Below are 106,524 nucleotides of genomic sequence, written 5' to 3' on the forward strand. Positions count from 1 at the left end.
ATCACAATATGATTATGAGCCACGCCGTAGTGGGAGACTCGGACTGATTTTGAACACCTGCGGTTGGTTAGCGTGCACCGAGTGCACGCTACGCGAGCGTTTTTTGTATTTTACCCCCATCGAACCGTTCACTTCAAGCTTAGCAGCGCAAGGCCATTGCCACTATATAAGCTAGCTCGGAGGATGCACACACACATAAAGCTCTACACGTTTAGAAAGCCTCACTTGAAGAAAGGCACTAACGAAATGTTTTGTTCGCCGTTTGATGGGGCCCTGTTAAACACAATACAAAGGCAACAGAATTGTGATATTAATGTTATATTTACCCACATTGGTAACGGTAGGGTTCATTAGCCTTGAAGAAGTATTCACCATGATGGACTGAGATTTGGATCATTGCACTTTTTAACTGTCCTTTGCATGGTGTACATTTGTTGAAGCTTGCAGGTAAGAAGCTGGTTTATCTGTGTTATAGCAAAAAAATATATAAAACGACATGAAGTTGCGTAAGCGTTGCAACCAGTGCCACAGCACTTCTAAATTTGTCCGTGTTGCTAAGCATCCGTCGAATCTGGGCTCACGAACGACTTCGCCCCTGTAGCCCCTGTCGTAACGTGGCCGCAGTCACTAGGAGGGGAAATTAGTCCGCTGGCCTTAGTTACACTTCCATTTTGAAGAAAGCTCAGCCAAACAGGTGCGCAAAGCATTAATCGGGCCGGGTCTTTGTTCGAACCACGGTACTTCTACTCTTGGAGCAGCGCCCCAGCGCTCCTCTCAAGGTCTGTCGGTTCGCATGCGCTGACCCGGCTCTTTTGCGTAGGAAAAAAAGAAGGAAGCCCAATTGCCTCTGAGCATGCAACGCACCTTCAAGGCCGAACGGTCTGGGCTCGCTGCCTCGTTTTTACGCTAATCGTTCACCGAATGCTCGCAGTGAGCGAGCCGCGACTCCAAGCGACCCTCCACGTACCTGCCACGTGCGTGCGCTTTGTCGTTACGCATTCTAAGGAGAGCAGATAAAGGGTGGGCTGTGCCTGCATATACGCGCTTCGGTCAAACCAGAACTGGGTCGGTGTCTCGACCTCATCGTCATTTTTAAGCATTTTTTGTTAGTCCTGCACCTCTTTAAGGTCAACATGGTTTCGTTGGCCTGCGTATGCACTAAAACGTGCTTCAACACCATTACGCTGTACTGTTTGTTACGTCTGAGTAACTTAAGCAAATGCACATGAACTAGCGCTGTCCGGGTCATTACAATGACGGAATTATGGAGAACGTAGTTTTATGCGGAGCTGGTATAAATGTTGGAAAGTTGTTCGGTAGATGGGCCCTTCAGCTAATGGCACAAATATCAGGCTGAACGTGTGCATGTGTGTTGAATAAGAGGACCGATGAAGCAGACATCATCGGAAGCCTGATATCTGAAATAGGCAAATATCGCGTGCGTACGTAGATCGAAAGTGACGAGATATCTCACAATGATACCTCAATGATATCTCACAATGTTCGATGATACCTCACATGAACATTTATTTTTTGTTCATTCTCAGGGAAAGTGGCCTGACTGATTAACATTACGCTTATAGTGGTGTCTCATGGGGTTGGGCTTAGAGTACCACTCTTTTCAATTTCGCCCAGTAGGACTAATACTACATATGCCCTTCAGATTTCATGCCACTCACATCAAGAGAAAGCTGATTTCCATTGAGCAGTTTTATTAAGTTTATCAATCAGAAAAGATAGAGATCATCAGTCACTTCTATGCACAGCACTCTTTTTTAGTGTTTCTCTGCTACAATTCCCTAGTGATGCCGAACATAAGCGAGAATCATCTCTGCGGGCCACAAAGCGTGGAAGCCCTATAGCACTCCGAGTTTGTGTCGGCCTTTCTCGATGTGTTTCTACAGCCACGAGAATTGTGATTGCCTAAGACGCGGTATCTACACCACATAGCCATCGAAGCTCTCATAATTCACATGTGCCACCTGTGCTGCGACCAATATCACCACGTAACCTCTGTGACAACGCGAAGACAACGCTCTGCGTTTTAAGGGATTGTGACTGCTGCCCGTGTATGCCTACACCATGCTCCACGCCCGCGGATAGACCATCGACTGTCTTCTGGTGCCTCAGGCACTCCGCCGCAAATTTTGGTGATCCTAGAATTGGAAAGAAGGCCGACTATCCACAAGTAGCTGCGAAACAAGTAACTTTCCAGGAGTTATATTAGGCCCATTGTGGCTGCGTGTATGTATTTCAGGTGGTTCGGTTATACCGCGGAAAGCTCTTCCGATGCTTGGACATCCCATTAAAAAGGCGACCGCGTTAAAATTCACCTATACCCCGACATCAATCGCATTGGAGCTTGTTGCTCTCAGGGGCACTGCTGTATTACATCCATCATCAGTCACCTTACCCATTGGCCATGTTTTGTAATTTCCAGGTGGTCCTACAAACTCTGTAGTCAAGCCCACGTCACGGCGTTCATGAACAGATGTTATCCATAATTGTAGAATCTCACCACTGCGCTGTCAATAAATATATAATAGACACAGAATCAAATTTCAGTGGTTACGGGTTCATTGAGGCATTATCGGCAACGAAAGAGCCGAGGAAGCAGTGCGTTCCGGCCACAAGGTTTAGCGTGTGCCTGCGTCGTTGTGAAGGCTTATTGCAGCGCCGGCTAGTTCGCCTGCTTGCATTCGGCAGCAGAATTGATAGTTGGGCGAGTTACTAAGTATTCATGGTGAAATTTGTAGCGCACACAATAGACAGAGATGCAAAGAAGTTGGACACACGAGCGCTTACTCACAACTGTTTATTTTTGGAAAAAGAAAGAACATAACATTGCCAGCTATCTTCACTGAACATGTGCAAAACGTTTCATCAATTTTTATACAAACCGATTACAAAGGTTCAAGCAATATTCAAGAATACAAATTCTTTGTCAGCAGAGCAACCGATGATTGAATGACGCATATTTCAGCACACCTTCTAATATGAAACGCTTCTGCAATTTCACGTGTTTATTTTTATCCGAAAACAAAATATCAGTGTCATAAAATACCGGTTAACAATGGCATAAGTTACAATGGTCAGACAGGTTCGAATGATTTTCTTTTCCGAGAGGATGTTGATGTTCTTTTAGAAGAGTGTTTATGCACTGACGGGTTCCTCCTACGTTCATGTTGCCACATGTTAATGGCATTCGCTACACAAGACTTATTCTGCATTTCGGGATTCTTTATTATTCTTTAAAACCGCAGCTGCATTTTCTTTTTATAATGTGAAACTTTTTTGAAGCAGCTTGACACAGTTTTTGTACCTTATTAGGCACCTTATCTTGTACCTTGTTGTACCTTGTTTTGTACCTTGAGCGCTGAAAACCACTTCAACGCCATACCGGCTGGCAACAGCCTTTAGCCCATGTGAAAAATAATGAACACAAGGTACAACCGCAAGGCGTTTTCTCTCCGCGCTACGCCTGTTCCTTGAATCGATTGTGTGCGCGCCCTTTACTATCTTATTACCGTCTCTGCCGCTCTGCCAATAATGTGTTCCGGGAATCCCACTGAAGCTAATCTTGTTACCTGCTGAGCAAAGGTTGTCAAGAGGGAAACTCCTGCAGAAGAAACAGTGGTACGTCTTGGGGAAAATTTTATTCCAGAAGCAGACAACAAGATTCTGCAGCTTGGGCCAAAGTTGGCACTGGAACCAGCGCTGTGTCCAACCGCGAATCTGGCAGCATCGAGAGGCGTCTCCCGACTGGTTCCTGAGGAAGAACGTGCAAGGTGTGCTTCTGAATGTGTTGTTGCTATCGCGAAGGCAAGAACTACTTGTGCAAATCCCAATAGGCTCAACCTAGTAGCAGGGGGCTTGGCTCCTAGAGGGTTGCGTGTTCTTATGGCCGATAAGGAACGACGTTTTGTTGTCCTACCTGATGGCATGTTTGGTCAAACAGCCTGTGAAGCTGCTGATAAGAATTTCATGAAAATAGATGTTAAGCACGCTAAAGAAAAACAGCGCGGTAGTGATTTACTTCTTTTCTTCGATTTAGAAAGTCTATGTGCCTGTGTCAGGAAGGCGAAGGGCCTACATACTGAAGTTTTTTTTTTTTTTTCATGCAAGACGCACAAACCTGGAGAGCCATTCAGAGCCATTGTCGCTGAAAGAAACACGTGGAAGCAGCAGGTAGCATCTTTTATCCAAAGAGAACTTTCCACGTTAAGAATCTCAGACCCGTTAGCAATCTGTAATTCAGAGGCGATTGTTCAATATCTGACGGAAGACAAAACAAAGGGATGTGGCGCCTTCGGCTTTGACGCACAAGATTTATTTCACTCGATTCCGCACACAAAGTTGTTGAGAAGTGTAAAAGATTCGTATTTGCGAATATAATGATGAAGTTTAATTTAGAAACGATAGTGGAATACCTGTGAAAAGTTTTAGGGAAGTACTATTCTTTTATCTTAGTTATACATTTGTCGGTTGGAATGACGCAATGTATTTGCAAAAATCTGGTATATGTAAAGGAAAAAGTACTGTCATTCCGCGTGAACAGAGATGGAAGTTTCGCTGTCAACCTTACTTCAGTCTCATCTGCAAGACATCTTCTGTCGATGAGCGAAGTGGCTGGTTTGGGAGTCAAACCATTCATTCCGGCATCTTATACCAAGAATGTCGGCAAGATACGCCATGTGCCAGTTGAGTATACAGAAGAACAACTGGTTGACTTCCTGAAGGACTTTGACGTGACATCTGCCCGTCGTCAGGCACGCTACAATCGCCAAGAAGATGGAGCGGTTGAATCACGCCCTCTGAGATCTGTCATTCTCCATTTCAGAGAAGACAAACCAATGCCGCAACGAGTGCATCTAGGTTTCACGAGTCAAACCGTAGAAGAATATCACGGCCCTGCTCTGAGGTGCTACAACTGCCAGAGATTTGGACATTTATCGAAGAACTGCCGCAGTCCACGTGACTGGCCTTGGCCATTTCGGAGCAGCTTTCGGAGCAGGCAAAAATGCTTTTCGGAGCAGTAAAACTGGCTTTCGGAGCAGGCAAAAATGCCTTTCGGAGCAGTAAAATGGGCTTTCGGAGCAGTAAAATGGGGCTTTCGGAGCAGGCAAAATTGCTTTTCGGAGCAGTAAAACGAGCGTTCGAAGCGGGTGTCTGTTGAAACAATTGCAAAACATATGTGCAGCTTTCACAGCAAGCAATAGGAAAGCAAGAAATGCTGAGTGGTGTTCTATCATAGCCAAAATATAACAAACGCCACTTATTTTAATTATTAATACCACCAGTTAGTCTAGCTTTAACTAAAGTTGTCAGACAAACAATGTGTAAATATACAATTATTGCACTTTATTATAAAATGTCTTAAGGCAACAAGACTATCACAGCAGCTTGGGCAAATATTTGCACGTACTTGTACAGGAAAGATCACAGGAACAGATCCTCATGATTAAATATCACAGCAGTGGCCTTTCACAAAGGTAATAGAATACACTCACATGGGTGAGGCAATGTGACTATGAAACAAAGAAATGAATATAAGCTCATGGGACTAGCACGACTTGTGAACAAACGTTTTACAGAAAGGAATACTCAAAATAGTGAGGCAACGGGACTAAAGAACAATCCTCTTACGAGACAAACCAAGGAATACAATTATCCTAGTGAGGCAACATTACTAGCAAGCAAACCTTGTTGATAAAAAAGCAAGGAACCCAGTAATGAGGGGCAGCATGACTAGAGAACCCCCTTTTTACAAAACTAAGCAATACACTCAGCCAAGTGAAGCAGCATGACTAGAGAACAAGCCTTTTACAAAACATACCAGAGAATACACTCACTTCAGTGAAACAGCAGGACTAGTTAACTGTGTGTATAGCAATGAGTGAAGCAGCTTGACTAGCGAAAAAACCTTTAACCAAAAAAATGCACAGAATACACTCACTTGAGTGAAACTGCATGACTAACTGTGCGGACCTAAACATACCACGGCGGGAACAATAGTACCTTGACAGAGAACCCCATTGATGAAAACATATCTTCTAAGTTTAAGCAGACATTATGAATATACAGAAGCACAACAATAAATATGAAGAAAATTCTGGTTATGTGCTCTAATAAACTGCCAACTAAAAAGTCCAATGAAGAAAATTCGCACAAGTTTCAACATCAGTCAGGCTTGTGTCCACAAAACTACTGTGAAACCTAGGAAAACTACTTCACGTGCGTGCAGCCACTTTTCTCCTTTTACTATCATCCATCTTTTGAAGGGACACTGCAAGTCTAGATTTGCCCTCAGCCAGAAGAGAATTGCCACTTTCAATGTCAGCAAAGTCCTTTGACTTGAGGCCACGGCTAATTAGATGTTCAGCATTTGTTAGCATCTTCCTTGCGGTTTCTACTTCCTTTTGAAGGTCTGCTTGATCAGCGCTGCTCGAGCCTGCCTCATCTGCCTTGCGTTGCCGCTTCGCTGACTGCTCTTCCTCAGAAGCAATGCGTTCAGAGTACAGTTTCTTTGCGTTTCGCACAACTCTAACAACCTCAGGCGTAATGCTGAAACGGCTGGGGTCACTATGGAAACGCTTGCCATAGGACACAACATGACGTATCCCATTGATGCTCTCTACTGTTAGCCGCGCCCTGTCATGAAGAAGTCTACGATTCTCACTAAAACCCCTTTCGACATATGCATTTCCAAGGGGAATGCTCAGCAAAGGCTTTACCACTTTATTAAGTAATGGATACTTGTGCGAGCCATCACTCTTTTTTAAGTCAAAGATGACCTGCCAATATTTATCAACCCTTGGAGCACTTTCAACTGTCTCCAGTTGAAAAACTGTATACTCATCCATCAGGGTTGAGTTTTCGCTTGGCTGTATCACCTGAGGCAGCTTTGCAGCTAAGCACCTCATTTCAGCTTCTGATGACTCCTCCTCCCTGGCCTTAGGAGAAAGGCAACGTAGGCTCCGCAGTGTCATGTTCCCAAAGGGCAGTCGGGATAGCAGATGTTCTGTGGCTTTTAAGTAGAAACTTCGGGCACCCAACCGAAAAGCCTTTTTCTGGGCTGGTTCCCACTGGGACATAGCTGCTTCTGTGTCTCCACCAACTTCCACAACAGCCTTCCACATTGCAGAACAATGTACATCCAAATGTGGCAAGTCCTTGCCGTTAACTGTACGGTAAGCTTCGGTTTTCATAAAGCGACCAAGCAGCTTCTGAACGAGAAACACCATCTCTTTATAGAGTCGATGCACCAGTGGTTCACTTCCCTGTAGGAGTGATAGGAATGAAACAAACATTTCAGAAACGTTCCTAATGAAGAGGAGCTTGGCATAGAAGGTCTTGTCAGAGAACACCTTCCTCAGTCGTTCACGCAACTGGCCTCCTGTGCGACAGGATGTGTCTGACAACAGGACTTTCTTCACAGCAGGATACTGCTCTATCAAGCGATCAACAGCAGGCCCCAAAGTGAGCCACCTTGAGCTCACATGGCGCAAAAATACAGTTTCAGGAAGACCAAGTGTCACTTGTTCCGCTTTCATTGCTGCGCTCTGCACAGCTGAATTCTCAAAAAAGTAATAAACATCTATCACAACCCCTTCGATGTCCGACCCAAAGGCATTCAATCCTCGAGCAAACGAGTTGTGCACTTTGTGCCGGCAGCACTCTCCTAAGTCGATGATATTCGGGTAAGCCTCTTGCATTTTCTTCTTCAAGCTTTTCATTACATTTGGACCATCGGTAAAAAAGCAAATGAAGTTCTTCTGCGGAAGGTCCATCATTGCTTTCTGGATCTCACCTGCCAAAATTTCTGCTGTTGCGGAACCCAGCCGGTACGACTGCAGGTGCTCCACTACTACCTGCTGCGCTTTGTCAGAGAAATATCTAACCACCACATCAAGCTGCTGGCACCTTTGCTCTGGAATAGGGGTTTCATCTATGGCAATAGAATAAAACACGACTGCCTTGTTGAGCTCGTCGACCACAAGCTTCTTGAAGTATGAACCCAGGCCGTCAGAAACAATGTAAGAGGTTTTGGACCTCTTGCAGGAAAATTTCTTGGCTATTTCTGAATCCGGGAACATTTTTGGATACAAGTCAGTTGCTGTGTCTGCCCACGAATACGGAATGCCCTTTAGTGTCATACCAAGGACAAAAAGTGTCTCTGCGTGCGTCACTTGGTCATTCAGTGGAATGTTTCGTTGGCTTGTTAATTCCAGTGTTGACTGAGTAGTCTTCGGTCTTTGTAGGACACCTGAAGCGTCTCGGTGCTGATTGGCAGAGTCAATGTGGCGCTTTGTGGCGGCATGCCGCTTTATAGCCGTTACGCCGTGCTGCCTGCAGTTAATGCTGCTGTCGCACAAAACACAAAAGCCAGTTGCTTCGTTTGCTTGACGGCACCACAGTGATATTTTGTCACCATTTTGGTCAGTCTCGAGAAGAATGTCCTGATTGAACTTGGTGGAGCGGCCTGCACAAAAAAAAAAGCAATTTCTCATTTCTACTAAATAATGCAATTTACGCTATGCTAAAAGAAAATAAGGTTAAATTGCTCATTACCGACATTTTAGCATTACACGATATACCAGAAATAAAACTAATTCTTTCACATGCGCAAATGTTTATCAAGATCGCTTCATCTCTTAGTTTAGCACTTCAACCTTTGTCCTGTATTAGAACAGAGCCTACAAGTCCAAATTCAACCTGGCAGAAAAACAACGAAGGCCCGCCGAGACGCTAGACAAGGCACGATGTTTTATTGAGTGCCCTTTCGATTCCCTTTCTGTTCAACTCTTTCTGCCCCCGTGAACAGCTTGCATTATCATTGCTGCGAGCGGCCACGATACGTTAGCTGTCATGCAAGTTCGGGCATAGCAAGCATGCCAGTTCCATAGTCCTGACTGAAATAGCTCACGCAAACAGCTAAAATTATAAGTTCTAAAGCATAACTCAGGCATGTTTCAGTCAAATAAAAAGGTAGAAAGTGCTCAACTCCGTGCACTAGACATTACAGCAAGCTAACGTGGCATCTTCAGTAGCTGTATGTATGCGAGCAACGACGCGACGAGCATTGGTGATCGCAGCGCGACTGAAACCACCCAGGGCGACGTCGCCGAGAGAAAACAGCGACTAGAGTTTCACTAAGTTAAGCAACGTTTTTTTCTGTATGCCTTAATATGTAGCTAGAAGAACGGCGCGGAATTAAAACGTTAAAGATACGATTTTTTTTTTATTGGCCTACGCGACTGGTCGCTTGATTGAACCTTCCCTCCGTCCGTGAAATATTGAACCTGAGGAGCTTTCGGCAGACAAGCCGCTTTTTTTTTTTTTTTTAACGAGCGCGCGCCTCCCCACACGCGACCCAAACTCATCTCTAGTCCCTGTCGCGCAGCCGTCATCACGCCTGAAATCGCGCCAACGTGGTTCAGTCGAGGCAGAAGAAGCGCGTGCGGTGAACGCCAATCGCTCCTGAACAGCAGACCGCCATGTTTGCCGCTTTCTTGCCTACGCTGTTGGCACACATTTTTTGACATATAGAACAGCAGCAGACAACGTGCTGGCTATACCTCTACAAACTTAGGCAATACAAAATGCATGATAGATGCACCAACCTTTCAGCTTTGCAAGCGCCATAGCGAAGTCGACGGCCGACGGTAAAGGCTAGCACATCCAACTCAGGGCGACCGCATGCCGCAAAGACCACAGCAGCAGCCCAACAGCAGCCATATAGGAAACTCTATGACAGCAGCAACACCATCAGCCTTGGCTTGGCTCGGATTGCCGCGCGCGCCGCGAGTACGGTAGCTCAAGCGATGCCACTGTCGATGGTGACATAAGCGGCACTCGATTAATTAGTTTCGTTTCTGGACCGGAGCACACTTTTCGGCGCAGGGTGGGCGCAGATTTACCATATTTTGCGGAAATGTAGCAGGATGTAGCAGTGTTCACGTTTCGGCGCAGTTCGGCGCAATTGGCGCAGCGGTATCATCATTGCACGTCGCTGCAAGATATGCTCAGAAGACCACGACCATTCAGAGCGCAAGTCTGTGTGTCAGCCAAAGTGTGCCAACTGTGGCGGAAACCGTACAGCTTCCTTCTCCGGGTGCCCTCAGAGCAGAGCTGCCTCAAGGTTGCGCAGACATGAGTTGAAATACCGAAGGCTGCCTCCTCGTAATGCGCCCCCACCCAACCTTGATGCTGTAAGATGCGCGCTTCCAACTGCCAACAAAGAGAAAGGGCAAGTGGTCAATATGAACTATTCTGCAGCTCTAAAGCACTCAGGTCGACAACATTCTGACAGCGAGCGACACGATCCACCTCCAGAGAACACTACTCATCTTGCCCAGGCTTCGAGTGAACTTCGCCGACCTTCTAAACAACGCCCTGCGCCATCGACACAGCAACCTCACCTAACATCTGAGCGACTACCTCAACATTCGCCTCAACCACATCTGTCATCCCAGCGACCATCTCAGTCAGCTCTTCAGCGACCTGCTTCGAGCACACATGGAGCTTCAGCGTCGTTTGGTGATTACGCGTCTTTACCCGTGGCACAGATGATCCTGCCCGTGCTATTCACAGCTCTGCGTGCAATTCTCAGTGCCATTCCACACGCAAACAACCTTCCAGAGGTAAAAACACTGCTTTCTATGGAATCGTTGGTGCTTCCACAACCACCAACAGCTCCACTGCAGGCTTACAATGAATAATCGTTATAACAATGTTTTCATATTTCAGTGGAATGCTAATAGCCTTCGAAATAAGTCAGCTGATTTTCGCAAACTACTAGCTCAACATAACTTTCCTGTTTTATGCATACAGGAAGCAGGCGTACGAGATGACTTTCGTCTTTCGAACTATGTTACATATAAATCATCGCGCATTGCTGGAAGTAGTAGAGCGATGTTATGCGTGAGAAAAGACCTGCCGTCCTATTTAATACAGTCGAGCGATTCAAACATACCGGAGTTCGTAGCATGCAAGATATCTCTTAGAAATACAAGCGTCACAGTCATCAGTCTTTATCTACAATGTTCTAGCAAAATATCAGTAGACAGCTTGGTGAATGTGTTTGGTATCGCAAACTCACATGTGCTGGTTTGTGGGGACTTCAAGGCACATAACGTCATCTGGGGCAGTGAATATAATGATTCCCGTGGAAGCATTCTGCCGCAGAAAAAAGTAATCTGATTGTGTTAAATGACAGCTCTCCAACGTTCTTGCGGGGGTTTCGTTACTCAAGCTGTATAGATGTTACGCTCTGCTCCCAAGACCTTCTTGATGGTGTTGAATGGTCAACGGACATAGAAACGCAAGGTAGTGATCATTTTCCAATCCTGGTCAAACATTGCCTCATACGGAGTGAAGGGACCCGCCGCTACTCAAAGTATACTAATTGGCAAAGTTTTCGGCACCATTTAAGTAATTCATTGGGTGAAAATCCGAACTCTCAAAGTTTTGCAAATACATTGTGTGAGTCCTACAAGAACTGCACAAAGCAAGTCATTGTTCCAAATGAATACGCTGCAGTCGACGGCGAATATGAATGCCTAAGAGCAAATAGAAGGCGCGCAGAACGGGCTTACCGCCGCAGTGGAAAGCTGGACGACTACAAAATGGCACAGAAAGTTCAGTCAACTTCGCGCAGATGCTTACAAAAATTAGGTACAAGAAAATGGCGAGAATACTGCGCGTCGTTGTCTCCGTTGTCTCCGTCGTTGGTCCGTTGTCCGATCTTTTAGTGGTCCAGTTACCCAGAGCCATCCCTTTCGAGCCCTTGCCGTAGCTCGAAGCACTCCGGAAACATCTGTTGCTGACGCATTTTGTCAACTTATATCCAGACCAGGAATTCCGTTTACTTGCCTACAATTTGCAAGTTAGACAACACTAGTAGAACAGAAGCTTCGTGCGTGCTTTATGTCACAACATCCACAACTTGATTGTGAGTTTAGATTAAATGAATTGAAAAGTGCTCTTTCGTCATGCCGTACAAAGACAACCGCAGGCCCAGATGGTGTTACGTATGTGATGTTAAAAAACCTAGGTCCAGTAGGAAGAATGACTCTTTTGGAGATATTTAATGATATCTGGATAAGAGAGACTCTACCGGATTCATGGAAATTAGCTCGGGTAATTCCAGTGCTAAAACCAGGAAGGACTCCACTTTGTCTTGACTCCTACCGACCCGTCAGTCTCACAAGCTGTTTTTCCAAACTAATGGAGAAGATGATAGACAGTCGACTGCAATGGTGGTGTGAACACACACATGTGTTTTCCGACCACATGACCGGTTTTCGACAAAATCGTTGTACAATGGATGCAGTATTAGATATTGCCACATACGTCGAACATGAACGAAGCTGCGGAAATGTGACAGTAGCAGTATTCTTAGACATTCAAAGAGCATTCGACACTGTAAGTCAGATACACGTCCTTGCTTATGTTAGAGCTTGGCCTACACGGTCGAACGCTGCGATGGGTGTCAAACTTCTTGAAAGATAGAAAAATATTTATGGAAACAATAGAAGGAGAAAGTAATTATCACAGCATCACGCAGGGCGTTCCGCAGGGCAGTGTTCTCAGTCCGTTTTTATTCAATTGTGTCATGGCAGCCTTGCCACAAAAGCTCCCGTCTGGTCTACGGTATTCTCTGTACGCAGATGACATCTGCATATGGGCCTCTGGTTCTAATATACAAGACATTCAAACAACGCTGCAAGAGGGCCTTGATAGTATCGACACCTTCTTAAAAGAAAGAGGCATGAGTCTTTCATACGCAAAGACAGCCGTACTTCCTTTCACTAGACGACAGTTGATTAATTTCCAACTTAGGCTTAACGGGCAAGCTTTGATGTGTGTGAAAGAGCATAAATTTCTTGGGGTTATTCTTGACCGCCAACTTACATGGGCTTCACACATCCGCGCAATTGAAAAACAGACCAATGCAGTAATAAACTTACTTCGGCGACTCGCAGGCACAACGTGGGGGGGGGGGGGATCAGTCTCTTCGCTACTACAAGTTCATAACGCACTCATAAAACAAAATATTGCTTACTCGGCACCTATTCTCCGTGGTTTATCGCAAACTTCTGAATAACGTCTTCAACGTTTACTAGCAAGGGGGCTGCGAGTGTGTCTTGGGGTTCCGCAGGCTACCTCGAGTTCTTTAGTAATTGCTGAAGCTCGTCACCCCCCATTTCCAGTCATACGAACGGTTGAAACATGCCGACATATTTATCGCATCTTAACCCAACACGAGAAGCATCCATTAAACCTCGCGCTCACCGAAAGAAACAAAAGCAAAATTCACGATGTTGTTCGAGAACATAAAGCATTATTACCAAGATTTGAATTATGCAAAGTGGATGTTAGTTACCCTCCCTGGATGTTAACATACCCTAAAATAGAGTTATCGGTTGACGGGATTATATCTAAGAGAGACATGTTCATAGTAGCCGCACAGCAACTGGCACTCTACCAAATTTACTCATTATATCCCCAGTACATCCACGGGGCAGAAACCTGGAGGCTTACGAAAAAGGTTCTGCTGAAATTGAGGACGACGCAACGAGCTATGGAAAGAAGAATGATAGGTGTAACGTTAAGGGATAAGAAAAGAGCAGGTTGGGTGAGGGAACAAACGCGGGTAAATGACATCTTAGTTGAAATCAAGAAAAAGAAATGGGCATGGGCCGGACATGTAATGAGGAGGGAAGATAACCGATGGTCATTAAGGCTTACGGACTGGATTCCAAGGGAAGGGAAGCGTAGTAGGGGGCGGCAGAAAGTTAGGTGGGCGGATGACATTAAGACGTTTTCAGGGACAACATGGCCACAATTAGTACATGACCGGGGTAGTTGGAGAAGTATGGGAGAGGCCTTTGCCCTGCAGTGGGCGTAACTAGGCTGATGATGATGATGATGATGATGATGATGATGATGACATCCACGTTTATACAGATGGTTCGTGTCATAAACATTCCTCGACTTCAGCATTCGTCATTCCACATTTAGCGCTAGAGCAAACATTTAAATTATCCCGGGAGACATCTTCCACCATGGCAGAACTATTTGCAATCCTGTGTGCTTTGCGTTTCATAACTTTAGAAAAACCTTCGCAAAAATGGGTTATCTTTAGCGATTCGCAAGCCGCTCTCACATTACTACAGAGCAATAAGGAAAATTCTTTGAACACTTCGATATTGTATGAGACGCTCAAAGAACTTACAAAAGCAAGCGCAATGAACCACGTAATTGCATTTCAGTGGATTCCTGGGCACTGCAATATTCCTGGTAATACTGCAGCGGACGCCGCTGCGAAACGAGCGCACAATAACGCAGAGACAACCAATCTTCCCCTATTGCGTAGTGAAGTCCATCTGATCCTGAGACAGATTTCTTGTCGTCTCAGCAAAACTACCTGGTTTGACGAGCAAACTAAAAACTCGGAGTTATACTCAATAGACCCATGTATAAACTTATCAATGCCGGAGACTCTAAGAGACAACAGAAAATATGAAAATTTGGTACACCGGCTGCGTCTTGGTACTGCATTTACGAGACACTTCTTGTACAGAATAAAACGTGTCTCTAGTCCGCAGTGTTCTTGTGGCCATCCAGACGAAGATGTGCATCATCATCTCGAGTGCTCGAAATACGATACACAAAGAACGGTATTGCAAGCTAATTTGTTTATATTAGACAGAAGACCATTCACTCTAAAAAAGATACTTGGCCCATGGCTAACTGCGGGCCTTCAAAAAAGAGCGCTTCTTGCTCTGAAAAAATTTTTAGAGGAGACGAACATTTGGGAAAATATTAAGTATTGGATGATCCGAATACGCTAAATGAGTTACATAAACGTTGTTCGTGGTGCGTAGTTGGTTTATGTGGTGATCGCAACCTTTACGCAATACGTATAATTCTGTCCTGTACTTTGAGTATATTACAAGTGTTGTTGTGTGTTTTGGCTGTTCGAAACATCGGACTTCATATATGCGTACGTGGACTGAACTCATGCACAGAACTTTGCGACTGATGTACTGTTGGACTGTATATTTTTTATTGATCCGGTGTTCTACTGAGTGTTATATTTAGTGTCGCTATTCTCCCTTTTTGCGCAAATTTGTTTCGTCAGCCAAGTGACAAGGAGTAGCCGGTGCCACCACATAAAGGCGCCAACCTCTCCTAACATTCACTTCAATTAAAAAAAACATATGCATAGGTTCAAAGATAGCGCCTATGCTAAGCGACATTTTCTTAGCTCGTGTGGACCGAAACGTTCATAGTGCACTAAAAAGGTTGGCAAAAATTTTCCGAGTTGTTGATGACTATTTTGCTTATTTTCGATGGGGCTGAACAAGGCCACATAGTGGTAAGTGTACTACAAATGTTTCGGGAAGGTAGCCTAGGCCTCAAGTTTACACATGAGATAGCTAAAGAAGACGAACTACAGTTTTTAGATTTGTATTTGCGATTGCTTCCCGGCCACACATGCTGGATGTACAACCCTAGATCGGAAAAGCCTACATTACAGCACAAATCAGGACATTTAACTATTGTAAAAAGCGGAATAGCAGTGTCGAGCCTTCGGGTGGATTTGGCAAAATTGTGTTGCCACCAAATGAAAGAAAGCTTTGCTCAGCAGATAACACGGCTAGCTTCAGTGGGATTCCCGGAAAATATTATTGGCAGAGCGGCAGAGAAAGTAATTGAGATATTAAAGGGTGCAGAAACAAAAGATCCAAGGAACAGGCAGAGCACGAAGAGAAAACGCCTTGCGGTTTTACCTTACGTTAATTATTTTTCACGTGGGCTAAAGAATGTTGCCCGCCGGTTTGGCGTGTAAGTGGCTTTAAGCGCTCGTAACAAGGTGAAAAAACTGTGCCAAGCTGTTTTAAAAATGTTTCACATTAGAAAAAGAAAATGCAGCTGCGGTTTTAAAGAAAATCCAAAATTCACACTATGCAGAATAGGTGTTGCGTACCGGATTACGTTAACATGTGGCAACATGTACGCAGGACAAACCGGTCGGTGCAGAAACACTCGTCTAAAAGAATATCAACATTCTCTCGGAAAACAAAATAATTCGCACCTGTCTGACCATTGTAACCTATGTCATTGTGAGCCGGTATTTCCTGAAACTGACATTTTCTTTTCGGATAAAAATAAACTAATGTGAGAAATTACAGGAGGCTTCCATATTAGAAGGTGTGCTGAAAAATGCATCAGTCAACCATCGGTTGCTATCACTGACAAATAATTTGCATTCTTGAATACTGCTTGAACCTATGTAATCTGTTTATATCGAAATCGATGGCTAGTTTTACACATTCTCAGTGCAGATAACTGGCGCTTTTAAGTTCTGTCTCTTTCCAAAAAATAAACAGTTGTGAGTAAGCGCTCGTGTGCCCACCTTCACTGCGTCCTTTTCTATTGTGTGTGCTACAAATTTCACCATGACCACTTGCATTCATTCACACTGAGAGAGAAAGAAACAAGTACACTGGACGTGCGCTATATGCAAGCTCACGCCCACCACACCGCATTGACTGTTCGCCTACCTGCTCGTCGCAATGCATTAGAACATGGAACGACAGCGGAATGTGCCAACGCTCCAGTGTACTCGTTTAACCCTTCTTAAGTAAATTACTATTGAAGCAATGAACGACAATCTTTTGGGCATCATTAAGGAGTGTGCAATAGAAGTCGGTGGTAACTCCGTTAGACAGGATACCAGTAAGCTATCGCAGGAGACGAAAGATCTGATCAAGAAACGCCAATGTATGAAAGCCTCTAACCCTACAGCTAGAATAGAACTGGCAGAACTTTCTAAGTTAATCAACAAGCGTAAGACAGCTGACATAAGGAACTATAATATGGATAGAATTGAACATGCTCTCAGGAACAGAGCAAGCCTAAAAGCAGTGAAGAAGAAACTAGGAATAGGCAAGAATCAGATGTGTGCGTTAAGAGACAAAGCCGGCAATATCATTACTAATATGGATGAGATAGTTCAAATGGCTGAGGAGTTCTATAGAGATTTATACTGTACCAGTAGCACCCACGAAGATAATGGATGAGGGAATAGTCTAGAGGAATTTGACATCCCACAAGTAACGCCGGAATAAGTAAACAACGCCTTGGGAGCTATGCAAAGGGGGAAGGCAGCTGGGGAGGATCAGGTAATAGCAAATTTGTTGAAGGATGGTGGGCAGATTGTTCTAGAAAAACTGGCCACCCTGTATACACAATGCCTCATGACCTCAAGCCTACCGGCATCTTGGAAGAACGCTAACATAATCCAAATCCATAAGAAAGGGGACGCGAACGACTTAAAAATTATAGACCGATCACCTTACTGTCCGTTGCCTACAAAGTAATTACTAAGGTAATCGTAAATAGAACCAGGAACACCTTAGACTTCTGTCAACCAAAGGACCAGGCAGGATTCCGTAAAGGCTACTCAACAATAGACCATACTCACACCATCAATCAGGTGATAGAGAAATGTGCGGAATATAACCAACCCTTATATATAGCTTTCATTGATCACGAAAAAGCGTTTGATTCGGTCGAAACCTCAGCAGTCATGGAGGCACTACGGACTCAGGGCGTAGACGAGCCATATGTAAACACTGAAAGATATATATAGCGGCTCCACAGCCGCCGTAGTCCTCCATAAGGAAAGTAACAAAATACCAATAAAGAAAGGCGTCAGGCAGGGAGATACGATCTCTCCAGTGCTATTCACAGCGTGTTTACAGGAGGTATTCAGAGACCTCGAGTGGGAAGAATTGGGGATAAGAGTTAATGGAGAATACCTTAGTAACTTGAGATTCGCTGATGATATTGCCTTGCTTAGTAACTCAGGGGACCAATTGCAATGCATGCTCTCTGACCTGGAGAGGCAAAGCAGAAGAGTGGGTCTAAAAATTAATCTGCAGAAAACTAAAGTAATGTTTAACAGTCTCGGAAGAGAACAGCAGTTTACGATAGGTAGCGAGGCACTGGAAGTGGTAAGGGAATACATCTACTTAGGGCAGGTAGTGACCACGGATCCCGATCATGAGACTCAAATAATTAGAAGAATAAAAATGGGCTGGGGTGCGTTTGGCAGGCATTCTCAAATCACGAACAGCAGGTTGCCACTATCCCTCAAGAGAAAAGTATATAACAGCTATGTCTTACCAGTACTCATGTATGGGGCAGAAACCTGGAGGCTTACGAAAAGGGTTCTGCTTAAATTGAGTACGACGCAACGAGCTATGGAAAGAAGAATGATGGATGTAACGTTAAGAGATAAGAAAAGAGAAGATTGGGTGAGGGAACAAACGCGAGTTAATGACATCTTAGTTGAAATCAAGAAAAAGAAATGGGCATGGGCAGGACACGTAATGAGGAGGGAAGATAACCGATGGTCATTAAGAGTTACGGAATGGATTCCAAGGGAAAGGAAGCGTAGCAGGGAGCGGCAGTAAGTTAGGTGGGCGGATGAGATTAAGAAGTTTGCAGGGACAACATGGCCACAATTAGTACGTGACCCGGGTAATTGGAGAAGTATGGGAGAGGCCTTTGCCCTGCAGGGGGCGTAACCAGGATGATGATGATGATGATGATGATGATGATGATGAAATAAATTAGTTATTTATAATGTATTATTAATTTATTTATTTATTTATTTATTTATTTATTTATTACACATACTTTCAACGCCCATAGGCACTGCAGAAAGGAGGGGTAGCAAAAAAATTTGGAGACAATAAAGAAATAAAATCTTATGCGATAGCGTGGTATACTGCTGTTTTGAATGAAGATGCGTCTTGGATGTGAACGATGGAAACAGGAAGGTGGTTCCAGTTGACACATGTGCGGAGTAAGAAAGAATTATGGCACCTTTTCGTTGGCAGGCTGGCACGCCAACTTTATATCAGTGGTCAGAAGGGGCTGAAACGTATAAAGGTGGGGTATACAGTTCCTTCAGCCCATGGTTGTAGCGATGAACTTGATGGTATAGGCAGAGGCGAGCATATTTGCGGCGTAATAAAGAATCTGGTAGATTCTGGGTCTTATTCATAAAAGTTACTCGGGAATGGCGACAACAGTAGGAGTAAAACGGTTTTACACTGTGTCGCTAGTGGCTGGGCGCCACTTTTACCAACGCCAACTGTTTTTGTATCGACATAAAGCACAGCGGCTCGTGCAATTTTCCCATTTCGACGAGACCACTGTACATATCCTCATCTATTATCCTCCTTTTCATAATGACGCACAGGCTTTGTGTGTTTCTTTAAGCCAACTATTGACTGTAGCCTGTATGCCCAACCAATGCACGTTGTTGTATTTCAATGTGCCCGCAGAACCAGCGCGATACAGCAGCTTAACGTCCTTCGCAGAAGCTGGCCTTCAATGTACGCCATGGCATAATCTCCGTCCTTCGAATGAATCGGTGAATTCCTCTATTAATTTAAATATCATCGAAAACCAAAACGTAAACGCGCGTCATTAGCGTACTGAGAACAGCCGCTTCCGCTGACAGCGTCGTCGTCGCATACGTCCGCCCCGCGCGAAACGCCCAGCTTTTCGTATTTTGCTTCCGCTGAATTCATTGCCGCTTCCCCCAGCCCCCCGCTCGCCCTCTCACTCCTTCCCGTCGGTGTGATCACACTAATGGGCTCAACCAAAGCGCGCTTCGTAGGTGGGGAGAATAGCGAGTAACAAGGTAGAAAAGAAAACAAAGAGTAAAGCAGAACCCAGTAGCCGAGAAAGTAAAGGAGAGGGTGCAGAAGTGCTGAAGGGGGAGGAAACGCGGTAGTCCCAGGTAGCCGACGCGGGTTCACCGACCTCTGACCCAAATTTCCTCTCGGTTTTACCTTTCTCGCCGGCTGCTACATTATATCAGTAGCGCTCGTTGTTTCGCTCGAATCTTATTTTGTTTATCACTTATATGCGCGGTGACCACAGCGTAGCCACCCTCTCATGCTTTTCGCGATGGCAGTGGAGGTGGCGGCTGCGGCGGCGGCGGTAGTCTTGGGGAATGCGTGGGCGCTCTGCTGGGAGAGCAAGGGAAGAGGGAAGCTTCCCTATGAGCGCGAGGCTATAGACCCGTCGCAGTGTCATGGTCTGCTGCCTGGCGGGCTCATGATGAATCTCGTCGCGTCTTCCGCCAAACGTGAATGCGCGGCCAGCTCCCCGGTCCGCCTTTCCTCCCTCTTTCCAGTATAGTGCCCTGTGGCAAGTTAGGCAGATGAACACAACCCTGCATTAGTGAAGTCGAGCGTGGTAGGTATACTTGCTTGCGCAGGCCCGAACATGGTAAGCTCAGTAGGTCGTATCCACTACGGCCTGGAAACAACAGCGTGACACGCTTTGCAACGGTTGACTACGAAACGCGACGACCAAGGCAAAGACTGCTATGGTCACTCTAATTGTAATGACATGCAGTTGAGATGTAACGTAAACTGCTGATGCAGCTCGATGGATGAACTTCCTTGGCACAGATGGCAGGAAATACATGGGTCGCCAACTGATGCATGATGATTTGATTAGTTTTGCTGATTTTGTGTCCCAGGTTTTTACATTTGTGCTTTTGTTGATGAATTAGTTACATACCTTGCATCGCTTGCTGACATCCAAAGTGAGGCAGAGCAAGTAGTGACAGTCTCTCTTCATGAAACCGCAGTGAAGAAGGGCTTGGAAGTCCATTGGTAGTCTGTAGAATCGGTACGCCGAAATCCAATGGTACATTTATCGGATCATTTCCGTAATTGTATAACTTTTTAAGGTCTTCAGATGCCTCTTCGTTCATGTTCAACATAAAAGGTAGCTAAGGTTGTCATCTTTCTTTAACTTATAATGCTTCATTTGTCAAAACAATAACAAGAAGAAAAAAATTGAAGTAAGAATTTCAAGCACCTTCCAGATAAAGAAAGGGACAAGCAGAATACGGTGAACAAATTGAAATTGAAATTGAAATTGATTTTATTCATTATAGATTACAGTTATAAAAACAAATAATATACAGAAGGAGGTCCCATAGTCAATGACTGTATCGGGACCTCCTGTTATTTATAAATATGCGCTTTCTAAAGCAACGAATTGAACTACATTAAAATCATATATAAGCAAACATGGAAGAAAGTAAGTACTGGAGAACGCAAAACAAGATTGCGAGTTAGTTACAAGAAATCTAACGAAGGAAATTATACAATTGCAAGGAGCAAATGCAGTAAAACCAAATGAGCTAAACGAATTGAACAGTAACGGAAATTTTACCCAAACATGCAATACAAAAAAAAGAAGAATTTCAAATATACATGACCATAAACGAAGGAAATTATACAATTGCAAGGAGCAAATGCAGTAAAACCAAATGAGCTAAACGAATTGAACAGTAACGGAAATTTTACCCAAACATGCAATAAAAAAAAGAATGCAACAGTAGAAACAACAACAAAACAGCTTCGAAATACACATGACTATTAATAAAAAAGAAAGGTATCAGAACAGCGGAATATTTGAAGTAATAAGGGTGAAGAAAAAAAAAACAGAAGAAAAAAGAAGTTAATATTAAATATTTTCTGTTAGAAGAAAATTCTTCAGATGTTTTTTAAATACGTTTAAAATATATGTTTAATACGTTTTAAATACTTCAGATGTTTTTTAAATGTCTGGCTGTTCCTAAGATACAAACGTGCGTGTTAGCCGATCGATCTATGCTTCAAAAAAAACAAAACGTGTGGGGCAGAGAGAGAGAAAAAGAGAGAAAGAGAGCACGTTATGTAAAAATATAGAACTTCTCCGGGGCAAAAATATTCGCCTACATGCTACTCAACAAGGCACTCACGTATCAGATTGACCAATCCCGGCACTATCAATGCATGCACGCGATATTTGCGTATTTCAGCTGTCAGGCGTCTGATCATAGCTGTATTTTATCGAACCAAAACTAACTCATCTTTAGTTGCTCTTTAGAACAATCAACAACGTGCAACAATGTGCCATATACTTCTCGTGGATATCGCTAACTCTGCACCTGACAGATAAAAAAGTGTTGCATCCCTTGCTTTCTCTTATTTTCTCTCTCGCTCAAATGATCCACGCTAAGGCTAGTTGTTCTGAAAGGCAGGCGTGCAAACACGGACGCAACAAGGAATGAAAAAGAGAATACAAGCGCCACTTTGATTTCTGTTGTCTTTCTAGTAACGTGAATACCTGCCAACTTGCTCAGCTTTTAGTCGCTCTTAGACAGGTGTTCTTCAATGCATTGTACTCGTACTAATACTAACGACCTGCCAACGAATGCCTTTTCTTTTTCAGGTAATATATTCTGGTTGTTTTACTTGATTAGCCAGATGAATTTGTAAGAATTATTGAACCAGGGGGTTCGTGCACCTTAGTCGAGTACCAACGTTTCGACGAGCGCACTTCTCTTCATCATAACAACGAAAGGCCTTTCACTTTAAACGTACCGGCGTGTTCCCCCATTCTTTTTCTAGACTATATACGAGCTGTCTACTCGAAACACTCAAACCCGACGAAGATGTTGCTACAGCTGGTCTCACATATATAGTTACTGTACGTGTCTCTATTTTCACTCCAGCACTTAATGAGCAGTACATATTTCTGCATATTTGTGCATATTTCTGCACATGAAGTGCACATAGAAGTATTTTTTTTTAATTATCTCTCCGCCCAGCTACATATGGTGCACCAAGAACTTTATCTTGTAATAAAGATATGCAAACAACTAAAACGCAAAAACTGCGTGCACGAACATTTTTTCTATCACTTTGTGTTTCCTTTGGGATATGAAGTAACAATAACTGACGTTCTTTCTTTTAACCTGATACATCACTTTCTTATCCACTGCTTCCGATAAAGGTTTAAACGTGCCGGTGAAGGTGCACGACCACTCTATCTGGACGACGACTTATACGAGGACAGCAGTAGAAATGCTTTACGGCTCATTTATGACCCCAAATGAGAAGAAATAGGAAGCGAATCTACGTTAGCGTTCACGTAGACATTAATATTGAGAAAGAACCAGTTAATCCATTTGTCTGCACTTGTCGCTCACTCTCTCTCTCTCTCTGCTAGAGAAGCTCAGTGAAGCTCATACATAAAGAGACATTCATTCCTAGAATGCATAACTGGGACGGGTAACCCAGTAACCGATCCTGCATAGCGGCCCGGCAACTTTCTCGGAAAACAACTGGCTGCATAAGCCTTGGATGGGAAAAACCGCAGCAGCGCGCGACCACTTTACGCGCGCTCCAGAGCGTCCAAGCGTCGCAGTTTCGCTCTTCGCGCAGCAAAACTAAGTTTACAAGCCGCGGTCGGAGCCCTGAGAGTGAAAGAGCTGAGAGAGGGAAAGAAAGAGCGAAGAGAACGAGAGGAAAGAAAAAGAGCATTGGAAGGTGGAAAGGTGAGCGCTCCGCGCCACCGACTTCCTTTTCGCCACAGCCACGGTTCCCTTTCTCCCTTTCGTACCACTTCCCTCGCTTTTCTCTCGCCCAGGACGCTCTACGAACGGTGTAGCTGCTGCACCTCCGTTCCCTAGGAGACCGCGGGTCCACCGCCGTGGAACGGCGAAGCAAAGGGTTTCCAAGTCAGTGCAGCGCTTGTCAGTGTCGAAGTTCGCTCTAGGTACGAGTCGGTAAGCGCTTGATCGCCGCGTGGTGGTGCCGTGTTGGCAGAAAGGCTCGCTGCAGACGGGACGCCGGAAATTGACGCATGCACGACTGCTCTTATATGGAAAACATGTTACGGCAACTAGATCGCTGCTATTCGCAGCCTTAGGCGTTCGCTACTCGATGTCAAAGTTTCTCGGAGCCATTGGTGGGGGTCGCGGGCCGCCCGGCATTCTAATGTGTCAGTAATGAAACGTGCACGTCGAAGAGTTGCGCAATACCATCAACAACGGCGACCGTGACTCCTCAACGCCGAGCGCCGATCACGTTCCCGTGTCCGGATCGCACGTCAGAGTGTTCCGACCACCGCCCCTACGTTAAATAAGAATACCCCCACTCGATGCGCTAGTCTCAACGGCAGGCAAAAGAGCAAAAGTAACGGTGATCGGCTTGAAGACAGGTTGCAGTGGGCGCGTTGTCAGATGGCAGCGACGAGCAGCGATGAGGACAGCAACAACCACCGGATTCCGCGGATCGCGCTGGCTGAGATGCCAGACTCGCGGTGGGTGTACATGTTTCTCAATGGTGACGAACACTTCGAGCCGCTCAGGACGTTGGTGAACCAGAGGCACTACCGCAGCCTCGAGTCGCTGCTCGAGAAACTCACTGAACGGATACGGCCCAGCTTCGGCGCCATCCGAAGCATCTACACGCCGCGCCAGGGACACCGGGTCTCGTCCATCGACGACCTGCACGCTAACGAGCGCTACGTGGCCGCTGGATACGAGAAGTTCCGACACTTGCCACACGGGTAAGTGCAGCACTGGGAGTGCACTGCCGCTTCAGGAGATGTAACGCACGAGTTTCATCTTGACGTTTTCCCTTCTTTTCTTTTCCTGGAGGAAAGCAGTAGTATGGTATGCGGATAGTGAGAGAACCTAGGGGATAAGCCGGATAGTCTCAGCAGGGAAATTTAGCGCTGATGGTGAATCGGAGACTTCCTGCAGATGCGTTCTAGCGGGAGGAATTATTCGCTGTACGTAGCACGCTATAAAAAGAACCCATATTTCTCAATATAATAGTTACTCTTTAGTGCGACGATAGCGCTTAGGTAGATCCATTCTGAACGAGCAAGGAAGCTTTAAGTTCAAATTGTTTAGTCAATAAATAGTAGGTAGCGTACAGGTGACGTTTGAACATACATTAACTTCGTATGCGAAAGTGGTGGTGGTGGTTGTGGGAAGGTGGGGAGAGGAAGATTAGGTTATATACTGCTACTGTAGTTATAAGATACATGGCCTCGTATTATTTATTGTTATGGTATTTACAATCCTAGACCTCCTTAGCATGCCACTTGGTCGCTAACAAGAGACAAAGAGCGAGTGTCTTTAATCGAGTGTAGAAAATAATTAAATTCTAGGTTCTTACGAGTCAAAACCCCGATATGATTATGGGGCACGATTTCGTAATTCATTTTTGCCGCCTGCAACTTCTAACGTGCACCTAAATCCAAGTACACTGCCGTTTTTGACCGCTGTGGCCAGAGTCGCATCACGCGACGTCGAGCTCAACAGCGCAACGCCATAGCCACAAGACTACTGCGGCAGGTTCAAAACAACTTTCTGAAGGATGAAGTTATGCCAAATGAACGAGGCAAGTATCATGTCCAACAGGAAAACGCGGTGTGGTAAACTGCGGCCTGCTCAGAACCTATTTCTCAGCGCTGTCTACAATTACCCCCAACCCCCTCCTCCTCCCAATTCCCCTCACCACCCCTGCCGCTACCGCGCTGCATAGCACCGGAGACAAAATTTTGACGCTATGGAACATGGCCACACCGACTACAGATTTCCTTGCCTGATCTCATTGCCGTCTGACAAAAGCACTCTTAATGACTATTAAAGTTATTGACAAAAAAAAAAAACGATAGTGCTGCCGTTCGTGAGGCCAGGTGCGAATAATAAGACATGTTTTGTTTGTTCGATTGATAGAATGATGGACTTCCACGTGTAAGCCTACAGTAAGACTATGACAGGGCCACTGCGGGTTTTGCATCCAAAAAATTCAGGGTTCAGTTTTCATTTCATGGCAGCAAGGTTATACCGACAGATAATTCAGTTCCTTCGCACTTCAAACCTTTGTTCCTAACTGTACGTGATTGTTTAGCTTTCCTGCACCCGTGCACATCTGTAACAAAACTGAAAGCAGGCAGTGATCATTATTGGCCACAGGAATCGCTCGATGTGAGATCATGCTGTCTGGATACCATTGCTTTTATTCGACTCGAGGAAGCCTCCAAATGTCACTAGTGCGTGCTAACATATGCATTGGTGTTGTGCAGCGGAAGTCTGGCATCGGTATTCTATCTCCTCGAAAATCAGTGGTTTCTTCTTCACATTTTTACAGCAGCCGCAGTGTTTCATGAGTACCTTTTCGAGTACATCATCAGCCTGGTTATGCCCACTGCAGGGCAAAGGCCTCTCCCATATTTCTCCAACTACCCCGGTCATGTGCTAATTGTGGCCATGTTGTCCCTGCGAACTTCTTAATCTCATCCGCCCACCTAACTTTCTGCCGCCCTCTGCTACGCTTCCCTTCCCTTGGAATCCATTCCGTAACTCTTAATGACCATCGGTTATCCTCCCTCCTCATTACGTGTCCTGCCCATGCCCATTTCTTTTTCTTGATTTCAACTAAGATATCATTAACTCGCGTTTGTTCCGTCACCCAATCTGCTCTTTTCTTATCCCTTAACGTTACACCTATCATTTTTCTTTCCATAGCTCGTTGCGTCGTCTTCAATTTAAGTAGAACCCTTTTCGTAAGCCTCCAGGTTTCTGCCCCGTACGTGAGTACTGGTAAGACACAGCTGTTATAAACTTTTCTCTTGAGGGATAATGGCAACCTGCTGTTCATGATCTGAGAATGCCTGCCAAACGCACCCCAGCCCATTTTTATTCTTCTGATTATTTCAGTCTCATGATCCGGATCCGCAGTCACTACCTGTCCTAAGTAGATGTATTCCCTTACAACTTCCAGTGCTTCACTACCTATTGGAAACTGCTGTTCCCTTCCGAGACTGTTAAACATTACTTTATTTTCTGCAGATTAATTTTTAGACCTACCCTTCGGCTTTGCCTCTCCAGGTCAGTGAGCATGCATTGCAGTTGGTCCCCTGAGTTACTAAGCAAGGCAATATCATCAGCGAATCGCAAGTTACTAAGGTATTCTCCATTAACTCTTATCCCCAATTCTTCCCAATCCAGGTCTCTGAATACCTCCTGTAAACACGCTGTGAATAGCATTGGAGAGATCGTATCTCCCTGTACGAGTACGTTCATATGTAAGAAACTAAGGTTGACGAGCCAGCATACCGAATATTGACACAGCCACAATGAAGGTTAACGGAGACATATATTTTGCATTTGCAGCGTATTACGGCCTCATTTAATAATTGTTCTACGAAACATGTTACCTCATTTGCAAATGGTCAATGCAAAATAATTCGTTACGTCACCCCTCCTGTTAGCATGTAAAAAGGAAAGAAAAAGAAAAGAAAGGCCTGTGCACTTTTGCCGTTGCACTGAGACGTTTCGAGGGTGTATATTGCCGTCTCTGCAGGTGGCCACCGTACTCAAATCAAGGACACGGAAGCTCACTGGTTCGAACCACATTTCTGGAACCCTTAACACCGCTAGCGTTATTGCATATATGAAGCGTTCTAAAGATAAGCGCATAAAGTTTCACACTTCCCAATGCGCCATAAAGACTTCGACTTCGGTGAAATTTTAGGTAGTCGACATTCGACACTGCAGTACCTGGTGTATCAGAGACTTACAGAAATGTGGATTGCCGAGTTAGGTTTGCAGTTGCATGTGTTGTGGACTGCAGTCTTTAGACAATGAATGAATGACAGAGTAGATCTGTTGAAATTTCGGAAGACGTTAAAAATAATTATCGAATAAGTTTGATCGCGCTTGTCGGGCTAAACGTAAGTGCGACTATTTCGGTCAAACATATTCCTGTGGTGAGATCCTCTAAAGCTGACTGGTAACTTGAAAAGCCGCAGCTTTGTTTTCCTTAATGGCCGAGAAATTTCGTATGGTTCTTAAGTCTTTGAATGCGCACAGGACGAAGCATCATATTGTCTCACGGTGTTGATAGGTTGACTGTTGTCACCATGACGCACAAAAACAGCAAATGTAGGTTGCGCTGTCGCCTTTCATTACGAATGCATTACGGGCCACCAGTTACCAGAAGGTTCTCTGCTTCTTTCTTCCATCCTCTTCTTGCACTTGTTGTTTTCGCTAATTCTTTTCTCCTACAACAATATTCACGCGGAATATTGTCACTAAAAGCAGTATTTTCCCAGGTCACTTTAATCGCTAAGCAATGTCAGTGCTCGCCTGTTTGATTATGCAAGCAAGCAAGCCAAACGAATGCGTCTAATTGGAGATGGCGAACGTCGCTTAAGACAGGTACTTCAACCCATGAGGGCAGACGCACCCTTTTGATACTTACCACGTGTTTTTCTGCATCGACCAGTGTCTATCGACCCGAACAGGGAACCACCTGAAAGCTGTCAAGGGCGACATATTTCTTTCTTGGGTGTATATAGGGAACCATGCATTGATATTTTTGTGTGTTTTGTCCTTTATGCCGCCTGTCATGCACCGGTGCGCCTTCACACGGCGGTCGGCATAACATCATTGACAAATGGCCAGGCGGACGCCCGAAGTCGGCCTTGCTTTTCTAAGCCCACCTGCCGAGATCGATGCAGTGCAACAGCCTTTTTGCCCTTCTCTTTATTTTTGTGGAAGGGCTGTGTCTTGTGCTTTATTGTCCAGCACCTGTTTGTGCGGGCGAGTTGAAGCAAACGAAGAAAGAGTTCTTCGAAAAGCAAGATTTCGGCGAATGGCGCATGCCCGAGCAACGAGGTCCGAGTCATGAACGCCGTCAGATTTCGCAGACTTTTATGATCCGGTATGCCTATAATATGCAGTAGGGCGTATACCTTGCTTTGTGATGTTCTAGTGGTGCTTAAATACCTGAGAGCTAAACTACATAGCAAAGACATGCAGCACAGAAACATTAAGCTTAAACAACTGATTAAGGGGTGACCTAACGGTCACTGACACGTAAGGCAAACGTAAAGCATTGCTCACCAAGAGTGTTTATTCGTCAGGAAGCACTGGACTGCGCATACTAGTGCGAACCCATACGCGTGAGCGAGGACGACATACGCTGAGAATGACTGCTCCGGGCTAATCCAAGCAAGTCCGGTGCTCATAAAAGCTGCCACTGTAATGGACAGCGGGGAAATTTCATTTCTGTATAAGACCTACTCACATATGTCGCCTTCCATGCTAGCGAAGTTATAATATTGGCGCTACAGTATGTCCTCGAGGTCAATATGGTTGAAGGCGCTTCTGCTGCTCCATTTCTTAAAAGCGCGCTTCTGGGACCACATTCACAAACCTTGTTCGTAAGTGTTATTTCCTATTGGTCGGCCACCTTTACTATTAATGTGTCCAGCGTCAGGATTGGTTGGAATTTGCTCTCACGAACAATTCTAGTTTAAGAGATTATTGGGTGTGCGGGCCCTGCTCTTTACCGACGAAAAAAAAAGCATGTATTCATTATCTCAATGTTTACCAAGTTAAATTATCATATCATGCATAAGAAATGGAGTGTTACGGTAATGCTACGTAAAAGCTAATAATTGCAGGCATCATCTCATACATAAGGCGTCGTGCGATTACTAGCGATTGTTTCTTCCGAAAATTTTAGTTATACTTCTGATGCAGAAAAATATTGCAGAAATAGCGATGAGTCCCGTGGTCAGCTCCTTGTCACTTGGTTGAGGTGATCGGAGTGTTTGATGGTGGATGTGCTCTTTCTGGGGACCTCTTCTCTCCAGTACATGCTGTCGGGTCCTTGCATGTGTGTGTGACTAAACAATTATGAGAAAATGAGAGACAGAGAGCGAGAGAAATAAATGAGGCTCGAAAGGCAGGGAAGTTAACCGGAAGATAGATACCCAGCTTACTACCCTCCACTGGGGAAGGGGTAAGGGGAGACAGAAAGACAAAGCAAAAATATACACACATAGAATGGTGAATTTAGTGTTTTGTGGCCCAAGGGCCAAGTGTGCCTAAAGAGCAGCACAAACACATAAAACGAAAGGGAGATGAAAAAAGAAAAACAAGGTCACCGACGATAACGATGCTCCCTCATGTCAAATTTGGGCGTAGCTGCATACGTGTTTTCATTTCGCGATATATTGGCTGGCGCGGACAATCCGTTTCCTGCGGCGCGTTGCAAACGGAGCGAATTGGGGCGCTATTGCCTCGCTAATCTGGAGATAGCGAGAGGCAGCGCATGGGTGACGCGTGGGCCCGATTCATACCAGCCACCGCGGACAGATTGCCGCTTTTGCAACGCTTTGTTTCCATATATGGTGTAGGTGGCGTCATCGGTGAACAAACGACGCGCGCTACTCTGGGGCCATCTCGTAGACATCGTCGCCGCATAGCCTGTCTTGCACGGCACTACGCTTTTCTTCTGACGCTTTCGCCATACCCTACTCCTCAGTTTTCCGCCGAATGGTTCCGCTGCGCCCTCCTCCTCCGCTTTTCTCCTCGCACTATCTTCGTTATCTTCGTTCGTAAAAAGCAGGATTATTTCTCGACACAAGGATCAGTGTGTCACACAGATTATCAAGACGTTCAAGATTGATCGTGCAGCAGAGAAGTGTATAAGCATGCCATCATTTACATTGACCAAACAAGAGCTAAGGTGTTGCGATGGTTGGTGATTAGGCGCTTGCTGATATCACGTTGTGCCACTCATGCTGAATGTTGTTGTTTTCCTCTCTCCTTTTTTTTTCCTTTTCTGCTGGCGTTTCGTATGCATACATATGCATAGCATCGACAATTGAATAAACAGTTGGAAGACAGCGCCTTTTTTCACTCGGTCGCTTCTCTATCGCAGTCTCTCATCTCCCGCTGTGCTCCACGTTCGCTCTTTCATCCTTCGCTGTGCTCGTTTGCTCGGTTACCAGGGACGCCGACGCCGATGCCGACGCAGGAACGGGCGCCTAAGAAGTGCGCTCTAAAAACACACAAAGGAACGCAGGAACCTCATGGTCGTTCAAACAGGTTGCTTGAGCGGAGGAACTTCAGTAGCGCCTTCGTCGCCCTCTGGTGTGTTAACCACCGCATCAGCCGGCACTCCAAGATCGTCTGCTCAGAGAGCGGCTGGTCGTCGAGGCGTGCCAACTCTTTCACGAGCGCCTGTCTCTGGAAGCTGTAGCGAGGACAATAACAGATTCCACAGCGAGGCACCCGAAGACCAGGAGTGGGCCGTCCAGCGGGCCAGGGCCGTTGCCGAGGATCTCGAAAGATCTTCCTCGGGCGACGGACCCCTGGCAGCCTAGCCCCGGGCACAAACATCAACAACCGTTGGACAAATAAAGTTTATTCCTATCCTATGTTCGATTGTTTCCTCACTGCCGTAACTATCACATGCAGCATTGTAATCTATTCCCATGCAGCAAGCAAATGCATTGGTAAAGATACTCCAAGCCACAGTAGGCACAGAATAGTTATCTCGATAGGAATAGTTGTTCAGACGGAATGCGTAGTTGCAGGGATGGGTCCAGGAGGTGTAGTCGAGTGTGCCGGAAAACTGGCGTGTTCCACGTGGATCATGTGGCATCACGCGTGAGTATGCGAAGCTTTATTGCTGCATCGGATCTGGATAGCAGGATGGGTTCCTTCACGGCATCCCTGTGAGCCCTCCTAGCAGCTTCATCGGCATGTTCATTGCCCACAATGCCGCATTGGACTGGCAGTCACTGAAAGGTGATGTCACGTCCTTTCCCTGCTAGTTGGTGATATAGATGCCTTACTTAGAGCATACGTTGAGCATGTGGTTTATGAGGTAAAGCGGATAGCAGACATTGCAGAGCTTCCTTGGAATTGGTATATATGCTCATCTTCGTGGTAGATGATCATGAATCATGCGAAGTGGGATGCGGAGTGCGGCAAGCTACGCAGCAGTCGACGTTTTCTGGTGAAAGGTACTAAACTGAATGGTCGTGGCTTTTTCGGGGGAAGATCACGGCTCCTGCATATCCGTCCAGTAGAGGAGCTGAGAGTGTAAATCTCAAGATGGTCTTTGTATGTTTCGTGTAGCCTGAGTAGAGATAGCTGCTTGAGATCTGGCGACGAGAATCCTCCTTTCATTCGAATTTCTGGTGCCGAGAGTTGAACTTGTGAGCGAGCCAAACACGAAGGAGCTGCCAGCAGCCTCTCTGCAGGCTTAGAATCTCTAGGGAGGCAGTCACGGTGCGCCGATATCTCCGGGAGAAAGGAGGCACTGGGCAGGTCCTTTGGCAGCGCGTCGAGGAGGCTGAAAGGGTCGCTGGCAATGTGTCTGATGTGTACTCTGAGCATTTCAATGTGATATGAGTTGTGACTGGGTAATCTAGAGCTATCCCAATGGCTTCTGATGTGGACGTGCAGCGCGGCAGTCCAATGCAAACCCTGAGTGCCTGCGACTGAGCCTTCTCGATTGTGCGTATGTTACTCCTGCAGGTATTCCTCAGTACAGGTCAGCTTGAACTGGTGTGAATGGTCGTTACACATTTCTTCGGGTAGGCCACATGGGGACTGCAGCTGAAGTCTCGATAAATGATCACCCCTAAGAACCCGCGCGTCCTGGCGTAACAGAGGTTTTGGCCATTGATAAATGTGGAGTAGGACGTCATTAGCTTCCGCGTAAATGCGACCAGCGCACATTTCTCAGGTGAAATTTGGATGCCTTCTTCGCTAAGACCCGCCTATATTGAAGTCGCGGCTTTTTGAAGCCCCGCGCGCACCTGAGGTCGTGTTACATGTGACGTCCACACGCAGATGTCATCGTCGTACATTGGTATCTGGACAGAATTTGGTATGCATTCCACGAGGCCGACAAGAGCAATGTTGAATGGTGTGGGTCTCAAGACGCCACCTCGGGGAACACGAGGCTGTGTTTAGTGTTGAGATCGGACCGTCATCGGTCTGGACAAAAAAGTTATACAGAAACTGCACTGAAGTTGTCTAAGTATGCGTAAGCATATCCTTAAATTTCAGTTGGCCCACCCGCAAACTTGAAGTAGGCCCACCACAAAATTTAGGTGGACCCACCCACGAATTTCAAGTTGGCCCACCCCCAAATTTCAAGTTGCCCCACCCCTAAATTTTAGTTCGGCCACCCCTAAATTTTAAGTAGGCTCATCCCCTAATTTTGGGTTGAATAACCCCAAACTTTAAGTTGGCCCACAACCAACTATTAAGTTGGCTCACCTCCGAATTTCAAGTTGGTCCATCTGTAAATGTCAAGTTGGCAAACCCCTACTATAGGCTTCCCTACGCATTTTCTATTGAGCCCTATTTATTCTATGGATATGCATAAATGTGATTATATGGATATTATCTATGATAACTTTTTTTAGTGCACGTTATCACTTATAGAGTTACCAATCATCTACATTTACGCTACTATAAGGAATAAATCATTTAACTTCGCAAATTATGCATTTCTGTGCAGATAATATGGCATTACAACTTTCGCGCGACAGACAGATCTTGCTGGGGTACTCGCGAAAGAAGGCTTACGGATGAAAAAGATCTCGTGTGTAAGTAGTTGCGGCTCCACCGGTACACTCGGCCAAGGAAGCCAACCAATTCAAGATCATAAAGTACAGCGCCATGGGCAACATTGTCATAAACTCCTTTTACGTCAGATACATAGCGACAGATAACCGTTTGCACCTACTTTGATCTTCAACGCTAGTGATCAGATCAATAACATTATCAATAGAGCATGGGTGACTTCAAAAACCTGTCATACCGTTTGAATAAAGTTAGCGGTTCAGGTATCACTCCAATCTGGCAGTGGTCATGCGTTCCATCACATTCCCTACGGAACTAGCCAGCGTGATTGGGCGGTATGATGTGAGCTCTGATGGTGACTTGCCAGGTTTGAGGAGTGCTACCAGGTGGTTTCTATTCCATTCCATAGGAACGTTTCCATCCCGCTAAGATTCATTGAGTATACCTAGCAACACATTTCGTGCTCGCTCACCTATGTGGCTCAATATGCATTACGATATGTCGTCTGCACGAGGCGGCGACGACCAATTACACAAAGCAAGAGCCGTATCGAGCTCCTCGGTGACAGCTTCATGCGTGAATCCAGTGAATACCGCATGATGCTATCCGTACCAAAGAAGCCTGTGTACGTTGATTGACCTGCAATCTTCCTGCAGAAATATTCCGCTACCGGAAGATTGGAGGTCAATAAACATACCCAGGCTTCCTTCCGCTACCTCTTCGCTTTCGCGAACAGACGCTGCGGCTGGGCTGCGATTGATGTCCCGTGAATATACTTTGCCACTGTGGGAATCGAACGCTTTCACTATATGTCGTTTGCGTTCGTTGTCTCCGGACATACGGATGCACCTATCACCTGGATTACCCCGACGTGAACAGACCATGCTGTACCGTCTGTGGCTAGGCGTTGCATTTACGGGCTCGTATGCTTTCCTTATTGGAATGGCCAAGAGCCCCAGGTGCGACACATGCAACAGCGATGAGACGCTCGCACATATTATCTGTGTCTGCCCGCAATATAGTGCCCAGAGACAGGTGATGTGCAGAATACTGGACCAGTTGGACAATCGTCCACTATCAGAACTCAAAGCTTTAGGTCAGTGCTCCCAAAGAACGTCCACGCTGAAGGCCTTACTCGCGGTATTAAGGTTCCTGTGGTCTGCGGGGCTTCACGATAGACTTTAAGAACGCCGCCACCTACCGCTGTATAGCACACGCGGTTCCTTCGTGCTCGTCTCTCTTTCTTTCAACCTCCCCCTTCCACTATATTTCTCTTTTTATCCCCCTTAATCCTTGGTAGCCAACTGGAACTACCTCTGGTTAACTTCCCTGCCTTTCTATTTATTTTCTCTCTCTCTCTCTCCTCCGCTACCTCGATGACTTCTAGACGCTAGGAAAGCGCCACGGCTTTGAACGGCACGCGTTGGTCGGGAAATACACGTAGGCCTCGCACGGTTCTATATATACGACAAATAGGTTTTCGGAGGTTTAGGGATTCATAAAAATTTCGCTCACCATTGAGACTCCAGTTTTTCAATTCGGCGCTGGATCTTCTTTTGCGTGCGTCTGACTATTTTTAGACCATGGCTGCACTTTGTGCGTCGGTACCTTCGCTCGACACGCCGACGAATCGCACGGAATCGCTCCAACTCCACGCAGGATTCCGTGAACATTGGAGAGTATGTCAGAGTGCACATCGCATTCTGCGTTTCATCCTTGATCGCTTGCCGAAGGCTAGAAGCGAGACCTTTTTGAGAAGCGTTTTCTATGCTTGATTTGAGTGTAGACAAATCAATTCGCTGGATTGTGTTTGGCGAATGACAGCTGGCCAAACCTTTAAGTTTGAAGCCACTGAGGATATGGTCATTCCCATGCGTCTCGATCTATAAAAACCACTTAACACTAGCAGCGAAGCGACGTCATAGAAACGCCAAATCTAAGTAGCTGCTGTAAAATGAGCCTCCTAGAAAGGTAGGGTTCCCATCTCTAAGCAGGGATAGTCCGTGATCAAAAACAAATGAAGCCAGTTGCCGGCCCGTTGCGTTAATTTTGCAGCTTCCCCAAATAGGGCGGTGGGTGTTAATGTCTCCTATGGTAATTTATGGACCAGCGATTACTGTCACGATGTCTTCTAGTATCTTGCTATCAAACTGCTTTGAGGGAGATAAGTAGGTACTCACTAGCGCAAACGCTAGCTTTTTCTTCTTAACATTTTCGCAAACATACTGGTTCTCATTATGAAGCGGCACACGCTGAACGACGTAGGTAAGCTGCTGACGAATAAACACAAAGTCGTTGCTGCTTTAGCTATAGGATGAGGACATGATTGATTTGTAGCCGGATAGCCGGATAGGGTTCGAAAATTCAGATTCACAGATTGCGATGATTGCGAAACGGTTAGGGTGTACAAACTGACAAAAACAGGCATCCGAGATCTAAGTCCTCTGGCATTCCACTGGATGATCGGTGCCTCTGTGACCTCTTCGCGGAACGATTGGTGATTGTCAACCATATGTCTACTCGAGGGATGCTAGGACTGTGCTTAGTGCCTCCAGCACTTGTAGGTCACTTCGAGCGGTTGGAGTTACCATGCTTGTCAGTAGTTCTTTGATGACGTTCACTAGGGACGGCTGCATCGGTACAATCTGTCGGTCAACCTTTGGTACGGCATCAACCGACGCATGCGTAGAAGTAGACATCAGGCAGGAAGGCTTGTTGGTAGGCTGTGAGCGCGGAAGTGCAGGGCATTCACCTGCGGTGTTAGACTTCTTCGTCTCATTCCTCTTTGTGCTTGCAGGTTTACTTGCGCTCGAAGGTGAGGAAATGCACTCCGTTTTGTACGCTTGCGTTGACGATTACGCCGGCGTCGTAGTTTCAGCAGCTACTCGGATGGGGTGAGCTGTCTCTAACCATTTGTTTGAAAATGGAGATTTCTCTCGTGATTTGCGGGCAATGTTTGGATGAGGCAACATGGAAGCCATCACAGTTACCGCACTTTAAATTTGTTGCGCCACAGAGGTCCGCAGTGTGCGACTTAGCACAGTGAGGACAAATCGTACTCTTTGTACAGATACCATTGACACGGATAATCTTAATGCAATTGTGGCACTGAGGTGGTCACCTTGGCATGTGAAGGGATGCAATTGCCCTTGAATGTCAACTTTACGTAGCGGGTGTTACCAAGGCGAAGCACATGCGTGACAATAACCTCTTCGGTCGCTGGTTTGATGAGAATTGGCAAGTCCGAGTTCGGTATGGCCAAATAAATGTCGTAACTGATGCCCGCCATGCATGGCTCCGCCCAATGGTACAATCGCTCGGACTTTGATGCCGCCCAAATATGTTATTTTCCGAAGCTTGTCCAACACGCTACCATCTGTCGCATCCACAGCGAGGATATTCTGTCGCGTTTTTAATCTGACTGCCCTTACTTCATTCGGCACAATGCCCTCAAGAAACATGGCAGAGAGCTTGCCTCTTAAGGGCTGGAAGGCTGATGGAAGAGTCATCTGGCACGAATACACTTTTTTTCTTCATAGTTAATGTCCTCGCTGGTGAAGACACCTCGAAGATCCTTCTTTTGTCCTTCCTGCTCATCACAGACTCAAAGCTGTCGTTTGACGAGTCATCGCTTGGGACGAAGTGCAGTTTGGTGTCCTCCCTGGTGCTGGACCAGGTACCTCATTTTCTCGATGAGCTCACGATAGCCGACCTCTGCACGGGCGCCACCGCGTTTAACTCCTTGTCTATAGCCACAAGGCAGTGAGCCTCCCTGATGACCGCGCATGGTGCTGGACCAGGTGCGTTGATTCACCGAGGAGCTACAATAGCAGACCTCAGGCTGGGCGAAACTGTGGAACGCTCAGTCCTCACGAGGCAGGGAGCAGCGTCCCCGAAAAACGTGAAAATTTTGTAATAAAAATGCAACGAACAGACAGAAGAGTTCTTGTTCTTGTTCATTAGCGAAATGGCGCAATCCACTCTGGGGGATCGGCCATGAATCGAGGGCGAAAACACTGTTGTCATCTTTTTGGGAAAACAAGGTGAAATGAACTAAGTATTTTGTAAATGTGAATTAAAATGTCCGCTGTTACAGACATGAATAATAACATATGTAAGTATTCCAGTAAAAATTATGTGGGCATATGAGACACTTCGCCGTCGTCGGCGAAAGTGAGAGAAATAAGAATACGAACTAAGAAGCCTCGTTTGAAACTGTCCTTGAATCATCAATAAGCAGTCGACCATAGCGTATTACACCACACGCATGTGGGCGTTTACTTAGAGCGCTTTGAACCACTATTACGCCATCGGAGCTGCGAGAGAGGGATAGAGATAAGTGACAAACGAAAGGCAGGGACGTTAACCAGGCTGAGCCTGCTTGGCTACTCTAGAGTGGGAAAGGTGGAAAGCGAACTAAATGACGTGTAGAAACAAAGAAGGAAAGTTCACATTGTGCACTAACGCATACACAGAAGCCTTCATCGTTCAGTCAGCAACAAGCGGTCAAGAAGGCGGAAAGTCAGAGATGCGCCACGTCGGCAACAGCGCTATAGTATTTGCAGAGAGGAGAAAGCGTGTCCCATCGCGTAAAACAATCCGGTCTATGCTGATCACGTCGAAACAAAGTAAAGATGGGTGGTTTTTGTGCGGTTGGCCCACTGATCCAGCAGAAGTCCATCCTGCGGCACCCTAAATATAACTGAACCATGACGGGTCAGAGCCATCATCATTCAGTGACACCATTTATACTCGTTCAGCTTGCTGCAGAAGCGAAAGCCCACGTCTGCGGTAAAATGCTTGTTCACTTTGATTTGCGCGCTTTTTAGAGAAGCTTAGGCGGCTAAAATTCATTCGGAGCTTTCCGCTACGGCGAATCTCAAAAACCGATTTGTTGCTTCAAGAACTTAATCAGCACCATCATCAGCCTTTCAATTGCAGAATGTGAATCCGTGAGGGGTGCGAAGTTTCGAGCAGGAGACGTCTACAATTTGCAGACTTGTACTGTTGAACAATGACTGCATCTTGTGCAATCAACGACGAGACCAAGCGGTCGAGCCGCCATATGCCGGTCAAGTGAGAGACGAACGGCAGTGTAATCATCTGAGTTCGAAAAAAAAACTGAACTAAAGAAACGTCTCTGCAGAATAATTACTGTTTCTGATTAAAGTTCTCCAGCACCACGGGTTCTTCCTCAGCAGGAGAAGTGAAGTGCTCGGAGAGGAGCGAGAAAATTCTGCAGTCGCAAATGGAATTTTCGATCAGATTGACGGGGGATCAATTGATCCGCCCAGCCGATCGAAAATTCCATTTGCTGCTAATACCCATATGCTGTACTCGTGGAACGATGGCTCAGTGGATACTGCGCTTTGCTACGGATGCAAAGTCGTGGGTTCCATCGCCGGCCAACGCGGATGCATTCAGTTGGGGACCAAATTCTAAGCGATCTCGAGTATTTGGGTTTATGCGCATGTTAAATAACCACTAAATTATTCCGACGTCATCTACTACAGCATCTGTGATGGCTCGGGCATCGGTCTGACAAGTTAAAAAATAAATAAATGAATAAATAGACAATATTGCCCGTCGCCAACGGCAGAAACCAAGAAAAAATGTAGGGCCATCATTACCACATAAAAAATGCAGCGAATCCGACATTAGGTTAACATAAACTCTAGATGATAATAGCCAGTAATAAGACGGGAAAATACGCAGAGGTGAATATTTTAGAGAATGCGAGTGTCGTAAAATATAAATCGTACAATGAAGACTAACTTTACGTCTTTTCTTGCTAGCTAGTTGGTTAAGATTGACGTATGATGTGGAGCAACTCACTTCACGCCGTATATACGATGGCGTTTGAATCAACTGTCTGCGTTTATTTACAGCTACCCAGACGTTGACCAACTCGGAAGATTACACCAAGCGCGAAAGCGAAACGCCAAGGTAGTATTCTATCTCCATTATACTTCTGTTCTGTTTCGCTCAACTGTAGTTCACATACAATTTTATCTTATTTTCCAGGCTCAAAATATGCCACAGAATACAAAGAAGAGCACAGGTCTTCCTACATTAAATAAGCTCAACCGGTTCGAAGCGCCAATTACTGTATAGTGAGTACTTTTACAAGACGACAACTTGCCATCGGCCTAACAATTTTTACTCTGCCATTTATTGTTAACATCCCTAATGAAAAAAAAAAAAAAAATAGGAACTATTTGTGCTCAAGGTATTCGAAGTAACTGTCTTATCTTTTTGTGAACGATTTCACCACATGGCTTTCTTTTTCTTTTTTTTTTTATTCAGTAATGTCCCTCTACATACTATTTTTAAGACCCAAATCTCATCTTGATACTTCGGCCATAAAAACATATATATACCAGCTAGCGCATTTATAAACTACATTGTCGTTGTCGCAGTGACCATGCTTAGCGTTCGTGTGGACATGTGTTGGCTTTTAAGAGAAACCAATTATTTGGATACTCTGTATGTAAACAACACTAATTCTTTCCGAGACAGTAAACGCCAGCGGCGAATATCATTGCTTCTAAATATTGTGAACCCTCACCTCATGACCTCTGAGGCGATGATTAGGCACGTAATATGACCGCGATTCTTGTGTGTGTCCATTCTTGCTTTGTCTGGCTCGTATGACTGGAATGCCTTAACGATGAATTGGTTAAAATGATCGAGTCCCAGTGTGCTTTTCAGCACTGCGAGATTCGCAGTTCTGTCTCCCGCTCCACTGCGATAGTTGGATTATAACAACACTTTATGATGATCGGACCCCGTGCCTCTGGTGAAAACTGCAACAGTAGCCTCAAACCATTGGTTAAATTTTTGACAAACTTTGGTAACCCTTGGAAACTGGTGTGATTCTCCTGCCATCGTGTCCCATTCCCGCAGCGCTGACTCCTTTATTTCATTCAATGCAGCAGCCATGAAATCTGTGTGGTAAATTTTTCACAAAAGTGGGAGTTTTGCATGTAGCAATAAAGCCTGGGAAACCAAGTTTTGCAGTGTCATAATTAAAATGGTTCACGCGCATTGAGAGGCTCGTGCAAAGTTTATGCGTACGCCAATACTCCACTTGGATATCTGTGAACTGAGCTTCTGCATTCTGTTCTTCTGTTATAATCGTGGCTTGCCCAACTTCCTAAAAGCAAAGCTTTAGGTTTCAGTTTGGTTTGTTAAAATCGCTAGGTGTTGCACCCCCTACAGAATTTTATGTAGAGACAGTGTGTGCAGCCGGCATTAATCTTCTATTGGTTCTTTTTCTTTTCAGCATTCACAAAAACGATTCGCAGCGGGAAGCTCCAATACGCTGCGTTCTTGTGGGCAGGGATCGTATCAGTATGATACGAGTCCTGCAAGTAGTCGGGCAGCGCATGAAACTGGACGCGAGCTACGTAAGAAAGTAAGCCCGATTGTATCACTATTTACGATGGTTTCGACGCTTTCGCTCACTGTTCAATGGTCTTCTAAGGCCAAAATGACGGCCTTCATGTGAGCATTTTGCCATTGGCAAACCACCTTCGCTTAAATACCTCCACAACCACGATTGGCTGGCATGCGCTATCACGTGAACAGTTCGGGCATAAGAACTTTATTGTAAATACGAGTCCTGGTCCCCTATGTTAACGCTTCCTTAAAACCACGTGACGCAGTGCAAGCTTAATATTCACCATCTTTCATGGTAAAATAATGTGCGTAATTTCAATTTAATGTTCATCTTTTGAATCAGCAACAGCGATAAAACTACGATGAAGCAAGGCAGGATCGCGGACGACTTGCGTTTGTTAATTGGCTTTTGTTCGTGCTCAAGTTTCGGCACATGCAATTATGAACACTTGCTACAGTTGTATGGTGTCGGATAGATAATTACAAGTTCGTAACACTTATTCTTTCGGTTAAAGGGATAGTTGTATATTGATAAGCACGATTTTACGCGCCTGTCGTCGGAACATGGCGGAACACGATGAGATGCCATGGCTTTACTCTGAGCATACACTTGAAACAAGCATATCAGTCTGCCCTGGTCAGCACGCCGCCATGGTAACAAGAATGCTGACATAACATGAGCGTGGGAACGCGAACGTTCATGTAAAATGTTCGCGTTAAATTATGGCGCAGAAACTTCTTGCTTTCATTTATTTCCTGTGTACATGATGATGTCACTTCGTTTCTCGATGCGAATGGCTGTTTCGTTTGAGACATCTATGCCATCGTGAGAATGAGAATGAAGGTATGATTAATTGATAGTTGCAGCATGCATCTGTAAGTTTTGGGGGTATTTATCTGTGCGCGGCATTCACAAATGCGCACGTAAAGGACGTCATGTTGTAAGCGAGTTGTCAGTAACACGTTCGACGACAGGTTGTGTTTCTAATAGAACCCAGGTAGCAAACTTGACATGTCAAAAATCGCTGCCAAATTTACTAAATTCCTCCCGGCGTCCTTCGGTCTGAGGTATTCTTATTCTGTAACAAAACCCCGGCCCTGTTGTGAACGCAAGAAAAATATCACAGTGCACATTAAGTTTTCTGCCAATCCCTAGTGCTACCGCAAAATTTACCTTCTCATTACAAAACAAAATTTCGCTCACTATCACGTCAATCTCATTACTTGTGGTTGCGTTGAACCATATCGCTTTATTGAACGTTATAACTACACTCTCAAATCAGTTAGCATTTGGGGCGTATTTTTGACTCACAATACCCATCATCAGTCTTGCATGCGTTTCCTTTTTCGAAAACATTGCGATTGCTACTTTCCTGTCAAGAATGCTACGCCCCGCTGATATATAACGCGCATGCTGTTCGTGACCTAGAAGTACCGGGCGCGCTGCGGTAAAGAAACGAAAGGCCTGCAAGATTGATGGCGAATTTTGTTGTGGGACAATCATACACCCCAAAGGGTGCATCTGTTTTTAGAGTGTGCAAAAAAAGAGGGGAACGGAAGTTTCTTTACAATTAGCAATTGCAGCAAAAGGCTTTGTGAAAGCGCAGTCTATGCAGATGCAAAGACGACGGGAGGCTTCCAACCATTATACTGTGGGGGACATCGCACAAAATTTTAACATTACAGCGCGCAGCTCCGCGTAATAATTACCTATTGATGAGTTCTGACGGAATGCTCGTATATAGTACTGTTTCGTTCCCTGGGGTTGTGCCGTGGTAAACAAAAACTGCGATAGCGCTGCACAAACTTTCGACTTCACTGCACAAATTCTTTACTCTTATGCAGAGAAAAGTGCTAGTAGACCGAACCGGTGGTGTCGCTAAGTTCCACTTTGTTTGTTTCCTGACATGCATCCCATCTCAGTCGGGGATTGATGGTTGACAGGTAATTGTGAACGTAAACCTTCCGCATTATTTGTGAGGCTAAGAGCGCATCAAATTGAGCGTTAATCGTGGACGTCGTTTCTTCAGCTAAATGGGTATGGGTATAAAACTTGATATACTGGCCAAAAGATATCTTTTTAGAAATATATGGCTCTCATAAAATAATTTGTCCCAATACTTTAGCAGTACGTATGCTTCCTACACTTACTCTGTGCTCATTTGGGGCCTTTATTACACGGCAAGGAGAACACATGACTAGTCTATGGAAAAATTGATTTGAAATGCATAAAATGCGCATGACGCGAAAGTAAACTTTCTCATATATCCTTTTCTTCATCTAACGTTTCGTTTGATGCGCTCCATAGCTCAATCCACCGTAGAAGTAGGCGAAAAAACATACTATGAATTCAATGCACTGTTATCTTCCTTTCCCCATGCACAATTTCTGCTTACTAGCCTCAGCCATAAGCTTAACAGTGGCTGAATACATATTGACCATAGTTTGTTTTTAAAAAGTGAGGCATGTGTCCAAATTACGGCATCTAAATTGAGTATTTAATATCGTAAACATCACGGGCACTATAAAATACGATGTGGCTTAATTTTTTGCGGTCAGCGTCATTTGGCTTTACAAACATTTTTCTGAAGAACTGTTATTCAGTCAGTGCTCATGCTTCGCAACATGTTTCTTCACATTCAGAAACACGCATTCATGGTCCATGTAACAAATTCTTCTTTACCATAATTTACAGGTTGTGCTTCCCAGAAGGCAATCCTGTGCTTGACGTGGAGGACCTAAAGCACGGCGGACATTACGTGGCGTTGCTGCCTCACGAGTCGTTCAAGAAGCCTACTTCAAAGATACCGAATAATTACATGTATGACCAAAACAGGCTTACAGTTTTGCTGTAGTAACTTGTCCAGCGCGAGACATTTGTCCATGCACCAGCGAGAAATGTGACCTTGTATGGTCTACCATTTTTGAAGAACTAGAAAAGGAGGAACTTTCAATGTTTCTAATCGAATTATAAAATGAAATGGCGCTTCTTTTCTTTTTTATCCGGTGCCTTTGCTTAGTCCTATACGTTAACCTCCTCTTTCTCTTCGATTCCAGGCGAACATACGAAACATTAGCTCAAGATACCTCAGGAAATGCATCCCAAAGTGCTATTGCTGAGGCGGAGGACGAAAATGAAAATTCAGCCACTGATCCAAGAGGCCAGAGCCAAGAAGCAGCGATTGCTATGAAGGAGGCATCCACATCAACCACCGAAGACAAGGAAACGGCCACTACCATGTCCCTGTACAATAACCAGGAGCTCGAAGACAGCGCAGTTCAAACGGGCAGCCTTGAAGAAGTGCGGGCGGAAGACAATGATCAGGGCGCACATCATCAAGACTCCTTAAGCGAGAGCGCGGACCAGCCCATAACCCAAAATGAGCCACCTGCCGAAGCTGCCAACGAAGAAAGTGACAATAACGAAATTTTGAATAGCCGTGCTCGCTCTCCAGAACCCAATATGTCACCGCCACAGCAAGCAGATCCCGAGAGCTCTGCGCAGCCATCTAGAGAAGATGTGTCAGCGAGTGTTGTGGCCGACACGGCATCTCCTGCGATCAAAGAAACTGATGACGACGACCCATCCGAAATAGCGTACGCTACGCCCTTGCAAGATGCAAAACGTTTGAAAGATTTAGAGCAGCATCTACACAGACTGTCTGGTAATAGCAACCACAAGTTAAAAACGAGCCCGGACAGGACAAGCAAGCCGGAGGAAAGCGATAACATCAGCTTGGCGTCGTTGAACAGCTTTTACGAGCACGAACAGCAGTTACTAAGGGCCGAAACCGAAGTGTCAAAGGAATCGGAAAAAAGAAGTGAGTCCCGCCATAGCGCCAAATTCGAATTTAATGACACGCCAAAGCAACCGTTGAGTGCCGCAGACAGCACCGCTAACAAAGAAACACCGGCAGCCTACGCAATAGACAAGTGTGAAGAATTTTCTGTGGGACAGAGTGCGGCCAGTGAGACGTCAGCTGCCCGGCAACAACCCATAGCATCAACTGAAGACCAGTTCAGCAGTGTACAAGGTAATACAAGCAGTGAGAGGCCACGCCCGGCAGCTCGACGAAAGTCATCCGGGTCGATCAACGCATCGGGCTCTGCGCTTGGAAATGAGCAGCACGCCCCGCCAGATTACAGTCCTCTGGCGCAGCGGAGCATTCGTGTGAGTGAAAGTCGAGCGTCTGTAAACAGCACGTCATCTGTAACGCGCCGAGACTCTTTGAATGATGGTGTCAGCCGGAGAGAGCGGCGGTCCTCAGTTCACGGCATCGCTTCCCTGGGCCAAAGTCCTGCTGAGATCAACGGTCGTCCCTCCGGCCTTTCTAAGCAACATTCATTGGACGATGCAGCGAAAAGCAGAAGCTCCGAAAAACGATCTTCGAAGACAAGTCGGACGCCATCGCAAGATCGAACTCAAGGCACAGTAGCCGAGAAGTCGGCCTTAAAGAACTCTTCTGGCAGCATTTCACATTCGTCAAGAAAAACAAACGATGATGGTAAAAGCTTAACCCACTCGAAAACTTCCAGAAATGGTACGGAAAGGAAAGCTTCAGGTACCAAAAGCAAGCGACCTGCTGAGGAGGACAGCAATAACAAGGTTTTGTCGCGGTCATCATCTGTAGAGTCTCTCAAGTCTAACAAAGACAGCGGATACTCGCCTGCTTCTGAAAGGTCCAAGGACAGCACCGATGCACCGCAGAGGCAAAAAGACGTCAAAGACGCGAGCAGGGCACAGGGCACAGGAAGTTCTTCCAAACGCACTGAAGATAAGCTGAGTTCACTGTACTACGCAAACTCGCCGCCTCATTCTCCCATAAGAACGTACGCTTATCTTATACAGGAAAAACCTTCTGCAGCAAGCTACGATTACCGCGCCCCAGAAGGCGGTCCAATGAATCAGACGCTTTACACTGCCACGCCACTGAGGTACTCGTCTGCTACTAAAAATCAATGGAAGCCAGACACGTACCCGATCCTTGAAGAGGATGACGTCTTCTATGCCAAATCTTCCCGAGGAAAGAACGTGGAGGCCTACAGGGAGATCGATTTCAATGAGGGTACGTTTTCCTTTGAAGTTTGCATGCTTTAGACTAAGAGAAAGTTAGCTTTCAAATGGGCCTGAAATCTAACCTCGTCATTATGCAATAGTTCGAAAAAGAGCTGGACGAAGCTCACAACAGCTGCGCTCTTGCTCTCGGCTGGCGAAAACAAACGATGGACGTTTTCTCATATCCTTGCCCCTGCTGCAGCCTGATTGTAAGGCTTGACGTTTTGTCGAGATCCACGCCCTCGAATGCAAAATTATCTGACTGAATGACACATTTGTTGACAAAAATCTCGGAACAGAAGCGCTCCAAGAGAATCAAAGTGAAATTGTCTTGAAATACGATTGTCATGACGTTTCAAATATAAACATATACCATATTCGTAACCACAAAAAAGTCAACTTTGTGTTAATTATGCGCTTGATGATTCTAATTGTTCTGGAAAATTGTGTCCTCCAAAGCGCATAAACAAGCTAGCTCTGCTAGTAGGTTTGTGCGCAGCTGGTTTTAGAGCGCAGCTCTTAGACGCCCGTTCCTTGGTAGAGCGTCGGTGTCCCTCAACGTCACCGCGCGAACGCGCTCTTGCCACTGCCCGCGCGTTCGTCTTCTTCGACAGCTGGCTCCAGTGCCGCTCATCATGCCAGCAATACAATACCGCTGACGGCACTGGCCCACTGCCCGTCAGTGCGGGGATTTCGGTCTCAAATTATTTGCCTCAATATATCGCGAAATGAAAACACGTATCGAGCTGCGCTCAAATTTCGCATTAGGCAGTATCCGAATCGTCGGACACTTCTTTTTTATCGCGTCTTTATTAAAATTGGCGTCAGCTTCCCTTGGAAAACCCTGAGGAATGTAAAGGGCGCAGTAGATAGTAAAATACCATGCTTTTCTTTTTATTAGACTATGATGAATATTTAAATACTGCCTGTGGCCGATGGCACAATTCTAATCTTTAAACTATATTACATGAAGAGACGGTCATTATTTACAGGAGAAATTAATATGCGCAATCAATAAAAATTGTACTAATTAGGTTTTCAACTAACCACATCTTGCCACACGCAGCGACTTACTATTTATATCCAGCGAGTTTGGAAGGCGCATCCACTTGGAACAAATAATCAGGATGACCACCTTACGAAATATTCATTTCCAAACTGTACGACGAAGTACATTGGCGTTCCAGTAACTTATGTGCTTAAATGCATAAAACGGTGTTTTCTTTAGAAAGTGAGTGGCACAACAGAGCATTTTTGCGGCAAGTTTGACGGCGCATATCTAGAAACCGGTGACATTTTCAGAATTCGTTCTAAGTCGATATGGTGCTCCATTACCTAAAACTATTCCAATCTGTTTATATTCCAAATCGGTCATTAGCCCTCCGTAATAGGTAAAAACGGCTCGAGCTCTGCCCATGTGGGTGTGGCGCCCGCCCATATGGGCTAGACCCGAACCATTCTGAACTATCAGGGAGGGCTAAGCCCTTACAAAAATATTAATTGACAGCCTAGAAACGGTTTATAGACATTTGTCTATGAAGTCTTTAGGCTGTCTAGATATTTCTTTAGATAAGACCATAGACTGTCTACAGACTTATGGCTTTACACTTTTTATAGACTAGTCTATAACTAGTCTGGGTCTATAGACTGTCTATAGATTAATGAAAATTCACGTTTGCAGACAATTGTCTGCAGCCTGTCTATAGACATTCCATAGACTTCCGTCTACAAAAGTAGAACTGTATAACCCTATACACTTTTCTATATAGACATTCTGCAGACATTTGTCAGCAAACGTGAATTTTCGTTATTCTATAGACAGTCTATAGAGTGTCTATGAACTCAGACATTTTATAGACTACTCTACGAAAGGTGTAAGGCCATAAGTCCATAGACTGTCTGCAGACTATGCCTGCAGACCAGTATATTGATAATCCATAGACTTTAGCCTTACTCTATTTGTGAATTATTGTCGATACAGGGTGTCCGAGCTAACATAAATTCAGTGAAGCTGTTCAACGAAGAACAAGGTAAAAAAAGACGGTGCAGCAAGATCCGAATCTAAGACTTATGGTGTTCAGCCGTCAGAGATCTCACCTGTAGGTTTTTTTTTTATAATAGTATATCTTGCGCACTGTTTCTTTATCTTTTATTTTCATTGACCAGCCTGGCTAAAATGGCCGGGATCGACACCCTATATACTAGCTACATAAACCACATTTTGTTAACTATGTTTCGATTATATATAAACATTCGCTGCTGGGGTCGGTATTAAGCAATCTATTGGAAATGTCTATAAAAATGTACCGAATCCAGCATGCATATGGGAACATACCCAGGGAACTGTACATAAAAGATCATGCTTGCGGATGGAAGCAGTCGAAAAATCTCAAATGCATGTAGCCGTGAATCTTTATGTAAGACTGCATGAGCATTCATGCACAAGCACATTTAAGAAATAATACAGTTTCGTGCAACGCATCCGCTTGAACGAAACCTGCTAGGTATCTACAAGTTAGTTTACATTTCTGTTTACATATGGCGGCAAAAATTTTTTGAATGTATATTATGTATGTTAACGTGTTGCTTCTCATCTGAGCTTATGCATTAATGTCGATAGCTTAATGATGCTCCTGAACCAGCTGCACTTGCATATGTTGCATAAACAGAAAAAAATTGAAGCGATTCCACTAGTGCTGAATCATGCAATGCAAAAAAGAAAACAAGTGCACCGGCATTGAATTAACTCCTTTTATTGCGCGATATATTCATTTTCTTAAAATGTAGGTCTTGCGCTATGATCGAAAGAGACTATTTACAGATCTACAGACTACTTACCCTTGGCAAGCAAGGCCGCCAGGCCGGCCTTGATCTTCTTGTCATATGTTCCAAAGATGCTGCAAGTGTATGCTGCAAACAACTAGATGCAACAATGTGAGGCAAAAATAACAGTTGTGTATTCTTTCTATGTTCCTCAAGCAGCTTAATATAGTTACTCAAACCACTTAAGTCAATACTCAGGGTGGTTTAAGTATGACGAACGCCTGCTTGTGAATACAAATCGGTATTATTATGCAATCTTTCATTTTATGGCATGATGGACAAATAAACAGTCCCAACTGCTGCTGGTGCTGCAGCAACAGTATGTTGCTTTTAAAACACGTTCATATATGGCACGTTATTGTAATTATCCCAAATGATCTCTTTATCAAATTCTGAAACATGGTTACGCAGTTGTGCTGTTCGTGCATTTTTTGGCTGTTAATTAAATATGCCCGCGCAGAGTGATATGCTCAGAAGAGTGACTGGAGTATTGACAGTATCATACCAAAGATTTGAATTTATTTTTCTTAATACACATTTAAGTGTCTTTCTCATACTCTTAAATAATGAATGCATCATTGGCCATAACTTCAACAGAAGGCAGATGGATTCATTGTATTGATATGGTCACTTCTTAGTTTCGTACCGATAATAAAGCCTCTTGGGCATGCTAACACGGTTGCAAGTTAGGTATACCACATGAGCACCCGAAATACCACGCGAGCACTGTGTCATGGCACGACAGAGATGCACGTCCTGGGACACAAAACTAAAACTATAGTGCGAAGGAATGCTATCACAGCAAGTTAGTTAAGGTGCTCTCAAACATAAGTAACTTTTCTAGGGTTTCGAGGTTCAGGACTTATAGTTAACGCAAAAAAAGTGAGTAAGATATGCCATGTCAGTATGGCTCACTTTCTTTTTTTTTAATATATGGGACCAATTTGTCTGAATTCTTTTCTGAGGTGAAACATTTCAAAATGTGTTGAATAGAGAGATTCTCTGGAAATTTGTATGGCATATAACAAGACAGCATACCTATGTTGACATTTTCAAATTCCCCTATCTTTTTCCAATTCTACCCTGGCTGTTCTCATGAAAATTCTCTGGAAACCTATGCCATCCGCAGCTTAACTGGAATAAAAAAAATACTGTGGTTTAGTGCTTGCCAAGCACTGCCACGGCATAAATTTTTATAAAACGAATACCGCGTCCGTCACTTGACATGCAGTATTAGATTGAACTGAATTGAATCCCTTGTTTCATAAAACTGAAAAGAGGTTGGGCAAGTTCGTATTCATGGCAACACGAGCACAGCACGGAAGACAAGGAGACAGAAAGACACACACGTAAAGCAGACGCAACAATGTGAGGGAAAACTATTCAATTAGTTATTTTTATGGTACTTTAGTAACTTAATATATAATTTGCTCTCATCCTTTATGTCTCTAGGTAACCTGGTTTACCTGTGACTAAAGACTACATCCCAATATGAATCAGTACTATTATAATGTTTCATTATGTTACAGTATGATGAGCAATTAGACAACCGTAATGGTGGCTGGTGCCAGCAACGGTACGATTAGTTTCAAGACAGGTTCATTAATAAGAAAGAAATGCGAGAATACCAAACTATTCATATAATAACCCCTTCAATCACGGATTACGTTGGACTGTAGATAAATGTGTGAAATTTACTTAATTTTATGCCAAGGTGCTGGAGACTCCATAGAAAGCAAGTCAAGGTGGGATGAGAATAACCCTGCATTTTATAGACAGCCAGCATAATTACATAGTGAATAATTATTCATTTATTGTACAGTCAGTCATGCTACGTTTCTTCATTAAAAATAATGAATCACCCACTGGAATTACAAGCACAGGTTAATTATTGGGTGGAAGCATTGCAATGAGGGAAAAAAATCTTTCGCAATTACTACCAGAACGCCCCACTTCAAATCTCCCGTCAAACTGCTAGTGCCTTCACCAAAGCGGTCGTCCGAAGCAACAAAGTTCACTCAGAAGTGAAATGGGTGTACTTTAGGGAACCAGAATGTTCAATTTACTCAAAGCTTAATGTTCCTTGTCTATTCCTTGCAACCGCTGCAAAGTAATGGCAAAAGTAAGTTGCGTCCCCAAACGTATACGCCGTGACTGAAGCCGATAATAATTGCTGAAACAAAGATACCCAGCTGGACTGCGCATATTTTTGGGGTGTTCATGCAATATGCCCGTGCCGAACGAACAGGCTCAGAATAGTGACTGCAGTTTTGAACAATAACGTTAAGAATTTCAATTTATTTCCACTCAGAACGGTCTGCAAGGTCTTCTTTCTCATAATCCAAAATGAATACATTTGCCATACTTTCAGTAGAATGCACATGAACAGGCTGTATTGATAAGGTTACTTATCAGCTAAAACATATTACGATCTTTTAGGTGTGTTGATAAGCCAAGCGGAATGTCCACTAAATTTGAATAATCTGTCCATTATCTACTAGGACAAGACTACAAAATGAATAATCTGCTTTTTTTTTCTTTTGTACAGCGCATATAGTATACAGTCTGTCCCAGACGATGGCACTAATGCAACAGTAATGAAAACCGGAACACTTATTACGCACGACAAGGGCTTCATGCGATGCACGATTGGCAAATTGCGAATCTGCGCCAGCAGCTCCCTAGTGATTACCAGCACGTAAACTGCATAACGCCGTAGCATCAAAAGGCGCTTAACACTTTTCAAATAGCCCGAAAAATAACTTTTGTTACTAAACTGTTTATAAAAGAGACAAAAAAAAAAGAAATCTAACTATCGTCAAACACAGTGCCTTCAGTTTGAAACGTGTAATGGTGCTACCCCGAGTGTCTAATTAATTATTCTCTAATTTGTTTCGGCTACGTTGCGATGCTGCGAGTGATTGAGCTTATCGCAGGTTTCATGCTACGAAAGCTTTTACGGTTCCATGTATTTAGATTGGGTGAATTTAAATATATGCATGAATATAACCATGAATCTAACCGCTTTGTGTTGTCCCTTTCTTCAAGTGTCATGTTTTGCTTGCGGTAACCTCCCAAAATTATTTAGATAGGTCGGCAGGAGCCTTTAAAATACTGCTACTTTTACCCTACACGAAAACGGCAGCGCACGCACTGCTGATGCATGCCCCATAAACACGGCCTTTCATCCGACTACGCTAACAATGATTCAACTATACGTATCTGTTTGAAAATTCGTCACGCTAACACAATATCGAGGTATGTAAGTAAAGCGTGCCACGAGAATTTCACTACCCATGCAGCGCAGTATTCATTGCGGCTGGATCGAGTGCCACGAAATGAGATCCACCACACTGGCTGCTCAGCACAGACAATGCGCTTAGCGGCTGCTCAGTATCAAGGTAAAACATGGTGTTTTTTTTACGCACATCAACTATGACGCTAAAATCAACAAGCGTGAGCAATCGCTTGCCCTAAAACAGTCCATACAGCAGAAGCGAGAACAAGAGCGCGTTATCAAATCATGTAAACGACAAACCGACACTATGCCCGAGTCCCCTAGGCTACATGCAGCGGTTCGCGCTACGAAATGCGCACACCTAATCCTGAGCTATTGACGGAAAACATCTCTGCTAAAACTTACCGTTCAGTGTAGTTGACGTGTGATGCCACAAAGAATACACGCATACACAGACACCAAGGTACAGGCAGGCACCGCACACCGCTGCACCAAGCGTTTACGTGCCTGGCGCACTCGTTGAGAATTCAAATTAACGCGGACAGTAGGCGCACCGCTGTTGCTGCCATTGCGCATGCACAGGAGCTTAAAGCGACGAGGGTGTGCGCGCTCCGAGATGTCCGAGCGCGTTTTCCTTTATTATTATCTTTTGTCTCTTTTTCTCTCTCTGCACTCAATGCGCACGGAACGGGTTACTTTTAAATTTTTCATTTGTTTTGTCATGGGCGAAGGAAATGCGCTGGCACATTGTATTACAAACGCTGTGGGCTATATTATGGAACTTAAATGCACACTTGGATGATTGCCCGTTTGTAAAAGCATTTACAGGGCCCGTCAGGCGTTTACATTATCGCCAGTGACGATGAGTAATACAGTGAATTTCTAACATATCTTCCTGCATAATGAAATCGAGGGTTTGACGGAAGCCCGTCTGGTCGGGATGAAGCATTGAAGAAATAAAACGAAGGACACCGACCAACATAGAAGTGCTAAAAAATGAAAAATCTAAAAGACGTTTCGGCTTCGCTACGGAAGCCGATCATCCAGACCGTTCAATCAATCCGTTCATCCAGACGCTCACAAAAGTTCGGTTGCTGCCTCACTGCTCAACCGTACGAACCGCATTTGCACCACAGCAGAAAGCCGTTCCACTGACTTGGACCACGTGCGAGGTGATCTCTCGGCAAGCGGCTACCCCACATCCTTTTTGACTGCTGTGGAGCGCCGTCTGTCCAATCCAGCTCGTCCGACCAATCCCCGACCAAGAAAGCGTGCCGCCATACCTTACGTTCCAGGGATAAGCGAAACCTTGTCTCGCGTTCTACGCAGTTATGACGTTGAGGTGGCGCACGTGCCCGTATGTAAGCTGAGGCAAGCGCTCGTCGGCGGTAAGGACAGGCTTCCGAGAGAATCGTTTCCCGGCGTGGTCTATAAGATACCCTGCGCAGATTGCGACTACGCATACATCGGTGAATCGGGCAACTTCAAACAGAGACTGAGGCAGCATCAGAAAGATGTCGAAAAGAAGCGTACAGTGTCGAATGCCCTTGCCGAGCACACGGATGCAACGGGCCACAATATCGACTGGGATCGCTCGAGAATTATCGGCCAAGAACGAAACCAAAAATCGCGTCTGTATCTGGAATCACTGGAGATACAAAAAACACGTCACACGCTTAATCGAAATGAGGGAACCCTCCCCCCGTCATACACGCGCTGCTTACGTCACGTTCTAAAGCCTACATAAGCTTCCACGAACCTTCCGTCATCCCATTGTGAACAAGGCTTCCGTAGCGAAGCCGAAACGTCTTTTAGATTTTTCATTTTTTAGCACTTCTATGTTGGTCGGTGTCCTTCGTTTTATTTCTTCAATCTTCCTGCATACCACCAAATGGGATACCCTGTCAGGATTGGGGGCTCAATCCCATCGCTCGTGATCCGTTGTCAAGATTGGAGTCGGGCATGAATTAGAAGGTAGCTGGCCCATGCCGTCGTCCAACTTATCCACGCTGAGAACGTTGATGAAGGGAAGGACTGCTTCTCATCGAGAACGAGGAATATGGTTTATTTACAGTATTTATATCCGTCTAACATGACTGTTTGAGAAAGTACATCAGTCTAACATGACTGCTTGAGAGAGAGTGTCAGTCCAACATGACTGCTTAAGAGAAGTGTGTCGAGCATCCGCACAACAGCAGTTTTTAAACACTCGGTCCTCCCGCGATACAAGGTGATGCGAACGTTCGTTTAGTCATCGCAAACTATCCGCCTCTCCGCAGGACAGTTTACACACACACATGCACACACACACGTGTTTACGGTCCGAAACCGACACCACACGTATTTCATAGAACTCGGAGCCGTTCCGGGTAGCGCGTTGTCTTGCGTCTTGGTCGGTGCGTGGGAAGCAGCGCAAAACGGCGTTCCCGCGGCAACTCACGCACCCGTTCCAGATCAGGTCCGCGTTGGGGAGTTTGGGAACAATAGTTGGCCCGCCGAACTCATTCCGTCACAACAGCGATGAGGCTAGAGGTTGGCGGCGGTTTCAGCACAAAGCCTGCCTCATCGAACGCATCCTAGCTGAAGTGACGGAGAGTGGGGGATGCACGTCTTGTTCCCCGACACAAAGTCGATTTAGTCCCGCTGTGGCTAGAGGTTGGCGGCGATGCTCCCGAGATGTTGCTTCCACAGTCGCAACTGGGTGGCAAACTTGCACCGCAGCTGGCCGTTCTTAACAACCCGCACATATGGTAGTGCAAGTTTTCTGTTCCGATGATAGGTCAAAGCAATCAGTACAGCAATGACGTACTTATATGCGTGGCCGCGCAGGCATACCACCTGTGAAAGACTGGGTGGGCTCAATGAATTTGGCACATATTTAAGTAAATGAGAAACTTTGAAGAGTCTATAGTGCAGGATATTAGTCAACGAAAAGCCACCCGATGTTAGTGACGCAGCCGAGATATGAGGACAACGTGTAAAGTATGTGAGAATTGGACGACGCAAATTGGACGACGAATTGGACGACACATGCGCGACATCGGTTGATCGCACACTCACAAAATCTGCGTTGTCAGCTACAAACATTACGAGTCTCTGTGCTGTTAGCTTGATGCCTGTTTGGAACCCACTTGTAGCTATAGTTGGCGTTCATAACATCTATTATCACGATTGGATCGGCGTATTGTTTTCTTTACTCTACCGCCGCAAAAGTCATACTATGACAACTGTGAAGACTGTCTTGGGATTGCTGAGACCGACTACGTAGATCATATCATGTGGTCAACAAATGCGGAGATATACACCATGTAGATACTAAAGTCTACAAATAGGCTTTAATCTCCGCACTATACAACTCCAGTGGCTTATATCTAACCTAGCTCCGTACTATCCATCGGTACCTGCGCTTTGTTGCAGCGTACACGGGTTGGCAGCGATTAACGACTTTTGTCTCTAGTTAATCCATAGACGGCATGTAAATCTGAAGCAATAAGACTTTTGCAGTATCGGCTGTTTTCTAGTTCATCTCATGCCTTACCACAATCGGTATACGGGCTGTTCGTTCAAGTTAACATCACCTTTGGTGACTCCCACGCTATGGCCTTCATCGGCGGGGATATAGGAAACCCTGGCGAATAATTCGAATTGCAAAGAAGTATGCAGGGTGTTTCACTTAATTTGAGCAAAACTTTAAAATATGCAAATGCTACGTAGCTGGAAAGAACCAAGGTAATGTTGTTTGCCGTCGCTTGGAGATACTCCGATTTTTTTTGCATTCTCCCTGATGAGATAATTAGTCTTAATTAATCTACTTCTGAATTATTATAGGTAGATGAAAAGTCTCAATGAGAAAATTGTAGAGCAACGTGAGAACTTCCCAACACAGCTTTCTGTTGCTCAACACGTGTTCCATACAAGTGTTTTCCGAGCGTGAAAGAAGCCCGCGAATACACCCAATGTGCCTTGAGAGGCCAGTCGCGCATATATATATATATAGGTGTCTGTGTGTCTGTGTGAAATACGTAGACTGGGAATAGACAAAAATAATCAAAATCTTATCGACCTTCGTCTATAGACAGTCTATAGACGAAGAATCAATAAGGATAAATGGAGGCTGTATCGAATTTTGTCGACAGGTAATCGATAGAGCGGAAGTAGACAAACAGAAAGTAGCATCATATCGACTTCATTGTCTAGACCGAGTATAGAATGAGAGCAGACAAAAAGAAATAAAAGCCTTATCAACTTCTGTCTATAGACAATCTATAAACTTGGAGTAGACAAAACTAATGAACATGCTGAGCACGAGGTCGCGGGATCGAATCCCGGCCACGGCGGCCGCATTTCGATGGGGGCGAAATGAGAAAACACCCGTGTACTTAGATTTAGGTGCACGTTAAAGAACCCCAGGTGGTCGAAATTTCCGGAGTCCTCCATTACGGCGTGCCTCATAATCAGAAAGTGGTTTTGGCATGTTAAACCCCATAATTTAATTTTAAACTAATGAACACCTTATTGACTCTCGTCTATAGACAGTCTAAAGACCATGAATGGACAACAATAAATAGAGACTGTATCGACTTTTGTCAATGGGTATTCTATAGAGCGGAAGCAGACAAAAAGAAACAAACAGCTTTTCAACTTTTGCCTTTGGACAATCTATAAACCGGGAGTAGACAAAAAGAAATAGAAACTTAACGACTCTCATCTATAGACAGTCTATAGGTAAAGAATGAACAAAAATAAATAGAGATTGTATCGACTTTCATCTACAGGTAGTCTATAGAGGGGAAGTAGACAAAAAGAAACAAACCCCTTATCGATTTTTTTCTATAGACCGTCAATAGAATACGAGTAGACAAAAAGAAATAGAAACCTTATCACTTTAATCGATAGACAGTCTATAGACTTTGTATCAACAAAAGAGCAAATCTATAGAAAGGCAAGGTCGTCTATAAGAAGTCTATAGACTTTCTATAGACAGTCTAAACTCATTATGGTAAGGGGTGGTTTGGAATAAAAACAGATTCCAATAGTTTTACGTTATACCAGCCATTTTCTTGGTTCATATGTTATCAGTGCGATATAAATGGGACAGAAAGAAGAGAGGCAAACACCACAACCCCTGTGTGTCCCGTTTTTATCGCGCTAGTAGCATGAATAAAGAATCTTGCAACAAACTAGCCCATTTAACAGCACATAAAGTCAACATCCCTCGCAAACTCCCTGACTACAATTCGTAAATTGCAGCATGAGTCGTAATGTAATTAGTAAAACACTTAATGAAATTATTAATAAGTCGATTAGGCATTTTTATTTCACTATGTCCACCTCTGCGAATAATCCAGCTGAAACTGCCATAGACAATTTTTTGGAATTCTGTATAGTGTAAAGGAAAACCTTTCGCAGAATCAAGTATCAACACAAATTAACCACACTCATCTGTCAAAGAAAACTACAATCCTAAACACTCTCCAGAAGCTATTCCGTGCACGCACTCATTAATGTTACTAGGCTGCACTAACTGAGGCTGCCACATGCTGAGAAAATATTGCATCCACCTCTTGGGAGATCTCACGTGGCTGCAGTACTTATTGAATAAAAAAACTTATTGCAGTGTAGGGATTTTCGAATGCCATCAATACATACATTAAATATGTCTTGCATAAAGCCTCGTTGTTTTTTCCTCAGACAATGGAGGTGTTTTCCGAGCGAGGCAATTCCTTTCCGACACGGGAGGAGCTGTTGAGATACAGGAGAGCATGGACACAAAAGTCGATGTTCCCATCGACGATATGGAAGCTCTTGAAGTGGAGGTAAGACGTACTAGCACGATGGAGCTATTGCTTCTTGTCGTATGTTAATACTGTACAGTACCATGTCGGCACGTAATGTGATGAACACAGCCCTTTTCAATGTTAATTAGACCATTCAGCCTGTGAATAGAGCTTCTGATAGGCCTTGTCGGGATTCAGTGGATATCATGAGATCAGTGGTTATGTAACTACTAAATGTGGTTGTACAAACAGAGACTTACACACTTTAGGAAGGTTTTCGTTTTCTTTTGAAGCACAAAACTGTCGTCCGAACAGCGCCTATTCCTGGGGTATAAGCTGCAAGGCTGCAAATCATTACTAAAGGCTAGTATTTAGCATTGCAGCATTTGTTCCTTCTATGAAATGATGCCCTGCAGGCACTTAATATATTTTGTTGAGAAATAATTAAGTCTGACAGACATTGCAGGAAAATCTCGCTTTGCTTATTAATGTTAAGACAGACCTGGTGCGATGATTTAACCGGCAATCGCGACAGAGTACAGTTGTCTAAAGCGCAGCACGAGCGAACGATATATGATTCACTCCCTATCGATACACTCCTAAAGCAGGCTTCAAGCTTTACTAAACGTGAAGTAAGACACTCCTGTGTACAAAGCCATATCGATTTTGACTATTCTGGTTTCTTGAACTGAACCTACCTACTTAACTGCATACAGTAAAAACTCTGTATAACGAAATCTAAGGCGGAGGCGCTATTCGTTCTGTCGATTAATTCGTTATAATGATTGTCCACCCTCATGTCTAACAATGGCCGCCAGGAAAGGCGGGGTTAACTTTATTAACTGTTGGGAAAGCCGATGGAAAAGCCCACTGCGCTCCACCGAATCACCGCGAATGTTTATTTCCTGACACTTTGTCAGCGAGATGATTTTCTCTAATGCAAGTGTCAGCGCTAGTCGATCTTCGCCATCGTTGTGCGTGCTCAAGCTTCGTGAGCGCGCCGGCAGAGCGCAGCAAACCTCCTATTTTGTACAGCGCTTATCACCGTACGCAAACGGATGCTTATAAACAACACTGAAAGGCATCTCTTCGCGCAGGTGACCAGTGACGGGGGTCGCACATAATTGAGGGCTAGCAGTGTCCGCCGGCATGATCAAGAGACGCTGATGTGGACAGCTGAGAAGCTGAGCAATAGACGTAATTTGTAGGATCCATTTCATTTACCATTCTTTATCATTTGTCGATCGCGCGGATTCCAAGCGATAACGGGGGTGGGGTTTTGCCAGCGCTACTCTAGGTGGGAAAAGCGAATGGAGAAGAAATGGATCGTTCTATAATGCGATCCCTTGCCTGCGAATCCGCAGCACATTGCCATGCACCACACCTGCCTTAGCATACCACAAGCCACGCGCTCCTTCGGCCAAGGCGCAGCAGGACGCGCACACCAGAGTGGGGAAGCAGCCGACGTTGGCAGGGCGCGGCGCGAGCCGGCAGCCGTAGAGTGCTTCTGTCACCGCCTACTGAACACGCTAGGCAAGTTTGGTGCGTCGCCAGGTAGACGACAGATCGCGGGAGTTTTAAACATGCTGATTGAGATGCAGCAAGCAGCATTGCGTGGCGCCACAGGTCGACCTAATCAGCGCAAATTGTTCAGTAAGTTTACATTTTGAGCTAAAAGGTTCATTATATAAATTTAAAAGCTTTTGCTTTGTTGACATTAGAATTTAGATGCATGGGTTTCTATAACAATGCGAAGGGGAATTACAGTTACTTCGTTTTGTTCACTTGCTAGTTATAAACCATTTTGTTATAACATGCTTTCGCAATATTCATCGCTGCAGAAACCTAACAATCTATCATTTACTCAGCAGCTGGCAACAGAAAATGACACAGCAACATGAACTTCACCGGCGATGGTGCATGTATTGCAGGCCTGTTAAATATCAAGCAACCATCTGCCCCATGCACTCGTCTCGCTTTCCGTTTACGTGCAACTGTTATCAGACAATATCAAAAGCCCCAATGCAATTGTCACTGTCACTATATAGAGCAACAATGTGCACCACAAGCATGACAAATATATTAAGTTTCACCACTTAGCTGCAGCTTTTCGCAGGCTATGGCATCTTGTTATTCCAACGGCTCATCCTGCCAAGACGAGATTATGAGACACACTACATTTTTGTGAACACCGCTGATTTTCTTCCAACTATTGCCCTATTTCTTAACCAATGAACAGGAGGAGTACCTGCCCCCAGAGCACATCCGCATTGATCGGAGCGCATCCGGAGGACCGGGTCATCGCATCGTAACCTTTCTGCCAAGTGCCGGAAGTGGGAGAAGCAGCTGTGCGACATCTTCAGACAAGAGGACCATGACGAGGCACATCAACCGGGACGACGTGCAGCGCATGGTCATCTGACACGACGAGGTTCGAGAACAAAAGCAATCGCAATGTATGGCCTAGCTGAAGATTGGATGGCAGTCATTGCAGTCATCATGCACCGACGTCTCAGACTGCTGTAGTATCAGGCCACAGAAGTACATACGTAGTACGCAGTATATTCGCAGTACGTACATCTCCTGGCATAGATCATTGTCTGTTTTCACAGAAGAGGAAACAACTGTTCAAGGTACAGCCAGATTAGGGAGAATTGAAGTGAAAGGTCATGCAAGCCGCACGTAAAAATGCAGCCTGCGTGCGTAAAGCTCCTAGCTGCAGACACCCGTTCCTAGGCGTAAAAGAGTGTGGATGCTGCTATGCATACGGAAAGGTGAATTATCCATTAACAGAAGTTAACAATCATTCAATTACACAGTATGTTTTGATATTATATTTATCCTACATCATTCTTCAGTGTCCCTAACACGACGGCGGCAATCCAATAATGCGTAGGTCGTCCCACTATATACGAGTATTCATGATTTTCTAGCCTCCTTTGCATTCAAGGCAAAACCGCACCTAAATCTGAACTATCCTCAAGGCAGAAAAACATTACTTTTTCCACCTTTTATAAGACATGAATGATACTACAATCTACGGGGCATAAAAGCCAAGGAATATATCCCTTGAAAGAGAACATTTTGATTTACATTGGTCAGTAAAGCAAACAGAATTCACGCGGACTCAAAATGTATACTCTTCGCTTATTGATGGATCAGAATGAACATGCCAAAATCAGAATCAGCTAGCTCACTCACACTACACAAAGTCCGACCTAGCTAAGCCAATCATACTCGCTCGCCAAAAACGGGTCCCACCAAAGTCCTTACAATTCACATTAACCAAAATGAGGTTCAGCCAAGTGCACTAAATAATACCCATTATATATCGCTCACTCGCGTCCACAGACTGACCAACTCACTCAAACTAATGAAATCATGGGCTCCGGCTCAATGCAACTGATGGAATCACGGGCCCACGTGAACTCATGGAATCACAGATTCAAGACTTGCTCGACTTCACTAAGCATGAACTTCCTAAGACGTGCACTCTCAGACTTACTTGACAGAAACTCCTATGAGGTTGTTATCAAAGCATCATATGAACTATGCCACAAAAACAGCCATACACTTACATGTGGAAGGAATGCAAAGCATTTATTATTATTACATGTGTTTCCAACACCCCATAAATGTAAGACTGGCAAGACGACATGAAGACGACGTGTTATATGCGTTTTGGCTGGGCTACGTTTCATTAGCTAAGCCATTGAGAAGTTCATTATTGCTGGATGTAGAAAATTTTCAGGCTGGAGCCTTTGCTGACCAAACGCGATTCTGATCAATCATGCGAGAACGTGCAAGCGGTTCACTTTTCAAACCATTATAAGATTAAGATTAAGATAAATGCATGACCGCTTGGGGCTCTTCGGTTATGACCAATCACACAAAGGATTCACTTTCCGAACGATTGCAACATCGCATCACAGGTACTACTGCCTCACTTTTGGCATCCAGCAATATAATCTAACAATGAAGGGAAAGCAGAATGCAGCAGTAATGAAACATGGCGCACTTTTGGGCTATAATAAGTATGGTAGTGCAAGGAATCTAGAAAGGAGTAACGGTGCCAGCGCTAACATTCCCGAATGCCATTCTGGGCTTAAAGTCAGACGTCGTGTCAGGGTTGGAAGTTACCCAAAGACCGCGAGGTTGATTGGCCTTGGTGACCCACGATAAATCCACAAATGAAGCAGCGAAGGGAGACATGGGTTGGGCCTCTTTTGATGTCAGAGAAGTGCAGAGAAAATTATTTTTGAAGAAAGACTCAGGAACTTGGATGAAAATAAATGGGTGGCTAAAGTGCACAAATATCTAACTCAAATGCATAGATACAGAATGGAGGAAGAGGTCAAGATAGTTGGAAACCAGGTAAAAACTAACTAAATGTGTAAATATTGTCACGTAGTAGTGACGGCAAAGAAAGTAGCAATACTGTACATGACGAAACTTTTATGGGGCGAACCTGTGCCTACAAAAAACAGGTTACACTTAAAGTACAACGATAGTGGCGAACACAGTCGGCGATCGTCGAAATCTGATCTGCTGGTCAAGCGCGTCGGCTTTTATACATGAATCATCGAAGGTTCCAGAGTAATCGCTGGTGGCCGGGTGTCTTCTAGAAAGTTCTACACAATTCGCGTCGCACATGCAAACAGAGTACGCAAGCTTCGGTGACAGCAGACAGTACCTACAACAATCGATGACATTGGAGAAACTTCCGATACATACGGGTGCGTCCCGCGATGAGCGATAACATTTGTTAGAGGGTGAAAAGCAGTCACCCGAAAAAAGATAAGTACACGAGTCAATATACAACCACGGGACATCAAAAAGAAAGCCAGGAACAGAGACAGTTAATTTAATGCAAAGGATGAAAACAAAAAGGACCATGGCGCTTTACAAGAATGGCAAGAAAGACATTAGAAAGGAAAATCTGCATGATAACACAAAGGGCAGTGCCTTACTGTTAGAAGCCTGAGCAGATTTCCAAGGAACAAGAGCATACCGGAGGAAATATTCGCATTAGGATAAGGAATGTGCATGATGAAGCAAAAATCCGTAGACCAACTTGGCACATTCTAATGAAATGTGATGGAATTCACCTAGCGACGTCCGTAGGAAATGTCCACCATCCAGAAATGCCGAGATTTAAAGCTTTAAAGCGGATAGAAGCGTTAACAGTCGAGGTAATTAAGCATGAGACATTTACAGCATTGGTGAAAAAAAAGGAGGCAAGAAATTAATAGGACTGGATCCATTACAAGCATAAGCAACTATACGAGGTACAAGATAGGTCTTAAGGAAAAGATAAGACATTAAGGAAACTGAAAAAATTTTAGACTAATAAATTTAATATAGAGTATGTGATTAGCTAAAGCAGGCTAGGTGACCATTTATAACCCACTCTATTTTTGAAGGGTATGACAATATCATCATCATCATAATAATAATCATCATCATCATTAGTGCTCTACTTTGCCACCTGCCCCTCACATCTTTTTGAAGGTGGTGCCACGACAACTGAGAAGGTGAATAGCCGATTAGGCATAGGGCAGCCATTTCTGGAAAATTCTGGATTCAGAAAAGTCAAAGCGGAACAAACACCGTCGCGCATGTAAACCGTGGGACAGCAGGGCTAGGGCAGTAAAGCTGCAGGACATGTCCAGTTTAAATCGAGACATCTCGTCACCTTAGTTATGTTGCTAAGGAATGTTGTCAGCCACGAAACAGCAAAAGTTGACACTAGACCAACAAGAAAGTCGCTAAATCTAGTAACAATATCGCTGAAACGGCATCACTGCACACAACTCACTTAAACCTCCTAGCGCCTGCCCAGGGTCACTCAGACTTACGCAGGCATAAACTCACTGTGGCCAAGTTAGAGTCAGACTCGCAAATGACTCTCGGTTTGAGTGATATGAGTAAGTCTCAACATATGAGCTCGCCAACACAGGGCTATTTACGTGTGCGGTGCCCATCAACACAATCGTTTTAGAATTATTGCATTGCCAATTTGAGCAATGCCAATTTACTCTTTACTGACCAAGCATAAAGCAGTAGTAAAGTAAAATATGAAACTGTGTTGGTAGTGCTATGGTTTGCTAAATTAACCTTTTCAACTTGAAAATGTTAAACTTTCCCTCTGACCTTTGCAGACATCGGAAGTGGATGACTAGCATGGACAGAAAGTACAGACGAACTTGCTTCCGGATTATCAATAGTGAATGGACTTCCAAAGAGGGAACTGTTGGTGAAAAATGCCACGAACCACAACCATGAAGATGGTGGAACCAGAAAACTTTCGATATGTGCTTCTACTGTTTTGTGTTCCTTGCTGTACAAGTTTAGACAGTTGGTGCAACAATGACAACTGAGAGGTTCACGAGACCACCTACTGCAAAGCACTGAAGTGACAGATTTTCATCTCCAACAACACAAGTCCGCACACCGGCAAAAAAGCTGTTGAAGACTAGGAAGGTGCAGTGTCACCTCTCAAGCTTTACCGAACCCATTATGGGGACATTATGAGTGCCTTGATTAGGCAAGTTTAAACAATGAGCGTGCGAAAATAAAAAAAAAATCCTGCACCTAGCAAATCATATGATGAAGAAACATAACGATGCTCATTGTAACAAAGCTACACATTGCACAATAATGAATAGTGTATTCTAGCCTGAACAGTCTGGAGTTGAATGAGGCCAAAGTGCTCACAAACCTTAAGGCTCCTTTATACCAAAGTTTTCTTTAGCCCAAAGCAATCTCTTTTAAGATGAATATGTATAGAACACTGCAGTCGGGTGCAACTTTACAAGAAAGGGGAGGCCCCACCGAAGCGCGACAGCCGATTGCCTCCGCGATTAAAATAGTCCCGCTCAAGAGAACGTGCTTCTAAAACGCGTAATTCTCGGTATAAATAGACTTTTATATTTTGTTGAATGGTTTGGTAGAGCTCGTGATTGGAATGCTACAGCACATGCCAGATTGCGAGACAAAAATAACCCTATGCCTTCTACAATGCTGCGCATCATCTGCATTTTAGCTTCATTGCAAGAGACAAAAGTAGAAAGAGCAGCTCTGCGTGGCTTTTGCGCTAGTTTACATGTATACAGCACAATTACTACTCGTTTTCAGAGCTTGAAATGAATCATTTGCTATTTAACAAGTACTCAAATAAACAATACATAAATCGAAACCATTACAAACCTGGGGCGAGAAGATGATCGAGGCAGGAAACATACAAAAATGCTTCCTTCATCGTTTTAAATAGCATATGATTTATATGTTTTTGTGTCTTTTCACAAACTTATATTCAAGAATGTGATAGGTTCTTTTCCTCATTCCTTCTAACGTTTTTTTTTTTTTTTGCAAGTCTGCAGTCTCGCCAGTTCGCGTAGCGTAGCGTCCGCGATGCTCGCTACAATCTTTCGTCGCCGGATCACGACTCATAATAAACACACGCGGCGCAAATAGTGCACCGGCATGATAGACCAGCCCAAACAGTTTGAGAATTCACTCTGACGAGGGGCAGACGCACGGGACTGACGCGAATCGGCCCATATCGAAGTGAGGGCAGCCATCTCCTCCATCGGGGGGGGGGGGGGGGGGGGGGGTCACCGGCCGTCCGGCTCGTGACGTCAGTATAGAGTGCTCGCGCATTGGTGGAGGCTCGCGTGCATTCACCTTGTAGGAGTAAACGCCCCTTTTTTCTAAAGTCGTACCCGACTATAGATGCAGGCGCTATTTGGTAATGCGTCTGGAATCAGCGTTTGAATGTGTGCATACATGTGTGTCCGTGTGAATGCGAATTATCTGTACTTTAACAGAGATGCAAAAGATAGTAATCCTTCTTTGTAATGAAGAGCAGACAACTTTCATATGAATGGTACTTCAATAAATGCACTGAAAGGTCTGTAAACACACAGCGAAGTGTACACAATGAATTGTTTGTACAAGTGATTTAGTGTTATGCACATAATATATAATGTTCTTGCAAAAAAACAAGAAGCCTCATCTCCTCAAGAGAAGAACTCGGGAACAATATGTGCTCCTTGTTCCATGTATCTTCCATCAGTTAATTTCTTAATGGCGAGATACAAGTTTCTTTTTACAGTAAAAACTGCACAAGAAAGTTTTCTTTTTTTTGCAACCTGTACTTTGTGCTACAGTTCTTTGCGACTAGTAGTGCAGCCATGTCATTTCTGCTCACCCTATTACAAATTTAGATCACATAAGCTATGTCGAGCACCTTGCAAGCCACGGCTACTATACTGTGGGTACTTGTGAAGTCCTTTGACATTGTGATCATATGCATTGATGGCAAACAACTTGAACAAACATTTATTTTATTTATGCAACTTTCTTAGATGAGATTCCATATTCCCTGAAGAGATGCTGAAGCAGATCTTCCTTTTCCGAGTGTGGCAGGAAACATGATCGGGCAGCATTTATATTCTAGAGAGATGAAGAAAACATGCACCAAAATTATCATATGCCCATAAAAAAATTACACAGGGAACTCACCGCTCTAATAATGTGGGCTTCAGTCAGGCCGAGATCTTTAAGGAATGCATACTCAAGATCCAATGTGCTTCCCGTAATAGTGCTGTCATCCTTATTGATGGAGAAGTTAACATTATCCTCGGCAAAGCTGAAAACAAGAACCGTGAATTAGTTACCTAGCAAAATCAGCAATAAAAACCAACAAGCAGGATATGGCCTGCTGGAGCCTTAACAAAAAAAAAGTAAATATCTCTCAGGTCAAAACGAATATTAACTCAACACTTGCTAAGACAAATGTAGGTACTGGGAAGACGAAGAATACTAATGAAATTTTTCTCATGGTAGCTTACTGAAATAGAATTCTAAATTAAGCACTTTGTGCATAAACTAAGCAAGTCACCAAATACTCACGCGTGAGACTGCCAGGTCATAAATTGACATTTGGAATAGACAGAAAAAACAGAAGTAAGCTGTAAGTTAGGGCGATTCCTTGACTGATGAAATAAACGTACAGCACAAAGAAACACCCAGACCTAAATCCACAGGAGGGAGCGCAGAAAGCAGTTTTGAGCCTGTGTCTTTATGTTTGGTCAGTGTCAGTGTGCAATAGAAACAGAGGCTGTACTAGATCCTCCACCCCTTTCTGTGCTGCCATTCTGCACAGTGGATTCAATGACCAGCGCACAATCGCCGCATGCTTAGGCACTATACTAATAAAACAGCTTGCACACAGGCACACTTTGTAGAAACAGGCATTGGCCAATCCCGATAGCAAAAGTATTAGTGAGAGTGGGCTGGGAAAGATGAATAGTACATACAAGTTATTAGCTTTGTAAAATCAGACTATGTATTATTCATCAATCATCAGTGTTCATTGCGTTACGCGGCAGAAAATTGTACTACCATATATCACTTTTTATCACAAAACAGGCACCTACAAAACCGTTTTTCTCCCCAGCAACACTGCAAACAGAAAACCTATACTGTAAGACCCCATTCCAGTATAAAATAACTTGCCTATATGAAGGTAATTTGATGTGCAACAGAAAGAAATGCCGCTTCAGAGTATGGCCACGATGGGACGACACAAATCACGTTGTGAGCAACTAGTACTTTGTGATTGATGTCTGAGGGGACTTTATTGCACTGCAGGCAACACGATGATTGGTCCATGGACAAAATCAGTGATAAGGTCTATCATGCGAATCTACTAAGCTCACTGAGATGGCTTTGTGGTTACCGCTTTGGAACTGCTTGGCCAATACAACGACAGACGAATGCAGAGGCCACGACCACGAAAATGATTAATCACAGACCGTGACACAGAACTTACAGAAGCATCTTTCAGTCACTGTCATGATATTCCTATGACATTGTGCCTTTGTGCACTAGCAGACTGTTCTCAATTACATGAAAGGAGTTTGGATGACAAGAAAGCAATAAAGGAAAAAGCAAACTTTAGCCCTTCAACCTCCATGGGACACCACCATTTCGTATTGCGATGTCTCTAGGGCTTTTCTAGCTGGGCTTGTGTCTATCTTCAAGCAGCAGCAGAGCACAGCTGCCTCGACCTTTTTCTGTATTGATACCCATCGAGTGCATACAGAATGCATTGCGTTACATTGTGAATGTGCACAGGACAGACTATGGCTTATCACTAACAAAGGAGCAAAGTGATTTAGACAGTAAGTACAACCATTATTCTCTACTTTTGTAAGCATATATAAGAGTGGCTTGTCGGGCGAGCTGGTACATGCTGCAACGCAGTGGAACTACAACAAACGGGAAAGAACCAGAAAAATCACGAGGAAGAAACAGACACAGCAACACAGAGGGTGCTGGACTAATAAAGTCACTTGTTAGTCCAGCACCCGTCTTGTGCCCTTGTCTTTCTTTCGTATACTTGTTTCTGGTTGCCTTCCCATATGCTGGCATATTCCACTATGTTTTCTGACCGTAGCCATACGAAAGTGATGCTGTGAACCTGCTGGGAGAAATTATCAGGACATTTTTTTCACATTTAACCATAAAGTGCTTCTTGCTCCAATGAAGTCATAACTGTTACACTAAGTGGAGACGTAGAAAAGCATCCGAGCATGTGACGGATCCATTCACGATATCCAGACAAATTTACATTGCTTCGAAGAAGATTCCATCCGGAAAGTTATTTAACAACGATTGCAGGTCTATTGATGGTTGTAATACAGCCATGGAACAGCCCCTTGGCATTTTAGAGCAGGTCCTGGCCGACGTAAAAAAATTATTTGGCACAGTGACAAGAAATTGTGGTGCAATGTCCAACATAGTGTTTAAGAATCGAGATGCGAGCAGCAACAACTGCCTTTTACGCTTAGTTACATGGAAGTGTGAAATGAAATCTCTCTGTAGCCGGTTTCTAAGCATAAAGTAGTTCTAAGTGTACACTTTGGAGTCTGAATTAAGCCACTGTTGAAATCGCGGATGAACCTGGAAATAAAACAATTGAAATTGTTTTGGAATAGTTTGTTTCGAACTTGAGCACTGTACATCTCTATACCATATATAGTCTCAAGCTTAACTGAATTAGAGAAAGATATAGTGGACCCAACTTTATGCACATGAATGAGCGGCATTCCGGGTAAAAATTACAAAACTAGTTTCATCGTTTCGAATAGAATGGCTTGCTGTGTGTGTATACGATAATAAAAAGCTACTTCTACCACTTCGACTTGCAACAGGCATTGAACTTTTGACACGCTTCAAGCAAGAAAAAAATATATAGCAGAACTAGGGCGCGTCAACAAGATCACGCTATAGGGTGCGCAACTTAACCGCAGTTCCAGTCAAGATGTCCACGTGTTTCTATACCTTTAATGTGCACAATATATCCTGCATAACTGTGCCGTGGAACATCTGAAAGCTGTATATAGTGACAGAATCTGTTCTTCCAAATCTGCAGCATTGCAAGGAAACTTAGGACTAACATAACAAATTATGTGTCAGCGATTGAGTATACATATCACAAGATATTGTCACATTGTAGTGACGGTGAAGAACACAGTAGCAAAAGCTCTGGATCATGAAACTGTTTACATGGCGAACTTGCACCCAGAAAAAGGCACAACGATAGTGGCGAGTACAGTCGGCGATTGTCTAAAATATGAACTGCAGATCAAGTGCATCGGCTGTTAACATGACTCGTGGAAGATTCCAGCGTACTCGCTAGTGCCCACGTGCTTTCCAGAAAGTACTACACAATGCGCGACGCACATACAAGCAGATTACATAAGGATCGGTGACAATAGACAATGGGTAAAACCAGCGATAATATTCGAGAAATTTCAGATACAAATAGGCGGGTCATGCACTGAGCGTTAACATTCTAACAGCGATTGGCTCGTAATATATGTTCACCAAAAATATAAAATTTATATGTGTGAACATTTCTAAAGTGTCACCATTGACAATTCTGCTATACAATATGTAATCGTACCTAATCTTTCTTTTTCATCTGAAATCCTCCTTGAGCGAGCTCAGTGCCATTGCTGGTAGGAAGAGTACTGAATTGCAGCATAAACACCATAAACAAGAGTGCAATGTGGCAATACACGAACTTGTGCTAGAGATAGATGCAACAAAACCGTGAAAACAGAACGAGGGTCCAACAGCAGCAGCTATACCCGTGGTTATAGCCATTCCGTTCACTTACAGGATGACAAAGGTGTGCATTAGGTTTGGTTTCAGTTTTACTAGCAATGAAGTATCACCGAAATGAGGCTTTCATTCGAAGGCTTAATTTAGCACAGGCTCAGCACAATTTTCGGTTAAAATGACATTTTGGAGCAGGATAGCGCAAGAGACTGCTGTACGAGCAATTTGGCACCACTGTTCAATCACTGCTATACACAAGTTCACACAAGCTTTAACGCATCACTTTCGCATTGCTTATCACCTCACATTCATTCAACATTTATCATATACCATTTATACACTAGCATAATGTACACTATCTCCAGTGCAAGATGGACTGTTTCATTGTGTCACAATATCCTGCTAATCAACTAATAACTAAATATTTAAGCAACCAGCAAGCTAAAGGCTAAATTGTCGTGGCAGTCAACCCATTCATTGAAAAGTACTGAATATTTAGTATGAATATTTTAGTAAGTTCTAACCTGCAAATTCTTGAACATGTATGGCGACAACTAATGTGAGCCAAATGGAATTCTTCCCCATGCACTTCAACTAGCTCGAACGAACCTACCAGAGCGCGGCACGAATCTAAAATCCCTATGTGCACCAGTGTTGATAGATATAACCTGCACATCAGGAGAAGCAGGTGGACATCATTAACTGTTTGCTTTTGTGAACGAGTTATGTTTCACTACAGCAAACGAACGAGAAGAAAGGGGGTTAACCGAGGGGTCCGATATTTATTAATCATAGCATAAGAAGCCAACAAACAAAGACACCAAGAACAACAAAGGGGAAATTCCTTGTATTTACTAATTGAACTAAAGAAATTATAGATATAATGGAAATGAAAGTGGATGAAAAAACGACTTGCCGCAGGTGGGGAACGATCCCACGTCTTCGTATTACGCGTGTGATGCTCTACTAATCTACATAATTGGTAGAGCGTCGCACGCGTAATGCGATGACGTGCGATCGTTCCTCACACGTGGCAAGTTGTTCTTTCATCCACTTTCATTTCTATTATATTTATCATTTCTTTAAGTCAATTAGTAAGTACAAGGAATTTCACCTTCGTTGTCCTTGGTGTCTTTGGTTCTTGTTTTCTTATACTCCAGCAAATAAAGGCATACAGTTCACTAGATGCACAAAACTACTTCATGAATGGATTTGTAACCACTTTTGCAGCGAAACAACTGCCATTCCAACCTGTTGTTGTGACCAAGGTTTAATCAGAGGCCAGTACGCTTTCCTGCGAGTGTACTCACTTGTAAAGAATTCCCTTTCTTGCAGGTTTTCTCTCATCTATCTTATAAATGTACGTCATATGTATGTTCGCGTCATATTTTCAGTAGCTTTTGAAGTCATGCATGGAAACATGCTCATGTTATTGTGTTGGGTAGGGGACACGAGCCTAAAGCTAACTCCATAAAGATGACACAAATCATACACCTCAGCAGTAATGTCAATGTAATCGTGAACGAGAGTAGGCTAAATGCATGAAAAGATCATAAAAAGTGACAATCTATCATTCCACAGTCCGGCCATGCACCACATCCTTTCTACTAAAGCGCTTTATTCTTTCATTCATTTTAAGGTCAACCACTCTCTGTGCCTTTGGGAGACACTACTAAAAGCTGGTTTGTACAACTCCTGAAAAAATGGTTTGGGAGCTGCTAATGGCGGAGAGCACAGCAGCTACGATTACCAACGTCGGCAGTAAATGAACAACATCTACGGTATTTAAGTTAATCTGATTTGTAAGTCTTTCCTGTAATACACTGATGAGCACAACTGTGTACACTGTTGAAATTCTTCAAATCAGTTCTGTCGATAAAAGCCAGCCAGAGGATCCATCGTTTTTCAGAGTGCTTTCACACTCACGCTGCCATATAATTTTCGGCAAGTTAAACATGCTGATGCATGGCTCTCTGTAGGTCAATTTCACAGATGTCTTGCTTGGGTTTCGACAGCTGAACATCACGCAGATTCCATCGCTGCCACAGCAATGTATGCAGCAAAATGTATGCACCAGCTATTTCGCACAACCAACACGACTGCTAATGAGTCTAGTGAGGGTGCATATACATCATTCCGGTATAGTATCATGTATTACAAAGACACTGAATATCTATGTTCCTTAACCATCTGTCCTTAACTATTTTTGCACGAGAAGACAAGATGTAACACACTTGACACTTGTTATCGTCAGCCTCACCGGACTATGGAGTGCCTCTGGGTGCCCAGCGGGCAACCTCCGGAAAGAACACTGGAGTAAGGACACACTTCGAAATGAATGTTCTGCCTGCGAGCCAACTCGTATGTCTCGCCCGTCGGATCTTGGAAAACACGGTATCCGTGTCCTACACGGTCACAGTTTAGGTTGACAATGGCATCTCGCACGGTTGAGTAGGTGCCGCTTTCACCAGCATGTGCTGTCCTTGGGACGCCCAACTGCTTCGCTCTCTGTGATCGATCCAAAAGGGAAGAACAGAGAGATACATGTTCTCGATTAGGTTAGTGGCAAATTAAAGAAAGCAAGAGCACCGCATTTTAAAAGGAATACCAAGGGGAAGTACTAAGCTAGATTACATTTTTACGATACCAAATACATTGAATTCATCAATGTGAATGTATGCTAGGTAAAACAGATAAATCAAAGAAGACAACACGTGCACTGCTCAGTACTTCCATATATTAAAGAAAAAGAAACTCAAGGTAAACCTGGAAGACTTGGGCCTCTACAGCCGTGTAGCCAGGGGTCTGCACTTCGTCCTTTGCAATATCAATTCCAACGACACCAATGCCATTGTGCTCCTCACACAGTCTCAAGCAATCGATGGTCCATTCTGAAATGTTCGAAGAAATGCTTACATGAGAAAATAGGTAGGTTTTCTCTCGTTCTGCTCTAGTCAAGAGTGAAAGAAAAAGAGAAGGAAATAAAATATTAAATAAAACATAGAGGACATGACATTTTTACAATATTTGCGATTCCGCAAGGCTAATTAAGAGAAAATCATGTGTCAAAGTCCTGGTACATGCTGCATAAAAGTTGCGACACTAGAGTTTTGTGATGACGCAGAAACGTTTCTCTTCGCATTGCACACAACATACAACTGCTAGAGGAACATGTTGCGAGGAATACAGGAAATGGAAGGAGGGGCAGGAGTTCCTGCCTGCCTGTCTGTGTGTTTGTGTGTGCATGTTCACGCACGTGTGCCATCATGGGCAAATTCATTTACTAAGGTTGCCGCCTGACTGGTTTCTCTCTCACGGAGATGGTTTCTCCCTCACGGAACCCACATAGCGGCATGCAATTTGCTTATCTGGTTCTCCCTAATCGGAACATGTATCACAAGATTTCTCTCAGGCATTCACACATAACAAACAGCTGAATTTTCGGAAGTGAATTCATTCCTGATGTCTTTCACTCTTCACGGTCAGCGAAAGTGTCCTGTTATCCAAAGTTGCATCACTGAGTGGACCATCCTTTTTTTACCTTAATTTGTTTCCCATAGATCTTCTCTGCAGCCATCCACTGATGGTGGTTCTCAGGTCACCTGGTGTTGGGACACTAGCCAAATGGGTGCTCATTAATTGTTCATTTTCCTGACATCTAACATCCCTGGGGTATAGAAACGACACTCGGTGGGCTGTTGGTTTTAAACATGCGTCTTCTTAAAAATGTCAAATTTCCGCCCTATTTTATAACGCCTTTCAATAAATGTCGATCATGCAAAGTTTGTACTTGATGCATCGCCACCTTTTAATTAATTTGTTACCATTTTTTCTATTGGTGCATGAAGTACCTATCACAAAAAAAAAACATTTCTTTTCCCCCGATTAATCATGAAATCTGCACAGCTTGTCCGCTATCTTTGCGAAGTAGGAGCTGCACAAAAGAAGCTGTACTTATTTTTATTATGCAATTTTTATCAATTTTCGCAAATAATATTAAAGCCTCAACCAAACAAATGCCCGCGAGTGTCACCTTTTTTTCTGTTTAAGCGGAAGCTTTAGCTCGGGGGCTCCCATCTAAATACATGGGAAAGGATAAATCATTTTTCTCGTCAAACAGTGCACCGAATTTCATGAGGTTTGTTGCAGTTAACTGGAAAAGTGAAAATCTAGTGGCAGCAGCAAGCAGTTTTTATTCAGGCCGCTAATTCTTTTACAAAAATTGTTGAAAATATCAATAATTAAAAACACGATGCTATCAAGGTCCACATCCCACAAGTAACGCCGGAAGAAGTAAAGAAAGCCTTGGGAGCTATGCAAAGGGGGAAGGCAGCTGGGGAGGATCAGGTAACAGCAGATTTGTTGAAGGATAGTGGGCAGATTGTTCTAGAAAAACTGGCCACCCTGTGTACACAATGCCTCATGACCTCGAGCGTACCGGAATCTTAGAAGAATGCCAAAATAATCTTAATCCATAAGAAAGGGGACGCCAAAGAATTGAAAAATTATAGACCGATCAGCTTACTGTCCGTTGCCTACAAAGTATTTACGAAGGTAATCGCAAATAGAATCGGGAACACCTTAGACTTCTGTCAACCAAAGGACCAAGCAGGATTTCGTAAAGGCTACTTACCAATAGACCATATTCACACTATCAATCAGGTGATAGAGAAATGTGCGGAATATAACCAACCCTTATATGTAATTTTCATTGATTACGAGAAAGCGTTTGATTCAGTCGAAACCTCAGCAGTCATGGAGGCATTACGGAATCAGGGTGTAGAGGAGCCGTATGTAAAAATACTGAAAGATATCTATAGCAGCTCCACAGCCACCGTAGTCCTCCATAAAGAAAGCAACAAAATCCCAAAAAAAAGGTGTTAGGCAGGGAGATACAATCTCTCCTATGCTATTCACAGCGTTTTTACAGGAGGTATTCAGAGACCTGGAGTGGGAAGAATTGGAGATAAGAGTTAATGGAGAATACCTTAGTAACTTGAGATTCGCTGATGATATTGCCTTGCTTAGTAGCTCAGGAGACCAATTGCAATACATGCTCACTGACCTGGAGAGGCAAAGCAGAAGGGTAGGTCTAAAAATTAATCTGCAGAAAACTAAAGTAATGTTTAACAGTCTCGGAAGAGAACAGCAGTTTACGATAGGTAGCGAGGCACTGGAAGTCGTAAGGGAATACACCTACTTAGGGCAGGTAGTGACTGCATATCCGGATCATGAGACTGAAATAATCAGAAGAATAAGAATGGGCTGGGGTGCGTTTGGCAGGCATTCTCAGATCATGAACAGCAGGTTGCCATTATCTCTCAAGAGAAAAGTATATAACTGCTGTGTCTTACCAGTACTCACTTGCGGGGCAGAAACCTGGAGACTTACGAAAAGGGTTCTACTTAAACTGAGGACGACGCAACGAGATATGGAAAGAAGAATGGTGGGTGTAACGTTAAGGGATAAGAAAAGAGAAGATTGGGTGAGGGAACAAACGAGAGTAATGACATCTTAGTTGAAATCAAGAATAGGAAATAGGCATGGGCAGGACATGTAATGAGGAGGGAAGATAACCCATGGTCATTAAGGCTTACAGACTGGATTGCAAGAGAAGGGAAGCGTAGCGCGGGGCGGCAGAAAGTTAGGTGGGCGGATGAGATTAAGAAGTTTGCAGGGACAACATAGCCACAATTAGCACATGACCGGGGTAGTTGGAGAAGTATGGGAGATGCCTTTGCCCTGCAGTGGGTGTAGCCAGTCTGATGATGATGATGACTATCAAGCTTACAATTGTTGTAAGGCATCAGGAATATGAAAAACAATGTCCCAATTTTGTAAACTGCACCTAATAATACTAGTACATCTAAAGTGGACAACATAATGTATTATACGTCACTCTGAAATAAACCACTAACTTGCGAGTAGAACTACAAAATTTGTACTAACATTGTATCAATTTCAGATTATCGTCAAGTCATATAACAAATTTGTCCGTATATACTCTAAGTGATGCAGTTAAGAACTGCAATATCTGTTTTTGGTGCACCGTTATTTTACGGATGAGTAACTTTCGTGCTTCAAATTTTTTTTAATTTATTTATTTATTGGCTTACCAGTTTTCGGAAACTTTTGTAAAATAATCTAAGCCATAAATAAGGATTCTGCTTGCTAGAGTAACTCGAACTGATTTTTTTTTCTTTCATACACAACTAATTTAATTCAAATCGGTGAAGAGGTTGTCTCATAAATGCATTTCTGCATTTTACATGTACTTGAATATGTAAATCAGCGCTGTCCCAGAGCTAAAGCTTTCTCTTAAATCTTAGCAGAATGGTTGCCTAAAAAGGCATTCAAGCTTCCTCATGAAAAAAAGTTAATAGCGAGCAAATTGATAACGTATTAACCGGATGATCAACACATATCAATCATCCACTGTGTTATCGAAGATGATAAGCCTAGATTACCGTCGTTTCCCCAGACGGAGGTTACTATGGATCGAGCTTTGATGCGGAAGTCGTGCTCTCCCCTTTGGAGCCCACGGCTGACCGCTTGGATGACCAGGGCCGGCGTCACACTCTTCTCCTTCGAAGCCAGCAGGTGCGGCGAGTAGCGCGCCTCGAAGTAGGCGACGCCTTCTCTGGCCTGATCCTCGCACAGCTCGTACGCAATGCGCTCGATTGCTACTAAGTCGCCCCTGAAAGAAAATAATCAAAATAATAGCTCAAATGAAAATGATTTTACGATTCCCACAACATACCATGGACGGCGTCAGTAGCCTGTGTCGGTTACTATTGTGACTGGAAATAGAAAAGGGCAAACGCAGATGAAGACAGTGGCTGTTTTACCCATAATACCTCTCAGTAACGGTAGACGCAGCGTCTTCTATTTTTTTTTTTTTTCGTGTGTGTGTGTGTCTAGCGGGGGGCGGTATTGTCATATGTACCGCGCCACACTAGCTTATTGACTGCCAGTAGCTTAATGCCGTGTTGAGGCGAGCGCAGTTCGCCTCAACACGGCAGTAATGTTCCTGGTCAGTTGGGCCAGATGCGTCAACCGGGATGGGGCTGCTGAAAACTCAGGGAAGCGGCGTCGCTGCGATCGGTAACAATGCAAATTTTTAAACCTTATAATAAATTACGCGGAGCGCTTAAATGTGTCCCTCAATGATCAGAAGGACCTACCCTAACGAGTGAGTATGTTTGTACAAAAGCAAACTCGCTTCAGGGTCCCTTTAACTGTGAAAGCGAGCCACCGTAGCCATTGCCCATACAATGATCAGTCAGCGAATCCAAGAGTGTGTGTGTGTGTGTTTCTTTTTTGTCAGAAAGCATTAACAACATAGGTGCTAAATTAAACCCTTGATTGATTGTGTTTTAAAGGAACCTATGGACAACCACTTGACTGATTTAGCCTATTTGTACATCTGCTCAAAATCTACAGTATGGTGCTTATGGTAACCTTTCAAGATGGGTGTCTGACATGAGTGTCCAACAGCGAAGAAGGAGCGGTAAAAGACGCGTTGGACACTGCAGAACCCCGTTTCCTGCAGGAGTTTGGAAGTATGGGATTGCGCGCGGAAGTGGCGGTGGTGAAATTGGATTGAAAAACGTTTGTTGTATTAAGAAAGGGCTGTGGAAGCAGGTGAGTGGAGCCCCTAGTCCAGGGTTCTGCTGACCTCAGCTGCCCGCCGTGCTTGGTAGAGGAGTGCCTCTTGGGCCTTCTTTTCTTCGCTGGCGAGCCAGGCCTCCCAATGCTCCGTTCTGAATTTTTGCGCCGGAATGTGAAAGGTTGATGCGTAGCAACTGAGGTTACTCTCGAGTAATTTATGATCATGGATAAATGATTGCCCAGTGGTTTACGTCTGTATGGGCCGTCGCGCTGGCTATAATGTCATCGGTGGCGTAAAATAATTTAAAGAAGAGTAGCCGAATGCCTAGAAAGCCACAGATGAGAGCAAGCGATATATTGTGTGAGATTGTAGGCGCCTAGCAGCTCACATGTTCATCACGGCAGTGTTCGAGCTCGGCAAAGACTGCACTGTCGAAGGGAAGGAAGCACTTGAATTGTTTTTGCAGCGCATGCAACTTCACAGCTTCAATGACGATATTTAGAATTGTGGAGCAACAATACAGAAGTATGACGGAAGCACTTAATGCTAGGAACATTTTTTACAATACAGTTAACTTACTGACAGCAGTAACATTGCGCTTCAAAGATATCAACTGCCAAGCCAGATACTTACACTATAGTAGGCATAAATATGGAAAAGCGGTCGAGGAAGTCTTTCAAGGACGATGACTCCACTTTCTGCAGCCGCCATCGCAGGGCAGCTATTGAAGGACATCCAAGGTCTATCTTCTTCTTGCTTTAAAGAAAAATGAAAGAAATTGTAAGAATTTACCTTAGCTATAACAACGATTTGTACTATGGCGATATGTATACTTACGATGCAAAAAGGTGAGCGCTTGAATAAACATTGCCTCGCACGCTCAATCCTTTAGAATATAGTATATTGCTATGGTGCAAGGTTAGCTGTCCGCAGCATGGCCATCATTGGTTACTAGGCTGTTCTTGGAGTATAATGTAAAATTTGGCGAGTTGGTTGAAGTTCTTTACGACGGCAATGCAAAGAGGGCGGGGACACAGAAATAGAAGCAGACAGGACGAGTACGAGTTCACCGCTTGTTCTGTGTACTTCTTTTCGGTGTGACCGCCCCTTTCGCGTTGCCATCATAATAATGTTCCTGGAGATTCGGCATACACTGCACCACCCAATGTAGCCACCCTCCCCTAATCTCCCTTTGTGTACTTGGCTAAACATATGCAGCTAGTAGCTGCGTGTGCACGCTCGTGCACCTGCACGCGTTCCGTTAGATATATAATACGAAACTACAGGTCACCGACTGGCCACCCAACGTTCAACGTGCATAAAAAAGCACTTTTTCATTTTACATGTATTTGAGCAGGAAGTGTCCGAGTTAAACCTTGCTCTAATCTAACATGCCAGCAAATGCATACTTACGAAACCAGAGAGAGAGAGGGGGGGGGGGGGGGGGAAAGCATTAATGAAAGGCAGGACGGTTAACCAGGACTGAGCACGGTCAGCTCAGTCCTGAGCTTAAGAGGAGAAGAGAAAGTTCACTGTGGATACTGCCAACGTAGTAACAGTCCTCCGCTCTGTATCAAATACCGTCACTCATTTCGGTAGTGTTCAGGAATCCCAGCAGCGCTTTTGTGGCCTTTTGTAGGTGCGATATGCGAGGATATGGCCCCAACACCTTGCTCAAGATCAGTGTTTTTCGGTCCAACTGATTCAAAGGTGCCCAGAGGTCACGTCTCATTTTCAGAGGTTAAGCAGTAGTCCAAGTGTTCTATAATCCCCTCGACGGCGCATGCATTGCACTTAATTGACGCTATCGGCCATTCCAGTAAAAAATGAGTACGTATTGGTACATGCAGTGCCCAGGCATATACAACACAGCATTGCTTCCTCCTTTTGCGAAAGCCCAGGTAACCGCTGCAGTTGCATAATGGGTCGAGAGAACAAAACTGATGCTGAGTGAATTCAGGTGTGTGCCGCTTTTCCAAAGTCATACGGCGCGCTAGCTTGCTTAAGTGTTGGGCTGCATCAGTCCTCGAAAAAGATACAGAAACAAGGTTTGTTTCTTCGTGTGCTTTCCTAGCAGCTTCATCGGCGAAGTCATTGCCGGAGATACCCCAATTTTCCGACAGCCACTGAAACACCAGCAGCGATATTTGAACCAGGAAGACAAAACACACATTGGTGGTACAGAAAGTGTCAAACGGCAACTCCCTGAGTGCGCATAGATATTCCTCTACTGGTCTACCACTCCCGATGTCCGGCAGTTCGTCTGCGACTGACCGTGCTCCATGCAAATAACCTTGGGGCAGCCAAAATGATAACGAAATTCGAAGCAATTTACCTTTAAAGAGACACTAAAGGCAAATAGTAAGTCAACGTGGAGCGTTAAAATACCATTCCAGAAACATCGCAGAGCTTGTTTAGTGCAAAGGAAAGGCTTAGTTTCAGACAAAATCGCGTATGAATCGTCCGCATATCTTAGCGCAATTCGAATCGCCCTCCCCCGAGCGGGGAGTGGTGATGTTGCATAGGCCATCACGCCTCCCCTGGATGCACTGAACGTTCTTTAGTGCGATATCAATTATATGGGCATTGGAACCGAATCTTGTCCTCGTCGCCGTGGGTACCACACACATACACACACACGCACACAGCTTCAGCCAGTTTAAATATTTGCCGATGCACTCTGAGAGGACGCGACCCGTGCATATTGCTGACTATTGTATGGAGTAAGTCGCACTATTTTTCCATTCTGCTTAATTACATAATTAGTCAAGAAAATTAACCAACTTCTGAAACAACAAAGTTAGGCAAAAAATTCCAATTAGAAAGTTGTAGAGCACTTTGCAAAACGTCCGATTAGACAGCTTCTAACTTTCTAGCTATCAGGCATTAGTGATTTTCTGTTTACTGCGGATGCCCGCAGTATGCGGCTTAAATTGACACCATTCCATCACTGAAGTTGTTCATAATCGGTCTTACATTCTTCTACAAAATTATTCCTCAGAATTTTGCAAATGACAGCTTACAAACAAATGTCATGAAACAAAACACCGACAGCGCATGCCTTTCATCCTAACTCTTTTCAGACTTAAATATTAAAAGTGCGAAACAATAAGAGGTGAAACCTTAAAATGTCGTAATTTTATTGGCACGGCTGTGCAATACCGCCGTGATCGGTCCAGGAAAAATTCGAAACACCCTATACGGGAAAGTGGTGGTAAAGTCGCTAATAAAGACGTTGGCTTTAAATAATCAACAAATGAAAGTGTTCGATGGCAGGATTCAAACAGAGGACCCCTAGCACCACAGCTCGCTGTTACTTAGCTTATGTTTACCTAAATTCATACTGCCACTACAGCTACGAGTCTTACACTTCGTGTAATATTCTAACATGTTGCTACACCTTCATTGCTTCGCCCTTATGGCGAAACTGACTTTTTCTTTTGGGGGGGGGGGGGGGGACACACGCAATACTGGGGCTTTGCGCTTTGATGATCCACTTCAATTTTCATTGTTCTTATCCTTTGTTTTATCAAGTGCCCAGAGAGGAAGGTGGTGTAGCGACGTGCCAGCGAATGACAAAGAGAGAGAAGAGTGGAAAACGAAATGATTCCGCACGAAATATCGCCCCTGTGATCGCAGGAAAACACTTATCCATGGGAACAATAAAGCGTGATACGGCGCGGCGCCCCGTGGCGTCTGTCTCGATATACGATAAACACTTATCAAGAGCATGATGTCGACGCAACTCTCTCTTGTGCTAACAAGAGCACGTCCACTGTGAGCCGTGCAAGGCCTTGCGAATTGAACGGTACACGCATTTATGAGCGAGCAGCTGTTGTGGGTATAGGCATAGGTGCTGCACTGACATAGTGATCATGGGCGACTGCGCTGCAATTGCCAACAACATTAGAGAACGGTGAATGTAAGAGAAGATAAGCAATCTGCACGGTGATCTTGAACTAACAAAATACTTCAGAGAGCAGTTCCACGATGCTTCGCGGTTACTGTCGGCAATCTCCTGATAAAGAGGGTTCGTACGTGTCCTCGAGTTATATGAACCACTTCCAGAGTTACTTTCACTTTCACGTGGCGTAGCTTCTGGCCCAACGCCTCACTGCAAAAGAAACGGGCGGCGTGCCTGCTAGCATAGCCCATAGAGTTTCTAGCAATTAGTATAGAGGGAACTCTGGCGCTGCGATTGTTCAGCCACTATGGGAATAACGGGAAATACAAGGATTTGTTTCATCTTGGTGCTTGGGGCTTCACGCGTTCTCGTGGCTTCGTTTGTCAATCTGGGATTAAATTGGACTAGATTTCGAAGCAACTTATCACGCATAATCACTGCTATTTGAAGTGGTTCCGCTTGTCCATGATTCCCAATATCTGGCTTCTGTGCTAGAGGTCCCGAGATCAATGCCTGACGTGGGACAATTTTAATAACGTAATTTTAATTATTAATAACGCAGTACTTTCTTAGAAATTAGAACTTTGCAAAGTCACAAAGCCATTTAAAGCAAAAAGGAAGAAGTTTAGGCAAATCCATGTACAACCTATCGTTCTCATGCTGGCTGAATTGGCCTGCTTGCAGCTCCCGTAGTCACTAGCGACACAGTTTCCTCTAGTAATTGTGCAAAACTCCATGGCACAGCCCAAATAACGTCTCCTAAAAGTGACAGCGCCGAATGCGATCGATCCAGAATACGAACCCAGTTTACTGTTTCTATAGCGAATAAAAGTGTTGACACAATCGGCTTTGCATCGTTCCGGAAAATTATGCTTAGAATACCGCTCTGTCGCCTATACGATACTCACTGCGCAAGTTCCCATATTGTCTCCAGTCGTACGGAGCCGTCCAAATGAAGATGGAGCTCCACCTGCGTGAAAGAGTGGGCGAGAAGCTTTCTCAGATGGGGACACTGCGCAACGCACATCCAGTTGCCGCTTTCCCTTTTCTCCGCACCCCATTCGGAAGACCCGTATCCCTACTCTGGAGGGCTATATCTTGTATTCGTTGCTTACCACGGATGTCACGCTTTTGTAAGTATTATCGGCCCGAGAAGTTAGTAATCTTTTAATTATGGGGTTTTACGTGCCAAAACCACTTTCTGATTATGAGGCACGTCGTAGTGGAGGACTCCGGAAATTTGGACCACCTGGGGTTCTTTAACGTGCACCTAAATCTAAGTACACGGGTGTTTTCGCATTTCGCCCCCATCGAAATGCGGCCGCCGTGCTTGTGCTCAGCAGCCTAACACCATAGCCACTGAGCAACCACGGCGGGTAGTTAGTAATCTCTAGCTTTCACGGAGAAAGAGTTAGTGCCATTTCCTGCCTCTTCACCTGCTTGTATTATGAATGAAATCGTTACTTCTAGTCGCAGAGTTATGTGTCGACTGAGTCGACGGTTTTACGTCCCAAGGCAAACTCTAGCGCTATGAGAGGCGCCGTATAGCGGCATGCTTCATTTTATTTTTTACCATCTAAGTTTTTTTTGTACCTAAATCTAAATACACATGTTTTCAAATATCAACCTCTTAATAGTACGGCCGCCATGACCCGGTATCTAACCTGCGACCTCCTGCTCAGAAGCAGAAGAGCGCCATAATCACTGAGCTGCAGCGGCAGGTTAGTTCAATGTGCCTTCGATCGTTTACCTATTAATTCGAGTCCGTGAGCCAGGATGGTAATTCCGACAAAATTAGTCGAGTTCACAAGAACAATGGCTAGTCTATTTACTGGTAGGGTTGGTTGAACAACCGTTTTCAACTGAAGAATTACCGAAGGGCTAAAGAAAAGTGCTCACCTAGTGCTTGTTTTTTAAGACACGGTATACAAAAGAATACACCAACACACTCCACACTGAGAATGTCTCGAAGCACACTCTTCCCCACACTTTTTTACTTCCCTCAAACATTAATTTTCCCCTTCCCGACACCTGGGAGAGCTGAAACGCTGCATCGTAAGAGCTGCGCCCTGCACTATGGCCACGGCTGGAGATCCACATGAAGCATATCCATAGGTCCAGACATCTCCCCCCTATGAAAATGGTCCTTGCCTTTATGTTTCCTTTATGTTTCCTTCTTGTGCCCTATGTGACCTTTATGATTCCTTGTCCTTTGTGTGACCTCCGGGACGCCAACTTTGTGTGTACCACATGTTTACTCATCCTAACGTATACCTCGAGGAAGTGACCTTTATTATGCCTCTAGGATGTGTCCTTTATGTTTACGGCAGGATGTTAACTGGGTGTGTACTATGTGTTACCTGCGTGTACACTTGAGTGCACATGTAGGTGACATAGAGTGCACATAACAACTGTCTGTACATATAATACAGGCAGATATATCTGTACTGTGTGACAGCCATTGATACACTCTGCAGAGTCATTGTAAGCACTAAATCTTGACTTATCCTTTCATTTGCCCCAAGAAAACAACCCTTATTATAATTATTGTAGAATGTGCCCTTTGTGTTTACGGCGGGATGTTACCTAGGTGTGCACTTCAGTGCACACGTAGGTAACATAGAGCATTAATCTATATATGGTGCATGCACTCTTTATATGTTACCTACACGTGCACTTGAGTGCACATGTAGGTAACAGAATGTGCGCAGTGGGCATCTTTTGCAAATAGTACAGTTAGAGCTATCTGTACTGTATGTTAGTCACTGGCAGATTCAGGGAAAACGCACTGCTTGCACCCCTCACACTAGACGTGCCGACCGGCACTAATTGTGGCTATATTGTGCGGGAAATTGAGCATGCCATGAAATAGGATGGTGTATACATAATGATTTATGCTATGCATTCTCTTAATATATAAAGTATTTCTTACTTTTTCAACCTGCTATTCTCCAGTAGCAAGTCAGACGCAGAAATCTGCAGTATTTACCCTAATATGCAAGAATTTCATGAAAGTTTTGTGCCAGCTAGGCTATCAAATATAGTTGATTGAATGTTTAAGACGGTTCTCATAGCAGGCGTCTTTCAGATGCTCCGCTTCGCCTCTAGTTGTATATATATATATAGTATATATATATGCTCCACTTCGCCTCCAGTATATATGTATATGTATGTATGTATATATATATATATATATATATATATATATATATATATATATATATATATATATATATATATATATATATATATGAGCACTATGTTACCTGTGTGGGCACTCTGTTACCTTGCTGTGTACTCCCTCGAGTGCACATCCAGGTAAAAGAGTGCGCCCAGTGATTATCTTTTTACTCATGCTACAGATGGATCGTCTACCTGAAAGATGTATTAACTTTAACTACTGGCGTATCAAAGTAAAAAAAAAACATGGGGGGGGGCGCCTGCCTCCCCCTCCCTATATATCTTGGCTGTATTGATCACCACGCGCCATCAACAGTACATACGTACATCAAAGCCTCATGCAGCGAATAATCCCTCACGACAAATAACAATTGTGCGGCGGCTGGAGACGCGGTGGCACGACGCGCAGTGTTCGATGGCTTGCGCTACATGAACCGCAAAGGAGGCGGACGCCTCCGCGGCCAATCCGCCGCTTTGCTGTGAGCGTATATGATTACACAACCATTTAAGTAGCTGTTCGCGGTGTTATATTGGTTTCATGATGGCCTCATTACACATAAATATTTAATACGTACATTACGATTGTCTCTATATTACGCTCGTAAGATTTTTTTGCAGCCATCAGCGGGAAATGCAAGCGCTGCCACCTCCAAAGCTGAACTGGAGCTGCCGCTAACTTTCAGAACGCCTAGTTCGAAAGAATGTCGTGAAATTGAATATCTGTAACGTTTCTGATGCTCTAAGCTGAAAAAAAAAAATCGAACATTGGGAGACGCTGCCACTGCTCCACCTCAAAACTGTGGTCTTCGAAGCACTTTTTGACATGTTGCTTTTTCTACGCTATTCTTTTTCAGCCCTCGGCCTTGTCATGATACTTTTTCTCTACTACTCACACAGATTATACACAAAAGTATGGTCACTAACCAATGCAGAACCGGCGGTTGATTCTAAAAGTGCCTTTCTTTTCAAAACTGCGTGTGATTGCTGTAGCGAGATAGCAAAGTGGGCGAGTTGGTTACGATTCATCGTACCTTTAGCAACAGCACAAAAGCAACGCGGAATCAAGGAACAAACACTCCGAAGAAACAGCGCCGTGTTGTTGTGTTTCTTCTTTTTGTACGTGTCGCTTTCGCGCTGACCACAAGTACGAGTAACTGCTGTGTCGATATTAGCACGCGTAGAAGTAGGGCAGCGCGGATTCCGTAAATGCTAGCTTGGGCGTACAACTGAACAGCTTATAATTGTGAGTTGGCTGAGTATGAAAGTTGTGTGCGGAGTATGGCCGTATTTGATTACGCGAGCATGCAAGCAGTACGCCTGTTTCAGTTTGGCCGAAGTTCCGCTGCCGCTGCAAGCCAGCCATCGCCACATTTTGTCGCCTTTATTCCTTACGCTACGAGGAAATATGGTTCCACCTATTCAAGATAAGGCCTGACTTTCTCAAGAACACGCCACTGGGCGCCATAAGAAGCGTGTATATGTGTGGCGATTCCGAATTTCTGATCGGTGGGTGTCACAGCTATCGCGGCTGCACGCACACCGTACGCCATGATGCGCGCTGATTGGCTCGTGTCCGCCGGCAAAAGTTCGCGCATAGTTCGTCTAAAATCTCTGCATATACTTTAAAAAAACAAGGCAGCGTACCAAGACACTTTAAGCTCAATAATTTGTGTTTAAATACCAGCCTTCCTTCCAGCTCCGACTTTTTTTTTCATCTCGAAGGCCGTGCTTTTCCAAAATGCACGCCCTAAAAAATGTAGATCTCGGAGGCTAAATTCACTTGTCAACCGCAGTGCGGCGCTGCCGCAGTGTGACGGTTGACGGTGAGCTAAGCCAGGCCCCGCACACTCTCAAGTTCAACAAATGGCCACAGAGGGCGAAAAAATCGACCGCGCGCTGCTGCTAACAAAACCTGCATAGTAATATCACTTCGGGATGCTTACGTTAGTTTGAACATTTTCCGCTGGAGGCGCCGTAATAAGCGCAATTTTTTTTGCAAACTTTCTCCTACAATTACCGAAGCACGTTTATTACATAAAAAAAGGGCGAAATTATCATTGCTAATTTGATATTGTATTCTTTGTAAGTAAGTTTATTGTTTCTTTGTCATTATAAACGCAAATAGCATTCAGCATCATCGATCTTTCACGTGACCTCTGGCCTGGATTTAAAATTTTTACCGGTATTTTCGAGTACATGGCGGCACGGATTCATTCGTTCGTGCGCTCAGACTGGTTGCTTCTTTTTCGCTAAAACTAGTTTATTGCGCTTCGATGTCACGCGTTATTTAACCTGGGGTGAAGTGACGTGTTTACAAGCGGACATGTAAGCCCGAAAGTTGGGAATCGGTCGTGAGCCATTCGGAACACGTCTGCATCGAAACGGGAGCTGGATTCTGGTGCGGCTGACAACGGTAATAACGGTGAGTCGTTTAACACCGCTGCTTGAATCGTTATATAATATTCGTCTCATTAACTTACAGGCGGAGACAAGTTAACGAACTAGATCCTGCGCAGCATATGGCAGTCGGGATCCTCCGTTGCTGTTTCCTAAATAAACCGTTACTGGCGAGGCTGTCGTTATACACACACAATTGGGAAAGAAAGAGCGATATCGGAACGCGCGCCTCATTTTTCATCTTATTGTAGCCGTGACCATAGGTGACTGGGTAGCCTTAACAATATACATATAAAACTTATTTTCGAGTCCGCCGGCAACTTTTTTCGTCCACAAAATCGAATAATCCTTTGGTAAAATGATGTGAAAGTACAGAATTTAATGTATTAAACAGTTGCAAGCGTGATAATTCACTCATATTTCGTACTTGTTGGTTCCAAATGTTCTTGCTGTTCAGTTTGGTTTACCGTAGGGCATTTATTTTTGCAGTAGTGCAGCAGTGCATCACGTTCGTGCAGAAAAATAATGCATCAGTTTTAATGGCTTCATGACTTTCATGTATTTGCTTGTGGAACCAGCAGTGTGATCTCTTCCAGTGTATAAATGAACGCACAAATGTTCTCATTTGTGATATTAATAATACTTAAACTGTTCACATGCATTGTATAGTTAGGCAGGCATAAATTTATGGACAACAGCAATATTTATTTAACGTGCTGCTTAAGCGCCCTAGAACAGACAGGGTATATTTGCATGTGTTCTGTAGTCGCAAACCATTACAATATATATGTCACACCTTCTTGCATTTCATATTGCAAAATTGTGCTTTTTTCAATTTCTGATTCAGTCAAAATTTCTGTTCCAGACATGCAGTAATGAGGATGGCACCAGTATAAAGCAACACACTCCACACACTAAACAGAAGCTGCTGCCTGCTACAACAAGGCCATTGTGTGGACATTGGCTGCTACTACAAGGTAAACAACATGTGGTTCAGAAATAAATATGCTTGATATATGCTGTATTGTCTTGCTAGTCTTGAGATACATGTCATTTGTTTGCAGCAGAAATGAATGTTTGCTCATGTTTATGGTTCAGTATAATTGGTTCGAACATAAAAGAAAACACACATGAGTTTGGCTAATCTGTGCTGTATCTCATGTGTCACCGTTCTGCCCCAACAGAGTCCATGCCAAGCATACCTTGGTCATCACAGGAGCTCCTATCCACACCAACAGAAAGGGGCTGGAGCTGAATTTGCAAGGCTTTTACACCACGAACAAAGAAGCGCATGCAGAAGAATTTACATGAGATATCAAGTCTGCAGAGCACTGTGTCAAGACTGAAAAGAGCTTCAGCCACCATTCCACCAGCGCGGACAAATTGGCTTAGTCATCCAGGTAACTCAAAAAGGACTTTATGGAAATTCTTCGTCTTCAGATGCGCCTGCAACTTCTGATCAAGCACGGACGACGCTGGCCAAAAGAGTTCCATCAGTTTGCCCTTAATCAGCTTCCTGGCCATGTCAATTCCATTTGTGCCAAGTGTAATTTTTCTTCTATAAATGCAAGCTTTTTCATTGCCCATTCTCGTTAGAGATCATTCATCCTCATCCAAACATAAAGGTCAACCGATTCTTCGCTGATACTTAATACCAGTCACTGTCTAGTAGCATAACATATCTGTAGCAGTACCTTTTAGTGCATGTTGTCATGCACAATTCCTCTCCTGAAATAGCTGATGCAACATCGACATGTTTCTTGCATTAACCTACGCACTGTTTGCTATGCACCATTTTACTTTTCTTGATGTTTTTGGCCTTCAATGCTTGCAGAGCAGGGTGGCTTCTCTCTTGAATGCAAGCTTTCTCATTTTCCATATTCCTAGTCTCGTTGATGGTTGCTCTTCTTCCTCGATAGCCTGGGTCTTTGCGCAAGCTACACTGAATGATAGATTGCAGAATCTGGTTTTGCTGCCCCACTTGGTTGTGGTCGCCGTGTTACATTTCTCGGATGTGGGGGCCTGCTCAGTTACATTGGTAAGCAGTCTCTCGAGGTAAGCATTTGCTCCTGCAGTCCGCACAGCGACATAGACTCCCAATTTACACACCATGATTCGTGCTCCCCGTTCAGCCTTTCCTGCTGCAGCCATGTGCAAATTGTGCCTGCGGCCTTTCTCACTCGCAATTAAGCACGAACGGAGACAAGCATACGTGCTTACATGGTCCAACGTGTTTGAAGTTCATAGCCGCATGGGTGGGAAGGCCCGCATAAATGGCTGCCGAAGGTGATGCCCACGAAAGCGACTTGTCCATATTGAGACAAAGTGGGACACCAAATGTGAGCCACACATTAGTGGCCCTCGACAGAAAAGAAACATGCAGGTTGGAAAGGAGTTAACGCTAAAATGCCGGATAGTCCATTTCGCTGTGTTGGTTGTGGCAGCAGATGCCTGCATCACTTGATTGCTTCACAATGGAAGTTGCTCATCTTCAACGGCAACTGTTGGTTCAAACAGGTGCGACGCTCTGTCCAATCCATTTGTACTGCTGTTTGTCGTTCGTTACCAGACCACCACATGCGACGAAGGCAATCATTATGCCTGTAAGTAGGCGGCTGAATGTATCCTAAGAGACCCGTGTATGTGAATGCTCACTGTTGCCATATGGTTTGTAGCCAATGTTCATTCATTCATTCAGAATTTATTTAAGACAACGAAAAGGTTGTCCAGGGTGACGTGGCAAAAGGCATACTTTGCCTGACGAGGCCACGCCACCCGGATGACAGGCGGCACCACAGGCTACAAAAATCAAGAAAGAGCATTACATAATAGAACACACATTCAATATTTTTTACACAATACATTCTCTGAACACTATGTGGTGAATGATTGCCGTTTATTTTTGCTGTTATCTCACTTGGTTACGGTCGCCGTATTATGCTTATCGGATGTGGGGGCCTGGTCAGTTGCATTGGAAAACAGTCTCTCGAGGTAAGCATTTGCTCCTGCAGTCCGCACAGCGACATAGACTCCCAGTTTACACACCATGATTCGTGCTCCCCGTTCAGCCTTTCCTGCTGCAGCCATGTGCAAATTGTGCCTGCGGCCTTTCTCAGTCGCAATTAAGCACGAATGGAGACATGCATACGTGCTTACATGGTCCAACGTGTTTGAAGTTCATAGCCGCATGGGTGGGAAGGCCCGCATAAATGGCTGCCGAAGGTGATGCCCACGAAAGCGACTTGTCCATATTGAGACAAAGTGGGACACCAAATGTGAGCCACACATTAGTGGCCCTCGACAGAAAAGAAACATGCAGGTTGGAAAGGAGTCAACGCTAAAATGCCGGATAGTCCATTTCGCTGTGTTGGTTGTGGCAGCAGATGCCTGCATCACCCGATTGCTTCGCAATGGAAGTTGCTCATCTTCAACAGCAACTGTCGGTTGAAACAGGTGCGACGCTCTGTCCAATCTGTTTGTACTGCTGTTCGTCGTTCGTTACCAGACCACCACATGCGACGAAGGCAAGCATTATGCCTGTAAGTAGGCGGCTGAATGTATCCTAAGAGACCCGTGTATGTGAATGCTCACTGTTGCCATATGGTTTGTAGCCAATGTATAACGTATTCTCTGAACACTATGTGGTGAATGATTGCCGTTTATTTTTGCTGTTATCTCACTTGGTTACGGTCGCCGTGTTATGCTTATCGGATGTGGCGGCCTGGTCAGTTGCACTTGAAAGCAGTTTCTCGAAGTAAGCATTTGCTCCTGCAATCTGCACAGCGACATAGACTCCCAATTTACACACCGTGATTCGTGCTCCCCGTTCACGTTCAGCCTTTCCTGCTGCAGCCATGGGCAAATTGTGCCTGTTGCCTTTCTCGGCCGCGATTAAGCACGAACGGAGACCGGCATACGTGCTTACATGGTCCGACGTGTGTGAAGTTGGGTGCAAAGGCCCGCAAAAGTGGCTGATGAAGGTGATGCCCACGAAAGCGACTTGTCCATATTGAGACAATGTGGGACACCAAGTGCGAGCCACACATTAGCGGCCCCCGAAAGAAAAGTAACGTGCAGGTTGGAAAGGAGTTAAGGCTAAAATGCCGGGTAGTCCATGTCGCTGTGTTGGCTGCGGCAGCAGATGCCTGGTTCACCCGATTGTTTCGCAGTGTTAGTTGCTCATCTTTAATGGCGACTGCCGCTGCAAACAGGCGGGACACTGACCAATCTGCATGAGCCGCTGGTTTTCGCTCGTTACTAGACCGCCATGTGTGACGACGACGGTGAGCCGTTTACGAGCTCGCGTCAAAGATTCTAGTGTATCTCGACATACAAATTTTATTTCTGCTATTGCACGAAAATGTACATACACTGCTTGTCTTCTGCCAATAAAGTCGCACGTTCTGTTCACTCACTTGTGGCTTGTTTGTATGGGCGTCAGTAGAGGCTCTTTGCTCTCCTGGCAATTAGAACGCACCGGCTACGCGGCAGCCGAGGCGAGTACGGCGCGTACGAGCGGATACAAGCGTACACGACCGGCAAAAAGCGGCCATATTGAATAATGCTCTAAAAAAAAATGCGCAATTCCGCTTCCTGTTTTAGCAGCGTCATCTGGCGTCCACCTAGGTAAGTTCCATGCGCTGCCGCTGCTTATTTTCGAACCACTGCGGAAGGTACAGTTTCCCTTCTCTAAAGTTGTTCTTTATTCTATGGCTAAGCCACGTTGTGTTGCTGTGAGCGGTGAGAGTGCTCGTTGCAGTTACACGGTAATTTAATCATATTTTCGAAGTGCCTAAACAAACTGTGATCCGTACCGTGTGCATTAACCATCAGGAAACCTCTGGAGTCGTGTAACGCCATTAGTTCGCCTTATGTTTCTTGTGATACGCCAGTGTCTTATGTGTACTACAGCGCCCGTCCGAGCTGCCTTTGTTCTCGCCTGTCCGCGTTCGCTCGTGGAATACCTGGAACTGTGGCTTCGAATTATGGTGCGTGGAAGAATTTGTTGAAAGTTGTGCTTTCGTGCGCTGGTGTTCATCGGCAATTCGACAGTGTTCGCACCGGAAAGAGCGTCGTCGTGTGGTGCCTGCGAGACGAAGCCGTTTGCCGACCACATTGAAGGTAAGCAGGTCTGACGCTTGCGCGCATTCTCGCAGCTTTTGGTTCATGTAGTAAGCTTTGTGGAACGAAAACAGAAGACTTTCTGAGCGTACGTTGACCATGTTGCTGTGCACATTTAGCAAAGCGTTTCACGAGGGGAGTTTCCGTGAAATGTATTATTTCTTACCGCTTACTTGCTTTATGGAGTGATGTGCTACCACCGCTGATTGTTGGGATTTAATGGGCAAATATTTACGTAAACGCTGAAAGTTACTGTTTTCTCGGTAGTTTCCCGGCAAGAAATTCTTCCGTAGATATGAATTTCCGCAAGTTACGTGTGTAATGCATGTCGATGTGTCACGGGCATCGCGAGTTGGCACGCGACTGCGATGTTTGACACTTGAACAGATATTAGATTGTGTGAAGATTACTTTATTGATTGTGTTCAGTTTGAAGTCCAGCTTCGCGAGAACTTGTCTGCATTGTTTGTGTTCTTCGACGTGCTCGCGTATTTGTCTTTTATATTGTAGGGCAAATATAGACCGACATTACAACAGCGAAATTTCTTTTTATGCGAGGCATGTCAATCAGACGCTCGTTTTCATTAATATTTTCATCCGAAGAACAGGATGTCAGTTCCTGCGATTGTTAAAGACAGTGGCTTGTAGCACTGCCTAACAAGGGATGCGATTTTCTTGCGATGCTTTGCGCTCGATGTTTGCCACTCTTATAACTCACCTTCCACGGCTGGCTGTTCTAGTTAATAACGATAGCGGAATGTCGGTCAGATAAATGAGCAAAAGGAGTAGCATCGGAAAAGGGATCGCTACATAATCGCGGCCTAGGTTTTAGACCGTTCGTAATCGATTGTTCGTTTGATTTACTAGATAGTTAAGTTTTGGTGATAATCTCCTAGGTAGTCTGATGTTTGCTGCTGGTTTTATTCCCGCCTGAATTTTACCATATAATAGTGTAACCTCTTGAGATATAACTACGAGACATCTGTACAAGCAAGCACACAAAGGTTTATTGGCCAGTTGCCCACTTCTAAAGGTCGTGTACTACTTAGCAGCTGCTGCAACAATGTTTAAAAAAATTTGTGAGCAGTTTAATACCTGAGTAGACTGGCAGCTCAGTCAGTTTCAAACAACAATTAGTTAAAAGCTTCTGTGTTGCCCTGATGTTTTTATGAACTGTTTTTGACTGCTCCACGTTTTCTAGCTGTGTGCATACAGGCAAGGCTGTTCTTGCTTATATGAATATTTTTGAATAAGTGTAAAAGATTGGCTTTTGTTTTGTTTTTCAGGTGCCTTGTGAGCTCTCACCCAAGCACCACATTCCAGAGGTCTGCTGTGAGCAGACGTGGCAAATTGAAGTAACATCCAGATAGTCCAATAAACTGTTCGTAGTTTCAGACAAACCTTTGCAAAGTATAGTCAAAACTTTCTTTTCAAAGTGCGAGCACTGATCCAACCTGATCTTTCTATCCAAACATTACATTTTATATTAGTAACAAAGACATAACTACAACAGCAGCACTGCAGTGAGGAACGTACAGTGGTACTCCAAGTGTTATACTGAAATAATCTATGAAGTCTAATTAGTTTGTAATTTTAGAACAAATTGGCATGAATTTCTCTGCCATAGCAGAGTTCCAATCCGTGCGCTGCATCATGTAGGGAACAGTAACCTTACAATGAAAACCAATGCAAAACTTTTTAACTCAGGCAAAGTTTATAAATATAAAATGTGTACACGGAACTCTTCATCTAAGCATGTCTACGTAAAATACAGGATTTAATCACTGCGGCCACATAAAGGATGCATAAAGGTAGGACACACGAAGGAAACATAAAAGCAGTGGCCAAATTTCAACATGGAGGAAACATAAAGTACGGTAACATAAGGGATACATAAAGGGAGGACACATGAAGGAAACATAAAAGCAGTGGCCAAATTTCAACATGGAGGAAACATAAAGTACGGTAACATAAGGGATACATAAAGGGAGGACATATGAAGGAAACATAAAAGCAGTGGCCAAATTTCAACATGGAGGAAACATAAAGGACATTTCCTCATGTGAACTGCAGGAAACATACAGTAAACATAAAGGACATAACCATTTTCATAAGGGCCAGCGCCAATCTTCAGCCTTCAAACCTTCAGCGCCAAGCCTCATCCTTCAAAAGCACTCCAAACTGCTGCCGCTTCCGGCACACTCGCTATCATAACCTACAACTGCATTGTTACAATGCGTTGCAAAGATGGCCGGAAGTTGTCACACATGCGCATTACAAAGCATTCATTTCTCTCCTTCGCGAGATGACGCAAGCGATGCGTATTTAGTTGCGGCCCGTGCGTACATGTTTGACGGCCTCGCGAGCGCTGTTTCGTGAAACGAAAACTTGTGGCAGCAGCCCGTCGACAAAAAGCCGTGCATCCTTCGTCATCAGACGTTGCGTCACCGAAGCAGTAGTGAGTGTCGCGTTCATTTGGCGCGAGTGGGGATCCATTCTCCATCAATCACTTTCGGAGGTGTTTTGTCTTGAGCCCAGACCACGCGTACGCTTGCGGACGCGCACAGGCTAGCATCTGCGCGCCCACGCATGCGCAGACGGTGCCGCATGGCTCGTACGCGTCAAAACGCTATTTACAATTACGTTTGTAGATATCGAAGCATTTTGAAACACTCTCTATAACAAAGCACGAAGCAGCGTCTAACAGGGCGTCTGCAAGTTAGCCCAGTGAACGCGCGCTGTCGCGTGTCTTTGTGGATGCAAACCGCCATTCCTCACGAAGCACGGAAGGGCGACACATGTCCCCGGTTCTACGCACGTTCTTCAACACGGATAGTTTTTAAGAACTACACTAGAAGCACCACGTACACTTATGGAGAACATTCTAAGTCTCTTGTGTCCCCATATATTTCACGTCATTGCGCCTGGTATGAATATGTAACAAGTAGTCCAAATCTCAGCATTATTGCACAACGATTAAGCAAGCAAACATGGAACGCTTGAAGAATTCTGACCCTTTCGAAATTGCTGTGCAGGCGGAAACGCGGCTCTCAAGACGACTGAAGCCCTCCCTTCGCGTTCAGAATCGCACAAACGCGTCAGATTGCTTTTGTATAACTTTTCTAGACTCCTAAGCTCACCCGTGGTGCTCAAGCCTGACCACGTGCGAGCTACAGAAACCTAGGAGCTTCAGTTTAGATTTCTGATTTCTAAGCGACGGGAAGGCACGTGGTTCAGAAGTGTTTCACGGCAACATGCACCTATCGTGAGAGCGCTCCATCAACGGCAAATAATTCTGCGGATCGAGTAACGTAACACCGCCAGATGAATCGCCAGGCAGCAAGAGACGTAGTGACAGCGCCGGTCGCGTTGGCTAAAACTATCCACCAACCATGTGCTATATACTTGCACACGTTTCTCTGGTCATTTCCATTGTTCCTGCAACGCTCGCAAGTCTCAACACTAACGGCCAAATAGTTCAAATCAGATATTGAATAGCCCGGACCTGTTGTTCTGATTTTCATTCTGTACGAATAAAGCTGCAGGATTCTTTGTGCATATTTGTTCGACGTCTCCGAAATAGCGCCGTTTATTCTAAGAACCCTTGCCCTCTAAATTGCACTGCACATGAAATATTTCACTATCTTAGGTTTGACACCAAGCGTAAAAGAGTAGGGTATCTTAACGAGAATGATGTACAGGGTCGTCCGCTCTTTTGGGGCGAACACGGCTCAGCGTGGCATCGCTCCGCGGAGCGCCAATGCGTCCGGCGCGGCCGCGCATCGAAGCGAAGCGGCGCAGGCGCACAGGGTCCTAGTGGAGGTGCGTCGCGTCGTCTGTGGTGGCTAGAAGCGTCGTTTGCTACAGCGCTAAAGCGCGCCGCTCTAGCTCTGTTGCGAGTACACTTCATCAAACGCAGGCGACCGAGGTGGCTTCGCGGGAAAGTGCGTATCTCTCACTGAGGCATTTTTCGGTCGTTTTTCTCTACAGTTTGCGAACAGCCTGCGGGGCCAATATGCATGAACAGAAACAAGCTTCTCAGCGCATAAGCGACTTCACTTTCTTTTTTTCTTCGAAGTGATGAGGGTCATTCTCATCTTTCTATACCCAATAAAAAGATACAACTCATCTGTTTTGCCATACTTTATGTAAAATCGCCGAAGCGGTGTCGGTCATTGTGACCCACGTGTCGCGGGAAGTCGCATCTGTCGACCACCTGGCGTTGGTCGGCAAACGGTCCGGCGTTTGGTGAAGTGTACTCGTAGCACAGCTAGAGCTCCAGCGCTGTACCAGACGATGCGACCGGACGCACTGGCGCTCCGCGGAGCGATGCCCCACTGAGCCGTGTTCACCCGACCCTGTACATAAATTTTCATATGCCGCGCTGCAAGGTAGACAGGAACTGAAAGAGCGGGTCGCTTAGATTGCGTTAAGCTATGAATCCCCGAAAACACGTGTCCTGCGCCAAAATCTAGATATTTCCTTAGACTTAACAACTGGTTAGTTCAGAGGTCTATAAACAAATAAGATCACATTCAGTAGCAGTACCACAGAAGAGCAAAAATGAACGATGTTGTCGTATAGGAGGGGCGCACACTGGTGGTGCTTGCACTGTGGAAAGAGTGCGACTGCCTTATCGTCCACTACGACTCTACGATTACGTAAAGCCATGACAATGAAAAGCACAGGCAACATTGGCCGAATGTCACACCGCTCAACCCGAGTTTCGCTGAACGTGCGCAGACAGAATGTTCGAAATCGCAGATAAACTGAACTAGATGCTTTTGTTGCTCAACAAACGCAAAACTTCGCGATTGCCTAGGACGCCTGGAAGGCAGGCAGCACTGTGTTCTCCGAATGGATGCACATGCTATGAAACCAACATGCCTCGAAATCGGACAGCTCGCAGGTGTCATCTGAATTCGGTTATGCGTGGCGATATGTGCGTTCGGAAATATCGTAAAGCACCCGGAAACACACGAAGTACAACGTCGCATCCAATCCGGCAGTGGTAGCACTGCAATAACTCACCCTTGTTCGAGGAATCTTCGTCGGATCGAAGTGTTTCAGGAAGCTCATTGCAGCAGGATCGCGGGCTGCGGCTTTCACTTCACACAACGTCGGCGCAACGCCGCTACAACAGGAGCACACAACGCCGGCGGCGATTCGGCGCGCGTTTTCAGCAGCAGTAGTTTGACAGGTTTCAGTGGCGTTCTCCTTTGCCAGGCGACTGCCTCCCAAGCGCGTGGTTGGGGGTGGACGCGCACAAAGGCGAGGGACGAATCCTATGGCGCTCTTCCAGGAATACACACGGCACTCCGCTGACTTCCTTCGCTCTCTCTGTCTCTCTCTCTCTCTCTCTCTCTCACCCGACGTATGGCTCGCACCGCTGCGAAAAGCACACACAACACAGCCCGTGAGCGAGAGGCGTTATCGTCTTTCCCTTCTCCTCGATGTTTGCTGTAGTGCGCTCTTTCGCGTACGCGCGCGTCGGTTTGAAACCAGAGACGCTTGCATGGCCGTTATGTGTGGTCGCTCCTTATTTGAACAACTGTGTCCGCCGGTATCATGTTGGAGCTCCGCCAAGCGCAATCAGCGAGTGCATTGTCGCACAGTGATAGGGAGGCTGCATTTGTGGGCGACAATGAATCGAATTGTCCCTCCGACATGCGGAGCCTGTAAATGAGCAACGATAAATCAAATTAGTTATTCGATCAGCAACGCTGGGAATAGCTCATTTATTCATCGAGAAGTACGTAAGAATACAGTACTCATGTGATGTTTAAATGCTCCTTGCACATCGTTGTTTCCTCCGCCGCCTTTCACTATATGCCGACTTTAACGGGCAGTATTTCCCGAAATGTGGTGTCGCGAAATTCTCAGTGGCGATGTCCTCAAATCATGGTCTGCCAGAGTTCCTGCATGGGCGGAAAAACACTAGGCCAGGTAGCACATAAAGTCTTCAAAACGTGGTATTAATGGAATCAACGTTTCTAAGAGATTTTTGACGAAACTCGACGCATTCAAAAGGTCGCAAGCAAGCTAACTTAAAAACGATAGGTGAATACGCTTCGAAAACGTTTTCATAAGAGTGACCATGTCTGTTCAGTTAGCATGCTGGGTTTTCGACGGCGCCGTTCTTGGCGGGAGAATTCTCCATTTATCAAGCGGCACTCATCGCGTCAATTGCTGCTGGATTCGCCCTGCATTAGCATGAGTTTGGCTAGGAAAAAGAAGCCTTTTGTGGTGTTGACCTCACGTCAGAAGAGACGAACGATTGCAAATGAAGTTGACACTGCAACAGGCACGAAGAAATGGTGCGCGAGCGCAGTAACATTGAAGTCGCTCTTTTTGACGCGGACAACGGCTCCACATCGACTCCGGAGGAGCGCTGCCAGTCAGTAGACCATGCGGGTGTTAGTGCTGATTCTGACAGCGCATTCTCTGTTTGAATAACTGTCGCTTTTTCATAAACGTTATTATCATTCAATTGTTTCTGTTGATTTCTTCCAGTCCCCTGCAGGAATTGTTTTGTCGTAACCACCGGTGCAAATATGAAAGGACCGATATCTCACTCCCATCATTTTGCAAATTGATTCATATATACTACGGACTATCATCGAATGGAACCCCTTGCCATAAGCACGTAGCTACTGAAGGATACGCAGCAAAATTCGAAGAGCTGCTACACACTGAGCGCTGTGCACGACCTAGTTACTTTTCACACGTTTTGTTTTCAGTTTCTTACACAATGAGAATTATTTTACCGACAAGTTAATTGTTATCCTGCTCCAATTTGTAAGCATTCTTATGTGGTGTATATATAAGGATTTTCCTATATTACGCATAAATAAAGATACCGAGTTCAAGAGCGAACATCACTATCAATGGCACCGAAGGAATATATCGGTACAGCCGTTACAAGGAAAGGTGCTCTGCAGAAAGTGTTGCGGTGAATTTTCTACTGTGAGCACAATGTATACAAAAAAATTGGCAGTGGTTTAGCTCGGCTATGCCGGGATATACGTAGCGAAAGCTAAGGCATAGCATGGTTAGCCTTGGTTAATCTTGATTGCAAGTCCAGGTTAGTCTGGTTCTCTAGCTATGTTGCGGCGTTTAGCCAGGTCGTTCGGCGCGCTGTTCGTCTGTTTCCTCGGCGATTCGTTTCTTCTTCATCTCGTTTGATGTCGATTCCAGGCCTCCTCCTGCTTATCAGAATTGTCGCCGTCCATACTGCCGCCTCAACTGTGGTTACGGCGCACGCGAGATCTCCTTTTCAATCCTCCGACGTGTTATCAGACATGCGACGCAGCTGGCGAAGCGAGCGGAGGCTAACGCAACGATGAGGAACGCGTGTGACGTCATGTGCCTCCTATGAGCACGGCCACGGCGAAGTCGCAAGGTCGCGTCCAGTAAAGCTTTCGCTTTAAAACAATGTGCAGAAACCACCGTCGATGAATGTCAGTACAGGCGAATGGCCCGAATGGGCGAGCAAACGAAAGAACGAGAGAGAGCGAGCGAAATATAGTTGGCAAGTGAGCAAAAGAACGAAAGAACGACTTCCTTGCACATAAACTGTATTACGACCGACCACTGACCTCTTGTCAACCATAGAAACAGCTGGAGACAGTAAGCTATTCGCTGTAATATTCATGTGACTCAACGTTATGGGCTCGGCACGCTTAGGCGAATAGCTTGGCGTAATCGCTCCTGCTCAAACCCGCCGATCGTCTAGCCACAATGATGTGGCACTGACCGCGTCCGACATGAAAGGCCTGTGAAATGCTCAGTGGAAACTCCCAGCTCACTGATCTTGTTTGAGACCGAGTGATATATCGAGCAAACGCGCGGAAGAACAACGGAAGACAGGGCCGCGTCTGATTCTGCGCGACATGAGTCATAGTCGATAAACAGAAGCGCGCAACGCGCTCGACACGCACGACGCGTATACCAAGCGCTCACACCGCAGCGCTTCAACAACCCATCAACACGATCCAACTTTACGCAAGGTGGTAATACGATACCGTCGTCACATCAGTCACATTACCAAGCGTGTGGCCAAGGCTGCCGTGTGAAACCGGGCTGTGCATAATTCCGTAATTGTGCTCGTTTGGGCAGTCGAGTGTTTGTCACTGTTTTCGGTTGCGCTGTCTTTTGTCAAGCAAGTATTGTGCTTTGTTGTCTTGCTTGGCACTGCGTGTGCAGCAATTTGTTTGTATGATTTTACTTTGGAGAGCAGCTGAGTTTTATTCCGATAGGAATTATATGAACACTCCAGGCGGATTTGTGCCGTCGACGTCAGCTTCCACGTCACCGTGTGGTTCCGTATGAGTGAAAGCTTTTAATCAGAGTGCAAATTTGTAGCAATCACTTCCTCGATATAATTATGTTAAAGAAGTATTCAGTGCGTAAATACCGAGTGTTTCAGCAAACTTTCAATTTTTTGTCAGAGATTGCCTGTCGCAGATACCACAATTCTAGTCCATGACCTAGTTTATACTCGAGGAGGCGGACATTTATTTGCACAAAAAAATGAAATGTATAATCAACTAACTGACTAAAATTCACGAATTATGTTTTTGACTACTTACTTTATGGCACATATTGTAGTTTACAAGTTCTAGTGGAGGAGTTCGCAAGGTGGATCCACTTGGCACAAATTCTGAAGATAACACCAGTTTCGAGATATTCAATTCCTGAACTTTGCGGACAAATGCATTGGCGTTTCAGTTGCTTTTGTACTTCAATGTATAAAACGACGTTATTTGAAGAAAGTAAGAAAGAAAGAAAGCGCATATCTCGTGAATAGTGTCATACACAATTATTTTTCAAGTGAATATGCCTTGCAGTCATACCCGCAAGAATTATTAAATTGCAATATGTGCAATAAGGTAAGTAGTTAAAAAAACTTAATTAGTAAATTTTTGTTAGTTAATCGATTATGTATTTCAATTTTTTTGTGCAGGTAATGCCCGCCTCTTCCAGTAGATGAGCTCATGCACTAGAATTTTGCTATCTGCCATAGGCAATTAAAAAAAAAAAATTGGAAGTGTTCACTGAAGGAATCTCGCTCACCGGCCCATTCAGAGTTTGCGCACTTTGGGTCGTATCTTTGTCCGACAACAGTAATCGTCATCTGTTTTGCTTGTGTTACCTTTCTTTAAAACGCTGCGCTCGCCACTTGCTTGCTAATAAAGCGTTTTCACGCTGATAAAGCGCGTGCTGTCCGTGGCCAGAAGCACTGAAAGTGCACCACTTCCCGTCACTCGTGGTGTTCGTCAAGGGTGCCCTCTATCCCCAGTACTGTTTGTGCTCAGCCTCGAGCATTTACGTGCGCGGTCTCCCACTGCCCGGTAGCGGTGTTGTGAAGGTGACGACCTTCGCCGATGACTTCACATTGTACCTCAGGGATGAAGATATCTTATCCCGTAGCCTTCGACCTTTCACTAAATATTCTTTTGTTTTCTTTTCTTTCCTTTCTTTTTATTTCACACTACATTTAAGTGCTGTTCAAGGTCGCCGAAAATACATCGTGCATCTAGTCGCGTTCATGGCGGCATGCGTACGGGAGACTACGAAACCACGATGTTAGAACCACTGAGAAATACTATGTCGTACCACCTGCCACTATCTGCAAAATCCGTATACCGCGGATAATTCAAGCATGTTTTCTGACACTTGAGATAGACGAAATTGACTTCGACTGACTCTCCTGACATGCCTTGCTCTGACTTTCCAAATGGAGCCGCCCCCCCCCCCCCCCCTCCAAAAATAAAATTTGTTGTCGCGCGATAGGAAGAGAAAAAAGTGATGAGAAGGTTTGCAGTATCACACAAACAATAAAAAAAATAACGCAGAGACAACAGGTGCAAAGTTCAAATACAGATATTCATCAAGTAAAAAATGGTGGTTGTTTGCGTCCATTTATTTCTTCTACTTTTGCACCTATATTCGTTTCGCGGGTTACCTTTTGTACTCCTGTAGATTGCGAGCATGTATTCACAACTGCTAAATTGCAAGTATTACAAGTGCAGTGGCAAAAGGGACGTCAAAAGCTTCCCCGCGCGAAGTGTACAAACAAGTATGCTTGTTTCCTACTACTCCTGATGAAGTCATCTCTGTAATCAATAATCTAAAAGTCACAAGTCCCGGTCTTGACGATATTATGCCATGTCATATAATATTAATTGCTTGTTCAATATCTAATATTCTTGGGGATGTTATTAATTTAATATTTAAAACAGGAACGTTTCCTCGTGAACTAAAGCGTGCCAAAGTTACCCCAGTATTTAAGAAGGGACATCGTTCATCATTAACGAACTACCGACCCATCTGTGTGCTGCAATTTATTAGCAAGATAATCGAGAAACTAACTGAGAAACGCCTAACAAATTATTTTAACAAATTTAATATTCTTACGCGTTATCAGTTCAGTTTTAGATCAAGATATTCTGCAGATCTCGCTATAATATTTCTCACAGATTATCTTAAATTGATGATGGCAGCTATGCCGGCTCTATTTTTCTTGACCTAATTAAAGCCTTTGACACTATAAATCACCAGACACTTTTTCTAAATTTAGAAGCAATGGGAATATCTGGTCCTGCCTTGCTACTAATCCGTAGTTACCTCCATAATAGAAACCAGGGGGTCAGTGTTTCCAGAACTTACTCAAAGTAAATAATGACTTATATAAGGGAACCACAAGGGTCCATTTTGGGCCCACTTTCGTTTTCAATTTATATTAACGGTCTACCTAATTTCATCACGCAGTGTAACTGTTTGCTGTATGCTGATGATACTACAATATTTAACTTGGATAAAAGCATGAATCGCCTAGTAGATAAACTTAATGCGGTCCTTCTCAACATAATACACTGGTGTAAATTAATCAGATTACAATTTAATTCAGCTAAAACTAAGTTCATTGTCTTTACTTCACATCAACGGTCATTAGTGCCTCTTCCTTCCATTTGCCTGCCACAGTACTCGTTCCACGCTAGTGATGATTGCATGTATTTGGGCATCAGACTACATAGAAACTTAAAATTTCATCACCACATTTCAAACGTTAAAAAGAAAAGATGTCCTATGGTATACGCATCCTCATTCGAGCTCGTCCCTTTTTTTCGCATTCTGTTCTGTTATCATTGTATTATGCATTCATTCATTCACATATTAACTACTGTATAATTTCATGGGGTAATGCATACAGTACTCATCTTGCGCCACTACAAATCGTCCAGGATAGAGCAATCAAAATATTAACTTTTAGCTCATACTACACCAACGCCAACAATTATTACAAGCCAATAATATCCTTACAGTATCCGACATAATTAAATATAATCTAGGTATCTGGTTATATAAACATATCAACAATCGATTCCCCATTTCTTTCATTCCGTCTTCTTTCCTAGACAAAACTAACAGCACTAGATTTGCTCTTAAGAAAAATCTTATCTTGCCTAAAGTACGAACCAACTACGGCAAGCAATCTGTTCATTTCAGCACTTTTTTATTATGGAACTCGTTACCATTTGTTTTAAAATTAATGACACTGCATTCATTTATTACAGAATTCAAAAAGTTCCTTTTGAACCAACCGAGCCTTACTTAAAATTTTTTTTTGTATATGCCGCATAATGCATGCGTTTGCATTTTCATTGGTTCATACTCAAGTTTATATCATGCTTATTAATCTCATATAAAACTGTTTAAACAAGCCCATTTTCTTTTCAATTTGTTCATGTTTCCATATGTTACTTAATTGATTTAATTAGTGTTCTACTGTTTTTATAATTGCTGCCTTTCTAATTTGTCTTATAGTTGTATTTATTACTGTTGGTGCGTTAACTAGGTTTACGTTTCCTTTCGTTTATATCATGTACAGGAGGTCCCAATTCAGTCTCCGACTCCGGGACCTCCTCTTGTATATTACATGTTGTAATAACTTCGTATGCAGTAATAAAATTTGATTCTGATTCTGATTCTGATTCTGATTCTGAATGTCTGACTGATCGCAGACGCAAACACTATAGCTTAAAGGAAGCGTCGTACAAGTGCTTTCCAACCATAGGGCAAGGCCACTTCCAAGGTCGCCTTTTTTACGCGCGGCTCAGAACCATATTGTTTGGCGGCCCGTCTCGCCACTATGAGGATCTTACCTTTGAGCGAAAGTATCTGCCAATGCACCCTTCTCTCATGTGACGCCTCAGCCTTCGGGAGCGCTTCAGTATCAGTTCCGTCTCGTTCGGAAAGACTTCTCCGATGACTGAGGCACGCAGCCCAGACTGTGAGCTGTTTGGTGTACCTCCATCCATACGCGAATAGTCAATTCGCAGTAAGCACTGAAAGCCCTTTTTTTTTTCTCCTGATTTTCTTTCTTTTTTTCACACTACATTTAAGTGCTGTTCAATCCGCCCAAAATATATTGTGTACATTGTGTATATGGAGCCGCGTTCATCGCCGCATGCGTGAGTAAGATTTCGGAACCACGATGTTAGGACCACTGAGAATTGACACTATATCGTGAAACCCACCGATGGAGGATAAATCAACGGATCTCTTAGGCATGTAATGCCCTCTGGGCTGTACTTTTCAGCGATAAGGTAGCCTCGCCGCCTGCGGGATTATCTGACTGAGCTATGTCGAATGCTCGGTTGCTTGCAGTCGGAAGTTCTATGAATTTTTTTTTTATCTAACGATGGTGAGCTTGAACTTGACCTCCTCCAGTGCATTACATTTGCAGACTTGGAGTGACGCCTAACATGGGCAAAAGATGCCGAGAGCGAGTGGGCTATGCTAATCCAGGTACAACCCCATTAGGAGCCTCCAGTACGCTTCAGCAAGGACACTCCCTCACCAGAACAGGAATTTGCCTCCCTAGTGCAGTATTCGGCCACTTCCTCCCTCATGATTCCTACAATTAACCCATGGCGCTCTGTCCCCACCTACTGCGGAGCACCTGACCAAGGCGGCGGTCAGACCTGTAACGCAGCAGAGGGTGCTAAGGATCTCTGGACCCGGACAGGTGGCCAATGGAAACTGACCATAGCAACATTTACCTGCCGAAGTCTGTCGAGTGAGGCTAACTTAGCAGGACTATCTGATAAACTATCAGACATTGTTTGGGATATCATTGGCCTTAGCTGTATTAGAAGAACTGGTGAGGCTTATACAGTGCTGACTAACGGCCATGTCCTCTGCTATAGAGGTCTCCCACATAAGAAGCAATACGGGGTAGGATTCCTAATCCATAAGAACATAGCGGGTAACATTGACGAATTCTACAGCATTAATAAAAGGGTAGCAGAAGTCGTAATCGAACTTAACAACTTAACAAGAGGTGTGGATTAAAGGTAGTACAAGCCTACGCTCCAACATCCAGTCACGATGATGATGAAGTATATCACTTTCGTGAAGATGTTGAATTAACGAAGAGAAAAGTGCAAACTCAGTATACTGTAGTAATGGGCGACTTCAATGCAAAAGTGGGGGGAAAGCAGGCTGATGAACAAGCAATTGGCAACTACGGCGTCGATTCTAGGAATGCTAGAGTAGAGATGCTGGTAGAATTGTCAGAAAGAAATAAGCTGCGAATAATGAACACCTTTTTCAGGAAGCCTAGCAACAGAAAGTGGACCTGTAAAAACCCTAATGGGGAAACAAGAAATGAAATTGCTTTCATACTTTCTGCCGATCCCAGTATAGTGCAGTATAGGTAGCGTAAAGTACAGTGATCATAGGTTAGCGAGGGCTAGGAGTCACCTCAATTTGAAATGAGAAAGAGTAACATTTGTCAAAAAGAAACAGGTCAACCTTGAGGCAGTAAGGGTAAAAGCAGACAAATTCAGGCTGGCACTTGCAAACAAATATGCAGCCTTAGAACATAGAGATGAAGATCATAGAGGTAATGAATCAAACCGTAACTAGGCTGACTTCAGAAGCAACAATTGAAGTGGGAGGCAAGGCACAAAGGCAACCAATAGGAAAGCTCTCCTAGGTAACAAAGAAAGGGCCTAATAAAGAAGCGACAAAGGATGAAAGTGACCAAATCAAGAGATAAGATAGAATTCGCGGAACTGTCAAACCTCATCAACAAGTGAAAATTAGTGATATTCGAACAGATAACATGAGAGACTGAAGCCGTAAAAAATGGATGCAGCCTAAGATCAGCGAGAATTAAACTTGGCATAGGACAAACCAAGATGTATGCGCTGAAAGATAAGCAGGGTAATATCATCAACAATCTCGAAGGTATAGCAAAAAGTGAAAACGGCAGGCGAATTATATTCGAAACGGTAATGAACAAGATACAGAAACTCCTCCTATAACTAGCGATGAGATCAGAAGGGCCTTGCAAGACATGAAACGAAGAAGAGCGGCAGGAAAAGATGGAATAACCATCTATTTAATCAAAGATGGAGGAGACATAATGGTTGGAAAACTGGCGGCTTTCTATATGAAGTGTCTCTCGACTGCAATGGTCCCAGAACACTGGAAGAATGCAGACATTATACTAATGCACAAAAAGGGAGACGTTAAAGAATTGAAAAGTTATAGGCCCATTAGCTTAGT

The 106,524-nt window shown here is 44.4% G+C and overlaps 3 protein-coding genes and 1 long non-coding RNA gene across 4 annotated transcripts; 3 read left to right on the forward strand and 1 right to left on the reverse strand.

Moving 5' to 3' along the window:
- The first annotated feature begins 24,124 nt into the window (after positions 1-24,124).
- LOC140217233 (doublecortin domain-containing protein 2-like) lies at positions 24,125-24,457 on the forward strand. Its single transcript, XM_072287616.1, has one exon. It carries the CDS (start codon positions 24,125-24,127, stop codon positions 24,455-24,457), a length of 333 nt encoding a protein of 110 aa, XP_072143717.1.
- Positions 24,458-43,775: 19,318 nt separating this feature from the next.
- On the forward strand, positions 43,776-65,830 carry LOC126536761 (uncharacterized). The gene is made up of 4 exons (XM_055074154.2): positions 43,776-45,768; positions 57,511-57,635; positions 59,836-60,027; positions 63,758-65,830. Exons 1-3 carry the CDS (start codon positions 43,890-43,892, stop codon positions 60,016-60,018), a joined length of 2,187 nt encoding a protein of 728 aa, XP_054930129.2. The 5' UTR covers positions 43,776-43,889; the 3' UTR covers positions 60,019-60,027; positions 63,758-65,830.
- Positions 65,831-65,927: 97 nt separating this feature from the next.
- Positions 65,928-97,276, reverse strand: LOC126536239 (adenosine deaminase-like). The gene is made up of 8 exons (XM_050183132.3): positions 96,976-97,276; positions 82,156-82,217; positions 77,977-78,099; positions 76,199-76,428; positions 72,498-72,622; positions 71,992-72,239; positions 66,123-66,249; positions 65,928-66,053 (listed from the first exon to the last, which is right to left on the reverse strand). Exons 1-8 carry the CDS (start codon positions 97,021-97,023, stop codon positions 65,949-65,951), a joined length of 1,068 nt encoding a protein of 355 aa, XP_050039089.1. The 5' UTR covers positions 97,024-97,276; the 3' UTR covers positions 65,928-65,948.
- On the forward strand, positions 86,774-89,098 carry LOC129386219 (uncharacterized). The gene is made up of 3 exons (XR_008613671.2): positions 86,774-86,849; positions 87,690-87,801; positions 88,009-89,098. It is a non-coding gene; the product is annotated as an uncharacterized lncRNA (long non-coding RNA).
- Positions 97,277-106,524: the final 9,248 nt, after the last annotated feature.

The sequence above is a fragment of the Dermacentor andersoni genome, chromosome 4 (assembly GCF_023375885.2).
Source record: "Dermacentor andersoni chromosome 4, qqDerAnde1_hic_scaffold, whole genome shotgun sequence".
Classification (NCBI taxonomy): domain Eukaryota; kingdom Metazoa; phylum Arthropoda; class Arachnida; order Ixodida; family Ixodidae; genus Dermacentor; species Dermacentor andersoni.

Coding starts and splice junctions, on each gene's coding strand:
- LOC140217233 (XM_072287616.1), top strand. CDS start 24,125: ATGGCAGCGACGAGCAGCGATGAGGACAGCAACAACCACCGGATTCCG.
- LOC126536761 (XM_055074154.2), top strand. CDS start 43,890: ATGAAGGAGGCATCCACATCAACCACCGAAGACAAGGAAACGGCCACT. Junction 45,769..57,510: donor GGAGATCGATTTCAATGAGG/GTACGTTTTCCT, acceptor TTTTTTCCTCAG/ACAATGGAGGTGTTTTCCGA. Junction 57,636..59,835: donor TGGAAGCTCTTGAAGTGGAG/GTAAGACGTACT, acceptor ACCAATGAACAG/GAGGAGTACCTGCCCCCAGA.
- LOC126536239 (XM_050183132.3), bottom strand. CDS start 97,023: ATGAGCTTCCTGAAACACTTCGATCCGACGAAGATTCCTCGAACAAGG. Junction 78,100..82,155: donor ACAATATGGGAACTTGCGCA/GTGAGTATCGTA, acceptor TTTTCTTTAAAG/CAAGAAGAAGATAGACCTTG. Junction 66,054..66,122: donor AAGCCCACATTATTAGAGCG/GTGAGTTCCCTG, acceptor TCATCTCTCTAG/AATATAAATGCTGCCCGATC.